We start from the raw sequence: 144,179 nt of genomic DNA, 5'->3' as shown, positions 1-144,179 counted from the left end.
CAGTTCCATGTCCTTTTTATGTTGAGGACACCAGAACTGCACACAATGCTCCAGGTGAGGTCTCACGAGAGCAGAGTAGAGGGGCAGGATCACCTCCTTTGACCTGCTGGTCACGCTCCTTTTGATGCAGCCCAGGATACGGATGGCTTTCTGGTTTGCGAGCTCACACTGAAGCCAGCTCATGTTCATTTTCTCATCGACCAGCACCCCCAAGTCTTTGCACCAAGCATGAGTGAACACCAAGCAGCCAATGAGGGTTAGCCATTAGTGTCTAAGACATTAGCTGTAGAGTCCAAAATATAGAATATCATTGCATTAGTTCATCCATACGCTTACTCTGGTTCTCATTTCCACTCACTTCAGCTTGGGACCCCTTGTTATGTATTGGGTAGAAAGTCACCAACACCTTTATATGTGTGACTTCTTGGGAATACACTCCCAAATTAACAGCTTAGTCTCCAAAGAAGAATCCCGTAAAAGAAAAAAGGTTATTTTGAAAAGTACCAGTGTTTCTAACGTCCCTGGAGATCACTATCACTCCAGAATGGCTGCAGACCTCACAGTGGCTGAGAAATATAGGAAACCTTATGTTTTATCATGGAATAGTTTTTTAATATGCTTAAAAAAAGAAGAAACCTCTGTTGAAATTCCTGTACATTCAAAGGCAACATGTAAACGTGCCCCTAGAGAACAGTCTACTGGATGATTGCGGAAGAGGGGAAAATTAAATTCAGGTGAGTATATAATAAAAAACAACTACTTGCATGTAGCTACATGATTATAATTCATGTGGGCATCGCTAACCTCTTGCTGAATTCTTAGAGATAACAAAACTAATTTGTGGCAGTGGCACTGATGTTGACACGTCACACTTGAGACAGTGTTTTTTCATTCTCTGAACTTTTATTCCCTTCCTCAGTTTTCTGAAAGGCTTTCCCACCTCTGCTCTCCCTGCTTATCACCAGCCACTTTGTGGGGATTTCTAAGTTTTTTTCCAGCTCTTCTTTCTTATTTCCTTTTTATTAAGGGGAAAAAAAACCTTTGCAATTACAGAAGCATTATACATCCCATTGTCTCTGGCACAGCGAAAGCTCCTGGGTCAGGACTGACTCCACCAGTGGACACTGGGCATCATGATACCTAATGACCTTCATAGCTGCACAGCTTCACAACTGTGCCTTTAGAAGCAAAGGATGGATATCAGCAGGAGGAGTATGGCTGTATATAAGATATCAGTGTCAACCTTATGGGGTCTTGCCCACCGAGAATGCCCTCTATTCAGCTAATTGTAGGGCACATGTACACCGAATCAGCTAAGGCAGTCCAGCAATCAGAGGTTTCTTAAGGAATCCCAGCAGGAAAACCTGGATGTTTGCATCCTCACCATTAAATAAGTATCCTGATAACAGGATGGGCAAACTCCCTCCAGCTCATGGATTAACACCTCATCATTACACTTCACGGAATCTAGCAGCCTGTTATTGTTTTCACAATGCTTACAGTATCATTCTTCCTGTTCTTTCCCTTTTTTCATGCTCAGTGAAGAAACTGTTTAGAAGAAGAATTCTGAGCTGCTATTAAAAGAGTTCCTTAACTCTTCTCTTGACACATTGTGCAAGAAATAGAGACAACCTGGCAAAAGGCACGGAACTATTAAAACACTTTTTTTTTTTGTTTTGTCAGAAACCTGTAGAGTTAGATGAAAACTTACTTACTTTCTAACTTCACAGCAGGAGGCTGAGATGCCTTCCCTTTGCATGGGTGAGAAGTCGCTCTCATCTCCCAGTAGGAATGGGCAGTGAGAGCACAGAACCACCAGTCTCACACCAGCTCCACATCAAGCAACAAAGAGATTCATAGAATCACAAAATGGTTTGGGTTGGAAAGGACCCTAAAACTCAGCCAGTTCCAAACCCCTTGCCATGAACAGGCATACCTTCCACTAGACCAGGTTGGCAAAGCCCTTTCCTATTGTGTAGGCAATGGTTCTAATCCCTTCCATTTCACATGGATTTTGTGAACTCACTCTCTGACTTAATCAGAAATGCCCAAAACTAAATAAGCTAATTTACTAAATATTCTCAAAGATCAGGTTTATGTTGTCCAAAAAAATTATCTTCCTGATTTTGGATATAAATTTAAAACCAGTCAATTCTTTATCTAAGCAGCCCAGGATCCACAGTATAGTTATCCCTCCGTGTGCAGAGAGGGTGTACATGTATTTTCGATTCCACTCATAGGTGAACAACCATGGCACAGAGCAGAGAAGGGATTTGCCCTGGGCCATCCAGATACTTTGCGGAGGAGCAGGGACTTGAACCACTTTCCTACATTCCTTCTCTGGTTCAGTAAGAGACCAAGATGACTTCAGTCACTAGACATTACAGGGCTCTTCGTCTGACCCTATCTCATATTTCACAGTGTTGCACTCAGGTACAATATTTCCTCCAAGTTTGTTTAATTTTGCCAGTGTTCTTATTTATCTGCTTTCCTACCAGTGTGCTCAGTATTTCCCTCAGAATATTTTGACTGGGAAGCAAATAAAACGAGGGATTTTACAGTTTGTCAAAGCTCCCCAAGTTTTGGAGTAGCATGGTCAAATTGGCACTTGTGATGGTAGTGTACGCTTCATGCAAGTCATAGACAAGTGACTTTTCTACAAATCTTCTGTGTTTCTTCTTCACCAAGTAAATTGTTGGTACACATATAAATCCCTTTTTTCTTCTAGGATTTCCTATTTAGAAATATGTAAGACCTGCTCTGTACCTTTCTAGGCTGTAGGAATGATGAATTACTCTTTGTATGGGAAATGCCATCTCCACTGGGAAAATCTAGAAGCTCCTTATATCTTGTAAAATTCTGATGTAAGCAATACTCAAAATTGCACAATTATGCTTACTTTAAAATGCTACCAATTTCTACAGTGAAGACCAGCATTTCCCAAAGGTAATAGGAAGAACAGAGGAAAAATAATGAGATGATTCGTTATTTCTATATCTTTACTGCGATGGCAAATTCTAAAACAGTGCACTTGAGAAAAGAAAAAGGTTTTGAGGGATTCCAGAGACCATTCTCCTTTCTGTATGTGCAAAACAAATCACTGTAAAGCTAATCTGACTTATCTTCAAGTAACTGTTTGCTGTAATTTCAGTCTGAGGTTAATGCTTGTATGTCAGCGGAGATTGTGGGCATATATGCGAGGTGGAGGACAGAACAGCAGTAGCACTGTCCACCTCTTTATTAATCATCTGATAAAAGATTGCTGGTGAAAAAAATACATGTTATACTGTCCTGATATTCAATGCCCTTTTGTGTATGAGCAGTTTCACTAAGGCTTATTGGTTCCAAATATTTTTGAACTGTTCCTGGCTTTTTCCTACTCAAATCTCATACATATCATACCTTACAAGCTTCCCCTTTTGCTCAGCTCTCCTAGATGGCAGAATTTTTAAGGACACTGGTTTATGAAACACAACTGGCATCTATATCCCCTATAAGAAATAATACTCAGGAGAGAGACTTCTACAGTGTGGTCATGCAGGAACAGCAGAATTTAGATTCATCGACTGCCGCTGGAAAACTGCTGCAATCCCTTCATAAAATATAACGATATACAGTGCTCACCCTACAAGCAGGTTGTTCTATGCCAACACATGTATCTTTATGTGAAATACGAAATCATTAGTCAGTTCAACACTCGTGCAAATCACCATACCTATCTCCAAAATGGGCACTGTGTGGCCAGTGCCAACGTGAGGTCTGCTGCTCCTCTGCCTCAGTGAGCCTTATCCAGAATGTAGTGGATGTTATCACCTCATCGATGCATCAAACATGTGGGGCCTCGCTTGTGTCCCTGACCACAGGTGACTTCCTGTCTCTGTGCCCCTGAGGAATTACGTGTCGGGCTCCTGCTATGAATTCCCAGGGAGAAGCACCCACGGAGGGTTAAAGAAGGTTTCTGGGGAGGAGCTGAGCTAATTCCTTCTCTCATTTCCACCAGAACAAACCCAGAACTGTGTGACAGAAGCAGAGAAGCACATCGGCGCCTTAAACCCAACGTAACAGAGATCTTTTTGCGTCTGCACACAGCAGCACCTTCCTTGTGAACATGGGCACGTACTGCCTGGGAAGGATTTGGCCCAGAACTTGTGGAGTTTGTCCTCATTCCCCCTCTAGACGAGCTCTCCTTGTAATTCCAAAAACGTAGTTCAGTAGCTCAGCACAACTTGGCTGATGACGAGAGGACACAGAGCAACTTTGGAAACACAAACTGGCACAGGGAGAGAGTCTTTTTGGCTTTGAAAGGACAGCGCACATGTTCAGAGCCAGAATGTGTAAAGACTTTTGTTCACAAACAGAAATCCCTTGTGCTGACAGGCTCCGAACAAGGCTGACGCTCTTGTGAATGCAATATGAAAGTTGCCTTGTACCGGGATTAGTCGAGCGAAGAGTTTGCAGCAAGTAATTGACTCAGAAAATTTAGTGGGAGAAGGATGGTCCTCCAATGTTAAGAAAAAACAGAAAACAAATAAAGTCAACTGTGAATGCTCTGCTGTTTTGACTTCATTCTCTCTTTAAAATCACCTAGCAAATGTTTCAGGAGTACACGTCTAAGGGTGGCTCATGGTCTGTTTGCTACAAATCATTAGTCAAGGTGTTATACGCAGTCTATAGGGTGCCCATATTCATGGCTGTTGTCTGCACCTCTGGAGCAAAGAACTGACCCTTGCAGCATCTCTGTGAAGTGGGGTACTTGATTCCTCCACCATACCCACAGACAAAGGAGGTTAATAGGTTCAGACCCTCGTCACCCAAGTCACACAGGAAGTCTACAGCCAAGCTGGTCTTGCTGTGCCCCAGCGAGAATTAGTGTCAGAGCCACATGGACACTCTCTCCTGGACTCATCTCTCCCATCTGAGAAGGGATGGGCTGTGCTCTGGGCAAACTGCTGTTTCCATAAACTATAGATGGAGCATAAACAGACCAAGCAACTCCGTTACATGACTTCAAGATCACCGTGGAGGGAAGAGGCTGATGCCAGATTGTGCTGAAGTTTCTGTTTCTGATCAAAAGTCCCACATTTTACAAGCTTTTTTTTTTTCCCTTATTTCTTCTCAAATTAATTTCAGACCATTTTCAAAAACCGTATGACTTAAATGTCACTTTTCTCTGTGCACTTTCATATGTTCCAACTTCTCCAGAGCAAGTATTCTCCAAAAAGGTCACAAACAGACATAATAAAATCCCTAAATTATTTCCAACACTTTCCCCTCACTTCAGGCAGATGTTGGAGCTTGGTGCTGCACTACTGCTGTTTATTTCACTGCAATGCTTTAGTTCCTATGCACTGCCTTTGTTAACTATCTTGAATTGAGTTAATTATTACTAGTTATTAGTGGATAAGTTCATATACGTACTATAATTAACCCTCAGAACTGAAGAGCAGTGAGCTAAGCATAAAAATCAATGGGTTAAAAATTAGTGCCAAGGAAAGCAGTAGGTTCATATAGAATCATAGAATCATAGAATCATAGAACAGTTAGGGTTGGAAAGGACCTTAAGATCATCCAGTTCCAACTCACCTGCCATGGGCAGGGACACCTCACACTAAACCATCCCACACAAGGCTTCATCCAACCTAGCCTTCAACACCGCCAGAGATGGAGTATTCACGACTTCCCTGGGCAACCCATTCCAGTGCCTCACCACCCTCACAGGAAAGAATTTCCTCCTTATATCCAATCTAAACTTCCCCTGTTTAAGTTTTAACCCGTTACCCCTTGTCCTGTCACTACAGTCCCTGATGAAGAGTCCCTCCCCAGCATCCCTATAGGCCCCCTTCAGATACTGGAAGGCTGCTATGAGGTCTCCACACAGCCTTCTCTTCTCCAGGCTGAACAGCCCCAACTTCCTCAGCCTGTCTTCATACAGGAGGTGCTCCAGTCCCCTGATCATCCTCGTGGCCTCCTCTGGACTTGTTCCAGCAGTTCCATGTCTTTTTTATGTTGAGGACACCAGAACTGAACACCACACTCTAAGTGGGGTAATGATAAAAGTCCATTTGCTTGGGACTAACACTCTTGCATGGTGCCCCTTGCATGGGCCAAGCCCTATGTATGCTACCATCAGCTGGCTGGGACTGAGGATTTGGAGGCTTTCCTTTTGTATTTCTTCCATACAAGTCACCGGACTGTGAGTCTTTACACCTTGTGGGCCCTTCACCCCCTGTCGCACCACTGGGGAGCCCCAGGGTGAGGGAATGGAAGCAGTTTTGTAGGAACGTCAAGACCAATGGTGACCATGTGAGATCCAAACCTGAGCCCAGGGTGGAAACTTGATGGTCTTTAATATCTTAGAATCACAGACTGGTTTGAGTTGGAAAGGACCTTAAGATTATCCAGCTCCAGCCCTCCTTCCATGGGCAGGGACACGTCACACTAAACCATGTCACCCAAGGCTCTGTCCAACCTGGCCTTGAACACTGCCAGGGATGGGACATTTACCACTTCTTTGGGCAACCTGTAGCTGTGCCTCATCACCCTCACAATGAAGAACTTCTGCCTTGTATCCAACCTGCACTTCCCCTGTTTGAGTATGAACAAATTACCCCTCGTCCTATTGCTACAATCCCTGATGAAGAGTCCTTTTACTTGCTCTTTTCTCAGCCACAGCAAAGTGAAGCAGCATGCTGTTCTCCCATTTCAGGACATGCTTCCAAGCACATCTTTTTCTCTGTTTTCCACACCTATCAAATTACTTTTTCTTTTTCTCTTCATGTCTTTACTCACTATCTCAGCTTGGATAGCAGACTCTAAACAAGATCACCTGAGGGTGAATAGGAAGGACCCTTCCACTGGATATATGGGGAGGACTCACAGGCACAAGGGTTTTCCAACAGCACTGAAAGGATTAATTGAAATGTTGAGCCAGAGCAGTAATTATTTTACCAAACAGTGAAGCGCTATTCAGCCCTCCCTTCTTACCTTGCAATCAAGGCCAAATGGAGCTAGGATATAAAATTACTGCTGCAGGTCACCGATACTCTACATTTTAAAAGCAATTAACACAGAGAAGTGCCCATGATTACCATGTAAGAAAGAGGGTTTTCATTAAAGAAATGGGTGTAATGCTCTAAAGCTCTACTACTGCTTCCCAGCAAAATAAAGCACACAAGACTGGACTCAATTCTGACTTCCCAGAATGAATCCTTTCACTTGAGGAGAATTTCTCCAAATTTACTCAGAGATCAGAATCAGACCTGTGCAAGGAAAGATGCAAGAGGCACTTTTTCTTTGCTTCGCTTTACTTTCCTTTGAGCATATTTTTACCCCTTTTTATTTGCATTTCAAATACAGGGAAAACAATAAACGTCCCAAAGAAGAAACTAAAGTGGGGTGGAGAGCAGGAAGTGAAAATACTCCAGTCTTCATGTTTATTCTTGCCATAGGAGTAAATAGGGCTTGGTTCAGTGCACAGCTCTGTCACAGCACGTTATGTTTGCTTCTCCTTATGCCGGTGAAGCTTTACCAACTGCCATGAAATCACCACTACAGTGAGCAAACAGAAACTGGCTGATGCTGAGAGTGGACAGCAGCTATCTCCTTCCAGCTTTCAGAAACTGGAACTGCTGAATGATCTCCTTTCTCAGACCTGTACAAAATAGTCATCAGCTTTATGCTAACACTGAAGGGCCCTACACTTTTATCACTATGAATCTGCTCCATCAAATCCATGGGGGCAATGCATGTTTCCCCCACCTGCATTTGCACACTCTGCTTTACCAACCATCTCCATACATCTTTGTTCCTTAATCCACTTTGCGCTTCCAAAAACATTCCATCACCTTTGCTGAAATTTTCCATGTTTCGTTTCTGACCAAAGGTGAGTTTGGATTTTTTAAAAAGCCAGAGGAATATTTCATTTGCTGCTTGTGAGCTGAAATAAGTGCCAAACCAAAGAAATGGTTTCCCCAGTTTGAGAGGGCTTCTGGCCACAACTCATTATGGAGTGCAACACCAACCAACCTAAGGTACATAAACCTTATGAAGGTCTCACCCCACCACTCATTAGGCAATAAAGAGCTACACCTGGACTTGCACAAGCAATGGCAGCTTGGAAACCAAATTACGCAGAAGCTTTCTTTACTTGTCCAACCCAAATCCCACTGAAATCTGCAGGCACCCTTCCACTGATCTAACAACAACTCAACTGGACCTCAACATCAGGAATAACATGGTAAAATGTAGGGCTGCTCTCTGGGCATTGTCTGTTTGTGGCTAGCTGGATACCTACTATCCCAAAGAGCCTGTGAGCTACCTGCATGCCCCTCTGCCTATATCCCTATATCCCTGCCTGTCTCCCTGTATCCTTGCATACCCCTCTGCCCTATATCCAACTTTTTTTTCCCTGAAACAAGTATTTTGTCCTAACAGCTGTTCTGGTTCTGGTCTGAATTACCAAAAACAACCCTCTACCTCTGAAAAGGAGAGATGGCTGGTAATTTTCTACGTTTCCTAGTGAGCACAGAGCTAGTTAGTCCCTTTCCATAAGAACCAAGTTATTTCCATTGAAAGAAGAGGGGGGACTATTCCATTACTGAAGGGATGTTGAAAGTTTGGTCTTTTTTTGCTATGAATAAAAGTGAAGCTGCAGATATCTCCCACATCTAATAATGGAAAGCTCTCCTAAATAACCTTGCTTTGGAAAGTGTGAGGCAGAGCAACCTTTCCTGCTACTTAATTTACATTTTTCTTCTTTTTATTCCCTTTTTCTTTCTGCCCATTGCAATCTTATCCCTAAGCTTTTTTTTAACGCTTCCTCTCTGTGCTAATGCTATAGTGGTTTCTGACTTACCAGTACAGAGTAATGTTGTTCAGCCCTCAGAAGGAGCTCTCTGGGGTAGGACTGGAACATGTTAGGGAAGTTTGTTATGGCCTCTGTCTTGGCTGACACACTGGGATTGAAGTAGGTGCCTCCAGAGCTAAAAGCCCAGGTTGTTGCAGGCTGAGGTTCAGAGCCAGGCTGCGTAGCTGGGAGCTGTAACAACTCCTATGCTCTGCGGATTAACACAGAGGGGAACTTGTGAGTGGTCCATGTGATATCTGTTTGGGAGGTAAACAGAGGATTTCAGTCTCCTGGGCTGTCAAACCGGCTCCTTTGACAAGCTCTAAATTCACTTAAAGCCATGTAATTTGAACGTGCTGTGGGGTCCAAGTCTACTTCACCCTTGATACTGTATAAATAGGCCCATTAAGATTTAGCCAAGTTTTGTGCAGCTTGTTCGTAAACAGTCACCATGATGTCTCCTTTGGAGAGATAAGCACTGCTTTGCCAGAGCACAATAGGGGCTGCCCACAGGGTGTGAATCCATGACTTCAAAATCATGGGGAGGGGAGAAGTACAAAACCAAATTGTTCTCAAAAGGTGCTGTTAAACATTAGCAGCTTGTGTATATTTTCCCAATAGAGACCTTGTACGCTGAGCTGTGACTTTGTCAGCACTTGAAGCATAAACACAGTCTTGCAGGGCTTTTATAAATCAGACATAAATTTTACCATAGGATGCAACTTTGGACACAACTCCTCAGCTAAGGGAGAAATGTAAAACTCATCTACGTGCCTCAAAGTGCCAGGATGTTTAGGTTCTCTATCTTACTGAACAGAAAATTGCACAGAGAGAAACATCACATTGCACATTGCAACTTTTGATTAGATGTTCGAGGGGTTTTTTGGTAAAGATCTTCTGCTTCAAAAATGCAGTCTTGGATACCAGACTGTTCTCACTATTCTCTGAACCAGTATCAAATACCGTTTTATAATCATATGAACTAAAGGAAGCATTCCATAAAGCACTGTGTATGAGTCTCAAGGAGGATGATTTGACGAATCTGTTCCAAACTTCAAGAAGCAGCACAAGCTGGACACCCTTGGCTAATAGTTTCTGCAACAAATATATCTTTTTGATTGGAACCATACCAACTGCTTCAAACACAACATTTATGCTTATCTTAAAGATTGGGGAATCTTTAAGATTCTCTTGTGGCATCGCTGGGTAGGACCCTAAATTATTACCACATGTAGAAAAACTCAGATAAATTAGGAAGCTTAGTCTATAGATGTTGACTAAAGTCACGGGAAACATACAGTTGCAAAGGCACGGTGTTCAGGTGAGTTGCTATTTTCAAACCTCTTAAAAGAGAGTATAGTTAAGAAAAGATAGCGCTGAGAAATTGCACAGGTAAGAATTCACTATTGGTCTTCCTTGTTGTCTCCAGTGTGATAAAGTAGGACACAAAGAGAACATGCACACAACTGGGCAAGGGTGAGAGCACTTATGAGAGTCCTGGAGGTAGCCAAACCACAGAGCCCCAAGCCTCTGAGGAGGGACATGGACCTATGCTTTTCTGTGCCTACAGCCCCTTGGTTAGAGCAAAGATCTGGCAGTTTAGACACGGCTATCTTAGAGCATAGGAAGCTGAAGCAAAGCCTTATTGCCTCAGACTCTTCCTGGTCCAAAGAGGGTTAGCGAGGTTGTGTTACAGCTATCTGCTATAACTGGTAGTATTTGCTTTATCAGTTTTTGTGCCTTACATCATCTGTATGTCTGTATGGCATGTAACAAGTTGCAGTAATGGGTTAATCCTCTCTCTTTTTGCTCACATTATCCTTTGAAGGGCTATACTTGTGGTAGGCTGAGTACAGAGTTGTTTGGATGTTACATCCTCACTCTTAAGGCCAACGAAAGACTCTCACTGATTGTTGTGGGGTTGAATCCATCACCGTCTGTGCAAGAAGAAAGCCTAGAAATACAACAGGGGGGCAGCCCTGAGCCCCTGGCACTGGCTTCAGTCCAAATCCCACTTTTGTAGTCTACCCTTAACTCCCTGAGCCTTTGCAACTTTCCAAGTCCCTCATTGCTCCATTCTCCTTCAGGTTTTCTGAGTGCTACTGCACACAAACCTCCTTCATCGCTCCCCAGTGTTTAGCTCAACAGTATCTCTTTGCACTGTGAGCCAGGTGGGAGGAATACCATCATTACAGCTGGAAAGGAGACAACGTCACACTGCAAAATAAGCTGACATCTCAGCACCCAAGCTGCTGGTTGCAATACTGAAGGAAAGGGTGTCAAGGTGTGTTTCTGCTTTACTTCAGTGCATTTGTGAGCCTTCTTTAACCCCTTGGTGCTCCTTTGACGTTTTGTTGTATGCCTGCTGCTCTGCCCATTGCCTAAGCTTTCTACTCTTCAATGTCTCAGGTTTTCAGCCTTCCATGTGGAAAGGACTATTGGTCTTACACCGAGTGAGACCAGGGAAAGTGAATGAACAGAAGAGAGCACTTAGAGCCCAGACGTTGAAAGGCTCCTTACACAAAACACAAAAGAACTTTTCTCCTCATCAGTGTTTTCAGGAGACAAAAGCAAACACATTTTCTGAAGTGTTCCTTGGAGATATTTTGTTTTGAAGTGGTTAAAGAATTTCGAATGTGAGATAAGGGGGAGACACTGGCATAGAGTGAGGATAACAGCTTGTTCCTCTAAGGGCTAGGATTAAATTGCAGGGAATGCTGGCACTCAGCCCAAGCTCAGCTTCCCCAGCCCGACACTTGCTTAAAAAGGTAGAACTTGAAACATGTGCTTTGCACTCTCTTCTTATCGTCACCCTCCCAGCTTCAACCATTGTTCATGTGCTCTGGCATTCACAAAGCCTGCGTCTAGGTTTTGCTCAAGACAGCGTTGATAAGCCAGATGATGAATGTGGAAAACTCCTCCCTGAGAGGGTTTGACTGGGGCTGTGTTTGAAATTGCTGGCAAAAGACTCTCCTGTTGGTTTTTGTTGTGCCCAACTTTGAGCAGTCCCGTTTTGCAGAGGACTGCACGATGCGAGGCAGAGACGCTCTGCTTGCAGGTGACTCATTATCAGGTTGACAGTGCTTAATACTGGATTATGTCATCTCTGTTTTGGCACAACACAACTCAAAATCTGCTCCAGTTCCAGTTCCCACTCTCTCTCCTTACCTGCTGCTGCTCTTTTTTTCAATAGCAAAGGCTTGCGGACAGTTGAAACTTAACGTTATGCGAGCCAGAAACTCTGCGCAAATCACTCACAAAGTCCTCCCTTCTCAGTCTGCAGGCATTGCTGACAGGTATGAGATGTTTCACCTGTGTAACCCTCAACACACATGTTCTCACAGCAGATGGGTGAGTGGGGATTTTCATGTCGGTGTGGAGTCATAGATTAGTCAGGTTTGTGAATCAGAAAATACGGCAAGGCCCTTTTTGTGCGCTGAGAGTGTCAAGACCTGTGTTTGCCTACATCCATTTATCATGGCTCGGTACGTTCAAAAATGTTGTTGTTCTTCATTAACTCTTTCATCTGTAAAAGGCCAGAATCTTCATGCTGCCTTTGCTGCTGCATTCCTGGGTCTCCCAGGTTAATTGATTAATGAAGTGGAGCTGCTGGTATCTGTGGAAAACAGGGCATCTTGATTTAATGTAGATACCACAGTGATGGTCACTGGGGGCCAGAGGTAAACACAGGAGCCTGGTATACATAAAGAAAGAGACAGTGCCCTGAAAGCCTAAATAGCAAGGCAGAGTAGGATTTTACTCTTTCAAGTAAGGGAGGAAGTGGGAGTTGATGGAAATTACACAGTTACTTGCCTAAGATTGTGCAAATGGGTACTGGGACATCTAAAACCCCAGGTCTTAGCCACAAAAATCAACTTGCAATTTTAGGTGGATATGTCCTGTTAGGTACATGAGCTATGTGTACACTGTTGTCTTATTTGTTCACTTCTAGTAAGAAATGATGAACAGTCCCATCTCTAATCAGAGATTAGAGGATATAGGGATGCACACTAAGCTGCAAAGCTCCCCAGCTGACTGCTAAACCCAGCCGCTCTAAGCAGGTAAACTTTGTACTGCTCCTTCTCTCATTCTCCAAGAGCAATTTTGGCATGCCCTAGCCTGTCTGGGTTACAGGTGTTTCGATGTTCATAACTCTGCTTCGTCCCATCACAAGGTCAGGTCCCGAATCCGACATAGGTAAGCACAGTTATAGTGCATGGGTTAGATTTTCCACAGGGATAAAAGATACTGAAAGCTTACTTCCCAATTAGGGTGTCAGAATATACTGGGGCTAGATTGGGGAAACAGACGCCCTTTAAAAATACAGAACCATTAGCTGAATCTTGATCTTCCTGTGGTTTGGAAGGAGGCTGCTGTATGTTTTGAGTTGAGTCAGTTTCATCTGTTTAAGAATTTTTGGAGACAAAATATGGATTTTAGCCTATGCATCCTAAGTAGTTGTATCATAGAGTTTGGCCTGTGTTGTTGTCTCTGACATATTGTATACATGCAGCTTTATTTAAGTAACAGCTGGGATATATGCACATATGTCATCTATCAAACATTGGAGAGGGAAACGCATGAGCTGGTGCATTTTTGTATACTTGCTGTCATCACATTCATGTAGAAAGATTTAAGGCTCACAGAAAAAAAACTTGCTCCATCTGACCATGGAAATCTTCTTCCTTTAACCTTATGCCCTGCATGGTTGAGCAACTGTATGGAAAAGTTTAAGTAAGTGGATAGTACAAAGATCAAAAGAACTCCATCCATTATAAATTATGAGTCTCCTGCAAGTCAAAAGAAAAGAAACCTAACAGAGTCAGGTTCTGTTTGTGTTCCTGTGGGTTGTTGTTGTTTTAACCTGTTAGTGTTTATTTCTTTAACTTCTTATTTTGATGCTGGTTGTGCCCCTCATCCTAAGCCTAGGAAAATCATGAAAACAGGGACTGTAAGCTCTGTGGAGTGAGGACCTGTTGTCTCTCTTGGAGTGGTGAGTAGCTACTCAAGGATATAAACAAAAGTGATTCGGGGCCCTTTCTTGGGTGGAAAAATAGTATGTATGTCTCTACTAGGACTTTGTAGAAAGTATCAAAATCTCACTTCCCCAGGTAATATGTGTGACACAGGTGCGATATGGGTGATGGGAGGGGAGATCAGAGCACACCTTTGTGAGACGGATGAAATTCCACTTGAAGCAAGATGATGCCTGGCTTTGAAATTAAACAGGGGAAGTTTAGATTGGATATAAGGAGGAAATTCTTTCCTGTTAGGGTGGTGAGACACTGGAATCGGTTGCCCAGGGAGGTTGTGAGTGCTCCATCCCTGGCAGTGTTCAAGGCCAGGATGGATGAAGCCTTGTGTGGGATGGTTTAGTGTGAGATGTCCCTGCCCATGGCAGAGAGGGTTGGAACTGGATGATCTTGAGGTCCTTTCCAACCCTAACTATTCTATGATTCTGTGATTTTGGTAAAATCATCTCTCAACAGAAGCACAACATCCAAATACTAGTTACAATTTTCTTTAGCTTCTCTCAGACAGCAGAGGCAGCTGGATGTTGAAACTCTACATGTAGGTTTGGATAGCCTTTGTTCTTCATGCCATATTAGAGAAGTCAGTGAGGTGTAAGGGAAAGACATGCAAATTGTATCTATCTTATGCATTTCTCACCTACAGGTCTACAGATCATCTCCCCCCATCCTCAGAATACAGGAGCTGACATTTTAGAAAAGACCCAATGCTGATCTAATCCAGTATCTTGACTCTGACCGTAGCCAGTAGCAAATACTTGAGATAGCTGCATTAAATCATGACTGCAGGTGGATTCGAAATAATCTTCTCTCTCGGAGTACCCATCCTAAATAGTTAAGGAATGACTTCAGAACCAGAAGGTGTACTAGCCCTTCAAATGTATACTCTGTTATGATGTACAACTTACACCTGGGTATCCTCCTTGTTACTAGAAATACAGTTTTCTCAGTCTGGTTAAGCATCTCCCTACAGCAGTGGGTGCCTCATGCCTTCATGACTGGTACCAGGAGATGGTGTTCCCTTCTATATTTTAATAGTTCCTCTGAAAGCCACAGTGCTTTTATGTTGTGTGTTTGGAGAAACACTTTAGGATGTCTCTCACCAATTTATTTCTATCACTTCCTTTCTCACTTGATATGACTGCTTCCATGGGCCCCTCCAGCTCGAAGAGCTTTGCCCTTAAGAGCATTCCTTACAACAGCAAAAGCTTATATGGATCTCAGCAAACTGACCTGAGGAGAAACCCCCAAAGAACAATTGAGATGCCATGGTCACAACCCTGGAAGTGCCATGGCTGGAGGGAAGGTTGAAGTTCCCAGTGCCAAGTGTCTTGAGTTGGGGGGGAACAATACACGTCCTCCATGAGTTTCTGCATCCACCCCTACCTGCAGTCCATCTGCACATCTTCTGGTTCTTGTCTTGATTTAGTGGAAGCACCCTCTGAGAGCAACCACACTCCTGAGAGCAAAGACCTTCAAAAAATGTTAGGGCTTACAAGCATACACTAAACCAGTTACAGATTGCATTCAGTTTTGGTTTTAAAATGCTACAAAGCTCAGCAAGTAGTATCAGCTGGGTTTTGCGTTCACAACCTTCTCGTGTCCTGAAATACAGCATGTGCCAGATCATGTCTTTCCCTTTCTGAGCTGCTGGGTGGAAGGAGAGCTGTCATGCTGTTCCCCATTAACACCGCCACCAGTCTGCTCCTCACACCCAGCTTTCTCACAAAAATCCAATGCCTTACATGAGCTGTAGGTGGATTTCTAAGACCTAAATTTCCCAGGAAGCATCTTCATTACTCATAAACAACATTTTCCACTGGCCTTTCTGTAACTCACTCTCTGAAAAGGCTTCACATGGATGCCAGTGTCTCCACAGGCTTGCTCCTGTCCTGATTTTTTTTTTTCCAGTAATCTGTTACAAATAACATCATTTCACTTTCATGCAAGATACTTCAGCCAAAACCTTAATCCCAACTCTGCGCACTGGTTCCCCCTCCCTTCCAGCGTGTTGATTTTAATCTCCTGTATGGAAAACGCTGTTAAACCCATACGGACTGATTTGGCCATCAAGAGCACTGTTCCAGCCTTCATCCTACTGTGAAATGCTGCCAGAGGAGGAGAGTGGTATTTTACTGTCATCCTGCCTGCAGCAGCTGACAGCACTGGACAGGCAACAGTCTCATGGTTCATGTTTAACTTAATCTATGGCTGTCAAAATTATTGGATATTATTAAAAGACAGGAAGAAGAGAAAGGAAAATCTTAATTCCATAGGGCTGCGGTCAGCTAAGTGTTGAAACTGGGGTAGTTGAAAAGAGGAAGTCAGTGAGGCAGCATATAAAGAGGAATTAAGGAAAATGAGTTGTAAGGATAACCCAGGTCTACTATGTGTCCTATAGGCCAGCCTGCAAGACAAAGCTCCTCACAACATTAGAAGAGTGCCAGATGAGCCCAGACCTAGGGCTAAGAGCACCAGAGCAGGCTGAGCTCTGCTCTTCTGTCCCAGTACAAATGATGCCACGGGCAGGGATGTGATCTGTGTTTCTGACTCTGCCTTTCTTTGTAGCTAATATGAGACTTGTGGCAGACGAACGCGTTTTGAGGAAGAACCACTTCTGTCTAGTAGAGGGCATCTCTTGCATACCTTAACTTTACAATCAAGGTCTGTAGGGTGAAACACTTCGAGACATAGGGTGAAATACTTTGAGACAAGGGACATATAAAGCCGGGTATGTATGACTACATATCATCTGCACCACAGACGGACCTCAGCATGTTGTGCTTGGTTTCATACCTGTACCCACCCTCAAAAGGTGCTTCCTCATGGCTTTTTGTGTTTTAGCAAAACGTCTGGGCAAATGGTGAGCGATGATTTCCTTCAATTGTTGCCGCCATCCTCCACCACCCTCAAAATTATTCATTCTAAAGGAAATTTATAAAAGCTTTTGTTTGAGAATTCCCTCCCTCTAATTGAGTGCATTGTACTGAGATCAAAGCACTGGTTTTAGTGGGTCTTTAGTAGGCAGGAGTTTTTCTGAACAGACTCCAAACTTTTGGTGCAGAATGGGTCAAAATGACCTTTGTTTTCCTCCTCCTTCCACATTCATACATCACATTCATACGTTACTGATTGCTAATTCACATTAGCTGGCATGGACTAGATTTAGTTTTTAGATCAATTTTTCTTAAAGACTTACAGTTTTCATACAGTGTGGAAGAATAAAAAGTGCTCTAAACTGCACACATTTGAATCTTAGAGTGTTGCTCTAGGAGAGAGAATATCCCTCTCAAAGGCTTTTTGATGGATACATTTCACTTCTACCAGCTTTCCGCTTAGGGGACCAAAGTGGAGGGAAGTGGAGGGAAGACTGAACCCACGGCAAGCTGCCATCAAAGAGATCCAGATTTCATGTGTGGGTGAGTTTCCTTATGCAGTCCTCTCATAATTGGGCAAAGCAAATAATAGTTCATTTTATACCCCTGAACACAGAACTCAAATGTCGAACTTCAGCACAAACATTCGTCACAATGAGGAGCATGGACTGTTAAAGACCTAAAGAAAAATAAACAAGCAAAATTTATACATCACCTCTAGGGAAAACCTCATCCCACACACGAGTGTCAGATACTAGTCTTGGCTTGACTGTTGCCTGAAATGCTAAATCACTAAAATGGGAAAGGAGATGGAACCATACTGTGGTTGGCTTCAAAGCTGTGTGTAACTAATGACCTTTGGAAGAAGCCATTTGTCACCTGCAGGAAGTCCTGCATTTAGAAGGGCCAATGGGTTATCAGAGGTGAGCAGTAGTGGGATGGCTCTAGAGAGAAGTGCTTAATGAAAAAGGGCAAAAAAGAAGAGCAGAGGAATATAATGTGAGGATTTACTCATAAACAGACGCATTTCATTGCTGCCAAATCAGCAATCTTACTAATGAGGGTTTAAAGAGTCTCTTGCCAACTAAGTAATATTACAGTGTGTGAAAAAGCTCAGGTTTTCAAAATGCTTGCCTCTAAATCTCTATCCAAACCCCACTGAATGTTTTCTGATTTAATACTCAGTAAACTGCTTTATTTCAACGTAACATAATGCATTCAGTGTTTCTATTACACTGAAACGAAATTTGTATCATTAAATCCTGAAAATACTACCACTTTGCAGGTTTATTCAAGCTATTGAATACATCATATTGCCTACCACTGCTATAATGGGGAGTATTTTGAGGAGGGACAGTAGTTCAAAACAGTACTTGTGTTACAGTAGCTTCCTAGTCTCAGGCAATTTTTTTTCCCTAATTTTCAAAGTCTGTAACAATCCATCTGGAATTTTACATCCATAATCTTCTGGAAGAACGGGCTTTTCTTTCTGGAAAGTTTGAAGTAAAAATGGACAAAGCGTCTTTGAGACCTGGAGGTTCAACAAATGAGGTGTTTTCATGCTTGGAAAAGTTGCCCAGTTTGTGTTTATTTTGGCTCATCTGATCGTATATGGCTACAGCTACGGACAACTGAGGAGGATCAATGCATTTCACTAGCTCTTAGTAATGTTGTTTACGGACAAGGAGTGGAGCTTTGGCCCAAGAGATGCAATTAAAAAAATGGGCCAACATGCTTGAGTTTAAAGCTGAAAATCTTTATGTGAAAGATCTTAATGTGCAAGAAGCAGCTAAATTACATCCACCTAAATGGACGAGGTTCCTCATACAGTACTCTGAGGTGATTTGAAAAGGAGTTGAATTGTCAAACTCAAGCACAACACAACTTTTCCACTGGTTCACTTGGACCTTTTGCCCTTGCAGAGATGTCTCCCAAAGCTGTAGGAGATGTCCTGCTGGGCTGCAGCTCTTGGTGCCATCTCCCATTTCCAGCAGCGTAGTTAATGTTCTGGTTCCACTGCAGATCCTCAGCTACGTCCACAAGCCACCTACTACCCAAGGAAAACCCCAAGTTTTCCTTGACTTTATACCTATTTTCTTCACCTCGTGTCTCATTGGAATCAAATTACTTTTGACTTTTTTAGCAATTGGAAGTCCATTTTTCCCCCAGCCGTGCATTTGTGACTATTCTGGCATTACGTTTGCAAAGATGCAGTCTGGCTGAGGAAGTCTCTGAAGCACAAATTGTTGAATCTTTCTTAGGCATCTGCTACAGGCCAAGGCTTGGAAACAGGATAATGTGCTACCAGGGTTTTTATACAGTCACAGTGTTGCTGTGCTCTTATAATGCATCATTTATGCTACACTATAATAGCTGTAAATCTGTGTGAGTGACGAGGCTGTATTATTTTCAGGAAAAGGATGTTTCTTCCTTTAGGTGGAGCACCGATCCATGTGTGTTTATAAGCTATTCTTTCTGTCTTATCCACAAAGGAAGTGAATTTGGGACTGTCGACGCAACAAAAGGTGTGACCACAGTCATGGTAGCTCAGCCTAGTCAGGCTGTTGACAACAGCACTGCCAATATGGTGATGCTGGCTTTAACAATGACCCTGTGAGTAAATAGCACAGTCCTAGCAGAGTTCACATGCTATTACCAAAGCTTTTACCGTGGGGTCTTTGCTGCTACTACAATTTACTCCAAACATGTGCCATCTGATTCAGTTTTCTGCTGGAAAGCTAAGCCTGACTGTAAAGACTCCTGTTTTCCCAAGTGTGATACCCAGTGTGAGCATCCCAATGGTTGAAGCTGTTCTACTCTTCTTTACCCAGCTTGGTTTCTGGAGTGCGACCTTAACTCATCCTATAGACACTGGAAAGATGAAGACCCCGCTGAAATGCCATGGCTTCACTTCCACAAGACTGCAACAGGAAGTTTGAAAAGCCCTATGCTCTTTGCAATGACAAGATGCTTTGGAGGAGTCACAGGAGGCTGAACCAGCCCCTCACCCTTCCTTGTCCCACTCTGCCAGTAGAGGATTAGACAAAAGTTTGCTGTGCGGTATTGTCCACACTATTAAAGACTAGCATGAAACTACACATAGCAAGCACCCCTCTAGCCAATCATGTAATGATCCAAGAATTAATGATAGGAAAATTAAGCAGATATTTTTCTTTTCTAATGACAACTGCATGCATGCAGCCACAATAATAATGATTGCCTGACCTTGGCCAATCTCCTTCAATAAATATCATGCAAAGTTCCTCCTAGGAAGAGTTCAGGGACTGAAGACTTTGGAAATTGACTAGGATAAATCAGGAACACAACAGCCTTCCCTCTAAACTAAAAGCCAAGCTAATGGAGAGGTAGAGGTCCCAAACGTGACACCTGATGATAACAAGCTTGCCTGTGTTCAGTTGTACACGCACAGGTGCCAGTGAAATAGCAAAGCATTTATGAGGAGGAAAAGAAATCACTTCAGGTGCAGGATGGGAGCACACATGGGAGAGAAGCTGCACAGTCAAGGCTTGTGTCACTTGATCTGCAGCCTTCTAGGCAATGTAACTATTCTTTTCAATTTACCGCATATGCCTGCATAAAGAAGCTGTTTCTCTACAGGGCGAGGGTACTCTCTGTCTCTGGAAAGTCTCAGTCACTTGGAAACAGAAGTGGCAAATGCTGGTGGTGTTAGCATAGTCATTTTTCCATCACCCATACTGAAAGTTGTTTTCTGTCTCCAATCTCTTTGACATGAATGGTCTGATTCTGACAAAGAAATGTGTGTACGCAAAGGAAACCACTGAATGCAATAGAAAGGAAACCTGTTTAATGTGCTCATTGGGTGCTGTCATAACCTGGGCATTTTCAGGGTTCACAAGTTCCTCACTCCATAATTGAAAAATTATAGATAAATCTTTGTAGAATCCCAAGATCATCTCAAAAAAATCATGAGATGGTTGAGGAATTTGCAACAGATTTACTAATTTGAATTCTAAAGATGAAAGCATCGTGGCTCATATTCTCACCCTCTTCTTTGCAACAGCTGCTTGTATTTTTGTTTTCATTAAAAGGTGAATTCTTGTGTAGTTGCCCATAGGAAAACAGTCATAAAAAATTCATAGAGGCGAGGGATTTTTGTTTAGCCAGACACTTTCCCAGGTACGTGCAGACAAAAATGTCATGGTCTTACTACAGGTCTTTCAATGTTCTGTGTTTTAGCTAAAGACCCACCGGCTGTTGCAAAGAAGGTGAAAATAAAGAGATGTGTATGAAAATTCATCTTTCAGTTGAAAATAAATAAATAAAAAGCTTCTAGGCATTAACGTTGCAGAGAAATGCTCATGTGTGTGAGGCTGATGCTCAGATGGTGATTCAGATCTTAAAGGTATGACTTTTACAGTGAGATGTCTACATTTCCAAGCAAGTCTCTTGGATGTAAAGGCCCATCTCAGGGGTTAGACCATGGGGTTGGGATACAAGTGATACTCCAAAAATGCTCAGTTGATCTGGCAAAAATGTAGTCTGGAGTTAGGTGTGGAGGCAGGACACAGTTTGTACATGTGCCTCTGTTACAGGACGGAGTGTAAACACAGACCTGTCTGTGCATATTAATAAAAACCCTGTGTATGAACAGCAGCAAGTTCTGGGAACACTGAGAAGTGAGTCCATTCCCGATTGCTCACACCACTGTAATGGTGTGATGCAATGATGCTCCTGGCTTGCAAACCTGGGTTGTAACGGCTGCAATCAAGAAATGCACAACCAGGGTTCATCTCAAGCAGTGGTGGAGTCTGAATCTTAAAGCTGCCATGTAAACAGCAGCACATGGAGTGAGTTGCCAGCCAGACTGAGACTGCAGCAAACTCCCCTTCCTATAAAAGGAACGGTCCCCAGGACCCAAAAGATCAGATTCAATCCTGAATAAAGTAGCCTGGATTCAAAGTGATCCTCCCAAGTAAAACTTTGGGCTGTTCATTGTGTCACTCTCAGACCCATCCTGGTCTTGGAGGACTAATGTTGCACACCTCTGAGCCTTGCTGTTTGGCAGGTTATTGTAGGAAACCAAGTTCTGATGCTTTTAGAGCATCCAGACGCCAAGACAAAAATCACCACACATACACACCCCACATCTGAGTCCTGAGCCCAGGTCAAGGAAAATTTCACACAAGTTGCAGTGATAAACCAAGGGTGTCCTGGGTTCAGCAGTAGCAGTAATTCTTCTCCTTCTTAGTGGCTGGTGCAAATCTGTGTTTTCGATTTTTGGCCTGGGAACGGTGCTGATAACGCCGATGTTTTCAGTTGCTGCTCAAATGTTTGGTCTGGCTAGGGACTTTCTGAGCCTCATGCTCTGCCAGGGAGGAGGGAAGGCTGGGAGGAAGCAGAGACAGGACACCTGACCCAAGCTAGCCGAAGAGATATTCCATACCACAGCACGTCATGCCCAGGAGGTAACAGAGAGTTACACGGAAGGGCGAGTTGACTGCAGGGTTGGACGAGGTATCGGTTGGTGCTTGGTTGGATGGGGTGGGGGAGTTATTGGGCAGCTGGTGCTGAGGTGTTGTATTCTCCTCTTCTTGTTATTTCCTTTATCATTATTATCACTGGTGGTAGCAGTAGTGATTTGTGTTATACCTTAGTTACTAAACTGTTCTTATCTCAACCCGTGGGAGTTGCATTCTTTTCGATTCTCCTCTCTGTCCCTCCAGGAGTAGGGGGAGGGCAAGAAGTGGGGGAGGAGTGAGAAAGCGACTGTGTGATTTATAGATGATTTTCATTTAAACCACGACAAAGGGCCAGCACATCTTTGTACATAAAAGCTGATATTTTGTGATGTATATCAAACACCCACAATGCGCACTTCATGATCTCTCAAATCTGTTTCCTTTTACCACTCATATGAGTCACTAACCAGGTTTAAACATTCATCCTTTCACTTCCTCCACCATAAGTACCTGTTCCTTGAGTTACAAAGCAGGTAGCATCTGTCCGCAGTGTCCCTGCCATCACGGAATGACAGAGGCCTATATGCTCACACGATTACTCGAAGGAATGAATATTGTACCAAGCACTGTGATTCAGGATATGTTTTCCTGGGTCACTGAGCAAGCTGTGGACAGCTGGAGAGATGCCTCTGCACAAAGGAAACAGGAGGCACCTCATCTACAAACACCAGGTGAAGAATTAGCTCTTCTGCAACAATCGCAGAGATTTATCAATCTGCATGAACATGGGTATGTAATGCAAAACTAAAAGAAAAGTCCAGCACCAGGCTCCTGCGGCACAAAATTCAGCTCGTGCTTTCTGAAAGCTGTGGGACAGAGTGGATGAGCCTGGCTACAGAAGGCTAGACTTTTGCTCAGCTCTGCCCACAAGGACCTCAAGCAAACTGTTAACCTAGGTGCCAAATGGGTGACTGATGGGCAGCTCCTCCACAGGGCAGAGGCATGAGGTCATGGCTCTTAATGTGGCTACAAACAGCACATCAATATTCACTCCAGGGTGCAGAAGTGCTGGGACTTGCACTGTCTTTGAGCACATTCCTCCCAGCTACAGCGTGGCTACAAAGCCTCTTCACAAGCAAGCTGGAGCTTCCCTGCACAGCCTCAGGCCCGCCAGCAGCAAGGCCAGATCCTGCTGCTGAGGAGGAATGGAGTGAACATCCCTGGGATGGAGCAGCCTGGATCCCTTTTCCCAGCTTTCATTCGGGATGGTTTTGTTTATCCAGCTCACACATTTGCATTTGCTGCTTTGCCATTTCATCTCATAAGAGCTTGCTAAGCAATCCTTCATGGCTGCGAGCATTGGCAGGGTGCAGGCTTCCACCAGACAGTTAGTGGGACTTTTCTCCAGCTCTACAGAGTGAGTCACTCCAGCACTCCCCCCCTCTTTTCTTTCTCCCTGTGCACAGAGACATTTGTGAGACACAAAAGGATGAAAGTCCTCCTGTGAACTGCTGGGTGAGTGCTGACATTTCTTGCCATGCAACTGATAGGACTGAGCTTACAAAAACAAAACTCCCCAGTAAAGAGCTCGGGGGATTGTAAACTCAAGAAGATCCATTTGCTCAGCTGGGGAAGTCTTCTGGAAATCACCTCCCCAAGGCATTCAGTATTCATTCGAAAATGCCTTGCTTCCCTCCGTAGTTTGTGCTGAGGGTTAATCAGCCTTGCTGGTTTTATTGTTTTTTACATGCTTTATTTCCCTTGTGAACTTGTTTGCCCTTAACTTCCAGGCTGAGCTTCTTCTTACTGGTTCTTGTTGTGTTACTCTCTGGCTGAACATGAAAGGCCCTTGTAGTGCCCAGTATCTCCGGAATGTACTGACACACTTCATCAAGGCAACTCTCCCACTCTCCCTTTTATTGCCCTATTTATGAGGGGACAGGAAGGAAATCAGGAACAGTGACCACCCCAGGAAAATCACAGGTAGCTGAGGCTGTGTCCAGCTAAGGGGGGATTACAGTGTTCACTTGTGGCTTTTTGTTTGCAAGACAAGAGTTCCCAGGGGCCATTCTGCTGAGGGCTCCTTTCTTCACTGACTCCCTCAGGAACCCATTCCTGCCCCAGAGAGCATGTAGGTGGTGTTATGAGGAAATGAAGTGACATGGTAATATAGCCACTCAGTGACAGAGGGAGGACAGCGAGTCCAGCGCAGGTACCAGAGCACTGTACTAGGAACCGATGTTTCTTTGTTTTCACTACTTCATTCCCCTTTACGCACCCAACCACCCATTTTCCTTCACATTGGTACTTTAAGCCTCAAGGCTGTTATCTTCAGTTTCTTGTCCTTTCTTTCTGATTTGGAGACTGCAACATCCTGCAAGAAGGATCAGTCTTACCACATCTACATGGCAATGTGGCAAAGTTCTGTTCCCAGCGTGATACATGCTACTTGTTGATGGATGTGGGCCTCAAGCCTTTCTCCAGTGCATGAGTCTGCTCTTCTCTTCATGAGAGCCCTTCTCTTCACATGAGTCTGCTTCCCAACTTGTCCAGCGACTATGTGTTGAAGTAAGGGTCCATGCCTCAGTTTTCCCAGCCAGCAAAGAGCATTTCAATGTTTATCAGTGTCATTCATGGAGGTACGCACTCTCCTTATGGGAGTAGGACTAGAGGTCTGGTGTAAAAGTGCTCTGAATGGTGGTGCTCAGATATGAAATTGCTCTGGTTGCCAGCAATCCCTCGCAATCCCTCTTCTTCATCTCTTGCCTATGGACTAATTGGTTCCTTAGATTTTATAAGGAAAGTAACAGCCCTCGCCAGTAGCAAAAAAAAGGCATTTTTAGCAGCAAATGAAGAAAGCTCCCGTTTTGCAGCTTATTAGCAACTGAATTTCACACCCTTTCACTCTCAAATGGACCTAAGATTTCTTCCCTTAATTTTGCCCGCCTCAAAATCCAGGTTGGTTTGTTGAAATAAGAAGTAAACATAATGACTTTAACGGGATGAGCTTGCGGGGCTGCTGGCTGACTGAGGCCACCCAGCTAGAGTTCAGTGTGAGACAGTCTGCACCTTATAAGGCTAAGAGATGAAGGCATTTACAACAAAAAAATAAAGGATCTGAATATGTTATTTAAATCACGGTGCAGGCAACTTTCATTTAATTCCTTTTTTTTTCCTTCTGGTTCATGACAAAACCTGAAACATGCAAGTGAATATAACGCCTAACATTTGTTAAACCCAGACTGAAGGCCAGCCAGATAGGACTGAAAACAAACTGTGAATATTTTAAATGGAGTGAGATATAAACGATGGAGTAAATAAAGGGCACATACCACATAAGAAATATTGGACAAAGTTCAAATGCTATTCATCTTGGAGAAAGGCTTTAGAGCACAGCAGTGTAGCGTGGAAATGCTCGCATGTGCATAGGGATCCATTAAGGTCTGCCAGCTTTTTGGGGGCAAAGGGAGTCAAATCATTACAAAGGAAAAGAGGAAAAAAGATGACATCCCAGGTATTGCATGCTATTAGGTAATCACAACTCTGAAAAGCTAGGAAAAGAGAATAGGGGTTGTATTAGGCAATAGATGGAAATGATCCAACATGTCAAGAGTTCAATGCTACTTCTAGGTCTTAAGTGCTAATAAAATAAGCTCCTAAACAGCAGAAGGCACATGTCCAGCCCCGAATGCTTTCCAGTTCCTCAGCAGCTATTATTTTTTTCTGTCTGATAGAGCATTTTTAACTCTACTTCCCCAAGCCCAGAAACAGTCACAAATTTTGCTTGTTTTGTCTTTCTTTGGGTGTTTTCTTTAGTTGATGCCACTTTGGAAACTGAAACTATTGAACTGAAATTCCTGCTGTGCATAATGCCACTTTTCCAATGTTTAAAAACATCTCAATCTTCTTGTGGATTAGGTGGGAATCCCAGCTGTGTAAAAGGGCAATGTGCACAGCACACACAAGATGGAAAAAATTCGATATAATATACCCATAAATCAGGAGTTTGTTCTGTTCAAGCAATTGGCCCAATTCTGTGACTGGACAGAAGCTGCTCACCAACAAAAAAAAAAGGAATACTCTAAGAAGAAAATTAGTATTTTTGGAGATGTTTGGACTGGGCTTTGGTGCTGTCAAATTGAAGCAGTAGCCCAACACCTTGGTGCCACTGGTGGAAAGTTTGAAGCTCTCAGTAGTATTGAAACAAGCTGTTTAAGGAAGTTTGAAAGGACATTTATTCCTGTGAGAGGTGGACACATACTTGCAGGTCAGCAGGAGAGTTACCAAAACCCTACCTATGATCTCCTTCTGCTCCTGAGCCATCCTCACATCCCCTTCCCCAAAACCTAGTGCATCAGTCTTCTCCCTCACCCAAAAGCTGACAGCTCTTGGCAGCCTGGCTCAGCGTAGCTGTTGGTTTTAATCACATCATTGCTTCATTTCTGTTTTCACTTCATGCTCATATGTCTGTTGCCCATGGACTCTGCATTTTAATAGCAGCACGTCAAACGAGCTGTTTAGATGCACTTTGGTGTATGAGCAGGTAACTCCCATTTGTCATCTCTCACAATATTGGGCATCTCAGGCTTGTTTGGCTATCTCCACGGGACCTGTTTGCAAGGGTGGAAGGAGACAATATTTTTCCAAAGACTCTTCTCTCAATCAAATGACAAGGGTCTTTGTGCTACCTCATGGGAGTCCCTCTCACCCCGCACTGCCCTTGGAATAAAAAAGCAGAGAAACACTCTGTTTAAATATGCATCTAAAACTCTGCTGCACAATAGATTAACTGCCATCAGCTTTCTATTTAGTGCAAGGGAAAAACAGTAGAGATTTTTAATTGATAATTCAGAAAGACACTCCATTGAATGGTGTTAATAATTACATCTGCCTATTCTGAGCTCTTCATCTACGCAGGGGTAATAGAGCCTTGTCCCTTAGGGACTGGAGCCCAGCTGAGAAGGCGGGACACCAAGCAAAGGAGTTGTAATTTGTATTTTGTCAACAAAAGCTGCTTAATCCTCCAGAAAGGCATCCTTCAGAGAGGCAAGCCTTTGTCCCAGGGTTTTCAGAGTGGAGGGGGAGGATGGAGAGGGAGGGAGAGAGGGAGAAAAGGGAATTACTGGCCACATGTAATTTATGGTTGAAAAGGTTCATTTATAGCTATCCCACTGTTGTATGCTTAGCCTGAGACCCTACTAGCTTCTCATTCTCTCATCAAGTTTGCCTTTTGTGGCTATACGAATGGTAATGATTTGAGGAGAGGTTGGTCATGGTTGTTAAGAGTCATCTAGCATGATCAGAACTGAAGTCTCAAATTGATATTCATGTTTAAATACATTTCACCAGCATGAAATTTGGAGTCCCTGCAATAATCAGGTAGGGGCAGGCAGTCATGATTCAGTACTTGTGCATGTATGTATTTATTAGCCACATTTCAGTTTGTTTTCAGTAGGTTTCAAATGGTACAAAGGATCTTTAACATCAAGTAGAAATGATTAAATGTACATGAGGAATAAACAAATAATAAAAAGATCAAAACTGGAGCTGGAGCTATCTGAGCTCTGGTGATCAGAAGATACTGCCTGCTTTTGCTTTCAAGTCAGATCCAAACCAGAAGACACCTATTTTGTGTACTGTAGTTTGGGTACAGTGAGAAACTCAAAACCTGAAGCAAGAAGTCCTGTAACAGCAGCAGCTACATAACGTTTGTGCCACGCAAAGTTGGCACCTCATGGGAGCGGACTCCAAAGTGGCATTACCCTGTTTCTCCATCTGACTTCCTGCCTGAACTGCCTACAAAGGTTCTCAGCCCAGAAATAAGGCAGAACAGTTGTACACCTTCACAGCAGGTATATCAGTGAGTTGACCACGGGCTAATAACAGAGTTGGATCTAACTGCAGCTCTGCCTGATGTGCTCACCCTACACCTTTCCAAGGTAGGATTTCCCACACTTGGGCTTATGCCTCCAACCAGTGCAGTGAGGATCCTCTGCCTCAGGAGGCTTGCTCTGAAAGGTGTAAAATAGTTCACAAGTGATTAACAGGGAGTGATCTGCAAAAAAACCTGGGCTGAAGCCAACAAAACTTCTGCCATCCTCAACATAAAGTCATGAGCTACATTGCCATAGCACCACTTCAAAAAAGCTGTTTAGATGCACTTCGGTATATGTGGACCATCATCTATCCACCCATAAGTGCCTAGCCAGGCTGGTGTGAACAACATGTCCTTTTTTGTAATGCGCTACTCCTGGCTCTGGATCAGGGAAATGGTTATGGGATGAAGTCTAGAAGAGGAAGACCCTTCTCCTTCAGTACAGGACAAAAACATGTTGGTAGAAAGGGAGGTCCATACAGCCATGGGGTAGTAATGAAAATAACATACAAGAGGATTTGATTGCAAAGCACAGCTTGACCAGAAAAGTGCTTACTCTCTCCCATTCTCAAGAGGAAGGCAACTTGTTCTCCAAGGTTTCAGAGCAAGATGCAAGGAGCTGTAGCTTGATTATTCAGGTATCTTGTTCCTTTAATTGTGATGCTAAACTGTACATCTATGGCTTTCTTTCTCTCCAGCTTTCTCCTTTCTTCCTTCTTCCTCCCTCCCATCCTGCCCATCCTGTCTTCATCTTTCTAACTAAAATCCTACACCCTGTCTCGTTTCTAGACTGTGGCCTTTTTTTTTCCCTCAGAAGCTAATTGTCATAGAAACTAAGTAATATGAAGTCACAAGCCTACATTCAAGAGACATTTGAGGGTTTCCATTCTCTAAAAGAATTTCATTTTAAAGGATGAACAAAAGCAGCAAGGGCATTTCTGGGACAAAAAGAAAAGACACTTTGCAAACTAAATCAATAAGTGTTCCTGTAACAGCCTGATCATTAGTTGATTTGTACAGCATTTCATCAGTGCACCCGTTCAACAGGAAACTCACTAATCAGGCAGTCATTCTCCTCTGTATAGTGCATAGCATGGATGATTTCTTCACTCAAAGGCATTGTTTGGGAGTTCAATGGGACTAAGCAACTGCCATGCCGCTCTTATTGCACCACCTTCATTGAACATACCCTCCCAAAAAAGCAATGTGGTTTCACCTAGCTTGCAGACCTGCAACAGCATTGCTTCTTTACATCCTGGTAGCTACCCAGTTTGTAAACACATTAGAGTGCTTTTTCATCTCACTTTTTAGCAAAATAGAGAGTTTAAGGCCATCACCACATCTCTAGATTTGCTTCACTGCAGATCTGAGTTTCATAAACGCAAACATGATAAATAATAGTATGTGCATATGGACTGGGCAGAAATCATCTCTAGAGTGGAGCCACTGAAGGCAAATGCTAATGTGAAATCATGAGCCAGGTAATGAATTTGTCTCTTCTGCATTACCCCTGCTAATACGTGCAGTAAATGTCTCTGAGTAAATGACTTTCAGTAAATGCTTCTTAGTGGTGGGTTGTCGTGCACTTGTAACTGTGTTTTAACACAGCAGCTTCCTTGCCCATGTCTTCTTAAACATCTTTGGTCTCACATTTGAACCATTAGGGCTAGGCTACAAATTATCTGGTTGCTAATCTTGGGTCTGAGTAATTTCTCCATGTTATTACCAGAGTTAACAACTGAATTATAGGAAAGGAAAGAGAACATGGTGCATCATGTAACCAGGGTGGATGCCTGCGACGCTTTTGGGTTGTTGAAGTACATATGGCATTGGCTTATGCTACAGCATTGACTGATATTGATTCATGCTTACGTTGATAAGCTGCCGTCCTAGTACCAGGGGTTAGTTGTCTGTTTAGAGGCGTCACGCTTTGTTTAGTCCCTTTGGTCATTTGGTAACTATTTGCATTACCTTTCTTTGCCTTTATTATTACTGAAGGGGGACCAGTATGTTCTTAATTGTAAAAGAGTTGGGCACATACCTGAGAAACCAGAAAAACAGGATAGGAACAACGTCTGGAGAGAAATTGCTCTGATAGAGCCACCAGTGACTAGGTAGAGGAGCTGCTGGGAATGGGATCAAAACCACACAGTTATTTCCCCCTGTATCCTGGGGCCTCCATGGAGCACAAGAGGTTTTCCTGGTTTGTAAAACCAGAACCAGAGACCTATTTTTTTTTAACTCTCATCATTCACAAGAGGAGGACTGAACATCAGACCACTTAAAAACCCATTAACCAAAAGCCTTTTGCTCAGGCAAGAACAGAATCAGCTTGACCAAAACACTCTGCTCCGCGCCTGCGTTTGTGAGACGATGACTCCAAATAACACTTGGGGTTTACTCACAAAACAAAAACAGTGTGTTTCTGTTGAGCCAAAGCCTGTTTCAGGATTTCATATGCAGCAGACAAGCTTCAGCCAGTGAGACTGTGCCAGACTGCTGAATTTGCTTAAACTTTTCAGTTTGTCTAAATCAAAAGGGAAAAAGGGCACTTTCAGCAGGGGAATTAAATAGCTGTGCTAATTTACCCTGTGTTCCTTCGGCAGTGTGTTGAAGGGAAGTCCTTGCCCATTTTTTAGTTTTGGCCATGGAGAAGGCAGGAGACAAAGTGAGCTAAATTCAGTTTATCCTATCATAACTCACCAACCGCTGCCTGCTCATTGCTAACAACTGAAGTGGTCCCTTTGTAGACTTACAGAATATTTGTCCCATATAGCTTTTCTGGATTTTGCTGCATTTCATAGAAGGAAACTCATATCATCATCAAGAAATAAGGTTTAGGTCCACTCCCATCTCTGTTGGGAAATCATTTCACTGCTACTCCATATTTCATTATCTGTTCTCATCTTGCTGGGTGAAATCTTCTCGCTGGTTATATCTACTCCCTGAGACATTATTTGCTCCAGAAGCAGCATTTTCCCAACAAACTGCCAGCATCATTACAATTTCCTATCTTTCCTTTCCTCCTCACCTGCTGCAGAATATTTGTACTGACAGGCAGGACTAAGCAGGGATCTCCCAGGACTCTGAATTTGGCCCCCAGCTTTCAGGACACGCCATCCATGCCAGAAACTGCCCAAGCATGGTATAAGCTAAGCCCAGCCCTCTCTCCCTCCACTGCTCCTGGAAGCCTGTTACAGAGCCGTGCTGCTCAGGTGGCTGGAAAACATCTTCTAATTTCCTGACTGTGTTTATTAGTGACCAGTTTATATCCATTTGTTCTTGTGCCAAACCTGCCTTTTGCTTTAATAGATCTTTTCCTTCCTTCGTATTTACTTCCCTGATGTATTTATAGACAGCAATCATGTTCCCTTCATTTTGCTAGGCTTAACAAGCCAATCTCTTTTAGTTCTCTCCCATAAAACAGGCTTTCCAGGTCCTGATTATACTCCACTCTAGTTGCTTTTCTCTGCACCTGTTCCTGTTTGAGTTCATCTTTTCTGATAAAGTCAAAACAGCCTAAAATCACCAAAATATCTCACTGACTGAAGGACTGGGTTTGCTTGTTTTTCCAGCCAGAAGCATTTTAATAGACCTTGATATTACTTTGTAAGGCCTATGAACAAAGGCTATGTATTTCTTGGGTATAAGGAGGAAGTTTGGATACAAGGAAGAAGTTCTTTACTGTTAGCATGGTGAGGCACTGGAATGGGTTGCCTAGGGAAGTTGTGAATGCTCCATCCTTGGCAGTGTTCAAGGCCAGGTTGGACAGAGCCTTGGGTGACATGGTTTAGTGTGAGGTGTCCCTGCCCATGGGAAGGGCTTGGAACTGTATGATCTTAAGGTCCTTTCCAACCCTGACTATTCTATGATTCTATGACTTTTTTCAATCCAGGTGTAATCTAATTACTACTTGAAGGACTACAATACTTAATAAAATGTTTGCTCTGACTACCCAGGAGATACGTGGCCATGATTGGCATGAAGCAGATGCTTGCTCAGCCTGCAACATTGCTCCATCCAGTGCTGGGGGAGAAGCTATTTATTTAACTCCACCAGTTAACCTTTATTTTTTAAGGTTTGCCATATCATCCATCAAACTGGGAGGATTTCTTTTCACAGGTGCAAATGAACCATCATATGTTTGCCAGCTTGGAAAACAGTTAGAAAATTAGGGGCTGGAATTGGGAGAGACAGAAGAAATCACAGTCTCACAGCCCTTGCTGGGATGCAGCTATCCTGCAAGAAGCAGAGATGAGTTTTCTTCCATCACAGGTTTTGTGCTGGTTTCTGAGATCCTTGTCAGCAGACATCAGCAGCTCTAAAACTGAGCTCATCCCGTAATGAAACAGTTATCCCAGCCTTAAAGGCAGGATTAGCTACCCGAAGTGGAGCAGAGAGCCCCTCTGCACTTTTTAACACCTCATGAAGAGATCTGGCTGCCAACAAAAGGAAAATCCTAATGTGTAAAAAATGCATAATAATAAGGACTTTGGCTGAGTGGAATTCCATCACGGATCAGATGAAATTGCCTTGTGCAACTTGCTGAGGGCTTCAAGCTATGCTAAATGACCTTTGTACCATGTAAAATGGGCACTGCTGCAGGATGCAGGGAGAACCAGGGGCTGGGCTGCTCTTTTCTTTTCCCCCCCTATGGAGTTCAAGCTTGTCAGGAATACAACAAAAACCAGAGGGAGAAAGAAGGGGAAGAAATGTCCCATTGAATTTTGTCAGAGGAGAAAGAACGTCTGTGTTCACATCTGTGAAGGGACCAGGGGGTACACAGCAAAAGTAGGATGCTACTGTCTGGTCCTGGGTAGCCAAGGATATGTGCAATGCCCCGTGCAATGCCCCATGCAAGGGCTAAAATCTGACCTGTGCTACAATATTTAAGGCTACAGCTGAAAACCACCCTGCCTTTGTCCTCTTTTGCCTGCCTGAGGCTGCCCACTTCACACTTGTGAAGGTGCAGTGATTCTCAGAGGGTTTGGGGCTGAGGTTTCCATGGGTGCACTCTAAAAATTAAGCCCTTGTTGCCTCCAAATGAGGATAAATCCATGAGTGCACTATTTGTTGGTATGTCCGAGAAAGGCTGTTGGATGACCAGGAAGAGTCATGTCCTTGCCCACATGGGACTGATCATGACCCAAGGCTGTTCATGGGTGTCTGCACAATCTGGGAGGAGCTTTCTTCTTTTTTCCTATGGTTTCCTCACCTGAGCTGACAAGAGCTATAAAGGCAGGCAAGAACATAAAAGCTGGTCTTCCTGGAGGTGTTAAACATTTCCAGGGTAAGAATTATCTTGGATCACACACTCTGGGCTTCTCTTGACACCAGAATCGGGACCAGGAATCAGCCTTCCCTGGCTCAGCCTGGCAGGAGCTGCTGGGCTCTTTTCTTCTGTTTGCAGTAGGGGCTGTGACCCTTTCTGTAGAGTCAATAGGGAATTTTACTTGACCATTTCTTTCCTATGTCATGACAGAAGATGCCCTTGAGATTTCCTGCATCTTACAATATATTTTTGAGTCTTTGACATAACGTATTAAGTTTGTTATAGGGAGCAGGGCAACATTTTTTCTGATGGAGGTGAAGACGTGTGGAAGAGCTATTGAGTGGTGGCTTTGGGACTCTATGTGAGCTGCCTGTGATGGAGGAGGACTGAGCTCAGCATCAATGTGCTTACTATCAGTTCTGCCTCCATCCTGCTTTCTCCACTAAGGACTGGGACCAATGTGCTAGGAGCTGTACAAACACAGTTCAAAAGCTTATAACTGCCTACCCAGAAATATTGCACAGAATGCCCCTAACAAGTCAACAGCACAGGGTCCTTCCTGAATAAGAGGAAAAAAAAGGCAATGGACACACAAAATTGATGAGAAGAATCCAAGGTATCTCTACAGACATATTGTACATGTCTACAGGAGCAGGATATGGTAATCTGTTATCATACACCCAGTGGCTTTGTATTTGATCTGGATGTGCATCAAGTTTCAAACTTCTCAGGAGCTCACCATTCAAACTGCAGTGAGATTTCAAAATAAGCAGTTTTCACCAGAGATTACCACCTTAGCATCCCCTAAAAGCTTATCCAGGGGGGTGAGAAAGGGTTTTGGAAGAAATAAGCCAACTGCAGGCACAGAACACCCGAAAATCAGCCCTTGACTTGCTGTCAAGACTTGTATTTATGATGTTGCCTTCGTCTCCCACATAATCCCATACTGCCCCACACATACACACCCATGTATCCCGAAGGGTGAACAAGCCTGAACAGGCAGAGATGAGTATCTGCTCAATGGCATTAGATACCTAAATTGCTTCAGTCTGCTGACAGCTCTCCTTGCTGTTTTGCAGGTCTTTCAATGAGGATGCCCCAAATAGAGACACAAAGCTCACAGAGCACATGGTATTCCTGAAGGTCAAACAGCACAAGGAAAACAGAACCAGAGAGAAGAAATAGAACTGGAGTCCTGCCTTCTTTTTCTACCCACTCCAGTGCCCTTTTGCATGACTTGAAGCTGTTTATTCACTCTACCTCCAAATCTTGTTTCACCTATCTGTGGAATTCATACCGGCCTGCCAGGAATTTCTCATGAGTTAATTTGGTCTGGGAGCATTGGAAGAGCTGCTACTGAAAACCAAAGGGGATTTTTTTTTTTAATATTATTATTATTATTTTGGGTTTGTTTTAATATTATTGTTATTATTATTGTTAAACGTTTTTCCTCCCCCTCCTTCTCCATTCACCCGCTGCTCATGGCCAGAAGGTAACTGCACCTTCTGAGAGCATTACAGAGTGAGTGCTTCCACACATCTCCCTTGAACTTTTCTCCTGAAGGGCTGCTATCATGCTTTCAGAGACCTGATCCATCTGGAGATAACAGGAGTAATTTATCCTTTGTGGCAGCTCATCTTCTTGCCCAGACACCCTCAGTGCTGAAGCAGCGTGGAGGACAAGCAGGAGAAATTTTCCTTGTTGCCTCTTTTTCTGGTGGTAGCAGCAGCCTTTGACTCTGGTGATGTCCAATTCCTCTTCCCTAGCTGAGATGGCCACTGAACAGATGCAGAGAGCACGAGCATCGGCCTTGCAGCTCTTCCTCCCATGCTGGCATCCCTTTTGGATGGGTTTTGCTTTGATGCAGAGTTGGATTTCTGGGCAAAGGCTAAGGGGGATGGAGGCCCACTCTCTCCCATCAGTATGGTAGGTGTCTTACTCAATGTACACCAGGGCAGCTGAGCAAGGTCTCTCTAGCTTCCTGGTCCTGAACAGCCCTTAGACCTCTTAGAAAGGACCATTCCCCAGGGACATTAGCGGGCATGCAGCCCTGTTATGCATTGTTGTGCCAGCACACTGCAAGCGTCACACTGTACCCACAGAACAGAGTCAATGGTGCTCTTCCAGACCGCAGGACTCCATGGACATAGCACGTTTATCCGCAGGCACGTTGCAGAGCAATGCTCCACGGTGCCTTCCCCCCATACCAACCAGTCTCCACACAGCAACCCCTTTCTTCTTCAGTTCAAAGTGCTCTAGCACTTCATCTGGAAAATCCTTTAAATCTACATTACCTCTGCCTTATTTAATCTTTTCGGGAGCGCTGACATCCAGTGCATGAAAAAGAGATTTTAGGCTGAAAGAAAAGCTGCCCCTGATCGCTTCTTGGGGCTAAGTTACAAACTGAATTGGAAACTGAAAGGTGAAAATAATATGTTACCTTTTAAGTGTCACATTCTCCTCTGCAAAAATGCCTTTTAACTGAGCTGTTACAAAAGGAGTAGAAATAGTATCAAGCCACAGCCTTAGATTGTGCATTGTGCTTTGAGTGCTCCTAAGCAGGTGCCTTTGGTGTCTGGCTTTGTTCTTGCACAAATGGGAGCCACCAGGCACATACTTGGAATTTGGGAATCCCTCAGACTGGGGAAGTTTTATATCTCCGTGCGGAAGCACTGAACTGCAAGTGCCCAGTGCTTACAACACTTCACATCACAAACCAGATTCACCCTCAGCATCAGCAGCATGACAACAGCCCTGGGCACACTTCAAGTACCAGAAAGAGAAGCAAAGATGAACTTGTAGGCAGCACCAATGCAGATGAACATCATAATTCTCTGTTTATTATACAAGTAAACTGCAAACCACAATGGAGCTTACCTGGTTTTACCTTGAGGTGGTGCAGACTTTGTGCATCTGAGTTTAAGGAAGTGCAGCAACTTACTGTACAACATTCTCTCCATGGTGCAGAACCCAGGGCAGACAAAGCACTCACATGATCCTGGCTGGATCCCCATCAGCAGAACTATTTTAGGACACAATCAGCAGGACATAGCCTTAGGATACTGTCCTGGTTTAAACCCAACCACAAAACGGCTACTGGTAAACCCAGGACAGATACCACGTCTCCAGGAGGCACAGCTGCCTCCAGCTAATTACTGACCAAAAACCATAGCCCCAAAGTGCCTTCCTGCATCAAAACATCTATTTACCTACAGAGGAGAAGTATCAGCTGCCCCTCTGCCATTCCCAACCAGATTGTTCACCCACTTGTCCTGGTGGATGTAGGATTTATAGGTTCCAGTGACAGAGAGATGGGCAAAAGTGCTGCGACAGGACAGAGAGACGCAAGGACTTGCAGTGCAGGTCAAAAGCGGATGGAGGGAGAGGAAAGGTTGGGTGGAAGCACCTCTCCAGGACTGTTTCTTCCCTGTATATCTCCCAAATGCCATCATCTTCAACCTCTGCACCTATGTAATGGCAGTCTCCTGGGACCCTTACATGGGCCCCCCTGTCCTGACAAACTTCTGTATCAGTCCTCATTCCCTTTTTTCCCCCCAGGACACTGACCTGGGCTCAGACCCATCATTTTTGACAGAACCTAACTTCAGCAGGAGTTTTGCCTAGTTAAGAAAAAGAAAGCCATAGTTTCCCTGTAGAAAAGATAATCACTGTTGTTTGTGAGCAAACAGATGTAGGACACTTACTTATAAGAGCAGTGTAACAGAAAAATATGTTCTTTATATATCAGACAGGCTGAGAAATGCTGATTAAAATGTCTCCTGTCATGATCAAATGGCAAATATAAAGAAATATTTTCTTATTGTTAAGGAGCTTTCATAGCAGCCTTGGCCAGAAACCCTTTGATATTGTACAGTATCCAGTAATGTGAGTGCTCTTTACAGAAACAAGCACAAGCCTTTGCTGCAGGAGATCTTAGCTCAGTCCTTCCCTCTGACAGTGACTTGATTTAAGGGGTACCACTATGGTTCAATTCAGTTGCTTATGCATGGACGTCTGATGCCGTTGGAGATGGCCTTCAATGTCCCTCCAGCATCCATAAGGACACAGGTGGCCCAACTCCTTCTGTCTGATGGTGTTTGAGATACTCTCAATCTTGTCCAGAGGCAACAGATAACCACATCATGCAGTCAGATTAAACTCTTAATCCCCCGTGTGAGTTGCAGTCTACAAAACTTGAAACACCTTTTCCTCTTCGTTTTATAAAACTCCCTGGAAGATCTGTGGATGGGATCTACAGCAGGGTTCTCTTAAACGGGTACCATTCTGTCCTTCTGTAATACACATATCAAAAGCATCTTAAAGGATAGCTGTTTCCTGTTGCTCTGATTAAAGGTTTGTTGGTCCCTCTTGGGAGGCTGGTGCACTCCCCATGTGTGTGCCTCCTCTGCATGCTGTGAGCCCACTGAGTATCAAAACAAAATACAAACAATCGGGAGCAAATTGCTTTTTATTTATGCAACAAAGCTAACAGGCATGGAGTGCAGAGGCAGAGGAAGCTCCATCTCCAGCAGCTGAAGACCTCCCAGTGAGCATCGGGTGGAGCCTGGCCTGCACTCAGCTCCTTGAGGCTTCATCCCCATCCAGCAGTCCCAGGTAAAGTGCCTGAATCCAGGTAGCAGAAGGAAAAAGGGAGAAGCACCGCTTGTGTTTACACCAGAGTGCTGTGGCTTGCACCCTATTAGCTTATGCGTTACAACAAGTGCATGGGTGAAAACTTAGGAGCAAATACCCCTCTTGAGCAGATCCAGATGGCCAGGAGCTAGAAATGCGTCTGGTACCAAACCAGCATGGCTTGGCTACAGCTAGGAGCAGGGACAAAAGGGAGGGCTGCATATGAGCAGCTCCATCAGAGCAGCCCCAGGACAAGCTCTGGTGCAGACAGCTCTGACTCACTGGTCCTCCCAGCCTCATCCTGGAGCAGAAGTAGAGAGCAAGTTCGCACCAGCCCTGGAATGATTCCTCCACAGCAGCTGTGTGGGGATGTAAGCAAGGGGAGCTGGGACTATTGCTGCTTACCATGCTTTCCATCTCACCTCTAGCGTCGGGAGGACAAGCACAGGAAGTCCTGCTTACTTCTGGACAGGGTCCTGGGTGGCGACAGATCACAACCAAGAGATTGGCAGCACAAAAGATGGAGGCAAAGCAGGGAAGTGAACATTGATCCCTTGGGGCAATTTGCCCCCCTGGCAGGAGACGTTCCTTCTCCTCTATAGGAAAGCACTCCAACCAAATACCTATTTCTCCAGTGTTTATGCACACCTGAGTTTGCCATCACCTCTCATTACCATCAGTGCCTCCCTCTCTGAGGGCACCCCAAATGAGCAGTTCATACCTGGAGCCCTGGGATGGGCTTGGCTCTGATGCCGGGCAGACAGGTGAGCACTGCTGGTACCGCAGCTCCGCAGGGGGAATGACTCCCTGATTTATCTCCAGCCAAATCCTCCCAGATGTAAATCATAGAAGCTGTCTTGGCAGGGAGCCCCATCCCCTTATATAAGCTGAAATATTGCCCTTTGAGATTTATCCATTACTGCCAGACGGCTGAGCTGTTTGTCTCCAGCAAGGGCCCCAGAAGAGGAGAGGATGGTTGTGTTCGTACCATTTTTGTCTGTGCTAGGTAAATATTATTGCGTATTCTCCCTTACGTCAGAGGGCTCAGTGCTGCTTGGACAGAGATACCTCTGCTCTGTTGTGCTGAGACACTGGTTCAAATACTAGGGATTTAACTTGACCCTGTAAACATCTTTCGCAGCTAAATGTTCGATCTTGGGCAGCAGGGGGGTAAAACACCTTTTGGGAGGTTGAAATTTATATCCACACACAGAGAAAAAGATTTCTTAAGAAAAATTGAAAGCAGCAAATCGCTGCACATCTGGGAAATGGGTTTTCAGTGAACTGTAATCCCGTACCCCTTCTGTGCTTCCTCTCTGCCTTCCCACCCACAGAGATACGCGCACACACACACCAACACCTTTGAAACCCTTTAGTGCCAAGCAGATGCCCAGCCCATGTTCTGCCCTGCACAACCAGCATCTCTCCAGTCATTTGTGCCCCTGTTTGCTGGAGGGATCTGCTCCCCATCCCCATGCTCCCACAGTGATTAGATTGAACTGTTGATTCATTTGTGTTTGGAGAGCTATGTGTTTAAATGTTGGTGAGATGACGAGCCTGGCCCAGGAAGGCGGCTATTCCTTCTGCAGAGCTCTGATAAGGCCAAGGGTCTGGCTAATAGACCAGGAGGGGCTGATGAGGTGTGCTGAGTTTTGAAGTGCTCATCACATAGCTGCAAGATTGCAGAAGAGAGCAGAACTGGTGCTCAAGCACTGTAAACCCAGAGATGGTGACAGGTAACCTGAGATTACCAGCTGAGACATCGCTTTCCTCATCTGATTTCACTTGAACTCCCACTTGAGCTTGAAGCTTAAAGTGTTTCCTTGCACTGAAGTTTAGCAAGTGCCCTGTGGCTGTTACCATTCCTGGATCCACTCTCAGGCACTGGCATGACAGGAACTGTTGTAGAGAGGCTTTTGGGTGGGATCATATGGCAGAGCTGGGTCAAGTCTTTCTAACTCGGTGACAATTCATATCCCCAAGTAGCAGCATCCGTTGAGAACTGTTGTCCTGGTGGGGACACCTCTTCTCTTTCTGTCCTTGACCTTCCAATCTCTTCTGGAAAGATCCATTTCGGCTCATCCTGCCCAACCCAATGCATCGAGCTTGGCTCCTCCGCTGTTCCTTCAGTGCTGAGGCAAACGCTGCCTCTCCAAGGGGAACCCAGCTCAGATGTGCTTTTCTCTGACTGCAAGGGTGGTGGGGGAGCAAATCACTGTCTGTCACAGCATGAATCCCTGTCCCATTCTCAGTGCTTCCTCCATTTGACACCTCTTATTTCAGTCCTCTTTGCCACCTGGCTTGAGGGAAGAGCTTCACCTGAACCCAAAACCAAAGCAAAACTGAGGTTCGAAGTGTGAGATCCTGCACTAGGTAAACCCCAATTTACAGTAAGGCAGCCCCCCGTCCCCTTCAATGTGTTTCTCAAGGGCTGGGGACCATTGTTAGAGAACAATGCAGCATTTTTATAAAAGAAGAGAGCACAGTTAATAAGTTCACTAACTGAGAAAAACACGGCCTTTTAATATCTCTCTTTGTGACTCATAGTGTGAGAGCCAGCTGTTACTACTGGAGTGAAATTCCTTGCTGATTAGTCTTTTGAAGGGCTTCCCAGATAATTAAATAATGATTTCTCTCCCCATTCATTCTAAGTGACAGGAGAGCCTGGCAAACCCACTAAGCATGGAAGGGCAGCATGTTTTCCCAAGCCTTATAGGAGCTTAGCTATTCTGTGGCTAATCCGGTGCTCAAACCCAGCCGCAGATCCCTGCATCAAGGGACAGGCTGTCCCACCCCATGATGCTCCAGGGGTGACTTGGGTTTTGCTGCCTGAAGCACAGAAACAAGGCTTTAGGCCAGGGTTTTCAAATATGACAGGAAGGATGGTGTCCTGGGTTTACCAGGAGCCGTTTTGCTCCTTCTTAGTAACTGGTGCAAGCTCTGTGTTTTGACTTCCAGCCTGGGCAGAGAGCTGATAACACCGATTGTTTTTAATTGTTGCTAAGTAATGTTTATTCTGGCCAAGGACTTCGTGAGTCTCATGCTCTGCTGGGGACGAGGGGAGGCCGGGAGGAAGCAGAAACAGGACACCTGACCCAAACTAGCCAAAGAGGTATTCCATACCACAGTGCGTCATGCCCAGGGAGGTAACTGGGAGTTACCCGGAAGGGCACGGTCTCTCTTCGGGGGGGGTCGAACTCGTTCGGCGGTGGTATCATATTCTCTTGTTATTTTCTCTTATCAATATTATCATTGGTGGTAGCAGCGGTGATTTGTGTTATACCTTAGTTACTGGGCTGCTCTTATCTCAGCCCATGGGAGTTACATTCTCTTGATTCTCCTCTCCATCCCTCCAGGAGCGGGGAGGGTCGGGGGCGGGGGGGTGAGTGGACGACCTGTGTGCATCGGTTTAAACCACGACAGATGGCCTTACCTGGATGGACAAATAAAGGTTTCTTACCTGAGCTTCCAAAGAAACTAAGTTTGTCCTGAGGTTTGCATGAGCTGAGCAACACCGATTAATGACTCTCTATCCTTCCTGGGCTGAGTTCAGGGCCACAGCTAGAAAGAACAAGGGATATGGGGGCCATTTGGGGGTATTTCTGGGATAATCTGGTCTTCAGCACATCTGATGTTTCCACCACATTTCCAAGTCATGGCATGATTCACAATGATTTGCTCAGGCAAGCATTTCAACCATGTTATTTTGTTGCCTCTCTTGGTACATCTCAGTGGTCTGATGGAGTTATTCTTTTATTTCCACCAAAGCATAAAAGGTAAAGGACAACCTGTGTATTCACTGGGTGTAACACCGTGGTATAGCCAATCAATGCAGGATTCAGGAGCAGAGTAACTGCATCCCCACTTAGTTTCACTTGCTTGCCTTTTAGATAGGCTTCTTATCTCATACCTTACTAAATCAGCAGGAAATTTCAGGACTCAATAACCTCTGAAAAAAAAATAAGGTCTTAAATTTGTTATTTTCACCACCAACCTTAAAGAAGGATTCACACATATCTTACCAAGGAACAAGACTGGCTTGTAGCTTCATTTATAGTGAAACATTTTTCCTGGGAGCAGATGCTTTTATTTAATTGAAAACCAATCAGAAATATCATCTGAGACAGAAAAACATTGACCAGCCATATAAATATGTGAAAATGAGCTTGAGAGGTTTTCCCATTCCTAATTGAGAATCTGTTTCCATGGTTAATTGCGAATCTGTTTAGGGGCAAGGCAGGGGTAGGGTAGATAGAAGGGAGAAAAATATTTAAGAAGCAAGTGCTTTATCAGCAACATACTGTAATGAGAGTCTAGCAAAGAAAACACGGATTCATTTCATTTTTTAACTAAGAGCCATCTGGCCATCTTGGCAAGAAGAAAAGATGCACCATTAGCAAGAGAGTCTTTCTGAAGAAGTTATTGCAACCTAAGTGTAACCCACAAGTCGTGTTCGGGCACTTGGAAATGCTTGGGTTTGTAATGTCTCCCCAGCACTGTTTAACCATTGCATCGACAGGTAAACTGGAGTAGAAGGTGATTAGGTGGCACTGCTGTAGGAGAAAATCAGTCAGTGGTAGAGGCAGAAGTGTTTCTCCTCTCTTTGCTCAGATGCTGAAGGAAGCATCCCCAACTGTAGTGCAAGATGGAGATGGACTGAACTTTCTGACAGCAGATTTTGGATGAACTGTACCCAAACCTGCAACCATGAAAGCAATGGGCACTGCAAAACTTTCCATGAAAGCCTGGCTAGGGGAGGATTCTCCTATAGAAAACTTGCATTTAAATAGCATTGAGCACTTAGCCTGACAAAAGGCAGGAAATTCAAAGCAAAGGGTGACACTTTGTCTTCAGCTTAGGTTTTTATGCCTTTTATTCCTTTCTTCCCCACGGTGCAAATCAAGGACAGGGGGTCAAATTGATCCCTTCGGGAACTCCCTGCATTCAGTGCTGTTCCACCAGAAATGTTTGGTGGCTCAAATCATCAGACTAAACGACTTTTCCTGGGAATAGGAAGTCTAGGTACGATGCTCTGATTCACAGTGCAGAAAGTTTCCATAGCCACCCGTGTCACTGGGGATGCAGTGTTGCCCAGAAGCATGGGTCCCAAACCCTTGCCCCTGGTGAAAAGGTTAGTGAGAGGAGACAGGGAGAAATGGGGATGCTTTGTAAACTGACAATGTTCCCTTTGATCTGAGAGGAGTGAAGGAAGGCAGAAACTTTTTCAGATAAACCATGGAAAGAGAGCTGTCCAGGGCATGAAGGCTGAGCTTCTGCAGAGGCTGGAAGAAAGAGGGATGGCTTGCTAAAAGATAAAAGCTTCAAAACCCCAAAGCTGGGCTTGTTGAGCAGGAGATATCTTCTCTACTGTCATCTTTAATTCAGCAAGGTATGTTTTTTACATATGTTCAAAACATTACCAGAAAATGTTAAAAAAACCAAACAGGAAAACTAACCTGTATTCAAGGAGTCTCAAACATTGGGAAGAAGTACAAACTTAAGGTCAAAATGCTACCACCCCTTAATTCCTTTTTATTAGCTGTGTCCTTGTAGAAAAAAACGAAACCAAACCTTTTAAGCATCACTACATCATTTGCCACATGAAAGGTTCCTGTTGATCTGCCTGTGCGGTTTCTAAGACCTCTCAGAGTGGGGGCACAATGGAGGGCTCTCCTGCCCTTCTCACCAGAGCAATTTAGGATGCTCTTGCCCTCAGCTCCTGCATCCCTGGATCACAGCCCTGCATCACAGCCCTGACTCCTGTGAGCTGAAGGGGAGGGAAAGTGTAAGCACTCATTAGCCTGCTCCTGTGCAAAGGCAGCCTCAGACCACCTTCCCTGATGGATCAGGAGGGAACCGAACCTTGCTGGCAGGTTTGTGGGTGGGAGAACCAGCAGTAGATGCAGTAGCCAACATCTGGCGATAAGGCTGGCTTTTAAACTCTTTGCTGTTTGCAGATGTCCCATGTCCTTAGAGTCCTCTGTGGGCAGGCTTAAAAACCAGGTGAGGTGAGCCATTGCTTTACTTAAAAGGCTTGAAATGGGACAACTGGTTTCCCCTCAAGGCCTTAAGCGAGCACAGGAGGCTCCTTCTTCAGGGAGTTGTGCCAGGAATCACAGGGCAGATGTTGTGGTGTAGAAGAGGGGTAAAAGCAGGGGTCATAAGTTTAAATACATGCAGCACATTAGGGGCAAATTTAGGGACTTTGAGAGAGAGAGAAGCCGGGGTTGCAATGCCTCTTCATTCCCCACCCTAATAAGGAAAACTGAGATAACTGCAAACTGTCCCAGCCTGTGATCAGCCAGCACCCTGAATAACACTACAGAAGGATGGATTTAGCAATAGTAGTTTTGCTGCCATAAGTGCTACGCAAGCTGAGGGTGTAGCACAGCCCTCTGGGCACAGGCTTGGCTCCTGCTCTGAAAGAACCACCATCAGTTTGCCGAAGGGGCTTTCAACCCTCCAAAGGACGCACTGCTTTTTTGAAGAGACCCTCCGGGTGAATAATTATCCTGGGCTGAATCTCAGCCTTCCCCATCCTGATGGTCCCTTTTAACTGCACCGGGCAGGCAGCAGCAGTGCCACAATGAAGCTGTTCATGGTTTCAGGGGGAGCTGCATGTCCAGATAACTCCCTTTCTGTTCACCCACCAAGCACAGCCCTGGTGCGGCTGACGCTAAAAGACTGAATTTTGGTGCCTTACGACTGCTTGTAGCAATCTCAGCTGGTAACGTATTGATAAAGTAGTGAAATCCCAGATGCAAGAAATGGTTTCTTCTTCTGCCCAGGAATCTGGGGTAGGTTGAGCTTTGGTTTTGTCTTTTATTAACTACTAGGGGGGAGAAGACAACCAGATCTTTTCTGCCGCTCTTTACTATCAAAGGGGAAAAGTAGTGCAAGGAATCATTAGCAGGGGCAAATTTCTCTTAATATGAGACTGCAGTCAGCCACCCCAGGCGTTCCAAACACATCTGACAGTGCAGGGGCGTTCAAAGTCAGCTACAAAAGCAGAGGAACTCCTCCACATCCAAATGGTACTGCCCTCTTTATATTGCACTATAAAACCGGGGTGTCAAAAAGGCTAGAGATTTTACACTTAGTGTCAGTGTTTTACAGTCATTAGACTAATTATGTTGGTGTTTTTACCACCTTTATTCTACTAATTGGCCTAAAAGCCAAACAGGGACATCATTACTTTACACAAACAAGCAATTATTGGGCTATAAACACACCCTGGTTTGTGTTCCCTGGGTGAGGAGGGAGCTCCTAATGCTCTCTCTGTGGTGTCTGCCACAATAACAGGCATTACAGATGCACTTGACTTTAGCTCTGCTTACAAAGAGGCCTCAAAGCTGCTGATACACGAGAGAAACTGGATATTTGTTACCTCTCTACAAATAGATTAAGGAAAATGGCACAGCTCCAGGTTCAGCCCATGCATCGCTCTTTCAGTGCCAGGGTAGCTTGGCTTCAGTTTTGGTTGGGATTTGTCATATATTTGCTTTCCTAGAAAGGGACTGCTCACTGAGTGTGGCCAGAATAGCTTGTTTATGAGACACCCATGAGAAATGTTTTATTTCCAAGAAATTGGGTCTCCTTGCATGCTACTGGGTGAAACATCAGCTACAACTTTCCAAGACTTGTCATTGCCTAGAGACCTGCAAAATACATCTGCTTTGTCCAAAAGGGCAGCGTCTTCCCAGGTTACACTCCCTGGTGGCTCCTCACCAGCTATTGCTCTCCTAGCTGGGCTGTTTCAGTAAATGCTTCCAAAAACCAGTGACTGCTCTTCATTCCTCCTTGCATTCCTGGGAAGGCCATATCTGCTGGCTACAGTATTTTGCTCTAGGGCTCGATGCACTACATGCATGCAAGCACTGCTTCTGTTTGAAATAAGACTTGCAGGAAAGCAAATGTTTAGAAGAGCTGGATTATGTGTCAACTGGTGGCGGGACTGGGGTCTTCATCACTCACAGTAAAGCTTTTGGTACTGTAACTCCTCAGAAACCCTATCACACCTACCTCCAGCGGCTGCATGTGCAAGGGATGCTTTGGAAAGGTGTGAAAAAAACAAATGTAAAATCTACCTGAGTATTACCGCACTGGCAATATCAATGGTCTAATATTAATATCATGGTCTAATACCTGATTTTATTTCACCACCAGGGAGATAGCTGCCCTTCGGATGAGATTATAAATTGAATTCCTCTTCAAGTAGACCAAACGTTGACCATTCATTGTCTTAAAGAGGCCACAGTGATTTTCTGTAAGCACCGGGATATCAGGGAAAGATTAGGGCAGTTTGGAGAGCAAAGTTTTATCTCAAGCAGAGCAAGGAATGACCTTGCACCTCCCAAAATTCCCTCCCTGCTTTTCCCAGGGTGTGTTAGTCCTCAACTGAATAGTAAGTTGAAACGCAGGGTTATTATGAACCCTTCAATAATAGATGTGCCTCCTACGAAGGAGATCTGCTTTTAAATGTTGGTTGAAACAATTTGTGTGATTAGTCTGAGTTCTGATGCTGAAAACATCTGTGTTTTGCCTAAATAAAGTGCTCGGGACTGAGGTCTTTTTACATTGCTGAAGGGCTTTGAAATCCTTGTGTCCTTACAAGTGTCACTGTTTTTTTAAATGCTTTCCCTGAAGACTTCATCAAGGACCCTCACTTCAAAACTGATGATACAACAAGGTCCATTAGAGGTAAATTACATATGAAGTAAAAGTCAAATGCTCAGTGTTTTGTAAATGTTTTCTGCAGCCTGACTCTGCTGCATTTACCCAACACATCAGATCTTTGACTCTACAGTTTCTTAAACAAGCCAAGTTTTTGTTTTGTTTATGCTCCGTAACTCCATTTAAACCGAGCTATGACGGTTATTTTTAAGCTATCTCTCAAACGTTTCTAAGGGACTTTTGTAATATCCAGCAGAGCTGGCTCCTCTCCTTTGGAAATAAGAAACTGCAGCTTCAGTGAGAAATCCTATCTGAACAATGTCTTCCTTAAACAGCTCCCAGAAGCACTGCATTTCCAACTCTAAAGGGAATTTGCATGTGTTTCAGCATCAAAGGTTGTTATGACCCTATCACCTAGGGACTGTCATGTTATCTAAGTGCCCGCATATCAGGAGCACGATAACATTGTGTGGTTCACAGCTGCTGCAGAAACGACATATTTTCTGAATTAACCTAGGCTCGGCTTTATATAAACGATCCCTGATAACATCTGCCCAGGGCTCTCCTTTGAAAATGTGCAGAGATCCTGCCCAAGCGGGCGCACTCCTGCAGCTGGGAGCAGAACGAAAACCAAATCAAAACACCTCACCCCCTGGAAAAGCCACGCTTGGTTTCGTGGTGCTCACCCCAAGAAGGTAGAACAATGAAGATGTCAAGCGGCTCCTTGGGAGCGAGCCGCTGTGCCTTGTCATGCTTGGACATGAACGGGATAAAAAATGTCTTTATTACCCAGAATGGTAACCTTGAAGTGCACTGGCTGCTTGATCCTATAACTTTCCCATTAGAAGAGAGCGCCCGCAATCCTAATGAGGCACAATAAGTAGATTATGAGACTCCTTTTGTTTTGCTAAGCAGCAGCTTTTTCTGGAAGGAGTCTCACAAAGGTGTGCGGGGCCCTGGTGCGTGGGGCCCGGGGACTGATACGCTGATTTGTTCGGTAGGGCTGAGGAGAAGAATTGGAGAAGACAGCACTAATGTGCACTAGAGCCATGGGGGGCGGGTGCCAGGGCTGCCTAAATTAGACTCATCAGTATAGAGGCTCTGCCCATTGTATCTGGGCTATAAAGCTGTCAGAGAGGAGCCCGTTTGAATGTTCCCTCATTCCTACCCTGGCGCTTCCTCGCTCTCAGCAGAGAGCTAAGCCTTGGGATCTTTTGTTTGCATGAGAAACCACTGGCATCTTACATTTAAAAGGACTTTAAAGGCTCTGCTATGAAAAATAACTTTGTCTCAGAAATACAGGCAGGTTTGTTGTTGGGTATCTTTTAACTGCATGAAACCAGCCAATGAGTTTGTGTGCTCCTCTGAGAAGTTATTTTTACAGAGAGATCAGTGGTCATTTAAGATGCAAAGGAGAGCACAGCTTTTTGCCAGGCTGCAATCTTTCCATCTTGCATATTCATTTCGATGTCTGGAGGAGGAGACAGCTCCAGGGGAAAAAAGCAGGGATGGGTTCCTGCCTCTGTGAAGGGTCTGGATCTGGTGGAAAGATAAGAGGGAATGACAAGTGGGGCAACCACCCCTGAAATGGGCTTCTTAGCAATGTTCCTGTAACCATTCCTGTGCTGGATGGATGTGAAGAAGGCACGAGGAGTGGTCAAACCAACTTGCAGGCTGAGATGAAGAGTGCAAAATTGCATTCTTGTTTTCTGTTGGTTTTAATTAGGCTGCCCAACCTTAGAGGATTGAGGTTGTGGAGTTGCAGGTCAAATAAGGACCCTGTAGTGTGGCTGTTGTAAAAGGAGAAAGACTGCATAGCCAAGCAGGAAGTTTCATCACAGCCCACTCAGATGTTAGTTGGCTGCTTGTCATCACTCTGGTTGAACTGGAGATATATGGGGAAGATTCTCCCCTATTCTACTTTGGCCTCTCCATGTGAATCTGGCAACAGACAGAGACAAAGTATAAATCTTGGGGAAAAGAAAATCAAGTAAAAGTAGCTGGGTTTTGGGTCCTTGGGAACTCTGCTTTGTGTTACAAATGTAATCCTGGTGCATCTTCAGGGGGACAAGGTTGCCCTGGCCTCTGCACCTACCTGCCCACAAGGACCTGCTGTGCACATCTGTGTAAATCATTTCACCAGCAAAGTACTTGAGTGTCTGCACGCAAGGCATATGCAAGGATTTTCACAAACTAGAAGGAAACTTTCACGCATTCATTTCTTTTGCTGGATCTGGAATTATTTGCTGGAGAATTTCACTTACAGTCCTTGGTCTGGGATTGCATCAGAAATATTGCTTTTCTGTGGATTTCGGAGGTTTTGAGTTTTGTAATCTCCCAGAACCAGTGTAAATGTTTCTACTGAGCTGGGACAGCAGGAGGGAGAGGACACTATTCAGTTCGTCACTGTGTGCTCCTTCTTGAGTACGTTTGCTACTTACTACTTTAATACTGGTGTGTACCAGGGCAGATGGACGTTGGGCAACCAGCTCCTTTTCCAGAATATGACCCAAGGCACCAGTAGCCAAACATGAAGCCACGTTTTCATACCTAGCCATATCCCCCGACCTAGGGAAGAAGACTCAGTTACATGATCTTATCAGTCTACATTTGAATCAATGGCTGGGATCATCTCAGTCAGCTGAAATAAAGTGCAGCATAAATGTGATGGAACTGGTTAAAGTTACACCAAAAATGGTGCACACAGAGAAGAATTTTAGAAGACAGATATTTCAAATCTTATCTGTATTTGCAAAAAAAAAAATCCACAAACCAATCCTTCCTTTCAGTTCTTTCTTTCAATTCTTTTTTTCAAACCAATCTGATCCAAGCTGCTAGTAATGCTTTTTACCAACAATAAGACACGTTACAGGTGTGTTGTTGGGACTTACAGGTCCTGCATTCATTTTCTGAATGTAGCATTGGTTTGGACCCAAGCTGTAATGATTGGTTGACTGAAAAAGCCTTTCTGGATTCATCTTTTCTGACTGTACCAATAAGGTTTGGAGGATTTTTCCCAAAGATTTTCTCTTTGATCTTCCAAATCCCCAGTTGATTTTACTCCCCCCCCCCCCCCACATACCCCCCCTCCCCACATCACTGTCCCCTCCTTGCTCTGCATTAACAAAGGGCTTTGGGTGCTGCCTCCTTCCATTGCTTGGGTGAGGACTCTGCTCATAGTCACTGCAAGCCTCTACAGCTTGGCAAACATACCACAGAGCATCACAGTTCATGCAACAGTAGTTTTAAAACCTCTCTTTCCATGCGATCCGAAGACAAAAACCATTGCAGCCAGATTCCTGAGAAGCCAGAAGACCTCTGCAAAGCTGGTCTGTGAGATGGATCAGAGCGGGGTACCCAAAATATCAGCATGAATGAAGGCATCTTCACCACCCTGCTGTCAGGGGTGTACGTCCTTTGCAAACCACTCCTGAGAGCCCACCCTGGATGGTGGGGACAGCAACAGTTGTTGGGAAGCAGCTGGGGATGTTGCAGCACCAGCATCTTCCAACTAACAAAACGCAGCCTCAGGCTGCCCGGTCGCACCCTGGATTTCTCCATGGAGCATCCAGGGATGTGCTTAGATAAAAGATATTATTGAAAATAAATCCTGCTTTGCAACCAGTTCTTGGCAGTGTGTGGGCCATTGGAAAAGGGGCTGTTAGAAAACAAATCTGAATCTGTATTGTTGGCCAGAGCATGAAAAAATTGTCCAAAATAAAGCATAAAACTTGTTAACAAGCAAAGCACACTATCGGATTCAACAACAACAGGAGCAGGCAAAGAAATATGAAAACCTGCTCCAGGCACTTTGAATGCAGCCCTTATGGACTAAACCCATTTCAAAGATGTCATTTTATTTTTCTCCCTTTTTTTTTTTTTAAAGGGCCTTGTTTTATTTTTAGCAGCAATTCTGTTTTTTCCCCTTTTGCTGATATTTTTCTGTAAATAATAATTGGCTTCTTTGTGGCAGCATTTCCACATTGGCAGTGGTGTGTAGTGCTTCCTTGGAGGTGGCAAGAAAAAAGGGAGTGATTTGTTTCAATGGGTTATTGTTGAGTGAATGCAAATATCTGCAGCCACTGGAGCAAATAGGAGCAGGGGATTAGGCGCAGGAAGCTGGCTGAGTGGCATAGGCCATCTGTCCTGGTCCTGAGAAAAGAGGAATCTCGTTTGCAGTGTATGTTAATTAGTTAGCTGATTGGCTCAGCTGTCACCTTTGCAGGGTGAAAGCGCACGGGCACAATTAAATTCATGTCTATATATGTTTATCAAAGTGCATGTTTTTAGACGGCCTTGGTTTTTAGGTGTAATTTTGTCTTCTCAGAGGCCAAGAGGATTCTTTGCTATTGTGCCCGCGAATGGAAGGGAGGAAAAAACGAAGAAAGGAAAAAGAAAGAAGAAGAAAGAAAATACCTTAATTAAAACATGATCTGGATTGTTTGCCGAAGCGTCTCTGCCCGCATTCTTTAATGCACTTGAAATTACCCATTTGCATCAATAGGCGTTAGCTGAATTTATTTCCATTCAAATGTATTCCCTTGATGTTTCTACAGAAGGTTGTAGGTTTGGAAATACATGTATGGCAAGTTTGGGCTCCTATGGTGCCCCCATTCAAACACAATGTCAATTTCCTACACTTAAAAGGGACCCGTTAGTTAAAGTAAAACACTCCCTGGTTCGGGGTGGGTTTTGGTTTTGTTTTCGTTACGCGGACATCTCCAAGGCAGCATCCCCAGTAACTTTCCTTGGGAAGGAGCTGTCTACTTGCAAGCCCCAGGGAGTTATTTCCCATGGTGTCATTTCAATTATTTTTGATTTATTTGTTTACTGTCTTCCAGTCCTTGTCAATGCACAATGGGCCACGTCTCCCCCTCCCCGGGCACACAGGGCCCCGCCTGCAGGGTTTTGGGATGCTGCGGAGCATTGCAGGAGCCGTGAACATCTGCCTGGCCACTCACACAACTTGAGGAGCTGACGCAGAGAGGGCAGGCGAGAGGAGAGGGCAGGTCAGGGGCGAGGGACCCTCCCTGGTTGGGGACACCGACGTTGACCTTCACACAGAGACATGAAAGAGCTGCAGAGGCTCCCGGTCCCAGGCTGGAGGAGCAGCCGGGGAGCCGCTGTCCTGAGGTTGCTTTGCAGCAATGGAAGATGTTTGTCCCTACTGGCCTCAGAGGACAAACCTGTCACTCAGCCCACTTGGCTCAGGCAACTCCTGGGGAGAGGAGCGGCCTCCGAAAGCTCCAGCCTGGTGCCATCCGTCTGCGTTCACAGCCCCAGCTCCTTGGAGATAAACCTGTCCTGTCCTTCCCTTCCTCTGGCTGCGAAACCATCCAAGGGCCATGCCTTCATGCTCTTGGGGAGATGCTGTGCCTCTTGCCTGCCTGTGTCTTCCTGCAGGGACTCCCCAGAAACCAACAAGTTGATTCACATGGCAGGGAGGGAAAATAAAATACCAGGAATTCCCTTTATTGCAAAAAATCCTCAAGTGCGAATGCATTCCAAGCTCCAGTGACCAGAAGCAGAAGAGGAAATGTTTATATCCAATAATTGCAGCTTCTAGTTGTGAGCCATGTAAAAGAAATATGCATCTCTGTGCTAAAGGCTCGCATCCTGCTTCCAACTGATGGGTCGCTTTAAAACCTAGCATGTTCAAATGCTCCTCTCTGCAGATTGATAAAACACATGGCAACCCCCAGGAAAATGTAGGTAATGCCTTCTTGTCCTGTTTCATAGGGCTCCTTCCTTCCTTCCTTTCTTCCTTCCTTCACTTCCTTCCTTTACTTCCTTCCATGCTTCTTTCCTTCCATCTTTTTTTCTTTTCATCCTTTCTTCTTTCCATCCTTTCTTTCCTTTCATCCTTTCTTTCCTTCTTTCCACCTGCCATCCTTCCTCTCTTTTCACCTCTCCTTCCTCTCTTTTTGTCTTTTCTCTTGGTATTTTTTGATGCAAACCTACAGCTCTGTGGTACCTCTGTCCCACTGGAAAGGTGAAACCAGACTCAGAGGTGCCCAATCCCACCAGGAGACACACCTAAGCAATGTCACCAGTACGGCCTTCGATGGGTAACATGGGCTGTCTTCGAAGTATGTTCAGCCCCTGGCAGAGTAAATTAAACACACACACATATTTAGCCACATTACTTTTCTACATGATTCATGGGTCCTGGCCAACTATGATATTTCCTAATACCTTTCATTGGCATCACACCCTCATGGGTTGTGTGTGTAAATGTGTGTTGTCTTCCTTTTCAAGACAAAGCACTACATCAGCTATATTTATAGAGGATCAGCAGATGGCCAGCAAGCTGTGAAAAAAAATTATATTTGTCAGGCTTATACATCTGAAAGGGGAATTTAAGCACAACTCCACAGAATGTGATGCAATTAATTCCTAGAATGGTGTTTTGATTCTGCAAAATCATCCCAGGCCTTCAGTGCACAGAGGGTGCAAAGAGTTACATGATGCCATCATGATAACATCTCAGTGCTTCTGGGGTGTCGTCGCAGCCCACAAGCTAGCACAGCACTGCTAGCCTCATGAAACAGAGGGAGAACTGGGCTGCTCAAGCCTGTGCTGAGGATCCTGCAGCAAAGAGAGGAGCTGAATGGAACCTACAGGATGCTGTAAAGGGACACTTCATCAGGGACTGTAATGATAGGACAAGAGGTAATGGGTTCAAACTGAAACAGGGGAAATTCAGGTCAGATATAATGAAGTTCTTTACTCTAAGGGTGGTGAGGCACTGGTACAGGTCACCCAAAGAAGTGGTGAATGCTCCATCCCTGGCAGTGTTCAAGGCCAGGCTGGACAGAGCCTTGGGTGACATGGTTTAGTGTGAGGTGTCCCTGCCCATGGCAGGGGGTTGGAACTGGATGATCTTAAGGTCCTTTCCAACCCAAACCATTCTGTGCAATGAACATCGGCCAGAATTTGGATTCAGCATGAGCCGGGAGACATGGGATGAACACAGCCCTTTCCATGCACCCTACCCCAGGTGCTCATGTCTGGAGCAGTGTTGCCATGCTGGCTCTATGGTATTTCATGCACTGATTCTTCTGGATATTAGTGAATATCCCATGCCTTTGCAGGGGCTTCAGGGAATCCTGTGAGAAGCCCCAGTGCGAGAATAAAGAGAAAAGCTGGTGAGGCTCAGGAGGGCAGAGACAACCTACGACTGTGGTCCGTCAGAAGGAAAAGGTAGGAGCCCTGTAGAAGCTAACAGATATGCTCCCAGCATGGTCCTAGAATGGCATAGGTAATGCAAGACCAGAGTTGCCCTTTTTTTCTTCAACTACGTTGCAAAATATATCCAGAAATTCATGTCACAGCACTACAGCATGTAGTTCTCTCATTTTCTAGCTAACCTATAACCAGCTTTATGCCCCTTCACTACTGGGGACATAGGGCCAGACTAAACAGGGTTTAAAAATGCATATAATAAATTAGCAACGACTGCAAATCTCCTAATTAAGACAGGTAAAACCTATGCATTAACATCAGCCAATGAGAGCAACCCCTGGAAGTTCCACCTCAGTAATACGGAAGGTGTGAAAATGTAACTTGTCCCCTTTACGGGAGGCTTTAGGATGCATTAGCTGAGATGTTTTAAAAATACACTTTTCCTTCCAATTTAAACCAGCTTTCTGCATCAAGTTGCTTTGGAGTCATAGTTTTTACGGGCAGAGGGTCCAAGATGCTGTTTTATAAAGGGACTTAATTCACAGCAGAGCATGGAATGATGAATCTGATCAGCCATTGGAGGTGCGAGAGCACCGCTGTGCTGGGGAGATGCACTGTGTCAGCACACACTGAGCACCCCTTCCTCACAATTACCTTTCCACTGAGGAGGAATGGTAAGTGCATGTACAAAAAAGACGGTCCTCCATGGTCATTACTCTTAATTGCACCATTACCTGACTCAGGACTACCACAAAATTATCCTGATTTGCCACTGCCTTATGTAGGCTTTTATACTGGCACAAATTGAGTGCTAAGTGGGTGCAAATCAATACCAACTCCTGAGCAGAGATTTCTGACGAGGCAATGTTTTACATTCAATTTCTGTAGAGCAGTAAAAGATACCATACACAACAGTGGAAAATCAGCTCCTCCCTCCCTCTAAGACAGGGAGCAGCACCTACTTGCCGAACCATTCCCAGCAGTGAACCTTCTATTCCCACACACGATTTTCCTTTCAAATCCATTCTGCTTCACTTTTAATAATCCTCAGCCCTCACATTTCCAAGTGTAAGTGATAACTCTGCATCTCCCAGGTCACTTGTCTCCCTCAGGGATCGGCAATACTCCATGTTTCATTTAAAAGCTGTCTTGAAACAGCCAGAGTTTTCCTCTGAAACCCTCTCCCCACCCTTGGAAAAAACCCTCCCCAAAACCAAACAAGAATCATAGAATAGTTAGGGTTGGAAAGGACCTCAAGATCATCTAGTTCCAACCCCCCCACCATGGGCAGGGACACTTCCCACTAAACCATCCCACCCACAGCTTCGTCCAACCTGGCCTTGAACACTGCCAGGGATGGAGCACTCACAACCTCCCTGGGCAACCCATTCCAGTGCCTCACCACCCTAACAGGAAAGAATTTCCTCCTTATATCCAATCTAAACTTCCCCTGTTTAAGTTTTAACCCGTTACCCCTTGTCCTGTCACTACAGTCCCTGACAAAGAGTCCCTCCCCAGCATCCCCATAGGCCCCCTTCAGATACTGGAAGGCTGCTCTGAGGTCTCCACGCAGCCTTCTCTTCTCCAGGCTGAACAGCCCCAACTTCCTCAGCCTGTCTTCATACAGGAGGTGCTCCAGTCCCCTGATCATTCTCGTGGCCTCCTCTGGACTTGTTCCAACAGTTCCATGTTTTATGTTGAGGACACCAGAACTGCACACAAACCTGACCTGTCCAGGAAACCCTATTCCCTAAAAAGGAGCAGAGAAGTTATTTGGAAGACAACTGTGCGGACATTGATATCCAAAGCTATCATAACACTTGACTCTCAGAAAATAGGAATGTCCATTCCTTGGGTCAGCAGGGATGATATTAAATGGGGAAAGAAAATGCTTGTTGTCTTTTGGAAGAGGGACTCAAGGCTGCGGCAGCGCTCCTCAGCCAAGCGTGCAAGCAACACAGAAATCAAAAGCTGAGCTTCAAGTGCTTCCAGTCAGCAGCCTTTCATCTGCAGCTCTGAAAGCATTTAGAGATGAAAGCCCTAGAGTTTCACTGGGAGTGACGAAAAACTTTCCTTAAGACCTCGCTTGATAGTGTGGCTGTCTGCTGAATGGACTTATATTTGGGGTTTGTGCCTTTTTCCTTTCTTTCTCTCCCATCCCTAGGACTAAATTATACAAATTGGGCCAAATGCGGAGCCAGACCAGCTGCATGGGTCTGCCCAATCAGCTGAAGGCTGCAATCCCAGCCCATTCAACTGGTATGTGCAAGGTAGAGTGGTCTTGTACCCTCCAAGAAGAGGGACTTGGACGTAGTCTTCTCCCTCCACTGCACGTCTACAGAGCCATGTGGCAGTCTTCAGGAAAGCAGCCGGAGAAGGAGGCGACCAGACATGGCTGCTGTGGAAAGCGTCGGGTATATGCAACTATTCAGCAAATTCTTGCTAGTGACGGCTCTGTTCTCAGAAATCAGGATCACTCAGCATATGCTTCACAAACAGAGGGGAAAAAAAGGCAGGAGGGGGATAAATTCATGGGATAATTTATTCACGATGAATAATTCAACCAGCAGAAGTGACTACTCCAAAGATCGGGTCAAAAGTTGAGCTGTTGAATAAATGAATTGCCCTTTCACAAATCTAAAAAGCAGAAATCTCAATATTTATCATTTGCCGACACACAAATATTCCAGAACAACATTTTCTAATGAAGTGGGGAGGGGTGTTAATAATAAATTCTATTGATAACAGGAGTTAGAAAACCAAATAATAACTGACTGGAACATGTTTATATATGAAAAGCGACTTTTCAAACAAACTGTCAACAGTGGGCTGCATTATAAGACTATTAGGAAATAGGAACTCTGTAAATAACTTGCCTACCCCGGCAACTAGTGAACCTACTGCCAGTAAATAAGCATTACCCCGGAGCGCGAACCAAGCTGTCGCAAGCTCAGAGACATATGGCGAAAGCGCAAGCAAAGAGGCTGGAGATCCACAGCTGAGACCAGACACACAGGCGAGAAATGGGAACCATTGGAGACCTGGAGGAGTCACATCCCCTCCCTGGCTGGGTGCAAGATGGGTTTAGCCTAATGACCCTAATGTGCAGCCCAGGCAGTGTGCCTGCACAGCCTACTGCAGGGCAACCAGACACTGACCTCCAAACCATGCAGCATGGCCACTGCATCCTTTTCACCAGGACCAGCCACCTAGGTCTAGGCTGCTTCTGGTTGGGGCAAAGGCATGTGAAGTGCTCAGATGTAACGTGCCTGTGGTAAAATACCCATGGAAGCTCACTGTGTTCTCTTGGAAATATGTTTTAGAATCATAGAATAGTTAAGGTTGGAAAGGACCTTAAGATCATCTAGTTCCAATTCCCCTGCCATAGACAGGAACACCTCACACTAAACCATCTCACCCAAGGCTCTGTCCAACCTGGCCTTGAACACTGCCAGGGATGGAGCATTCACAACTTCCTTGGGCAACCTATTCCAGTGCCTCACCACCCTCACAGTAAAGAACTTCTTCCTCATATCCAATCTAAACTTCCCCTGTTTAAGTTTTAACCCGTTACCCCTTGTCCTATCACTACAGTCCCTAATGAAGAGTCCCACTCCATCATCCCTATAGCCCCCCTTCAGATACTGGAAGGCTGCTACGAGGTCTCCACTCAGGCTTCTCCAGGCTGAACAGCCCCAGCTTTCTCAGCCTGTCTTCATACGGGAGGTGCTCCAGTCCCCTGATCATCCTCGTGGCCTCCTCTGAACTTGTTCCAACAGTTCCATGTCCTTTTTAGGTTGAGGACACCAGAACTGCACACAATCATAGAATAGAATACTTAAGGTTGGAAGGGACCTTAAGATCATCCAGTTCCAACCCCCTTGCCATGGGCAGGGACACCTCACACTAAACCATGTCACCCAAGGCTCTGTCCAACCTGGCCTTGAACACTGCCAGGGATGGAACATTCACAGCCTCCCTGGGCAGCCTATTCCAGTGCCTCACCACCCTTACAGTAAAGAACTTCTTCCTTATATCCAATCTAAACTTCCCCTGTTTAAGTTTTAACCCGTTACCCCTTGTCCTATCACTACAGTCCCTGATGAAGAGTCCCTCCCCAACATCCTTATAGGCCCCCTTCAGGTACTGTAAGGCTTCTATGAGGTCTCCACGCAGCCTTCTCTTCTCCAGGCTGAACAGCCCCAACTTCCTCAGCCTGTCTTCATACAGGAGGTGCTCCAGTCCCCTGAGCATCCTTGTGGCCTCCTCTGGACTTGTTCCAGCAGTTCCATGTCCTTTTTATGTTGAGGACACCAGAACTGCACACAATGCTCCAGCTGAGGTCTCAGGAGAGCAGAGTAGAGGGGCAGGATCCCCAATTCCTTCAGGATTTAAGCCCACAGAAGTCCAGACTGGCTTTGCTATATGCTGTTGTAACATGAGCAGATGCTGAGGACCCCCAGCAGTCTCTGAGTCTGTCTTCATGGAGTTTCATTATTGGCCCACCTGCTATGCTACTGTGTCAAAGCTATACTTTTCTAGTAATTATAGGGGCAGATCAATATAGAGGTAGGAGGTCATTTGGGCTCATCAACTCGTTTCACACAAGTTGCTGCCAGTCATGCTTGCTCACAGTTGAAACAATGGATGGAGTTCATCACACCTGGGGAGTCCTCTGCCCCCTTGCTGATAGCAGCAACTGAACTTCAGCCAAACCAAGGGCAATGTGGGTCAGTGCAGTTTGGACCGGTCAGAGTTCAGGTCCTGCAGTCCGGCTTAACCCAGTCTTGAAGCCATGCCTTGAGATCACATTTAGAAACAGAGAGGCACTGGGTGGAGAGTGGAATTCTATTTCTCCTTATACTGTGCATAGCTGCAGTGAGCAGAGCTCTCAGCAGAGATCAGTCTCTGGCACATGGGGCACAGGAAAAATGACTTGAGGCACCAACAGCCTGAAAAGGGGGAGGAGGTTGATGGGGGACAGAGACATGGCTAGCTGGGGTGCTGCTTTCCTTTTCCCATGGGGATGCGGGATAGAAACATCCCAAATACTGCCTTCTTATAACATCCTTCACCTGTCCTGGAAAGCAGACATCTCCAGCTACCCCTGAAAACCAGCCTGGTGTTCCTGAACTACAAAGAACTGTGAAACACTGCCCAGATGGTTTAACAACTAGACTTTATGGGCTGGAGGAGGGCAGAGAAGCAGCTTTGCTGGCATGGGGAGCCTAGGAAGGTCAGTGTGCCAAGCATCACTTTGCTCTGCAGTGATGAGCAGAATAGCAACTGGGTGGCCAAGGTAGGAATCTCACCCCACTGCTTTTGGAGTCCCCATTCTCTCACTGCAACCAGAGCACAGCCTCTTCATCAAACTTCAGAAAGTTGGCTTGATTTTATTTTTTTAGATTTTATTTTATTTCTGGAGAAAAATACAAAAGAAAAAGAAAAAAAGAAAAAGAAAAGGAAAAGGAAAAGAAAGGAAAAGAAAAAGGAAAAAGAAAAGGAAAAGGAAAAGAAAGGAAAAGGAAAAGAAAAAAGAAAAAGGAAAAGAAAGAAAAAGAAAAGAAAAAGAAAGAAAAGGTCATTTTCAACTTGGCAACAGGAATAACAAACACATAAATACGAGAGCCAACAGCCTCAATTTGTGGTTACATTTCTACATTTCATCTCAACAAGGATTCTGGATGCAGGGGAGGCAAATAGTGCTCCTGCCCTATAAAAGAGGTACAGGGGGGAAGAATGTAGTGAAGTAAATTATAGAAATGGTCTGGAGTCAGAAGGACTGCACTACGAGCAATTAAAAGCAAAATTAACCGTAAGGAAAGTTTTCTTTCGGTTTTATAGCTAAACCCACAAATAGAAGAAATACTGTACAGCTGAACTCCAACAAACAACCATGCCTGATTTTAATGAGCAAAATGAAGGGCTTGTTTTATGGGATATGTAATATAATAGTCCCATGGTAATGGAGCCTATTTCTCCACTGCTCTGCCCTGCATGCAGTTATTCCAAGTGGTGAGAAGTGGGTGTAAAACGCTACCGAAACTGGGTTTCTTCCTTGTATCCTCCTTCAGTCACATCCTACACCCCTTGAATGCACTCTGCTGTGTGTCAATCAACAGATTAAATAAAAGGGGCTAGTACCGGGGTTAGGAAAGGAAGAGAAGGTAAGGAGGTTCTGGGCTCACCCCCTTGCCACGGACTTCCTGCATTATCCTGGTTGAGTCACTTAATTTTGGCAGAAGGTGGGATGGCAGTGCTCCAGCACAGATCCGAACCACTGGTGAAGGCAGGATGCACTGAAGCATGATTCATTCAATGCATTGACCATGAAGCACCCATGCTGTGGCTTAGCCATGCGTCTTCCCACTTGCTGCCCCTTAAATGGCCCTTTGGAGCTGTAACTCTGCTCTTGGGGATGAAATACCATTCCCTGACGTGTGTGCCTATAGCCATTACATACCCCGTACAGAACCCTTACAGTCGAATACCCCTACAGTAGGGTGCAGCAGAGTTTGCATCCAAACTTTGCTGTTACTGTGGGAAAAGATGCCTGTGAATATTGAGACAAAAAGTAAAAATCTGGCAGCAACAAGGGCGTAGCTTCAACGGTGCTGCAGACAGTTCGGGTGTCCCTGCACACCAGCAAGGATGACAGACATCTCATTTTCCATGTGAGAGGCATGCAGCACCGTAACACAGAACACAACCCCATCCGTCCCCATCACACATTCCCTGCATTCACTGAGCAGGGTGAAAAACCCCACAACTAACTATACTCATGCCCCGCAACCACTGCTACTACCCTTTGCCCCACAGACTAATCTGTTCTTACTTGCCCGAACTTACTGAAATGAAAAGGCAACTTGTTGTTTATAAATGCAAAAGAAAATATATGAGCTGTTTGCGAGGGAAAAGGTCTTAAGGCGATGCAGCAAAAATTATTTCCAGTTGACTCCTTCCACCCCATCAGTTTCAAAGAACCAATTTGTTGGCTACTTTGTTGCTTTGTTCAAAGGAAAAAGAATCTTTCTTTTAATTATTTTATTCTTGCTCTCATATTTCATGTCATTCTTCTTGTGGGCAAGAACAGAGCAGGGGCAATATCAGCACAGAGGAGAAGAGAGAAAGGTCTTGCCAGCAGCTGGGTATGAGTGAAAGCAGTAATCTTCAAAGCTGGCTTTCTTCTCTCCTAGCCCATATGGTGTAAGACAGTGATCTTACTGAGGGTCATGCTCCCTCTCCTTCTTCTCCTTCTTCTTCTTTTCTTTCTATTTTGGGTGTTACCAGGAGAGGCTGCCTTGTTTAGAGACATACAACCTAAGGCTGCACCCCCCAGGGCATAACACATAGCGAAGCTTGCTGTGATGCTCATGAGCATCCTAGACCACACTTCCCAAGCTGGTGACATCCCAGGGCCTTTTACCCAAAAGATGCATTTGGACACACAGCAAGGCCAAATGGCTAGGATCAGCTCCAAACAGATTGTACGGCAGGGTCTGAGGGCCACAAGGCTTGTGGAAATAAGTTACACATGATTATCATCTCACTCATCCTACAGCTGCCACCAGAAGCATGCTTCTTGTAATTAATATTGAACCACAAATACCTCCCACCTGTGTCTGGGGCCACGGCTGGTGTTGATGAAGCACATGTGTGGGGTTGCAAACCACATGGCACCTTCTGCCAGCCAGCAGCTGGCTCTGCTGGAATGATCCCATCTTCTGCACACAGCCAACAAATCTCACAGGGCAAACGCATCGCACCAACAAACCTGCTGGAGTTGCTGCTCCTTTAGAGTTTCTCAGTGATATCAAGCAACAATCCCACCAACTGCATCGCCCTTTCCTCGCTTTGAGCTGGTCGCCTCCCACACCAGCCTTGCTGGAGGCTTGAACTGCTGAGCAGGGGGACAAAAGGCAACACCAATTTGGAACTCACCTCTCAAAACAGAGGAAAAGTTATCTTGATGTAATGGTTGCAACAGAGGTTTTAAAGGCAGAGCTATTTACTGTCCATATCCTAGGCTGACAGAGTCCATCTCAGAGGTACCCTGCTGCTCTTTCCTCCCTCATCCATACCATGACAGCATCCACAACTGGTTCTTACAGGTACCACAGAGCATCTGTTTCTGTTTGTTGGGGGGGTGTTGTGACTAACAGAAAGTACTCCATAAATCAAAGATTTTGGAAGATTAAATTCCTTGCAAATTCCTTGCAAATTCAGGGTGAGCAGTGCTAATAGTTTCAGCCAGAGGGAGACTGGAAAAAAAAGGGAAGAAAGAGAAAAGAGTGGGAGGGGAATTGTGAAAAAATTTCGAAACACATTGTTTCAACATCTTCTAAACAAAACGGGTTGGGTTTTTTCTGAAATACCAAAATGTTTCATTTCAACATTTTCACATTCAAGTCTCCAAACAGCCTTTTTGTTTTACAAACCAATGTAAGTTGAAAGAAAACAAAGTGAAGTGAAAAGGTTAATAAATAAAATGAAACATGTTGGGGTTGGATTAAGAAACTATTTGGGGTTGACCCTACAGGAATCTTCTTTTTTTCCTTTTTTTTTTTTTTTCCAGTTTACCAAGAAAATGCAAATAATTTGTTTTGGTTTGACCTGAAGCAATTCATTTATCATTCTTGGAACCTGCAATGCCATTGTTTACCTAGATCAACTCATCAACTCCCTGGCACTCTTTTCTTGGGGGAATTAGGAATATCAAAGGGATGAAGAGAGACCACATTGAGTTGGCTATGAGGAGGGTTTCTGTGGGGTCTGGGCTGTTTGATCCCAGTCAGAGTAGTTAGGTGCTGAGGTACCCACAGTGCCCTCAGGACGTGAACCAGATGTGGGGAGATGTGAGAACTTTTATTAGGCCAAAATAAAAGTACTATAGAGGGTATTACCTGCACCCACAGGATTCACCTTGCCTGGAGGATGAGGCACAGTCACTGCTAAGGCACAGCTCTGTCCTGAAGGGCACAGTGGCATCCTGACTGATAGATTAATGGGTTTTGGAAAGAAATCAGGAAAGCCAGGTTTTCTTTATTTAGGAGAAAAGGCAGAAATAAACATCCCTATCCACACATATGAAAGATGCAGGCAGGCAGAGGGACAATGTTGAGGTCTCAGAAATGGGACTGGCCCTAGGTTGCACTCCTCGTTGTGCTATGCCAGGGGCTCCTGCATACAAGCTATTGATTTTGGTTGCGTAATGCTGAGCTGTAAGACCTCATCAGCTGCTACTCATTACACAGGCAGAGCCCTTCTTGAATAGAAACCATAGCAGAAAATAGATCTCGGGATGCAAAACCTGACATCTTGAATTCATAAACAGAGCGACAGCGTTCTTGTTTAGAGTCTGAGGGTGGCCTGTTCTGAACTTGCTTTTCTTTTATACCAGATGAGTCTAACCTCAGAGTCAGGATGACTCCAGCAAGTATCATTACCCTAAAGCAAATAACATGACTCAAGTCTAGCAGTGCTAGAGTCTCTACAAAGAGCCCAAGCAGGGAACACCAAGTCTGATGCTACCATCTGTCCAGACCTATTGACTCTCTGATGATGTCCTCAGTCCCAACAGCAGCAACAACAAAGGGTGTGACAGTCAGACTGTCTTCTCACACGTGATATCCTAACCGGGGAAGTGCCTCAGAAAGCCCCAGCCACTGGAAAAAGACAGGAAATAAACCAAGAAACCACTCTCCTCCACTTACCCCGCTGCCAAAGCAGTTTCACTTCTGAAAGCAGGATGGATTTATCCCACTGCACGCTCCCCTCTCTGTTAACATGAGGGTAAAGGAAGGCATGGGCTGAAGTGGATTTCACCCAAAAGGACACAAGACCCTTTGAAGCACCAGCATCCCACAGTGAGGCTGTGCCAAACACCAGCTCCACCACAGAAGTTTCATCTTCTCCGTGTGCCACTTTGACTCAGCTAAAGAAGAGAAATACTTTGTCCACAGGTAGGTAGATGCTCAGCCATAGCTTTCAGAGCATACCTGGCACACTGAAAGACTGCGGGAGTTAGCAACCATCATCTCCCTGACCCAGAGCAGAGTGGCAATGGAGGGGCTGGGGGAAGGATTCATTGACCCCTCAAAGGTCTTTTGCAACCCAATTTTTTTACAGTTTCACATACCTGATTCATTAAGATGTGGGTTTGAGGATATTGAATCTTTATGCCAGATCTCCCACATGAGCCAGGCAGGACATCTAATCTCTTCCCACCTTTCAAAAACCATATTCCAAACTCATTGTGCTGGGTTTGGCTGTGAGAGTTCATTTTCTTCATAGGAGCTAGTACAAGGTTATGTTTTGGATTTGTGCTGGAAATGGTGCTGATAACACAGGGATGGTTTCATTATTGCTGAGCAGTTCTTACACAGAGCCAAGGCCTTTTCTGCTCCTCACCGCAGTCCACAGCAGGTAGACTGCGGATGCACAAGGAGCTGGAAGGGGACACAGCCAGGACAGCTGACTCCAACTGACCCCAGGGATATCCCATGCTGTATGACATCATGTTCAGCATACAAAGCTGGGGGAGGAAGAAGGCAAGGGAGGATGTTTGGAGTGATGGTGTTTGCCTTCCCAAGTCACCGTTACACATGGGGGAGCCCTGCTGTCCTGGAAGTGGCTGAACACCCGCTTGACCATGGGAAGCGGTGAGTCAGTGCCTTGTTTTACTTTGTTGGATGCACATCTTTGCTTTACCTATTAAACTGTCTTTATCTCAACCCACAAGTTTTTTGACTTTTACTCTCCTCATTCTCTCCCCCATCCCACCAGGGTGGTGTGAGAGAGTGCCTGTGTGGGGCTTGGTTGCTGTCTGGGATTAAACCACAACAGTCCTTCTTGGCACCCAACGTGGTGCTCAGAGAGTTGAGATAACGACAAATTTGATTGGAATGTGCTAGATCAAAATTATAGCTGTTGCGGTTTAGCTATTAATTGGCAGGCTTCTGTGCTTGCCGTGGGGTTTGCTTGTGTTACTGTCGATTAGTCTAGTGCTTGTTAGTGGCTGCTCTTTGCTTTCACTGCTTGCTGTAGTGCTGTGCTGCTTATCACCTTACTGTGGTGTGCCTGGGAACGTTCTGATAACAGCAACAGTGATGTGCCTGGGCTGGCAGATGGCCATGGCATCACTAACGTTTCTGCACTGGGCAAGCTGGAACACCAGTGTGAACTCGAATTGAAAGGACTACGACCTGCGGATGGTCCATGTGGGAGCAGGACACCGCTGGCTGCCTGTGGCTGTGAAGAAGTACACACTAAAGCAGGTACATCTCAATGCGCCTGTGGCCTTGGTTATGTCTGTGCTGCAGCAGATATACCTCTGAAGGGTTTGTGGCCCAAGGATAAATCCATGCTGGAAAAGGTACACCTCAAAGCATCTGTGGCTGTGGATAAGCCTGTGCTGCAGCATATACATCTTGAAGCATCAGTGGCTGTGTATGAGTCATGCTGGAGCAAAGTGTGCAGCAGTGGATAAGCCAGCAACCAAGCGTGTACACTCCTGAAGGGACTGCAGCCATGGGTTGCAGCCATGAAGGCTGGTTGTCAAACCATGTGCAGCAGGCTGTGTTGGAGCAGGTTCACTTCTGAAGGGCTGTGAGTAAGGCCGTGCTGGAACAGGTGTATCTCTGAAGGGCCATAGGTAAGGCCACTCTGGAACAGGTTCATCTCAAAGCAATTGGCCCTGGGTAAGTCTATGCCCCAGCAGGTATACCCTTGAAGGGACTGTGGCTCATAGATAAGGCTCAGCCCTAAGGGACTGCAGCCTGTGAATAAGTCCAAGCCAGAGCAAGGGGAAGGGAGTTCATTGTAATGTTAAACCCTATGGTCTGGACCCTACTGTAATGGAAATACCTTTAAACTATTGTAACCCATGATCTGTGTTGCATGCAAGGCCAGGTTGGACAGGGCCTTGGGCGACATAGTCTAGGGTGTGACATCCCTGCCCATGGCTGGGGGTTGGAACTAGATAATCTTAAGGTCCATTCCAACCCAAACCATTCTGTGATTCTATGATTAAATGTTATAGGAATTCCTATAGCAGGAACCACCTGAACCAATGGAGAACAAACCTTACAAGAAGCAGCAATGACCTGACCTGAGCTGGCTTTGGTGTCCAGCAGCTCCACACAACACACCACCTCTCCTGCCTGAGTGATGACCATAACACATGTGGCCATTTGAGCCCAAAGTCATGGACTAAATGAACTTATGGGACATTGTAGACATTTATAGACATTTTAGAGACATTTTATAAGGGTGGTCCATAGACTAGGGGAATGATAATCTGTGTATTATATTAAATGATGGGAAGGGGGGAGGAGGGGGAATGAGAACGTATTGGATGATGTTGGACCTGGGCATGATATAAATGGTATGGAATTAGGGGTGGAGAATGTTCATCCACAGCTTTTGCTTTTCTTATGAAACTGTCTTTACCTCAACCCTTGAGTTTTCTCAATTTTTCTTTTCTGACTCTCCCCCATCCCACTGAGGAGTGGGGAGAAGTGAGCAAATGGCTTAGTGTGGGGCTTAGTTGCTGGCTGAGGTTGAAACAGAACACTCATTCATGTTAGTGAGGTACTTAAGATAATGCTGCTGGAGACACTGGAAGCATCTGTGTGACCAGCAGGTATGGACAATTTGCAGGTATAACCTAAGAAGGCAATAATGTGTCTCAAATACACCTCATCACTGTCCCTAACCTGCCCATACCCAGTCTTCACCGGGGCATCCACTAATAACACCAAGATCTTCCGTAGCTCCTTTTGTAGCTCGCCATGCTCTGCACTGTGCCAGCAATGGCCTTTCACAGACTATTTCTGAGGTGGATGCAGTGCAAATCCCTTTCTTACCTGCTCAGTAGAAGGAAGAAGTCAAATATACAAGACAAAAACATGCCATATGCAGCAGCCTGGCTTAAGCATGTTGTCACCAGGTTCTTCCAATTTATCCTTTGTCAGCTCTTTCTACTTGCTCCATCTTTCCTCACATATTTCAAATCTGCATCTAATTCAAGTACTACATCCATTTATTTTCTTAATACTTTTATTCCCCTGAACTGTGTTTTTATGGTGGGCAGCCGTTGTTGCAGGCAGTGCTGAAATAAGGCACTTATTGGCTGCAGCTCCAGGGATTTTAACCGGATATCTGCCTTTGTTTAAAGTAAGTAAATCAGGATGTTTCCTAAACACCATAAGGACAGAAGTTTAGAATTCTACTGGATCAGCTTTTTGACCTGAAGCCAGCAATGTTTCAGTCAAGGACATTCCCTGGATGTATCCAAGGAGTCTGAAAATCCCTTTCATCAAGTCCAGGAGCTCTGTGACTCACCCTTTCGGGGATGCTGTCTTTGGAGGAGATGCCTACTATAAAGCAATCACTTGAAGACAAACTTGTAGCCACTTAAAACAGAGTAAGATACGTCCCACTCTTCAAATGCGTTTTTTGATACAAGTCTGTATTTATATCCTTAGAGACATACTCACCCATACTCCCTGAAGAAAACAAACCTGCAGCCATGATGGCATACGGCTTTAGACTTGGCTGTAGACAGAGCTTTGACACAGGGTTTGGGCTCATGGCTGTTGTGTTCCTGAGGACCTATTCCTATAGAAATGTTTTACCTTCAGTTTTTATCAGGTGAGGAGTTTCCAAAGTGCTCAGAACAGGACACGGCAGCCAACTCGAAATAAAAGAGAGACTTCAGCTTCATTTCTTACTCTGATGTCTTTCTGGAAGCCCACAAGTTAAGGATACAACTTCCATAAGCAAGAGCAAATTGCAAGATGGACAAATCTTCCAAGCAGATCCATGGGTTCTGAAGACTGGAGAATCCCAAAAGCCTTCAAAGGATCTGTGCATCCTGGGACTTGCATTTTTATTTTCTTCTGAAGAAGCAAACCGTGGTTTCCCAGATGTAGCCCATGGGCTCCCAAATGAACTTGGAAAGTACCAGAATACACAAAGGAAACAGGCTGCTGCAAATATCGATTGCTGGAAAGAGGGAGGGTGAGTAATTCCTACCATAAATTGGTCCAATTATTGGAAATGCTGACAAAAGCTAAATGCAGAAAAAGCTACAGTGGTTCCCAGCACTGAGATGCTCTGAGACAAAGGGAGCTTTGCTGTCCTTCAGCCACAGGCCACCAACAAAGAAAACAGAAACTGCTGATGAAATTAATCATTAATTGTCTTAATTAAACAACTGAGAAAAAGCTTCGTCATCAAATATCTACCTTCCTTTTGTTAAGGAAGGGTAACACGTTTGCAACACAGGCTTTGGAGAACAATCTCTCAAGGTCAGATTTATATTGCTTAAACCGATTCCCATTTGAGGCTTTGAGGTGCTTGGCTCGGTTGTTCCCACGTGAGAGAGCTTCACCCTCAAACTGTTTACCTGTGCTTTAGGTTTCCAGCCTCTTTCCCTAAAGTCAGCTGTTCTATTTAAGGAAGGAGATGCTTCTCTCCATGAACAATGCTAGTAAAAAATGACCAAGTCCTGACTGTGGCGTGTCTACAGAGGTCACTGGCTTTGAAGGCCTTGTTAAATACACTTTATTTGTCTCAGCTAATGTCATTATGGTGATTCACTCTGTTTCTCTATGCCAGCAAAACGAATGAGCATCATTAACGTGATGCAGAGTGCATAGTTAAATGCCTTCTCACTGGCACTGACATTACAGCAGGGTGTTTTCCCTCACCTCTCCTCCCTGGCATTGCCCAGGATTTCAGCAAGAGAAAAAGCATATATAGGTGCAACACAGGCTTTATGTGGTACAGCAGCAGTACCCTGCGCTACTTAGATTTTACTGGCAGTGCAGTTTTTTAGATGAAAGCTGCACTGATATATAAGCAGAGCTCAAGATGTTGCCCAGGTCAGCAAAAAAAAAAAAAAAAAAAAAAAAAAAGAGGTTAAATAATTAGCTATAAAAAAAGCAGACTTAATGAGAAGCCAGGTAATGCCTAACCCAATGTGATATTAGAAAGCAAAGGAATCTAAGTGAGGCAATTTACATATCTTGGCAGCAATGTGTAGCTCAGTAGGAATGTTTGGAAGGAGATCACATCCGCAGTCAGCACAGCAATGTTAACTGAGATTTGGGCCTCAAAAGTCTACAGCTTAAAGTCCCATCACCCAGGCTTCAGTTCATATGTTATTTCCATGTTAACAAATGGGTAGCAAACAAAAAAAAAACCCTCTGAAGGTCCAGAGAGCCAACAAAATGACTTTGGATGCAAACTCCTTGGGAAGAATGATGTATCTAAATAAATGAAGTTATTGCAGACACTGCAAAACTTGATCAAAGGCTCCTCTATAGTGGAGATAACCTGTAGACATGCCTCGAAGCAGCTTTAAGCATTGCAATCAACAGCATCTAACCCAACAGCACAGTGGAGTAACTACTCATATACTTACCTGTTCTTTGGGCGTGTTTTGCCGCTATTTGAACCTGCACCTGCTCGTAAAGATACGGTTTGGATCAATCTGCTCTGCATTACGGCCACAATAGTGATGGTAGAGTGGACTCTGGTAGAGTTCACCAGATCTGAATCTCCAGCATCACCCAGTAAGGGAGAGACATAGAGCAGATATGTGCTAAAAATGAAAGCAGAGCATCTGCAGGGGCTATCCTGCCACAAGACAGCTGGAAGAAAGCACAGATGGGGATGGATGCAAGCCACTTATCAAAGAAAGCTGGAACACTTTATGGGGTTTAAGCAACTCCAAGGACATGCAAAGAGCAGCTCAAGCTAGACAGGGATGACCAAGAAGTTGCCTTAAGCGGCTGATGGTGAGGGAAACATCCAAATTCAGACTCTTCAAAGTCTTGCAAGTGGGTAAGCAGAAGTGCTGAAGACAAAAGGAGATTATTCATTTTTCAGCTTGTTTCCACTACTGGCCTTCAGTGTCTTCAGAGCTAAAACTAAGTGACTGCAGTTCAGCAGCCAAACCAGAAACCATCTTGCTTTTGAAAATACCACTATTAGCTGCCCACCTGCAACCGGTTTGATGCTGAAGCCTACGCTGTGAGAGCTTAAAACTTGCTGGCCTCCCAAGGACATGTCTGCATGGATGCAGCCACACTCCCAGCTGCTCGAGCAACCTGTCTGGTCCTGCTCACCATACACTTTGACGTGGACACAGCTGCCCAGGTGCAGATATGGGAGCTTCCCCAGCACTGATGGCCCTTGAGCAAACATGCTTTCAAGGGCAAATGTGGTATCTTTTCTTTCACCTCTTTAATCTTATCAGTGCTGCCTAAACCTGGTCTAACAGGCCATCCAAGGGACAGCGATTGCCTCAGGGATGGACATGCAACTGGAGAGAGACTGCCAAGTATGCAGATGGTTGTTATCTGCAACAGCATTGCTGTGCAACAGGCTGAGCCAGGACTCTCCAGCCATCTCCTAAAGAAGAGCATGCCCCAAGAGCATGGGGTTTCTGTCCTTCAGCCTTTTGAATTTGTTCTCTGCAGAGGCTGCCTTTGATCAGAGCATCACCAGTGCCTCGCCAGATTAAATTCCACCAAGCGGATCCTCAGCTGTGGTAAATCAGCACGGCTCCCTCAGGGTGGATGGAGTTATGGCGTAACCCCCCTGCGGAGGATCCAGCCGTCTTTCATCCAGCCCAAGCATTAGTGATAAATGCAGCTAGTTTCAAATGCCTTTGTCCATCTTGCTGGAAGAATGCTGATTGTGAAACGGGAATTTGCAATGCTAACAAAATCCTGAGGACTAGCTGCAGAGAAAAATAGCTGCAAACACACAAGACCAAACCCTCTCTCCTTGTTTAGAAGATTCAAAGCGTCCCAAGGAGTCATAGCAGGGAGGCAAAGACCAACAGTGTTTGAACCCTTCTCTGTGCTTCATGGGTAAGATCTGTGGGCAAAGGGGCCCTGATGCTACAGAAGCAGCTGCTTTGCGAGACCCCACTGCATCAAACACTGATGCAGGCTCCATCATGTTGCACAGTAGGGGTTTGCTGCTTGTACTGTTTTCTCCTCATGTTTGACTCTGGACACAATCATTATGTTTCTGCTAAGCTCTGATACTCCCTTGTCACGTTGCACTGCCAAGGTACAGAGCTGGTGGGTGGAAATGAACCCCAGTAAGGAATATGTAAACAGAGACCCTGACTCCATCTGCCCACTCAGCGTCTCCCTGTTTGCCTGCACCTTCTCTCATTTCTGCGAAGCTCACCCTCGGCTCAGTTCCTCCTCCTGCAACATCTTTCATCTGGAATTAGAAATAGAGTTGGTGCAGGAGATTTCTAAACTCACTGTGAGCGTGAAGAGGTGAGAAGTGAAAACTGACGTTCCACCTATTCTGGCCCAAATTGCCTGGAACCCACTTATATTTTCTGCCCAATTTGGCTTTCATCACCATTTCACAGAGCTGCAGTCCTCAGGCTTTCCCTTTAAGGTTTTAGCACCCTCAGGAAGTAAAAATTACAATACAGACCAAGCTGGGAAACACAGAAAACAGCAAGTACCAAAGCAAGTACCCTAAAAGTGATACCAGGTGATTTTGGCAAGGCAAAACCTCTGTTCTGCAGACCTCAGGATAGATCTCCCATCTTTTTATCCCAGATCCTCTCTCATAGAATCATAGAATAGTTAGGGTTGGAAAGGACCTTAAGATCATCCAGTTCCAACCCCCCTGCCATGGGCAGGGACACCTCACACTAAACCATCTCACCCAAAGAATACCATCTCATACCAGTCCTTAAGATGCCCCTGTACTCCACACTGCCATGAGGCAGGTAGTGCCCACCAGCAAACAGCCTCATGTCTTCTAACTTGGATCTGCCAGTGGTGACCTGTGGTGTCAGAGCACAGCCAGCTCCCAATGTACAGAAACTTTATATCAATAAAGTTAAGTCTGCAGGCGTGACAATGACACAACCTTTTTATTCCCTTTCATATAGGTCATTGCAAACATGTAGGTGAGGTTGAGGCTTTCAACTACAGTCTAGGAAAAAGACTGAGTGCAACAGAATAAAAGGTGCCGAAATACAGACAAGTGGTTACTGCATACATCAGCCAAAGGAAAAATCACATATTTCAGTCTTCCTCCATCAAGTACCTTTGACAAGGAAACAGTTAAGTCCAAACCTTTCTCTTCTTTTTCCTGCATAAGTATCACAGTCTCTTGGCAGAATTAATTTTGCCCTGAAAAATCTCACTGACCCCATCCAGTGAAATTCACAGATCTTTTAAAGTTTTCCAACATCATCAAGCAGAAAAAATAAACACTTGTGATGTTAAAAGCACTGCAAGAGCCTGTTTGATTTGGGGAATTTTCCTTATTCACTCTCAGGCCCAAGCATGTGGTTAGTATTTCGGGAACCGGCTGGAGGTGGGATCTCCCCAGCTCTGCTCAGTGGGCATCACTGGCTATCACCAAGGGTCCACAGATACAAAAACCAAGCCGCCGTTTCTCAACACGCAAAGCCTTCAACTGCCTGTGAAACACACAGTGTGACACCAGCATAAGACCTCTAAAGGAAACAGCCTTGGGAAAGGAAGTCAGAGAACTGGAAGAAAAGGAGGGGAAAGAGCAAGTAATCCAGATGGCAAATTATTAGTCTCCTTTTAGATCAGTGTTGGACTGAATAATGCCCCTGCACTGCCGTTTCCAACTAGATGAGCCATTGGCAAAGTGGCCATGCTGTTTGCTTGGTGTAATTCATGTGTTTAGGGTAGTTGCCCCCACAGGGTGCTCTCAGGGCAGCATCCAGGCAGCTTTCCTCCCGGACACAGCAGAGCAGGTACACCCAGCTGCAGCGGCAGCCCTTTGTGGAGAGAAATGATGCTCCAGAGTTGAAACGTCCCCAGGTGAAACACCATTTCCTTTAGGTATATCCTGTATTTTCAGTTGCAGGTAGGCTATCCGTTTGCTTTCAGCTGGGTGGTTCATGATGATAAGCCACAACACCTTATTTCTAATTGTGTTTATTACCAGTTTGACACATTACACTAACATCTGTTTTTCAAGTCATTCCGTGAAACACTTTCCTGACATGATCAAAATGGCTATTAACTTAATGTTTGGCCTTATCAGGACCAATACTCACCAGGTTTCTTAGATCTGTCCAGGCCTGCTCACAAAAGAAATATTTTTCAAAGCAAATACAAAATACTTCATGCAATTTAAAGTTAGTACATGAGCGCATCTCCTAACATCAAACTCACCGATGCTCTTCTCGTTTCTCTGAACACAATATTCCTCCTGCAAAATGATCCATAGCCAGCCATTTGTCAGACTTCAGACCTTCCAGTAATGCTTACAATTTCCTGAACAGTCAACATTTATTTTCAAGTGGCTGAGTCAAGCCACAGGTAATTTATTGGCTGCAATCAAAATACGAAGTGAGGCATTTTGAAAGCTAATGTGTAACTCTGGAGGAAACTCATGGTGCCATGATGGGTTTTAGACAGCAGTCGTATTTATAACCAATGATTGTCAATGTTATTTGTGTTTATGCCTCGATTGCTGTGCCATGTCATGCAGTCCTGCGTAGCCAAAATCAGTGCCTTAATTTTAGAATCATCTCACAGCATACTGTGAAAAATGGTATGAAACGTAAGCAGCATACTTTAGGCATCGAGCATGTCTCTCCATCAACCTTATCTTTCTTATCTTTAAAGAAAACTATAATTGGATAATCTTTACTTAATGTAAACTTCTAAAAGCTGGAAGCCATTTCAAGATTACACAGATTAACTGTGGCTACCTGTGAGAACATGCTTCAACATTTCTGTGAATTCAGGGTGGATAAAAATCAAATGTCTCCAGTATTTATGAAACTATTTTGGCAAAGAAATGACTGGAAATTTGTCACACATCCTTCAAGCAAAAATGCTAACTTTTCTGTAGTGTCCTTGTCTCTCTTATTACCCTAAGAGCCAGGCGGTTGGCTGGAAGCAAGTAGTGGTTTTAGCTTTCTGTTGGTTTGCTGCCTGGCTCCCAGGTTAACTTGAGCAGTCAGCTGCAGAGAGGAATGTATTTTTAAAGCCCAGGTTGTTTGATTTTGCTGTACTTTTTACATGTACAGATATTCCTTGTTACACAGCTGCGCAGCTCTCTGCAGAGAAATCAGCCTGACACTGCATTGCCCCCCTTCCACTCTGTAGTAAGATACAAACTATTGCAAATATTTTGATATTTCTATGGTTTGAGGCATCAACAGCCACAGAGAAAATATGCCCTTTTCAACCAAGTTCCTACTTGTGCTCTCAATAGAAAAAGTAGGTAATATATTCCTGGCAATCCGCAACCCTTTTGTCTTACCATGACATATGATTAATACTATGCCTGAATTTTGGAGGGGGACACAAATTTTGCTGTCACAATCAAGTGACTTGTACGAACCAGAGTGGATACTGCAGCCGCCTGCTTGTCGTCGGTTCTGAAGTGCCCAGCTTTATACGCTTTTCCACCCAGAAAATGAGGTTTGCTCCCCCGAACTAGGACGGAGAGATGTGCAAGATCTGCACTGTTTGCACGATGCCTCCCATGAGCCCACCATGAGCAATTAAGAAGCGATTTCTAAGTAAACTATATTAAGCCTTTTGGCAATTATTGCTGCTTTTTCTGATTCACTTAAACTCTTTTCTTCCTTTGTTGCATCAAGTTCAGAGACTAAAGAGTAAGAGGAGTAACTTGATTTTGACCCTTAATGTTAGTTTCCAGTTACTGTCAGTTACACTCCCATAGTGATACTAGTTTGTGTAGTTACACGTACTAGTATCACTAAATGATTGAAAATACCTGCCTAATATTTAGATTCAGCCCCGAAGCAAACCCCTGTCCCCCCTAACTAGCAGGTCCACAGATTCCAGACACTATAGAGACTGAAGCAGGCAGTCTGCATAAATATATGGGGGGAAAAAAGGAAATATATTTAGTTACAGAAAAATAAGTCTATAGTAGTTTTCAACCGGTTTCACTGTAGTCTGTGGGTCTCCAGGGTGCACTGACTTCTTCTGAATGGTCTACAAAACTTAACAAGAAAAATAAGCCTATACTGTAAGAGTGACAGAGCACTGGAACAGGTTGCCCAGGGGGTTGTGGAGTCTCCTACACTGGAGATATTCAAGGCCCGCCTGGACAAGTTCCTGTGTGATGTACTGTAGGTTACCCTGCTCTTGCAGGGGGGTTGGACTAGATGATCTTTTTAGGTCCCTTCCAACCCTTGGGATTCTGTGATTCTGTGATTCTGTGATTGTCAGTAGGCTTCAATTTAACTATACAAGGGGCTGAGGCTGTGCTGCGAAAAAAATGTGGATGTCTGCAAATGAAGAAGATTGGAAACCACTGACTGAAAGCCACTGGCTATTTTGGCTGTGGGGTTTTTTGAGGAAGACGGGGGTTATGCTCTAAAAAATGCCTTTAGCAGTATCTATTTACCTTTCACTAGTACTGAAGGCATATTTGAGTGGGATTTGTAAAGAAATTGTAATTTTGGGATTTAATGGTGATGCACAAATGGGAAATGGTGTTGTATGAAACGGAGGGCACAGATCCTAACCTCAGGCAAGATGGTGGTTCAGAGAAATGAAGCCATCAGACTCCATGGTTCTCCCACATTGGAAAACCTCTGGCACTTCCAGCCAGGGCCTGCAGGCTTTGGGAGATCCTCTTTCTCTTTAGATCCCTATAGTGAAGCCTTCAAGCCCCCCCTCCACCCACCGAAGGCAACACGTGAGGCTGCTAAAATGGGGGGTGAGCTTCCGGGATCCCTCCCTTATCAGCAGATACTGGCACCATTAGAAGCAATCCATGTTCAAAAAGTCTTATTTTGGAGACATCCAGTCCTCTCCATTGAGCACAGGGATAGCCCATATCCACCAGGTTCCTAACTCAGGTGCTAACTTCACTTGAAGCTATGTGGGTTTTAAAACCAAAGCAGACGTGGGTGACAAAGTGCTGCAGAGGCAGGAGATGCTCAGAGGGTGGGGAGTTTCCAGAGTCACACAGTTAATGGCAAATCTGGGGGTAAACCTTGGGTCTTCTCCATAAATAAAAACCTTTGACCCATGGGTGAATCTTTTACAAGGTGCTCAAGATCAGGGATACCTGGCATCCAGTGTTTCCAAATGCTTATTAATGATTCATCTGATCCGTTGACCTACAGCAAAATTAGCTGTGAACAGCATGGCAGGGCTGATTCTCAACAATACAGCTGTCCCCCAGCACTTTTCTGGTCACATTTTAAATGACTCAGGGTTGCCTTTCAGAACAGATAGAGTTGACCTGTGCTAAAAGTATATACAAACTCTCCCCAAAACTTGGGGCAAAATGCAAGAGAGGAGGGGGCCATTGCCAAAATGTGTTGCAAGTAATTTCTTCATATAAAAGGGTAATACAAAAGGGAATTTCTATCCCAGGAAGAGTGCCCAGTGTTGAGCTCACTTCACAGAAGCCTGCAGGATATTTGTCCAGTTTAGGAAGAAAGTGTTTTCCTTTACTCAAAGTACTGACTTGCACATGTCCCCCAGTGCCACCAGGATCACTATCCATCCCCTGCCCACTGCAACACCACAGGCACTGGCAAGGCTGTTTGTGCACTATAACCTGAGCAATCAATTCCTCCCCCTAGGAAAGAGGCTGCTCAAGCATCACAGTGTTCCTGGAATGTTTGGAAATACTTGTCAAAACACGACTCCGGTTTCATTGTTAGTTCTATTAACATTCAAACATTTCCCTTGTTGATTAAAGGCACTGGCTCCGTGCAACGTCTTAAAGTCAATACCTACCTGCCTCCTATCCAATTTCTTATGTAACTGCTGTTTTCCACACCACAAACGTTCTTCTCTTAATGACGAATGAAATGATTTATGCCACAATTACTACGCAGAGGCCTTTCAGGGCGGACGGAGGCCAAACCTCCCTGACCACAGGTTGCATTCTTCATGATGTTTGATCTGGACATCCAGCGCGCTGCGTGAGGGGAATCACATTTCTGCAACAGCGCAAGATCCCTGAGGTAGTTATCACTTTATTACAACAGAGCTGGACAAGGTCCCGCGAGCCAAGCTGCGCATCAGGAGTTGGTGTTTGGGGAGGCAGTTCACCTTCCTCAGCTTTTTGGAGTGGCCAATTGTACCATGGGAATAATAACACTTAACTATCCCCTGTAGAGCTATCTGTTTATAAAGTATCCTGAGATCCTCAATTGCTTTTCCACTGCAAAGCTGCTGGATGTGCACAGAGGATCTGGAATGCATGTGTACATTGCTTCTTATTTCAAAGGCCAGTAAAAGCTATAAAGCCACCCAATTCTGTAACGCGTCCTGTGTATTTAATACAGTGATACATCCACCCACCCTATCTCTGCAGTAATATACCCAGAATAGAGCTTGCACCATGCTCTTTGGTTAAATAAAACTACCACAGGAATGGCAAGGAGATAGCCATACAAATCAGGCTCTAGGTTTGTGGCTGGGCTGCTGTCAGACTCAGCACTGTGTCAGCACCGGCTTGCAGGAGCACACAGGCTGTATTAAAGCAGAATTAAGAATGGCTGATTTGTCCCCATATTTGAGCCTTCCCCTGAAGCAAGACAACATGCCACTGAGAAAGAGCTTGCCCAAAAGTTGTAGCATGGATGCCCTGATGTTGACTAAAATTCTGCCATCCCTAATACCTGAAAGATCTTAGCTCACATTTATTTTAGGATGTGGCTGCTTATTCAGAAAGCGCTCATGCTACTCAATACACATCCTTTCCTCTGCCTTAGAGTGGGGCACAGCAAGTGAAAAGCCCCTGGAGGAAGAAGGGTAAGGATATGGCCACCAGGCTATACAGCAGGGCCAGGACTCAGGGAAGAGTCCAGTGTGTGACATCTCCAAAGGGTTGGATACGAGGCGTGTTTCCATACCCCCTGCTGCAGGTGGGCAGCCAGGGTGGGCAGGCAGTGATAGGCAGACAGTGTCCTATGGTATCCAGGAGAGAGGGCTTCAAGTGTGGCCTTTGGGCTCCCAGAAGCTCATTTTGGCAATGCGTGGTTTCTCCTCACAGGCACCGGTCTGCACAGGCTGCTGGGGGATTAAACATGTTGTGTCTTTGTTTCAAACAGCCCCCCAAAGTAAAGCGTCCGTCTACACCCACAAGTGCAATGCTCAAGCTCATTTGAAATGTCCTAGTGGTGACGGCATGAATAGTTCTGGCAGGCAGAAGTGATCTCTGCCTTCTCCTCTCCATGCTCTGGAGCATTGTCTTGTTTCACTCCAAAGACTGGGCACACCCAGCCTGCACTGGCGGTCAATGGCACCTTGGGGAGCCACTGTGACCCCAGTGCAGTCCCCGCATGCAGCAGCTGTGCTGAGTCAGCATTATTTCAAGCTCTGATTTTAAATCTTTGCTTCTCACACCCTCCACAGGCTTGTTGTTTTGCTTTGGGTCTGGCTTTTTCTCTGCATTTTCTCCTATCGTTTGCTTTGCTCTTCAAGCTGATGACTTATTTTACCTCTACCAGCACCTCCCCATGCACAGCTCCTGTGGAATAAGCTCGCCGTATGTCTCTCCAGCACACTCATTCCTTCTCTTTTCCCCACAGATCAAACAATTTACCCTTCCAGAGTCCTCTATTCCTCATGTGTCCGTGCTGTTTGGTGGGAAACAAATCCCATAGGATGAGGTTGTGTTGCAGTCAGCTCGCAGAGGGTGCAGGCATAGAGAGAGCCTTCACATGGTGGCTTAACCTCTCTCGGTGTTCACCCTGACAATCATTTGGATTCTTAATCTTAGCAACAACAACTTTTCAGCTTGAAATTCAATAAACCTGCCTGGAATCACAGTCCTTTGGGCTGGCTAGCTAATAAAAAACAGTTTAGCCATTCCCATGCACCTTATTGATATAAATGGATGGTGACAAGAGCTCTGGAAAACATACCCCAGCGACTGCATCCGCTGATGCTATTTAACCTTTGGATGCTAAGGGTGGACAGCTTGGGCTCCTACTCCTGCACATGGACGTTGGTGTCTGAGCCCGTGTTTCAAATCAGTCTCACGTAACGGTCTGTTGGGTTGGAGGGACAGCTCGATACAGCACTGCGGGGCTGCAGCACTCGCTCTGGCATACAGGTCAGTTAGCAAGCCCCGGTGCTGATAAGGAATATTTGGCGATATTTATTCTGTGTGCCTAACCTGATATGATTCAGAGACTCATGTGACCACATCTCTGATCAAACTTGCCAGCATATTAAAACTTAAATGAAAGGTTTAAGTACTTCATTGCTTTGCTTCAACTCAGTATTGATTCCGGAGTTGCTTTCTGCCTGCTAAGGAAGCAAGCTTTGGGAGTGTGGGGGTACCAGTCCCCAGTATCACTTTTGCAAGGTGTTTCTTGAGCCCATCACAGGGTTAGCTCAGGGTGGTCTCTGTGTGCTGCTGTCTGCCTTGCTAAATATGACAGCACGAAGTGCAGGGGAGCACCTCGCAACAGCGCACTGGAGAGTTGGCAGGGGAAGGGAAGTGGCTTGTGCCACTGCATCCTGTCTCACATCTCCTCACGCTCCCTCCTCCAGCAATATCATCAAAGGTGACTCACAAGAAGCCTTATCCCGGAGGCATTTGGACAGGCATCTCACAGGCTGTCCCATTCCCATCTTATGGAAAGAAAGGTAAAGGGACTGCTCAAACCATTCAGACCCGGAGCTGATTTTGCTGACAGCGTCCTGTTATTATGTATAACTTATTTTGAGACTATCAGAAGGTTGCACTTCCAGGGAGAGAGATCAGGAGCTTCTCCTAGGCAGGGATTGGAAGAGCCATGACAGGAAAAAGAGGGGGTTTAGCCATGCCAATGCCAACAAGGCCTTCAAGGACAACCCCCCCCGCCCCTTGGCTGCCCTTGGTGGCCAAGCCCTCAGTGTGGTCCAGACTTACAGAGGAGCTGTGGGAGCATGACAGTGACAGGCTTGGACATCAAGTACACTGCCGGCCACATTGTATTTCAGCCCCTAGCTCAGAAAAAGGCAGCGACTCACCATCCGTGAGTTGCTGAAAGGGGTTTGATTTTTATCACTGACAGCTCTGGATATTAAAGGGATAAACAAATATAAAGTTCTGGGAAGAGAATGTTTATAAAGGGTAAAAAAGAAGAACAAACACATTGGCAGAGTAGCCCTGTGTGAAGGCGAGGGCATGTTCCTAGCTTGAGGGGGGAAGGAAAACTTAGGGGCTAATATGCGGCTTATGGCATAACAGTCCTAAAGTACATGCGATTGTGTTGTGCAGGCTTTACTAGGCTTCAAACATGGATTTTTTTTATGGTAAGAAAGTGGCTGAGACACAGTCCAGAGCCATAGTTTTTGCTGCACAGCCCTATATCCCAGGCTCTGCCTCGGTGAGCACTGCAGTGACGAAGCAGCTTCAGCAAGCGTGTGCTTAATCGGGTCTGTGCTCCCCAGCCTCACATGAGTGTGCTGCACTAGAGGTTAATAAACGGGAAACCTAAAAATATCCCACTCTAGGGAAAACTGCGAACCTTGAAGTCCTTCACACAGGACTATCTCAATACCCCTTTGATTTCCTGTTGCAAAGGGCTTCCAAATGTTATAAGCTTTTAGTTTTCCTCCAAATGAAAACCAGTTCAAAACCATTAAAGGGCTGAGCTGACTTGATCTGAGATGCAGACCTTTACATCACCCAGCAACCTTAAAGCTCCCTGGGTTGGGATCGGCTGTTTCCATCCTATTACCCCACTCCAGGAGCACCGTGAAGGCGTTTGCCTTCTCTTGACGTGGAGGAACAGTCACTGCAGCGCTTCTGAAATGCAGTCACAGTGTGAGAAACCACCCTGAATTCTCACTTTGGTTTGTGTTTTAGGGCTTAGGGAAGCTCCTGATCCTCCTTTGGTGCTCTCCTTTTGGGGAATGGGGCTCAGAATAGTAACAATAACGGGTGTTGCTCTTACCCTGCTAACTTTACATGAGATCAGGATTTGGCCCTGCTTTTGCCAAAAGTCAATGACGGCAGCGGCTCCTCACGCAGTGTTCTGATGATGCTGCTGTTGTTTTTATTTGTATCGATTTGCTGGCACCTCCAGCGCAGCAGTTGTGAGACCAAACATCTCGCAGCCTGACACGCTGCCAAGCCGTCTCTGCGACGGTGGAATAACCACATTTCATTTCTCTGTCTGCTTCTCCCCCCATTGTTTTCATTTAAACCGATGGTGTCACTGGCGAGGGTCTCTGCTGACATGTAGCATTTCCTCGCCGCAGCCCCGTCTCAATGCTTCCCCACACAATGCGACAGTATTGAGATGTCAGAGCCTCTGTGCCTGATAAAGGTATCAAGACAGATCCCGGTCCCAGCGACAACAGCACAAACTGAGCCCTCCCCAGCGGCCACCAGCGGTCCCCGCTGTACCCCTCACTTATGCCAACCCTCCGCAGTGCCCTGGCTTTTCCTCTGACCCGAGCAACCTCAGCTTGGCTCTTAACGCAGGTTGGGGTTTTGGGGGCCCCTGTGCAGAGCATTTTCAGCTCTGCTAATATTTGCATCTATTTTTGGCGAATGAGCTGTTGCGTCAAGGGGGATTAAAGCAGAGCTGTGACTTCTTGCGAAGCCGCTTGGATCGCCTGTCCGCGGGAGCTGAGGCATGTCACTTAGGCAGCTCAGCTGTGTCAGGGGGTCTCTGAGATGACCGCACTATCCCAAACCATAGCTGTGATCCCAAACCATAACTAGATCATTGTAATCATAACTAAATGCAAGTGACATATAATTAGGATTTATTAAAGCAAGGAACATGCAGAGTCTGCAGAGGCTGTGATTATTCCCATCAATAAAACACAGCGATTCTGGGGTTTGGTGGGTGAAGCCGGGGGGAGGGAGGGGGCTCTAATCAGGTTGCAGGTGGCTTCGTGTCGGGGTACAGGATGCAACCATGCAGGGGGAGAGGATGCATTGCCTGCTGGCTGTGCAAGCCCTCAGACTGAGCCGAAGCGCTGCTCATCGTTTGGCGCACAGAGCCCCTCCAGCCCCTTCCCACCGCCTCATCTCAGCAAACGCGCACTTCTAGGGCCAGAGAAAGGAATCGCGCGGGTGCCGCCCCGGGAGCGCTGCCGGGAGGCTGAGCCGGCTTCAGCTCACGTCTACGGGAAAAGGGCGCCTGCCTCACCCCGAGCGCTCGGCGGGAGAACCCAGCGGCCCGGCCGCCTCCTTCCCCCTCCCGTCGGAGCCCCGTTCTTCCCCCCCCCGCAGCCCCGGGGGCCGGGCGCGGAGCGGAGCGGAGCGGGCGGCGGGCGCGGCCCCCCGCGGCGGCGGCTGTGGGGCGGGGCGGGACGGGGCGGTGGGGCGGGCGGCCCGGCCCGGCGGGCGGAGACATCGCGGCCGCCCCGCTCCGCGCCCGCGCCGCTCCGAGCAGACGCAGGAGAGCCGCGGCGGCGGGTGGACGGGCGGGCTGCGGACGGGGCTCCTGCGGGCGGGCGCGCTCGCTCCCTCCATGCGCGGTGCGCGGCCAGCCGCGGGGCTTGCGCAGGTAGGCGCCCGCACTCAGCGCGTTCCCCCCGCGCGTTTTTACTCCATCCACCGCTTTTTTCCCCTCCCTTTTTACTACTGTTTGTCCTTTTTACCCTTATTTTTCCTCCTTCTCCGTGTCGGCACCAGGGGCGGGGCGGTTCGTCCTCCCCTCCCCTAAGCGCCTCTTCCCCTCTCCTGGCAGCGCGGCGGCGGAGCGGAGCGGTGAGCGGCGGCAGCATGCGGCCGCGGGATGTCTGAGGCGGGCGGTGCGCTGCCCCGGCGCCGCGCCGGAGGCATGCGGGCGGCCTGGGGCTCCGTCTGGTGCCTGTGCCTGGCGGCGGCCGTCGCAGGGATGCCGGCGGGGCGGCGGGCCGGCGGAGCGGCGGCGGAGAGGAGCGGCGGGCAGCCGGCAGGTAAGGCAGCCTGCGCGGCCGCGCACACGTGCTCCGCGCTGCGGAACGGGTCGGGAAGGGGGGATCGTCCGCGGTGGGGGTCGGTTTAACTCTCCGAGCCTCCCCATCAGAGTGCGGAGCGGGGCCGGTGCGGACCGCCGGAGCCGTCTTGGGAGAGGGAGTTCGGAAGGCGGGAGGCGGCAGCCGGGCGGGCCGGGTTCTCCTCCTCTCCCCGCGGCTCGGGCAAGCCGCAGAGGCGCCCAGGAGGGAAGAACTGCTTTTAAGACGCTGCCTGTCTCCCTTGAGCCCTCTCCCAGCCGTGGCAGTGCATGCAGCACCCCGGGTGGGACCCGTGGCTGCGGTTGGGGAAGGAAGGATGCCTCCCTGGCGCGCATCTTCAGCGCACATCCGAAGTGCTCCGCGAGTGTGTGTGCTTGGGTGGGGAAAGTAAGGAAGAGTCGTTTATAGCGAAGTTGTAGGAGCAACACGAGTCGCGCCGGCTCCAGGCAGGCACACGCCGGATCGCAGCTTAGTAACTGCGGCTGTGCTGAGGAGGGCACAGCATTTCGGGGGAGCCAACGAAGGTCCCCGCTCGAGTGGCAGCGCTGCGGTCGCAAGTGAAAGAAAGTTGACACGTCGGACAAAAGCTGTTTAGTTTGCTGTTGGGGCTTTCTTAATGATGCACGGCGGGTTTGAAACGTGTCTCTGATACGCCTCAGCTGCTACCTGAGTCCCTGTTTATTTTTCAAAGCTCTTTAATGGAAGGGAGCCCCCTCGCAGTCCCCCGTTTCGGGGTTGCATGTACCCGGCAGAAAGTTTCCATTGTTCAGGAAAGGGTTTGAAGCCTGTTTGCCAAAAAAGTGACAGGGGAATAAATGGGCTTCGTGGAGGCTGGGGGGTGGGGGCATTACTTTCATACCCCTTTTGGTTAAAGCTATAAATCACACCGGGGGTTGGTTTTGTTTTCAAGAAAGTCCTAATAAAACACCAGATTCTTAGTGTAACTCGTTTGGCTCATTTTTCACAGCCAAAGGAATTGATTTATGGGGCAACATCTCGGCGACTTGGTCAGAGCAGTCGAGGTCGGTGTGCGGGAGGAAGGGAGCAGCCTGGGCTGCTTGTAGGGGTGGGAAGTGGCAGAAGCGAAGTGTCCCCACTTCTTGGTTTAGGCTTAAGTATGTATTGGCACTGGCACTTTAGACAGGGTTGAAGCAATGGGGTAGGGAGCAACCTCGGTGGTCCCTTGGGTTTCCCCCCACACCTTTCAGCCCGTAGCTGGGGGCTGATAATGTGTTCAAGCGGTGCTCAACCCTCCTCGTGCTCTTAAGACACCTTTGCAAGTTAAGGCTTTAGGATGTTGTTGGACATGTAACAAGTGACACAAAGTTCGCACTGAGGGAAACATCATCAGATGTCTGTGAGCTGAGCGATGGGTTGGGATTTCTAGGGGCTCCGGTAGAAATCCTCAGGACAGGCTCTCTTACTGCTGTCAGCTTTCCCCAAGGCAGAGTTGTCACTGCCAACCCCCTCTGTGCTCCGCGGGAGCAGGATTCAGCTCTGTGCAGAGGGCTTCCCTTAAATCCAACACCCAGCGATGGCTCCAAGGGTCACCCATCACTAGGAACAGGCTGGGGGCTGCGTAGGGATGCTGGTGGCTCTCCCACCACCAACAACCACGTGTGCTGTAGGGAAGCATGAAGCTGGTGCTGCTCACCCAGCTCCATGCTGAAGCCAGCAGCTCTGCAAGCACAGGGGCACCCCACTGCCCATCCGACCTGGGGGGGAAAGGTTGTGCAAAAGAAACTGTAAAGAATATAAACCTTCAGAGCCAAGTAAAAACACATTTTACTTTTTCAGTCTTTTTGAATTGAAAGGTAAAAAGCAAATTCTTTCTCCTAGTCAAATGGGCCATGGGGTATTGGCTCATTACTGAGGGTTGTTGTTCACTGGGCTTTGCATTTACAGTCTAAGGCCTTATTTTCCATAAAGGGGCTTGGAAGGATTTTTCCCCAGTGATCTAATTCTCCACACGGGGCTGTGAAGGCTATAACAGCTACTGCTTTGTGCCTATACTCAGCTACATAAAACACACATTGAAGGGAGGCATTCTGGAGGTATGTGTATGTTTGCTAATATGAATACTCGCTATTAGCGGAGGTGGAGGGGGTGCAGGTTTTAACATCTCCGCAGGGAGGTGTTCGGCTGTTGGCAGGAAGGAGGCAGATGGCGGGGCTGTTGCTGAATAGAAGCTAAACTAAAAACACCAGGGGCCTCATCTGGGCTGAGTTTCTCTTCTCTCCCTTTCTCGGGGCTGCTGCAGGAAGAACAATGTCAAATTTCCCCCCCCCCCCCCTTTTTTCTCTTTTTTATGAATGAAAGTAGAGAGGCGAGGCAGGATTGAATGTGTATGTCATTCAGGGGCTATGACAGAGATGATTAGGGAGGTCAGTGAACTCCTTTGCAGCCTTGAGCATGCGGTCACTCTATTCAGCAGCCACAGAATAGACATCAATATAAAAAAGCCCGTCCAATTTGCATTAGTATTCAGATAAAGATATTACTTGGTACGATTTGTGCATGTCAAGTAACGCTGGCTGTTTTCTTAGACAGCAGACCGACTGAAACAGGAGAGTTTTGCTTTTAAAAACTTCAGATAACCGGCATGTCTCCTGTGGCTGGTTTGTGTGTGTCTGTCTGCATACGGTGTACGTGGAAAAAGGGAATTTCTGGGCTCCTTAGGATTCGTAGTGCACTAGTTAGCTGCTAAAGCTGTCTGCGTGCATTGAAAGAGTTGCATAGAGAGCCACTAATGTCTGAGCAGGTTTGTGCGGGAAGGGGAGAGCTCTCCCAATCTGTCAGGAGCAGGAACTGAAGTTCCCTTGTGCAGCACTGGAGTCAAATTGTCACTCAAGAGTTACTGCACAGGCAGATTTCAAGCCAAAAGAATGGAAAAGGGGCTCTTTCGGGATTTTGCTGAGGTTGAATGGGAGGGCATGTACCAATTCCTATGACTTTTGTGCTTGGGAAGAACTGGTGATATGCTGGTTGAGATGTCACTCTTCATGAAGCTGGTGGCAGCCAGGCTCTCCTAGCCTTTCGACAAGCACCCAGCAATGGGTCCAAGGTGTAGTGTACGGTGATCTGCATCGCTTTGCTTTGTGTGTTTGAGCATTTCAAATTTCACCTGGAAATTAAAGAGGTATTGCAGTGAGCCCCAAATGTCACCAACCATTCCTGGAGCCGTCCTTGGGATTTGTGTGTTAAAACCCTCTGAAAAGAGTCTTTGATATATTGATCGTGCTTCCTACTTTTGCTTGAGACCAGAAATGCTTTAGATTCAGTGGGCAGCTATGAGCGATGCAGTTCTGAGATTAAAAGTTGATCTATTTGTTCTCATTAACAGCTAAAAATTAAATCTTTAATGTTGAGGCCAATATATTTTACTGAACGATAAAATAAGAGGACATAAGTAAAGGATGATAAAATATGGCTTACATAAAAATCTATTTCTTAACTAGCAAATAGTGAACTACAAAGTCCATTCCAGTGCAGAGACAGACTCAATATATTTGATACTGGCTGTATAACATCAGGTCTTCTGCACGTATTGACAAGGGTCACTCCAATTAAATCTGAGGGTTTCTTTTTCCTTTTAATTAAGACTTTATTAACAACCACTGAGTAGGGAACGTGATGAAAGTAAATCTGAAAATGGTATAGTGAAGTGTTGGTCTGCTAATTAAATCACACAATTAAGGCAAGCCATTCTGACCAGCACAGTGACTGTTATGACTCCCTCCAGCAAATCTTCAGTGCTGTTTGGGAAAGCGTACCTGTCCCAAAGCCTGCCTGAGCATGGGTTTGGAAGCTGGGCAAACACTAAAGAAGTCTTGCGTCACTGCTGCATATGGCCCATTTCCATCCAGTGGGACCCAGTCTGCTGCTTGGACAAAGCTGAAATCTTGTGTGAAGCTGGAGGAGGACTTTCCCCCCTTTATAAGGCTGGGAAAGAAAATATTTCTTCTTAAAATATAGTCAATAAAAGTGAACTTTGACACCCAGCTCTGTGCTTAGAAAGCTGTCCTCCCTGAAAATTTACTGCGTACATCTGCTGTTTCACTTGGAGACCCTAAAAGACAGGGAATCAGCCCAGTTTCTGAGCAGTTATTAAAGCTCCATTTTACAAAAGCATTTGACCAAGCTGTGACAGTGATCTGTCAGCTGGCACACAGAGCTGTGACTGAAGGCATTAGCTGAACTGTAATTTCAGCTAAGGTTTTAGGGCATGGCCTGCTGGTGGGTTTCTGTGACTGGTCTTTGAAGTGTGTAGGGTCCAGTGCAGGAGCCTGGGTGTGAGCCCTCGGACTTCAGAATAGGTGGACAAGTGGCTGTGTGGTTCTCATAGAATCAACTAGGTTGGAAAAGACCTTTAAGGTCATCAAGTCCAACCGTTACCCCAGGACTGCCATAGTTTAGCTTTTGTCAATTTTCAGTATATGTGGGGTAGACCCAGCAGGAATATTGCAAATTCAGATATTTCTACTAAAAATAGAAGTGAAATTCGCTTCCCGGTTTGGTGACTTTCTCCCAGCTGTGCTGAACCTGATACACAGACAATCAATTAAACAGACTTGAATCTGTTCCCTGTTTGAGTAGCTTTTTCTCCTTTTTCCTAGTGTACTGCATGCTTGTAACTTCTCCTATGTCTTGGGAGCTTGTCTGGCTCTCCATACCTGTTTCTTTGGGGTTTTTTTTTCTGATCCTTTAAAACCCAACCAAAACCCAAAACCCTAGCTTGAAGTTGCCTGCCGACTCAGCACCCTCCAAGCCATTCGATAGCGTGGTTTGATGTTTCGGTGTTTGCCATTTCATCTCTTTTTAATACTGCTTAGTTAATAGACTTTATTCTCCTCCATGTACTAGGCTGGATGCCAGAGAGGATGATGGCTTGGTAAAAATTTACCTCACATCCTTTTCTTTGCAGCAAATGGGACTGTGGTTCAGGAAAGCCATTCACGGTATGTGGAAGCGGGCAGTCCCTGCTGTTAGGGGCGAGTAAATCTGATAGCACCCCTACTGCAAACGCTGAGCTAAACCCATGTCTGAAGACACGTACGATACCGAAGGCACCTTAAATACCTTGTTACACCCTGACTGCTTTTCCTTGGCCTCCTACAGAGCTTATCAGCTTACTGTTTGCTGCTCTTTTGGCTGTTTATCTGGGGATCTTGTAAAGAAATATGTACTTTTTCTTTGACTGTCCCGGTGCCCCCTTTCTGATACGCTCACAGCTCAGGTTGCCAAGTGCTGCAGATATGATTTAAAGCCCTGAATGTGTGAAGAAGGGCTTTTATTCCTGCGGTGAATGCGGTCTTGCTGGTGTGCTTACCCCTGAAGTATCTGCTCCTTGGCTTGAATGACCAGGAAGTTTCTGTGATATCAAAAGCAAACAAGAACTGTGAGATACGAGCTGAGTAAAACCTTTGGTAAACTTAGTAGTTAAAATGTGAAAGGTAATAAGATGTAAACCTGCCCTGTTATTCTGATAGGCTCTCGGGGGGGGGGGGTGGGGGGGTGGGGGGTGGTGTTGCATTCAGGTGGATAGGGACTAGCCAGGAAGTTAACTTTTTGTTTATTCCTGGAACACTCAGCTTATGCAATGTAGCAAAGCTTTTCATTTAATGAAGAATACAGCAGCACAGTTGAGCAAGAAAACCTTTCTCCAGTAACTGCTTCAGTTTCAGATGTGCTCATCTAAAAAAGGTGTGGTATTTATTGCAGAGGAGGAGGTAGGTCTCGTGTGCTGGCCTTGCTTTGTCAAATCTAGAAAGCAGAGGAAGATAAAGAGTTGGTTAAATAAAGAGGCGATATTAAAACTTGGAAGGAGATTTCTTTATCACGCAGAACTGTATGCAAAACAATTACCATGTGCTTACACGCTTAGCATCTGTGAGATGTTGGGGCTGTGCCATTTCTGCAGGTTGTGAGGGGTTAAAAGTGTTAATGACTCAGAAGTGAGAAGGGTTCCAAGTTTTCGGGTGAGGAAAGGACGAAGTCTAGGATCACTCTCTGCAAGCAAGGGAAGTTCTGCAGGCTGTGGTGCGTGCTGAAAGCACTCTTCCCTGGGAAGGCCACAGCATGAGGACCCCAGCGTTTGTATTTGCACCCAGGGATTGTACTGTGCACTACTGAACTACCTGGAAATACCAAGCTGACACATGGCAGCGTGTTGGTTGGGTTTTCTTTCCCTCTTTTCCTTTTACCTAAGGAGGCAAGCCTCCTACATTCATTCGTTTAAGTATAAGGCATTTAGGGAAAGGAAATAACAGGCGCACTATGGCATGCCAGAGACCCAAAAGGCTGGCTTCCCAACTCCTGCTGTTTGATAACTGATGAAAGTATTTATCAGCTTGTTTTCATTTAATGTAGAAAATTGAGTGTTTTATTGTTGTGTCTTTATTGTACCAAACTACCTTGTGCTGTTCACAAGAAATGTCACTGAACTATTTCAGCTGATGTAGTTAAGTCAGTGAAGCTGTGGAGACCAGATCACTGCTAGGTGATGTCTTGGCCTTCGTGGAGATGGGATGCAGACATGGTCCCCGTAGCAGGACCCGTATCCTGGAGCTGTCTGGTCCCTGGTGGTGTTGGTGGTGGCTCGACAGAGGGACTGGTGGGGTTTCATCATGGCCGTGGGGCAGAGAAGGTGATGGGAAGTCCTGAGGCTGTTTCTGTTTAGGGCTCCGTGGGGTGCTGCAGGGTAACTGCAGCGCCCTGGACTGACTACTTATCTCCTCTTACTGTCCCTGGGGAAGGCAAAATAAGCATCTCTGAAGGCTTTTCTTTTGAGGAAGTGTGAGCTATGGGAGAAGTTCCTGGACCCTAATGATGAGACCAGTTTTTATCGACTTTGTGCATTCCCTGTCAAAAAAACTCTGATAAGCTCCCAAGAATTGGATTTTTAATTTTACTTTGATGCTTGGCAGAGCTTGTAAAGATCCTTCATGGCAAGCTTGGCTATGGGTTGTTGCTTTGTTTAGGGGTTTCGCTGTTCTCTGCTGCTTGTAGTCTTGTAAAAATAATAATGAGGTCCTGATCTTGCGCCTATTGAATCCAAAGCAAAAAGCCCCCATTGATTTCCAAGGGAGCAGGCTGAAGCCCTTCACAGATCGTGGTGGGAGCAGCTATTTAGCATAAGCAGGGGTTGTTTGGGAAGTTTTCTAATGATCCAAACATTTTAACAAGCAGAGGAAACTCAGAGAGTAAAAGGGCTCCCCGCTTTGGGGGTGGGGAGATGCCTGGTGCTGCTTCATGGGGGCAATCCCTGGAGCCGGCTCTCTGACCTCCCGTTCCTCTCACCCTGCTGTAAGGCAGACCTTCGCTTCCCATCTTGGCTTTTATAACTGCGGCTTTGGTGCAAACCGGTGGCAGCATCACAGGCCAAACGCGACGGTGACGACCCGAGGCAACGGTGATGGTCACTGCCCTGGCCCCCCCATCACTCTGGCGCAAGTCCTGCGTGGAGCCGAGCCGCAGTGCCCTCCGCCATGCGCTCATGCGCCATCCTTATTGCCATTGTATCAGTGTCGGCCGGCATTAGCCCCTAGTGCTGTGATCTGTGGGCCGCACAATGCGCCGGGGAAAGTGTTAATAATCCCCTGCGGGGGTCCGCAGCGAGCCGGGGCCGAGCCGGCTTTTCCTGCACCGAGACCATTGCGCTGGGGTAGGAGCCGGTGAGGAGCTCTCCCGGCACTTTATGGGCTGTCAAAGCAGGGGAGAAAGGAGTTTTCTCAGAGGATTTGGAGTTTGTTTTTTTCATACCCCCCTCTTTCATGTGCAAGACTCAAGTAGAAGAAATTTCCTCCCAGCAAAATACTTGAGCAGCTTGTTTGGAGGCTGTAGGTCTTGAGCTAGCTGATGATTTGATCTTCGTTTAGGTTTTTATAACTTGTCTATATACATTCCCCAAGGCAAGAGTTTTGTTCCTAGCCGGTAGCAGGATCTGTGCAAGATGAGCCTGTTGATTCCCCAAGGTGTGCTTTGGGAGATGGGGGGTATCGGAGCTAAAAGTGAAGGGGAAAAACTAGTTGCAGTGGGAAGATTGTGAGTGTGCCCTGACAACCAGCATGTGCAACCAAAGATAAATCCTCCATGAGCCTGTCTTTAATTAAAAGAATGACTGGAATTAGGCATAGAACCATCTCTCCTGATCTGTATCATGTGTATCTCTATGAATAAAGCATTTTTGGTGAGGGAGAAGAGAAAAACACCAGATTTTAATCTTCCTTTGGTAGCCGATACATCTGCCTTTTGAAAGGGCATATTTCTCCCTGTCTTGGAGTACCCAGGCCTGTTGACAGTAAACAACTGTCACTTGGCAGTTTATGAAAGAAGAATGTTTGAGAAAACATGTCCAGTTTAAATAGTTATGTTAATAGGCTGGGGATTCAAGTGGGGGGGCTGGTAAATGGAGGTGCATAAATTAGCTGGTATTTACTGCGTAAGAGATGAGCTATGAGTTAATGCGGGGGGGCGGGGGGAAGGGGGAAGAAGGAAAAACCACATGAATTTTTACAGCCGGTGTGTTATGCATGGTTTCTGTGAAAGCATTATTATTTATTCCAGGGAAAACTCAAAAAGCCTCTTTTTATTTTGCTGTGTGTGGTGTGTTGGGCCCTGGGAGGCCCCCAGGTGGGATGCGCCGCAGGGCTGGGAGCCCAGCACTCCCACTGACCGGCCCCAATGCTGCTTCACGCTCCAAGGGCAGCAGTTAGACCTTGCAGCACCCCTGATGCGTCCTTAGCCTTTGCTTTGCGGGGGTGATGGGAAGAGGAGGCTGCAGGAAAAGTCTGCCCTCCCAATTTGTGCATTGATTAATTACAGAAAGGAAGGAAAAAGCCAGCAGTAAGGAACAGCAGATGGTGTCCTCTCTGCATCCCTGCCTCAAGTTGCTACAAATCCATCACCCACCTTCTTCAGAGTTACAACACTCATGAACGTAGTGAGTGATGAGCGAGAGCAAAGCGTTGTTTCCAGCTCGGCATCAGTATCAAAAGCATAATGAATGAGAGCCTGATGTCAGGCGCTTGAGATCTGTAATTAAGCATAAAAAACAAGTTTCAGGCTTTCCATTCTCCTGATTTCTCTGGCCTGGGAACAAGTGTATAAGCGGCTATTGGGGAATGCTGGCATTGGTCTGGAGGATACTGGGTAAAGCCACCCCCCTTTACTCTCAGCTCCCATTCTAGCTGGGTTACAGTATTAATGCAGTAGATACTGTGGCGTTTAAGTAAATACAGTGTTACAGACGCTCAAGCTTACTTTCGGCCTTGGCTATCTTGGAGGGGGCACCTGGACAGCAACACCTTCTCTTCCCTTCATTCCAGCTAGAGCAGAGAGAGATGCAGGAGCAAATGCGAACATCGGACGAAAGGGTCACAGTTTTCTTTTGGCCAGTGGCTCAATTAGTATTGCAGTTATTTGGACACGGAGGCAAAGGAAACCCAAACCTGAAGCCTCCGGCCACAGAAATGCTTTGCAATATGCCCAGACAAAAAGGAAAATAACTCCTAGAAAGTGTTTATGGGTTGTACTGGGACTCCAACCTGTGTTGTTATTTAGTGAAGGAATGAGTTTTCTGCCTCATTTTTATGTGTAGGCTGTTGGCATCAGGGGATGTGGGGGGAAAAGTCTTCATGGAGGGATGAGAACAACAGAGGGGCAGACAGCAGGGTGTTCCCCTATGCCCCATCTCCCTTGGTGCAGGGGCAAAAAGGGGCAGGTTTGTACCTTCCACTGGTTCCTACAATAGGTTGAGAAACTGAGCTGTCTGCCTGGGTCTGATGACCACACAACGTAAATCCTTCCTGTGAGGAGCCCTCAACAACCCGAACAACGTCATCTTGTGGGTGGAATGTGTTAGTCCTGGCGAAAAAAGGGCCTGAAACCTCCTCAGGTGCTTTCAAAATAAGTGTAAATGCTTGGAGTGGAGATTTTCTTCCCCTCTGTCCCCCTTCTCCCAGTGCATAGGAAATGAAGCGCGGACAAACAGGGCAGTCTTTGCAGGAATAACCTCACCCACTGCTTGAGCCCGGTCTTTTTAGGGATGAAAAAGAACAGTTGGAGGAACAACGCATGGAGTCTCGGGGCAGGTGGGAAGATGGGATGCCCCTGCATTAGCCACCCACCCTCAGAAAGGGAGTGGAGGGGCTGGAATGCTGTGGACGGCTCTTGTTCCATTTATGGGTGTATATGTCAGTGTGGATAGGTACAAATACACGAGGAGGTTGAACAACCTCCTTCTGTGCCTGACTTTCAGACAAACCCAGCCCGTGAGTGGCTGCTGGGCTCATTTTTTGTCATACATATATTCTATCTGCCGTAGAGAAGTGGCTGTTCTATTCTCCCTTGGCTTGCCTGCTGCAATGACCATCCCTGCTGTCACAACAGCATCCATCTGGGTGCTTGTTCTCAGAGAGAAGAAAGTGTTCGGGGGTGGGGGGGTGGGGAAGGAAGGGAAAAGCTGATAAAATCAGATTGTAGAGGATAGGGCAGGTGTACAAAAGTGGAAGGTCGCTGGTGCAGGTAGGACAAGCCATGTCCTGCTGCAGGACACTGGAGAGGGCCCTCTGCAGAGGGTCTACATTTCCTTACAGCAGCATTAAGATAGCTGTGTACAGGGGCATCTAACCTCCTTCTGGTAATACGGGAGCCTAGCGTAGTAGTTTGTAGATGATTATTTGGGGGGCATTAAAACTGCTTGAAGGCAGCGGGAACCAAGACACGCATGACTTCCTTGAACTCTCTCCTAATTTATTACGTGCAGTCCAAACCCCACCGTAATAGATATGGTTGCAGAAGACCATTAAAAGGTCCATTCTGGTGAACCTGATGCCCTGCTGTTGCTGCTGGAAATGATAAACCGCTGTGTTTGGGTCGGATGGTATGTGATGCCCTGTGTGTGTGCGCGTATGCATGGAAGCTGGTAAGTCCTGCTAATTTAGGGATTGTTTTCCAAGTCTGTTTTCTATAACTCAGTAGACTTAATACAAATAAAGAACTGACCAAGTTTCCTGTGAGAAGCACAGAACAAATGCTAAGCATGGGATTTGAATGGAGAAAGGTGAAAACACAAATGTATACAGGAACAGCAAGTCAAACAAGCTGAAAAAATATTGTAAGGTTGATTTAACAGAGCAGTGAACTCAAAGCTGTCTAATCCCTTTAGCAGCCTTCTTTAAAGAGGAGAAATAAAGGAATTCTTGACATCTACTTTTCTTTCACTATCTCTCCCAACTCCTAATAATAATAATAAGGATAAGACTTGAGTTTAGCACAAGGACAAAGTGTTGCAGCTTCAGTTAGATGTGCTTTCTAAATAACAAAACCCATTTGTCATTCGCGACTTCAGATTAAAGTGGATCAGGCTTCCCGAAAGGAGATTACTGTTAAACTTCTCCCAGCTTGGGTACCTGGCACCTAAATCTTGCTTGAGGCGCTGAAATAACAGGCTTGGTTTTGAAAGATGCTGAGCCAGGTCGGGCTCTGCATTTAAATCGCTTCAGCACTCTCAAAATCTGGCTATTCATTTTGATGCCTAGATATGGATTTCTGGGCTTAATCACCGACCTTTGCATTTCAAATGTTTGACCTTTGTTTTCTTTACTAAGTACGCAGACAGAGCGGCCCCCAGATTGTTTTGGTTTTCCTTTGACACAGCTGGAAAGAGCCAGCAGAGAAGACTTGGAAATTCTGTGTCTTATTACTGAGAAACGGGGATCTTTGAAAAGTACCATTTTACGTTACTCAAGGGAAACTTGCAAAAAGGGCAATATTTACTCCTTTTCCTTCACGTGAACATGATCCGCCATATATCTAAACCCCACAATCAGTTGGAAATAAACCCACCCAAACTACCCTAAACCTTTGCCCTCTCTTAATTCGCGTACAAGAGGATGGGGTTTTTTTTGAGATGTGCTTCCCTCTCCTGAAATAGAGGCAATTGATAGGCTCATAAAGAAATACCAAACATTAAGTCCTAATCTCCATACAGAGGAGCCTGACCCTTTTTATGGCGAGAGAGGGTAGAGGGAGGAAACGGGGCCAGGAGTTTGAGGTTTAATGCTTATTAAAGTTTTAGTGGGTGGGAAAATGCAATCAATAAATTCTGTTTAATGCCTCGGCACTGGTGTTAGTTTTCACGAGCTGCATTGGAGGGCAGTTTTCATTTTGAAACTAGGACACTCGTAGTTGGAATGACAATTAATGGGGAGTGAATATGGTCCCAGTTGGAAGCCGGTTTTGTGAATAGCATGAAAACTCCCCCCATCTCCCGCCTTGGCTGCAGAGTGGGGTAGCTTCCGTTTTTAATTAGCAAACCAGGCAAAATTTAGCTCATTGTGTCTTTCTGCTCCTTTGGCCCAGTGGATATCTTGGATTTCTCCATCTTGCTGTCATGAGGCTGTTCTTTTCATTTTTCCCCTTCAGTTTTGGTGCAGGGAGGAAGGGGGAGCTTCAGGATACTTAGGATTAAAGTCATTGTTCGGGGGTATTTGCAGCCAGCTGCCTGCATTAAATGAAGATTAGAGGAGCGCGCATTAAAAGTGCAAGGGAAATGCAGAGGAGCTGGGATTTGGGAGCTGCATAGCTGTGAACCGAAGGGGAAAGGTTGGGGCTTTATGGCAGATTTCTTCTGATGCCATGTGATCTCAAAGCCCGCTTCAGACAAGCATCACAAGTACCAAAAAAGCATCACAAGTAACTACGAGGGCCAGGCCTGCCTGGGAATTGTGAAGGGACCTTTGTAAAGGTCTTCGCATCTCTTTAAAGTTCATATGATGTAAAGCTAAACTTACGGGCCTTATGTACTGCTTAAAAATTCATCTACAAGAGCGCTAAAGAGATGGTGAGTGTTTTGCTAGAATTCACTGAATAGCTGAAAACCCACCCTGGAGGTCAAACCCCCCAAAGTAATGAATTTTTGAAGGATTTTAGGAAAGAAATGTGGGTGTAGAGGAGGAGCCCAGAAGAAGTAACTCAAAGGGATTACTCAGCAAGGTGTGCTGATTCTTTTAAGGATTTATCAGGAAGTTTTAAAGTATTTCCAAAATTTCAGTTTCTTTATGCTTTGTGGAACACTCACTTGTGTAATCCGTCATTCTTGGTGCTAATTGCTTGGTACATGTTACCTACAAAAACCTGCTGGGTAACCTGGTCCAGCAAAGCAGGAGGGATGGCATGGTGCACTGATGCTGAAGAGCATAGGTTTGGTCATAAGACTCAGTCCAGCTCCAATGGAGGCTGGGAACAAGCTTTGCCCAGTCCGTTGGGGTGCTGGGAAGCCCTCAGTCTCTACCTCAGTTTCCATAGCTGTCTCCACTGGCTTTGGAAAGGGGCTGTGGCAGCTGCTTGCTTGCTGCAACGATGAGGTTTCTTGGACACCCTCATGCATGAGGAGCAGGAATGTAAAACATCAGCCACTTTATGGTGGGATCTATGTGCTGAGATGCCCCTGCTGAGCTGTGCAAAAGCTGGGGCCAAGTTGGCCACTGTTCTTCAGAGGCAGACACTAAAAGGGTGGCGACCGATTTGCACAGTGTCTTGTGCTCCTCCTAGGTTCAGCCCAATGGGTGTCCTGTCACTCTGCCTTGACCACGTTTGGCCACTGTGGTTGGGTGAAGAGGGCTGTGTGACATGTGGCTGCAAGGATGCACTCGCCCACGTGCCAGGCTGGGACTGTTGTCATCCCCACTGCAAGCCTGGGCTGCTGAGATGTGATAACAGCTCACTGATAGCCCCCTCTGGAGAAAAGCACAAAGGCTTCAGCACAGGGACAGCAGGAACCATCTGCATGGTGGAATCCTCTAGGTGATTCAGCATGAACCAGGAGCTCTTGCAGGACACATGGAGCAGCACAGTGTGGAGACCTCAGCATCCTCGTGCTGCCTGGCGTCTCCTCCACTGCTCCCTGTCCTTGGGGACCACTGATGAAGTAGAGGATGTTTCATATCAGTTCTTCTATTTCTGTTGAAGGAATGCAGAGCTGTGAGACAGGTAGATAGATACAGGTGGTGGTTGCCTTCCCTCTGGTGTTTTGAGTGGGGAACCAAGGAAAATACTTGATTGCACAGTCTTGCCAGATTTTAAGAACTCCCCATCACTGCCTGTTGCCTTAAGCCAGCAAAGCCCCAGCCAAAGGCTGTCCTTGGGACAAGCTCTGGGCTCTCAGCAGCAACCAAGGCTTTGTGTCTCCTGGGTTTTACATTCCCATTTTTGTTGGGTGTAGCCAGGAGACCCCTTTGATTTGTTCCCTGTTGTGTTTCCTTTCTCTCCTCAGGGCTTTCCAAGTGCCACAAGGAAATCCTCCTGGCCAAAGTGTTTCTGTAACTGTTTTAGCTTTGTGACGATTTATTTCTTCTTCCAACTCCCAGCATCTGAATTGGGTGATCTGAGAAAACAGTCCATTAAAAGGAGGATACTGTAGAGTCCTCATGAATCCTGTTTTCTACTTGGCCGGTGGAACAGAAAGCTAATTGCCAGTAGTAAATCCATTCAAAGGAGGGCTGGAGGGAGGGAGAAAAGCTAATATTCCTCCTTGAATGCCATTTAATCTCTGAAACCTTTCATGCAGATGTAAATTAGGATTTGCACAACAGAGTCAACAGTTGCTCCCTAGATAAGGCAGATTTGCAACATCTGCTTTTTCCATTCTAGAGGCTCTTCCAAAGTCGGGGATAGCCAAGCTAAACACTAGAGATTTCTTTTCCTCTCCTTTCCATAATCTCTTGTTTATGAAGCAAGCTGCATATGATAGAACTAAACCTGGTTATTGTTCTGCTAATTTGCTAGGAAAGAAGTTTGCTTTCCTCCTAATACAGACCTAAAGTAAAAACCCCGCTGGGTGGTAATAGAGTGCAGCACATTCGTTGCATCTTTGGAAGCAGCGTTGTCTGGTAACAATTACATAGGCCACTGCTGTGGTAATAAGCAGTTTACCTTGCATTATTATTAGAAAAGCTACTTTTAAGTTTTTCCAGAACCAGCCCTCCTCTGCCAAGGGAACGTGCAACCAGTGAAAGATAAAGTGTCGTCTTCAAATGATGGAGGCAAACCCTTTTCAGGGGTGGTTTCCTAAAGTCACAGTGCCTGATCATGGTTTAGGGTTTTACAGAGGCAATCAGATATTTTTTATTCTCGCTGTGGTATGAGCCCCATTGAGCAGGGTTTAGGGGTGGAATTGGCAGCCCTGGGGTAGCGGTTGGATGTGATGATCTTAAAGGTCTTTTCCAACTTAGCTGATTCGACGACTCAGGGGAGATAATCCAGCTGAACACCATTTCAGGAAATGACACTGCTTTGGCAAAGCATCCCATGCTGCTGTGATTGCTAGAGAGAGCCCCTTCCTCCCAGGGTGGCTGCAGCCTGGTGCTGGGAAGTGTGCTCTGAAAAGGGGCTTGACCTTGGAAGGGGAGAAAAGAGTGGGAAGAGAGAAGAGAGGATATAGCTATTTCATGTAATAGTTATATATCTAAAGTATTATAGACAATATCATAAGCATAAAATAGTATATATAATATTATGTATGTATTATATGTTACATTTTGCTGTGCCAGGCTGGTGATGTGCTTTTCGGGCAGCAGAGCCAGAGCCAGGAGGGATGCTGCAGAAAGGAGAGGAGGCTTTGCATAAAGCACCACCAAATATCCACATATCAAAACTACCCCGTAAGCTCCCACAGGGCAGTGGGTGTATGTGGTGACTGTAGATGAGCTCCCTTTGCTGTAGGGGCCGTTCCCTTGATCTTATCTGCCCTGAGAAGGCAGGTACTTGGATAAGCAGGCAATCCCATGATCTTATCATGCCTGCCTCTCACAGGGCTGTTGCTCAGTGCAGAGCCTGGGGCTGGTTTGGTGGTTTCCAATATGCCCCCGGGGCCTGTCTGCCTGTAGGGAGATAGAGGGAACAGAGGCATGGCAGGGTGCTTGCAGGGAGGTGGCACTGGGGCTGCTTGTCATTCCTCCTGGCTGCTTTTTAAAGTAAGGTATGTCCCAGTGAATAGCGTTCGGCAAGAGAAGTGTTTTATTTGCCTTCTGGGCAATGGGGTTTGCTCTTCCTGGTGCAGAAGTCCTGAGGTGAGCTGGGGAAGCAGCCGTATCTCATAAGTAGCCACAGAGGTGCTGGGAAGAACACTGTTGTAGGGGGTGAATAATACTATAGGCTCCTATTAATACAGGTGGGACACTTAAACTAAACCAGGGTTACGCATGCATAGAGGACATGGTTCTGGTCTAAGTCTATGTGCTGTTTGCCATCATGACCTTGTTCACTGATGCTGGAGGTTTCTGCATCCCTCCAGCAATTAGCCACCAACTCAGTGGCTGTGACTATGATCCCTTTGGGAACAGGATACCAGACACAACAGGAGAAAGCTCTGGCATGGTTGTTTCCCTGTGATCCTGTAATATATCCTGTCACAGTGGATTTGGTGCAATAAAATGCGTAGAACAAGAAACAGCTTTGAGTTAACCTGAAGAGAGAAATACACAGAGTGCTGCTATCTTGCTGCTTGTTAACATGCCAAATGCAGCTTGTCCAGCTTGAAAAGGGGAAAATATGATCCTCTTAGAAAGGAGACTCTTATTCCATTCCAGCACTGGGCTCTGAAGCAATCCCAAAAAGCCTCTCTGGAATTGCCAGAGTTCAGGGTGGGGTGAGGAATATCTTGCTGATAGTTGACTGAAGGCTGTGTGCCTCTCGAGCCCTTTGTAGTGGGATGTTTTTGGTTGTGTGGTGGATGTGCCGCAGCTGCGGTATGCTTGCTGAAGGAGGAGGATGATGGTGATGCTCCCACCTGAGCAGACCCTTGGGAGCCTCCCAAGTACTTTGATGTTTGGAAAAGTGGAATCGTGGGAATCTATTCCAGGAAGAAAAACACAGATGAAGGGAAACAACTGGATAGAATGTCCTGGATCCAGGACTCAGCACCCTCCAACATGGTGTGGGGCCCTGGGGTTCCCCATCTCATAGAGCCGCTCATAGGCAGGATGGGCCTTCGCTGCCCAGTAGCAGCCCCCATGCTTTTTGACACAGGACCTGGAAATAGTCTCTGACACCAAGGAGGGCACCAACCAGGCTCTAGGTTGGCTTGGAGTTTTGGGGGGGCCATAAGCAGCCCAAGAATATCCATCACCTTCCACCTCTGTCCTTTGGTGCCTAAAATGTATATAACTGCATATCCCCCCACAGTTCTTGAGAGCTGCTGCGCTACAACCAAAGTAAAACACTTCCAGGCTCAGCCAGAAACAAGTATTGATGTCTGAGAGGAGCAGACATCTGATGGAAATACTGACACACTTAAGCACTTGGAGCTGTGAACCACACAGAAAGTGAATTATCACTGGGATGAGCCAAGCAGCTACAGAGATGAAGTATCTTATCCTTATAAGTGAATACATACAAAAGCATTTTAACATTGCTGGGCCAGCTGCTTCTCATTGTAGAAGGTGCTTCCTGACTAGTTGCTGCCTTTTTGCTCTTCTGAACTGCTTAAAATGTGTCTCTCTCTGTAGCGTGTTTGCTGCGATCAGCAGTTGATAATGCTACGAGTGCTGATCTCCATCAGAAGCGCCTCTTGGTGATTTTCAGCTCATTGCTGCTTGGATTGAACTAATAAATGGTTAAATTTTAGTCATATCTTGGGAGTTCACAACCTCGATTGTCTACTTCTCTCTAAGAACCTGCTAAAGCAGCAAATGCATTAATCCCTGCCTTGCTGTCAAGTGATGGAGTGGGTTCCTGTAATCCCTATGTGAGTTTACCCCCGGTAATTTATCCCGATGTGTTGTGGTTTAACCCCAGCCAGCAGCTCAGCCCCACACAGCCGCTTTCTCGCTTCTGCTGCGGTGGGACTGAAGAGAGAGGCAGAAGAATTACAGTGAGAAAACTTGTGGGTTGAGGTAAAGACAGTTTAATAGGTAAAGCAAAAGCCACGCACACCAGCAAAGCAGAACAAGGAACTGGCTCATCACTTCCTGTGTTCAGCCATCTCCAGGACAGCAGGGTTCCATCGTGCATAACAGTGACTTGGGAAGGCAAACACCCTGACTCCAAATGTCCCCCTCCTCGACCCAGCTTTACATGCTGAGCATGACACCATACCGTATGGGATATCCCTTTGGTCAGCTGGGGTCATCTGTTCCGGCTGTGTCCCCTGCCAGCATCTTGCGCACCCCCAGCCTGCTCACTGCTGGGGTAAGGAGCAGAAAAGGCCTTGATGCTGTGTAATCACTGTTCAACAGTAACTAAAACACCCATGACTTCTGCAAGTCAGTCTGATGGCGATGCTTGGCCTCAGAGGGGGCAACTTCATGTCTCCTTGATGTCTTGGTGCCTCTTGTTGAGGAGTTGTTGGAAACACCAGCCATGTGCAGCTGGAAGGCAGGAAGGAGGTGGTGGGCTCTGGGCACCCAGTAGGAGATGTGAGTTCTGGTTCCCTGCTTTAAACTCCACCTGTTCTCAGCCAGCAAGAGATGAGACTGTGTCCCCTTTTGGATTTATCACCATATTTAAAAGCTATGTGAGGAATAAGAGTAAAATTTATTTTTCCAAGTCACAGTTAGGCAAAGTACTTAAGCACCTCAATGTGCATTTAAGTGCTTTGGGGAGGTCTCCAGTTTGGATCCTGTTTATTTTTTAAGCCATAAGCATATAAACTTTAATTTGAACAGCTGTTTAAAGAAGTGACATTAAAATCACTAGTAACATTCTCCTTTCACCACTTTGTCTTTCTAGATACTACTGCCAGTGAGCAGGAATAAAGTCACTATGACTGGACTTTGCATTTATGTATCTTGAGGACTGAACTTTGTATCACTCTATCTGCTGGAAGGACTGATAGCAGAGATGCTGAAATAGAGTTGTCAGAAACAAGAGACGATGCTCCTTCCCACAGAAGAAGCTTCAGATCCCAGTCATTCTGCTCTGAGCCCAAATTGAATTTCCTCTTTATTTCAGCATTCCCTAATAATGTTTTATAAAATCAGTTTGTCACTTTGTTGCTAACCCAAGTTCAATATGGCTTTCAGAAAAGAGTGATTTAAATGGCTGAACAGTGCACTCTGGTTTGTACTTAGTCGGGGCTTGTTCCTGTTTGGTAGGTTTGTGATACAAAAGCCAATACACAAGTCTTGATCATTTGGCAAACATCTTGAGCAGACCTGTGTATTTTGTATGGAGGGGTTGTGCAGCTGCATGGGGTTTGTTTTCCAGTAGATGAAAGTAGCAAGAGCTTCCATCAGAGTCAACAAGCGAAGGAAGATCAGTACCCATCGTGCTAGCACAGAGGTGTACACAGGGCTTTTTAACTGGTAGCCAAAGTTGGTACCATTGAAAGAAATCCTTATAGTCTAGAAGAATGAAGGAAAAAACCTGAAAGGAACAGTTATACCAGAATGTTTCTCAGCCATATTTTCCCCGAGGATATAGTGTCTCAACAAGTGCTGGTCTGATAAGGAGATGCTGGGGCTCCATTTTCTTTTTCTTTCTACTAAAAGTGTATGCTTTCAGGGAAAATCTGTTCATTACAAGGAAAAAACCCAACACCCTCAACCTTTGACTGTAGGAATACCACAACATTCTGGCCAAAACCGAAAATATTTCAGTTGGAAATGCTGCCAGGGTATCAGAGCAAAAGTTCTTTGAAACCCCAATGAGTGTGGGCTTTGCCTCCTGTGAGACGATACCTCCCATGAAATACCACATCTTGGGGCCCCTGGGATTCTTCATTTCTACCCTGCAAGGCTATTGACTGAAACATTTTGATATTTATAACTTTTACATTTCCACAAGAATGAAAACCTGCTCGACAAGAAAAGCAAAGCATTTTTCTCTTAAAAACTCTCCAACTCTTGCAGTTAATGGCAGAAGAGCAGCTTGAAGCCAATGCCACATCCTCAGGTATTCAGAGCCTGCTGTAATTACATTGGTTTCACAGTCAAATTGTAGTCTATGAATATGCTTAAGCTGCAAAATTAGGATCTCTATCTATATTGCATTACTATCAGAGATCAACTCAGGCCACCTGGATTGTAGGATTAGCTTCAGATTTACCTGTTTTGAATTACTTCTTACTTGCTAATCATGTAATCGTAGCATCAAAGTGCCTTCATTGTGGAATAGGATTCCACGTGATACATATTGTATAAAACCAAGACTCTTCTGCCTAGTGGAACACAGAGACTCAGAGCTGGTGTAAGCCAGAAGATAGAGATGGGGCAATGCCAAGTGGAAATATTGGTTAGCAAATACAAGGTGGTGAGAACAGCAGTCTTGCTGTTGATCTAGCTGGGTTGAAGATAGCTGTAGAGAGCTATTTCTTCCTTATTAAACTGGTAGAAAGGATAAATAAACCATTCAATGTCAAGAATGAGTTTACATGTCACTAAAATGAGCCTGAGGACCATTGGACACAAAAACCAGACTTTCAGCATACCCCACATTCCTCCATGAGGAGACTTTTGAGCCTGAGCCTTTCCTTGTGTCTTTATCCTATGGTGTAACAGACTCTTCACCGTGTGGCAGAGTTCACTGTCATCACTCTGGTACATCAGGAACAAACTGCTGCAGCTGGTAGATAGACCAAAGAAATGGGGATTTAAGCTTTCATGCTCAGTCTGTGGGTTTGCACTTCTTTGTTGTACAGAGGGTGCAGCAGGGAGCTAGTGGTGGGTTCATTTATTTTAGCCATTCCAGCCTGCATCTTCTGTCCAGCCTTCCTTGTTTCCTTCATCCCATAGAGTTTGCCTTTGGGCCACCCAGAGTCACTTGAGAAATGGGTTTATCCCTATTTCTCCTCCTTGTATCCCCTCCGTCATGGGTCTTGTGCAGTTGTGCACAGACGCAATAGGAATAAAGAGATCCAGAGACTGAACAGTGAACTTTGCAGCACACACTGAATATCTACCAGGTCACACCCCCCCCCCCCCCCCCCCCCCCCAACATCAGGTGTTGCAATGACCCTGCATATAGAGGTCTCTTCTGATTGTTGTGATGCACCTGGTGGGGTGATGGCCGTGTTTTGGTTACTACAGGGTTGAAGCCTTCCTTGTAGATCAGCTACTTGGTTATGGTGTGCACAGCTGTCTTTGGAAGAGGTGCGGGCACATGGCAGCATCAGTCAGGCAAACATAAAATACATTTCTTTTTTAACAGCTTTTCTGTTTTCTGACATCTGCTCTTATTTACTCATTCCCATTTCTTTCTCCCTTTGCAGAATACTTGAGGAGCGAGACCGCCTTTCTGGAAGAGTTGGTGTTTGGAAGTGGAGATACCATTGAACTTTCCTGCAACACCCAAGGCTCTTCTGTGTCTGTTTTCTGGTTTAAAGATGGTATCGGGATTGCACCTACCAACAGAACTCATATTGGACAAAAACTGTTGAAGATAATCAATGTGTCATATGATGACTCGGGGCTGTACAGTTGCAAGCCAAGGCATTCCAACGAGGTCCTGGGAAACTTTACAGTCAGAGTTACAGGTACGTGCAGAAATACAGCTCTCTCAGTGACTTATGCTTACTTTTGTGCCTCCACATGTTCAACACAGCTGGTGCTTTGTGGTGTTTGTCCGTACTTGGTAGGTCTCTACCTCCCTGGTAACTCCTGGCACTGATTAGACTGGCAAAACAAACCAATGGAAGAATGCTTGTGTGTCCATACCAAATGTTAAAGCTTGATGTACTGAGAGAGACTTAGAAACAGTGCTAGTCAGATTAAACCCCAAATCCCCCTTAACACTCAAATAGATGCAGTGCTACATGTGCCTTTGAAGTCTTTTGTGAGTGAGCACAAAACTGTGGCTCAGGGAGGTTAAGTGACTTTTCCCACTTTATGTGACAAATCAGTGGCAAAATTGCATGTAAAAGCTGGAGGTTCCTGAAAATTGTTTCTCTGCCATAGCTGATAAATCTCTTCCCTCCATTCCAGTTACCACAAATTACTAGTTTGCTTCTGAAGTAGTTTATCTGTAAGCTGTGTATGTCCCATGTATGTGGTTCATCAAAGGGACTTGCTGGAATTCGTGTATTGCAAACAAGTGCTGCGTTAGGAAAGCGCATGCTGTCATTTGCTGGGCCGTGTTTTCCGTGATTAGGAGAGAACAGCTACAAGCTGTCCAAGCCTGGATCACTTAACAGAATGTGCCAGAAAAAGCTGTTGTTCTCAGGTAGTTAATGGCTGGCACTAAGATTGTCTCTGTGATTTCAGGCCGCTGCATTGGTAAATGGGTTCTCATCACTGAGCAGATAGAAAACCTCCTGATCACACAGATGAAAAGCCTGAATTTTCAGAAGAACTAGCCCCTTAGATCTAAGGTTTTGAAAACTTTCTTTTGCCCTTGAACTGTTGGAGCTTCTTCAAGCACCCCAGGACAGTAGGTCCTTGCCTTCAAAAGTTGAGTTCCCTCAGAAAGTGAGGGGCTCTGTCTGAAAACCAAACACAGAGATGTTTGTGCTTGTAAATCACATCCACTCCATAAGGGGCTTTCTCATGCCAGAAGTAGGATTTTGTGTGAGAGAATCAAACCAGCATGAGAATAAACGCTCGTTTCAGTGAGCCTCCACCAACATCTGCTTTTCATTGAATGTTACTGGAGATTGCTGTGAATGCTTCAAGGTCATATCAATTAAATGGTTAAAGGAGTATTTGGCCCTTGAAAGGCTTCTTTTAACTAGGTACGATTATTGGAACTATCCAAGGAACTGCAGGTTGTTGGAAACGTTACTTTCTCTTCTTTTTTTAAGTGACATTTAAATGCTTTTGAGTTCAAGGGGCAGCAGGGAGGCAGAAGAGGGCAGCTGGTTACACGCTCAAATGAAACAGCTGCCAGCCCCAAAAGTTTGTAAAGTGAGAAATTGTTTTTAATAGTGGAAGGGCTGATAATCCTCTGCTTTTAAAAAGTTTAAGCCCCTGTGTTTTTCCTCTTCGCTAATAATAGCTAATAACAGCTTAAGAACAAGCGAGTAACCTGAACCTGCTTTCTGACAGCATTATGAGTCTTTGATTCTATTAGCCCACTGTCATTACCACCAAAGTGCTGGTAATGTGGGAGTCTCCGTTTTAGCTGTCAGCAGCACTTGTTTTAAACTTTGAAGCCCTGCTTTATGTGGCAATAGTGGCGCCTCTCGCATGTGCAGGTATTTCTTCATAATTAGTATTGATTGCACTGAGGAGATGAGATTGTTATCAGAGGTTTGTGGTTTGTGTTCCCGATTCTCAAAGGTAACGCCAGCGATTAGCTCAGGTATCTGGTTGGGTGTTTATGTGAGTATCTGATGTTTGGGGCTGGAGTTGTTCTCTGCATTAAACTGGTTTAAATCTGTACTAACAATCTGGAATTGCTCTGATGTGTATTCTTATGTGAGCAAAACTAGGCTGGGTGTATTCAGAATTAGCTGGTACACACGTAAGTCCCATTTTGAGATGTGCTTCCAGATTCTAGGAGCAGATCAGGATTTTCCTATGTGGAGCTCTGAGCTTTGAGTCTGCAACAAATTGCCTCTTCCACAGCGACACTCAGTGTGTACAGTGATATGCTTGATGCTGAAGGTAGAGCAACGAGATGTTGAAGCTCACATTTTAGGGTTGAAAACCAGGCTGATTAGTAGCAGGGCTTGATCTCTTTAAAATGCCTCCCTTGACAGACACGGGCTTGCGTGTTTTGCTAGCTTACAGAAAGAAACGTACTGTCCTCTTAAAACCTGAGCACTTGAAGAGGATCATAAATAGAGGCTGCATGCACAAACTGATCTCCAGCCCTGTTGGCAGAAGCTCCATTTCTGCAACCATTTCATGTACAGAACAGCCTTTGGATTTAGTGGCTGAGCAGCACGCCTGTGAGGAGCATGACCCGCAGGCTGGTACCAGCAGAGAAAGCTTTCAAAATATCCAAGATTGAGCTATTCAAAACAGCTGACTAAAAAAATGAAGCCTTTTTCCATTCATAATTAAAAGTCTTCTGAGAATAGCATCTAGCAGCACTTGTTGATGCCAATGCTTGTCAATGTCTGACAATAGGTTTACTATTTTAGTAAATGATTGATGAATAGCTTAGAAATTTTCAGTCACCTTCTGAAAAAGGTGATGTTTTAGTAACCCGAACAGGACAGGAGCTCTAAACATGGGATATTTGGTCTTAAATCCTAAACTGCACCTCTCACCTGAAACGTGAACAGGGTCAAAGTCTCTTCCATCAGCCTTGTGGAAATGTATTTGAACTGGTTTAAAAATTGGTCACGATTGATTGAACTGGTCATGATTGGTTCATTGAAAAGCAGAAGTAAAAAATAATCCCATGTTAATATATGGATAACCAAATCTGAGAGTGCAGGGCTGAGAATGTGCTGGTTTCTCTGCCGATGCTGGTGGGGATTTGGCTGGGTTTCTGCCTTCGCCGGGACTTGAGTAAACCTGCTGGTTCAGCCAAAACTCCTAAACATCCACTTCACTGTCAGCAAGCCCCGTGGCATTTCCCTGGTTCTGCTGCCAGCAGGACCTCAGCTGGGGGTTTGCAGTTAGGTACGTGCTGCAAGTCTTCCTTGAGACTTTGCCAAGGAGAAGGTGCAAAGCCCGATGCACCTCTACAGCCTATAGAGATGGCTCCTGTGTTACTTCCTCCTGTAGATGGTGGGTATGTCTGGAAAGTCCTTTCAGCTTCTGCAGAGAAATAGCATTTGTTGTTACCTTTCCCTTACCTTTTGGTTTTTCTCTCTGTCTTCCCCCTTTCCACCTTCCTCTCCTCTTGTTTTTACCTCCACTGAGCTGGTCAGAGAACAGCAGAAAACTCAACTGCAGCTTGAAATGAAGGAGGTTCTGCCTGGCGTGGTCTGGAGTAGTGCATTTCTGGCCACATGTTGAAGACTCAGAGTTTCCTGTTTTCTGGTGTTTAAGGCCAAGTTCTTTCACCACTGTCGCAGCATGTAAAGGCTGCTGGATTGCTAGCATTTTGCCTTTATTTAAAAAAGACATTCCTAGAGATTATATGAAGTCAGTGGTGCTAAATCTTCCAGACACTGAATTGTACTGAATCGTGTAAACTAAATCAAACACTAAGCTGCTATTTGATAATGGGATTTGGATTTACATTTACAGTAGTCATCTGTTTGGGGGGGAATAGGAACTGAGGCTTCATTGTAGACAGCTTGGAGAAGGTGAGATGTTAGACCACATTCAGAGAAACAGATCAGGATGTTTTGGAGAGATACAGATGTTAACCTGTAATCAGCTGCTGCCTTGAGGTGCCTTTGTAGGAGGAATATAACGGGAGGGAACTGTTCATGGAGCAGCCGTCAAAACGTCGATCGAGAAAGGTTTGGTTGCAAGGGGAGGTTTTAAAAGCTTTAGTCTGAATGGTTGAGCAAGGAGTTAATAAAGGGAGACATGGCAGGGGTGTATTGAGGTAAAAGAAAAATGCAGGGAAAGTGAATTAGGTATGCTGACCTGTCATTTTGAGACTTGGTGCAATAAAATGTCCTCAGAGTGAATACTTGAGGGGAAAAAAAAGTGGGGGAGAGCTTGTTCTGCAGAAAGAGACTTCCCCTCTTGGAATTGTTTTTGTATTTATGAGAAGAGCACTTGACACAGGGAGAAGTGTTTGGCATTGGACCCTGGTCTCTGGTGGCAGAACACTGGCAAACTCATGACACCTCTCTCCCAGTTCAGAAAGCTCCTGGCCAGTTGACCCTCCCAGCAGCACGGGAGGGACAGGCTGGTGGAGCTGCAAAGAAGGCTGACCCATCACTGGAATGTCCTCCCTCGCTGGAGCCCACCATGGCACCAACAGCTTTGTCGAGCATGGTGTCCCTGCATGCCATCCTCTTTCTGCTTCATTTCTTTCTCTTTCTCTTCCTAGATTCCCCTTCATCGGGTGATGATGAAGATGATGATGACGAGTCAGAAGATACAGGTAATTTGTTTTTCTGGCGTACAGAGGCCTTTTCTTTCAAGGCAACATGGCTCCCAAGTGGAGCGGCTCATCCAGATGTTCACCTGGTCAGACAGACGCTCTTTTCTCTGTGTTGAAATCAGTGACTGTAGGATGGTACCATGATGATGCTTATCTAAAAAGTTAGAAATAGCAGCCAGAGTGGAACTGCTGCTATAACATCCAACAGCAACAGTAGTGTGATTTGTTTTGAGACCCGATTCTGCTAATCTGCCTCGATGAGCAGGTGACTTTATGAATTCTCCTTGAATGTGAATCCAGACAAACCCGCTTGCCTTTTTTATCTTTACTGACTTTACACCAGTTTTACACCATTGCAAACCTTCACCTGCTTCATTTTTAGCTGGTTTGATTCTGGTCCTTACCAGCATCTTGGCTGGAGTAAGAGCATAAAATTTACACTATCCAAGAGCCAGATTAACGGATGCTGTAGGCAGGAGCAACCCCTTTGACTTTACTGCCTTTTTCTTTCACTCACATAGGAAAGGGAGCCCCAGGACGGAGCCTCTAAGTGCTTTTACTCTGAATCTCTTTCAGTCCCAGTGCTTGTTTCTTTAAGTGCAATAGCATTAATCAGGATCATTACATGCTTCAGAGGCGTTAGTGTGGTGTTTTATTATGCTCTTTATATTTCTGCAAAGTGAACTGCCTGTGTGTATGTGTTTTCAATAAATAAATGTCTTGCATTTGAACTCCCGATCAGCTATGTACATTGGCAGAAGTTCAACATGACTGGAAAGTTTCTGCTGCCCATAGCATTGGACATGCAGGACTCTTTAAAACAGGTCTCCTACTGTAATAAATTCATAGCACATAGCTGTGTTGTCCAGTACGTGGACAGCAGTGGTGAGTTACGGTGCCAGGTGACCCATTGGCAGCAGTTAGTGGTTTTCTGATGGCTTCTAATTAAGGGCTGGATTCTGCAGGATGACGGGCACCATTGCAGAGGTGCTCAGTGCTCCTGATGCCTTCTGAAGCCTGGTAGAGGCATAGGGAGGGTCAGGTTTGGTCCCGCAGGATTTGTTCCTGCTGCAGAACAGGTTCTGATGAGCACAATTAATTGTTCTGTACTTTTTATTATGTGGTTTGTAGCAAACTCTATCTCTTAGCAACAGATATCAAAAACCATCAGCTGGTTTACGGTACAGAGAGACATGGTTTTCTCCACTGAATAAGAAAACACACATTTCACCACATGTATTTATAGCCTGTATTCTGGGTCTTCTTGACTTCGAGGCTGCCTCTTTTTTTAGACCTGAAGGTAACGGCTTGTCTTTGCTTAAAGGTCTTCTTATAAAAAATTGGATTCTCTTCTGCTTTAAAAACGGTTCATCAGCTTAATGTGCCAGCATGGTGAAGCCTCATGGCATGTCATGACATGGACGTGCTTTATGTTGCTTTGTTTGACGTCAGACCCTCCACTTAAACTTCTTCTCTTGAGTCTGGGGAGCTGTGTTATTAACCCTGGCACCACCACTGTGGGACAGTCCACAGGGGCTGCAGGACCATCCTGGGTACATGGGTATAGCCAGTGCCATGTCATATGGACAGCCCAAAGATCTGTGTCCTCCATCTCTTGTGGCAAAAAGATACCCTAATAATGGGGTGTATGGGCCTCTGCTTGGCCATCAGACATAGCCATGGTCAGTAGTTAGGGGAGTGAAGGCAATAAACATGCTTTCATGCAAAAGAAAACTGTAACCAATAGTTGTTCCTATTTGGGGGGGGGGGGGGGGGGGGGGGCTAATCCATCCAGGACTGGCTCACTGCCTTTTGCCTTATTGCATGTCACTGAATAAAACCTTTGTCTCTCTTGTGATAAGTTAATTTTCTGCTTTAATTGTGTTGTTCAAGCGAGTTTCTTATCCTCGTATCTATAGAGAAGAGCTTGGAGAGCTGATTCCAATAGCACCATGATTTTAAAGCTAATCTTGTTAATCGGGGGGCTTGACCTAAAAGTGTTGATTAACTTGAGCTGGAAATAGCAGAGCAAGAGAATGAGAGGAAATCTGTCCTAAAAGAAATCAATATTTGGTGCAAAACCTCTTGGAGAGCACATAGGCCCTCCACGTGGAGTGCCCTGCTCTGCTCACCCTCCTTCAAGCATCCTCTCTGAAGGGCAGCGTAGAAACAGGTCATCGCTTAGGGGTGGGCAGCAGAAAAGAAGAAAGAGGAACTTGAGCAGCTTCAAACCATTGGCCCGTTTGTTGCAGCCTTGTCACAAACCACACTCCGCCTTTGCAGAAAGAGGCTTTCCAATACCTCTGTTCTCTACAGCTGTATTTCCTGGCCTTGAAACAAAAACAAAACACCCTTTTCACACACTGCTCTTCTGCCCCAGTGCTCCCTACCCGCCTGTATCTTGTTTGTTTGGAGCCCCCGCTGCGTAGCCCCAGCACCTTCAAAGAGCCCCTATAATCTCCAATTAAATCTGGCTGTGTACTCGGAGGCGTCAGCTGGGGAAATTACACAATTAGGGTTGATTCTGTCTGCCACAGAATTTTGTGGCAGCTCCTAATTGCTAAATGAGTGCTCGGCTGTATTAATTATTCCAAGTATCCCTCTCATTTTTTTTTAATTGGCCGTTCCAGTCGGATGGGTGGCCAGTGTCTTTACCAAACCAAACGGCCTGTGTCGGGTTTGGTGTTTGATGATGGGAAAGAGCCGGTGATAATGTTTTTCAGGTCCCTTTTCTTTTCACACCTGCACATGCAAAATCACTGCTTGTAATTAATTTAGAGAGAGTGGGTCTAGAAATCTTTCCTGTCTTTCATCCTTCCTCCTTTCTCGCTGCCGAAACTCTCTGGAGCTTTGCAAGCGTTCCTTGAAAAGAAGAGTTAGCAACATTTTCACCCCCCTAAAAAGTGGTGATGAAAGGACTCTGGGGGCACAGCAAACCGAAAGCAGTGATGTTTTGTTCGCTGCTCCTGCAAGTGAGAACAAAGGCACTGTTTTCAATGCACAGACACTTTCTTCCAGTTCCAGTTTGACTTGAGTGATGCTCTGATTGTTTGAAGCTTGGCACATCAATCCAGGGGTGCCCAGCTCTGGCAAGCCCTGAGTTGCATTGAAGAGCACCCAAATGAAGGGAAGGCACTTGGGGAAGAAGCAGTGTCTAATTGCAGGAGGGAGGAGCACATCCTGCCTTTGCTCCATATGGAGAATATCCCCAGCTGGAAACTTTCCTGCTCCTCTCTGATGCCTGATGGCAAAATCCCTCTTGGCTTCAGTGACAACATTTGCAGCCAGTGGGTTGATGGGACTCCTGTGAGATTCAAGCTCATCTTTTGAGTGAGAAAACGTAGTGAAACCTTACCCTGCAGCACACGCAACCAGTGTGGAAAGCTGAAGAGTCCCCAAAAGCACAGCACAAGGAGGAGCACAGTCCTGGTGGGGCGGCTGTGTGCTCTAGTTACATCCCCATGCCCGGGTGAGTGTCACTGACACCATAAAATGGGATTTATTGTAGGCAGATATGTTAATCAAACAACAAACAGCAGGTTATTTGGCTGCCCTTAGCAGCAGAGAAGAGGGACTTTTCCATCCGTGCCTGGCCTTTCCCTGAACTCTATCCTGTTTAGCCCCGTTAACCTCCTGTAAAGTCTCCGGGAAATCAGGGTGCGTTGCCAAAAGGAAGTGTTGGGCTAGGTAATAGCCCATGCTTCAGAAACCTAGGACCAGATGTCTCCCAACATGGTTTCTGCAGCTCCCTCCCCTTCAGGCTTCCCAACCTCCCAACCACCCACCTCCTCCAGATTCAGCCCCCTGCTGCTGCCTGGGCTTTCAACCAGCCTTTGCTTGGTTTCTTTTCTTTTTCTTGGTCTCTTGCTCCTTTTCCTAATGTGTGTGACAGCAGCATCTTCCTTTACCATCAAGACCTGCTCTTCCTTCATGGCCTGCACCCACTCTTCTATCATTTTTTGGAATGTTCCCCATTTTTGTGCAGTTCTATTGACATTTTGAGCTCAGATGTTGGAAGGTAGATGGCAACATGATGTCCAGCTTTATCTAGCCCACATTACCGTGTAGCATTTGAGGGCCCTCCAGGATGTGCTGTGTGTTCACAGCAAAGTTTGTGGAGGGATTTTGCAGCAGCATGGGAATTGCAGGGATTCCTCTTTCTGATTTGTTTGTGCCAGCCATACTCCTGTTTCAGTGCCACCCTGGCAAGAGGAGGTGTGAAAGAGATGAGATATGAGAACAGTGTTCCCAGCAGGGCCATCTCCAGCAAATGGAGGGCCTCTTGACATTCCTCATGGATAGGTGGGCTTTACAAGGAGCCATGGGAAGACAGGGCCATGTGGAGGTGCTAAAAATCAATGGGTTCATGGATTGTTTTGACTGAGCTTTGTGACCTTGCCTGCAAAATCCTTGGAGCTGAAATGCAGCAGGAGCCTGCATGGGGGACACAGGGTACTTAGACCAAAGTGGGGTCATCACTGACTTACCTGGAATGGCAAAAGGATGGGTCTTGTGGAGCCAAACACATTGGGGCTAAGTTAATCAGGTAGTGTTGGAGAAAGAGAACAGCTCAGGTGCGTCTCAGAGGGATTCAGCAAGAAGGAAGAAGGAGAACTTTGTACATCCCTGTCCTCAAAGGGGAGGGGGTTGCAGAGGCTTCAGAGTAACACTGAGGTGGGTCTGTGATGCTGGGTAATGAGCATCTCCTGAGCATCGTCACCACTGCAGGAGAAGCTGGCACCGATGCTTTCCCAGCAGCTTTGGTGGCCATTATGTTTTCCATAGCAGCCACTGAAGGACCAGCACCTTTAGTTTGTCTTGGCCAGAAGCACACAGGTATCTCTGACTGGTGGGTTTGGGTACTCTTGTGTTTGTGGGTGCTTCCTTCCCATCCGGAGGAGATAGCCAGTTACGATCCTTGGCTTCCTCTTTGCTGTTTTGCAGCCCAAATGCTGTTTGCCCCCATCTCCCTTTGGCCTTGGTGTGGAGCGCAGAGGTGGGGGGGCTGGATGTGGCCTTCTGTGTGAGAGGGGAAGCGCCCCACATGCAGCTCTGCAGTGTTTCCTTAAGCAGAAATGAAAGCTTGGGAGGCTGTTGAAAAAACTTTCTCTTTCTTTCTTCCCAGTATAATGAGTTTGCTGCTGCCTTAATTTGGAGTGAATATGTAATGTTTGTAAGGTAGCCAAGAAACATCACTGTTCTTGAGGCAGATTATAAAAAGTATCTCATGCTAACACTGGTGTTTTAGAGCAACTTATCCCTGTTCAAGGGTAACATGAATCTTTAAAACTAAAATCACTTGTACTTATAGAACATAAACATGATAAACCAGTTTGGCACTGGCTGGTTTTCTTCTTTCCTTCCCTTAAGGAGGCTACGTTTGTGCTCATTGAGAAGCAGAGTTTTCCAGTGCGCTCAGCTAACGCTTTTTCCCTGCTCCCTTCCTGGCCCATCAATGTGTTTTTGCAGTTCCAACATCTTTCTGCTGTTCGTGCTTCTTGGCTACCGCTGTCCCCAAAGGTACATCTGTATCGTTTTAAACACCAAGGCTAAACCCTCACCCTGATCTGGGATAATTCTACCTGTTGATTTAAAAGCAGCCACTCTAGATTTGCACTGGCATTACCAAGACAAAAACCTGGTCATGAACCTTTCATCACAAACCTAAAATGCAAACACCCTGTCTACGTCTATGAGAGTCATTTAGCTGGAAAGCATTTCTGTGTCATTTATCTTAACTGCAGCAGGTAGCAATTTAACTGTCACTCCGCACATGCCAAAGCCTCCTCAAATGCATCTGCTCACCAGCTGATATCCTCTGTGGCAGAAACGGGCCTGTTCAGCTTGGTTTTTCCTTCCTCAGGTGTCCCCTTCTGGACCCGGCCAGATAAGATGGAGAAGAAGCTGCTGGCAGTTCCCGCCGCCAACACCGTTCGCTTCCGATGTCCGGCGGGTGGAAACCCAACCCCTTCCATCTACTGGCTGAAAAATGGCAAGGAATTCAAAGGAGAGCATAGGATTGGGGGCATCAAGGTAAGGCCTTGGCTTGGATCTCTTTCATCAGCAGTTTCCTACCAGCAGAAAATTGTATTTCACAGGAATTAATGTTGGCACATATGAGAACACCTGTGGGGATGGAGTGGGGGCGTTCCTTGCAGCCTTAGCAATTGCTCAACACAAAAGGTTAAAAAGGGCTGCTGTTCCTTGCAGCCTTAGCAATTGCTCAACACAAAGGGTTAAAAAGGGCTGCTGTCCTTTGGGATTGAAGGCTAATTCCCTCTGGGTTTGTCTGCAGTGATTGTTCAGTGAACAGGTAAAAAAGAGGCTGGGGTTGTGCTTGCATTGTGAGCAATGATGAGAAAGCAGGAGCACAAACTTCTGTCCTAACTTCTGGAGATCAGCCCAGTGCGTTGAGACATAGCTGCTCCCGGCTTTCCAGGCTTTCGACGAAAACTGACACGGCATCCTTTGAAGGTGCAGGAGGACCTCACCGAAGAGCCGGGCCATCGTGCTGGTGGTCATTAACATTCTTGTGGTATAAATCACTGACCCTTGGTCAAGTGTTGGAATCCCTTGTAGCCAGAGTAATAGCATCTGCTCCTTGGCTGCTTTTTTCTCCCTCCATGCTTTCTACCAGGAGATGTTCTGGAAGATGCTCTGGCTCATGTTTATACATACAGCTAAAGGATACAAAACCCCGCAGCACTCAAATGATTTGCTTAGCCAGAAGTTTCTGTGCTACTGTATATGAGGAATTGTGGCAGGATTTTAACAGGAAAATCAGTTCTTTGATTTTGTTTTTGTTGTTATTACTTTGTCCCTTGAGGTCACAGTCAGGCTCCTTTATGGCTTTATTTGGGAAGAATAAAGCTGGCAACAGCTGATTGTAACAAAAATCAGTACAGAAAGAAGGACTCCTGGGCAGTGACTTTTGCCTGCACTCAGCCAGCCCTGGCATATCCCTGGGCTACTAGTAAGGAAAGAAGGTGATTTTTAGCAAGGCACCTTCATCGGTACTCTGAATAGCTGTGTGCTGATGCCTACCACATCTGTAGCATTTTGAAGGGCAGCTAGGCATGCAAAGTGTGCCGGGCTCCAGAAACCAGAACAGGATTCAAAAAGTCTTCCTTCCCCACAGTTTTGGGCTGTTTCTTTCCTGTTAGCTCAGACCCGTTCCTGAAAGAGCCTTTTGTGATTTCTTCAGTGAAGCCTTGAAGCTCCCTCCTCAGTCCTTTCCCTGTTCCAGCCTGGATGAGGCTGAGGACACGCTCAGGTTTGGATCTTCTGGAAAGTTAAGGAAGGAAAAGAAGTGGGGCAGCAACTCCTGTGGGTAAACGGCTTTTCAGCAGATAGCATTCACAAAGCACAGGCATCTTTTACTAATTGCAGCCGGTAAGGATCATCATGAAGTGTTTTCAGGCTTGCGTGCGCCGATCAAATGGCTTTTTACAAAACCATGTAACATCAGCTGCACTAAATTATGCTTGCAGAATCAAATCTAAAGCTGAAAGCAATTCCCCATCCCACTTCCCAGTGGTTTTAATCTATCGTTGCGTTTAAATTGACACATTTCATCCTCTGCAACACAGTAGTGAGTCTTTGGCATCTCTGTGCTTTGTTTCTCTAGGGGCACCTTCAGCAACAAGCCAATGCTTAAAAGAGCTATTGAAGGCAATGTCAGGCCAATTACAGAAAGATTGGCTTAAGCTCTCTATCTGTCTAGGTGTAGTTCTTTGTCCTTTTCTTAATATAAAGACATCTTTCTCTCTCTGTAAATTTCCTTCCCTTATTTGCTTGTTTTCACTCTTGAGCTGGGGTTAGGTGTAAGTATTCTAATGTAAAGCTCATCCAGTATAAATATACTGATAGATATCAGCTGAGATTTGAACCAGAAAAAGAAATTGAAAACCTGCTCAGTATCTCATGCATTTAAGATTTAAATTCCCCGTTACACCTTATCTTCATAACAAGATTAGGCAGCTTGAAAAGAATGGGCAGGCTCCAGATCTGGCAGAGTTTGGTTGGCTTACTTCATCTTGAGACCTGGTCTTAACCCAGAAATCCTTGAGCTGAGATTGCTCTCATTTGTTTGCAGTGTGTGGAAGGGTTTCAGTGTTGATTGTGAAAGGTCTGTGGTCACCAGATGAAAGCTTCCACTTCTGCCTCTTGCAAACTGGATTTAGATCTGTGTGACTGCCTGATGTAAAGCCGGCAAGAGAGAAGGGCGAGTGTTGAAAACAGAAAGTGCAGGCTAACCTAGTTCTGTTACAGTTCATCCTTAACTGATGAGGACAAGAAATTCATATGACTTATCATATGAAATTTCCCAAAGAGCATTAATGGTTAAATCCTTGTTGGAATCTCTAATATCGTAAGCCTGTGTGTGTTAAATGACCCTAGAAGGGAAGATTGAGGGGGAGGGGAGATAGAGGATTATCCATTCCCCAGACCATTGCACTGACTTGCATACCAGTCTGGCAAACACAGGCTGAGGTTCCAAGTGTGTCTGCAAGCATGAGTTTCACAGGAGCCAAGAATGACAACACCAAATAAACCAGAGGGGTTTCCAGTATCTCACCCAATTGATTAATGCCTGCACCAAGTCACTTCATGTTTTTAATGTTCTGTCTAGTGTGGTGACTGTCCTAACTTGCGAATGCCCCTTTTTATTATCCTTTAACTCTAGATGCCAGTCTTACACTTAAAAAAAACCGAGAACAAACCAACAAATAAAATAATCTTCTTGCTTCTGTAAGAGTTTCCAAACAGGTTCTGCCCCATAGGCCTGTGCTCCCACCCCGGTTCTCCTCTCTGTTCAAAGTCCCCATCACAAACCTGGCAATGAGAAGGGCTTTGAATGTGTTATAAAAGCATCTTTGAAAATGCATCCTAAGTAAAACATCTAATTTAGACCTGATTTTATAATACAGGTCAGACTATGGAGTCATCCATGTACCTGGAGCTCCAGTTCTTTAGAGTAGCTCCTAGGGGTTCCAGACGCAAGTGCTTTGCAATGCTGAAAAGTGGGTTAGAAAAAGTCTTTTAGGCACAACTATGAGACAAGGCAGTACGGAAATAAGCCACAGAGCAGCCACAAATTTGCATTGAAACTTCCTTGACAGTCTGGTATGTTCAGCTGTGAACTAAGGGTCCATGTTCTCTGTTCTCAGAGCACCTTTTACCCTGTAACTGCCATGCTCTGCAATGGCACCAAGTGGCACATTGCATTACAAAAAGTGGAATGTTGGTTCTGCATTGAGCTCCATCTGTGCTGTCCTGGGTGGGCAAAGGGTGCAGTCAGACCTGACCAGACATCTGCAATAACCAAGGTTTCTGTACAGACTTTGCCACAGACTCCTATTTCCTATAACCTGAAATTAAATGCTGTATTCAGCGGTCTCTGAAAAGTTGGGTGCTGAGCAGAGCTGTTCTCAGGGAAGCAGAGATTTATAGAGCTTTGTTAAAATGACTTCTGCTTGCCTATCTTGCAACTAAGCTGTCTACTCATAGAATCACAGAATGGTTTGGGTTCAAAAGGACCTTAAGATCATCTAGTTCCAACCCCCCTGCCATGGGCAGGGACGCCTCACGCTAGTTCTGCGACTTTTAAACATTCTCTTTGTAAAATCCTGGATTTAATTGTGACTTGGTCCTTTAAAGGGAAGCATGTGGATGCAATTTATGTGTAGCTAAAGAGGTTAAATGACTTCATATTAGAGTTCACCTGCTGCAGCAAGAAAACTCCAGGAGCAATTACGCCCTTGTTTTTTCCATCAGCCCTTGACATTCTGTAGCACAGCACTATTGTAATCTCCTGCTTCTGTGTCCTTGGAGTCACCTTCAAAATGTTTAGTGAAGTTAGGTGTTCTGCTCTGGGCAGCCAAAGGCATTATATTAATATCCAGAGATTTGGAGAACTTTTGTATGCTATGCATCCTAAAATCATCTTCGTTGCTGTCGGTTGCTTTCTGTATTAATTCAAGATTCACTTGCCATGTCCGTTATATCCTTTATACTCATTAGAAACAAATGTTCTAGCTAGGATCACAGGGCACCCGGTCAGAGTGGAGACATGGGTTGTGCTTTCCTTTCTGCTACTGAGCAGCTAACAACTCTGGACCTGAGCCACATCCAGAAAACCAAGCAGTATAAAACTTGGTGCCAAAATAGAAGGGCTGACCAAGCATCTAGGGACCAGACTTGAGGCTGGGCATGTTTTCTCCTGTTCTTTACAGGGATTTTAGGGGGCTAACTCAGTTGTAGACATTCGGCTCTGCTCAGACAAATGCCATGACCTGTTGCTTCCATAGCACGCATCTTTAAAATATATTATAGATGCAGCGGTATGATTTTTGTTTGTAGTCATCTTACGGGTTATATGTAGCAGTTGGTAAAGATCTGCAGATGAGAGTACAGTATTTTGAGCTAACAAAGTCTCTGGACCAGAGTGGTCTGGCAGAGGGGACCAGCAGATCAGAGTTAGCTGATGCTTTCTGTATTCTAATGAGAGGTGCCACATTCAGCTGGTTTCATTATTGTTATTGTGGAAGCATCAACAAGTCACCTTGCAATCTCAGCGTGTTTTGCTGTGTTGCACTGTTCCTGCCTTGGTCTTAATTCCTTTTCACATTAAGCCTTTAATGACCCTTGAGATAGGTCCTTGTGATGTTCGGGCCTATTCTGGGGTCCATTCATGCTGGCCAAGTATGTAGAAGCTCACTGATTGTTCACTGCTTTGAATAGTCTGGTGGTGATGGTACTTGACCGCAAGCTTGATGGTTTAATTTCTTCTTCTAGTTACGACACCAGCAGTGGAGCTTGGTGATGGAGAGTGTTGTGCCGTCAGATCGAGGAAATTACACCTGTGTTGTGGAGAACAAATACGGCAACATTAGGCACACGTACCAGCTTGATGTATTAGGTGAGATTTCACTGTTTTTCTTCAACAGCTGATCTGTGGTGTGTGACTGGATATGGGAAACAGGAGCTTGGTTTCTTTCCCAAAATGCTGGGTCATGTGTCTTCTAAAACCAACTGCAAGCTTCCTTTGGGCCAACGATTCAGCCTCAGATATGTGATCAATAAATTACTTAGCTGGTCTACAAAGGAGCTAGAGAAGGAATGGCAGGGCTGAGATGCCTCCTCCATTCCTGGATGGTTCTTCCCTGTTTGGCTTGAGAAGCCCTGGGTAAAATGGTGACCAGAACACTTTTGGGTGTCAGTCCCAGTCTTCACCCTCTCTGCTGAAAGGGCAGGAGATGAAGGGTTCAGAGAAGAATCCATGCTGCAAAAAGGACAAGTGAGTTAATTAGGATTTCCCTCTATTTTCTGTTTTTCAGAGAGGTCGCCCCACCGACCCATCCTGCAAGCAGGGCTCCCTGCCAACCAGACCGTGGTGGTGGGGAGCAATGTGGAGTTTCATTGCAAGGTTTACAGCGATGCCCAGCCTCACATCCAGTGGCTGAAGCATGTGGAAGTCAACGGCAGCAAATACGGCCCCGATGGGACGCCCTATGTCACGGTGCTGAAGGTTGGTACACACTCACTCTTCTCACCCTCAGGGCAGTCCTTCTTTAAGCCCACACAGTGGAATACTCTGCTTTTTGGAGGGGGTACAGCAAAAATGTCCTAAAGTCAATGTTCCAGACTCTTCTATTTGCCAGAGATAACACAACTACTGTAGTGGCATAGATCAGCATAGTAGTTGTAACAGCTGAGACAACTGGGAGAAATGCAGCATAATGAAAGAGCTGTCAGATTGCGTTTGACCTGAAATTGTAAAAATAACCTTTTTTTTACAGCTTCAATAGAGGTATTTTCAGCACTTACTAAAATAAAAGCCTCCCAACTAAAACACTTTCTTTCGTTTTCATGTAAACACACTGTAGCGTGCACATACTAAATAACGCTGAACTACCAGCACCTGAGAGCCAAGACAGCCTTGTTCCAGCCACTAACATTTGTGAACATTGCTGTTATCCATGCTCAGGAAAACCTTTATTGAACAAAAACTCACTTAGTAAGACTTTACTTTGCTAAAATACTGTCATGAAAGGGAATTTCCAGATTACAGCCAGAACAAAGCCAGTGGGTCTGGTTTCCCCTCAACCTGGGTAAATATAAAAAGTAGAGAATAGAGAGTGAAAAGCACATTTGACTTCTACAACTCCCTTTTTTTCTTTAAGCATTTCAAGGCATTCTCTGTTGGTGTTTATTAAAATATATAGGGCCAAATGGAGTTTTTCTGGCTCTGTAGTTATAGCTGAAAGGAGACTTTGTCCCTACAGTTTCAAGCTGAGGTTGTCCTGTGCATGGACATACCCCCATACACATCCTGCTGCCCACACCCTCCGTCTCTTTGTATGAAGCTTAAAAACCACCCCACTTATCAGACATCATCTACAAAACTGTAACTCAGCCAGATACATGATAATAAAAGCCAGAGACCCTGGAAATAATTACCCAGATTGAAATAACAGATTGGTTGGAAGAAATGGTTGGAGACCGTTCTTCAGGATTGGCAACACGTGCTTCTCGCGAGTCGATAGAACTTTTTCTTTCCTCGCTGTCTCTCCAACTGTGTTTGAATTATGCATATTTGAATTTCCCCCCTGGTTTCACAGCCCAGTACCAAGCTCTGAATAGCTGCCTGTGTCACATGCCATCTAGTATAGTCTCCGGGCTCCGTGTGTGGTCCCCGTGGGATAAAGTGCTACCTTTTGGAAGTTTGCAGAGCCGCTGCGAACAGTGCCTTGTGTCACAAGCACAAGCTCCCATTTTGCTGTGGCAAAGAACATATAAATAGTCCGCATAAATAGTGTTTTAAAATGAAGTTGGAGCGGCACCGGGGTGGCTAGGTAATTAGAATTGCCAAATACCTTCTCTTCTGTGAACGGCAAAGGCTCCGCATTCCTCGAAGGGGAGCACAGGCAGGCGTTTGAATGCACAAGTTTTGTTTGGTTTTATTTTTTTGCTGAATAGGACCAGCACACGTCTATTTACTACTTCTGGTTAATCAGGAATGCTTTGAATTGTATTAATGCCGGCATCAGCGCTGGGGCATGGAGCATTTCCATTTTGGGATGCATCTTTTGTGCACTAGTACTGGGCCTCCGTGGAGCTGTGTCAGGCCCAGCTTTGCAGGGATTTTGGGTTTATGTGTGTGTGCTTGTATTTTAAAACTAAAGATCTGATAAAGTGATCTCACTGTCCTCTTGGGGCCAGCCTGTTGGCTTTATGGATCCGGTCCCCTTGTGCCACACACTGCTGTTGCTTTGACCCAGCATCCTGGCCATGCTGCTGGAGCCAGGTGCTGCTAACAGCCCTTCCATGCCTACAGCTGCTTTAGAAAAGGCTCCCTCCTGCCTAGTACTGTGGTGCCTGCAGGGAGATAAGGCTTTTTTATCAGCCTGCCCTTCCTTTTATACATTGTGGAATGTAGGAGCAGCTATGAGGCAGTTTATATGTGGGGAGTATCCCGGTCTCCATTGCAACAAGAGCAACAGAGAAGTGCCCAGCACATGCAATTTGCCCCCTTACATCTAAATGGGGGGGGGGAGCAAAACCCAGCTCAGTCCAGCTGGATAAATTGAATGCTGTACTTTCAAGCCATTTCTTAACAGCCTGACAAAACCAAGCCATCACCTGCATCAGTTCTTGAAAGCCTGGGCTAATTTGTGATCAAAGGAAACCCCTTTTTCTTTGCAGAAGAGCACTAAATGCATTCCAGTTACAGAGAGTGGGCTGGCAGCACTGTGCCCAAGCTTTGTCAAAGGCTAAATTGTATGTTCTGCATTGAAACATGCCCGGTTTAATTATAAACAAGGCAGCAACAGCAGGCAGGCACGTTTCCCTGCTAGGGCAGGCCGACTTGCCAGCACATAAGCCTTAGAGATGAGATCACGTCAAAACTGGTGGTGTTCGTCATCAACCATGGACACTGGGGCTTCCTTTTGATGCCACCTGTGGGTTCAGTTACTAATAACTTACCAGATCTGGCAGCCCTGTTGATTTTAGAGGGCTGCAAGTCATATTGGCAGGATCAGGCCTTGAAGGCACCGAGACTGGGCTGGAGAGACCAAAAATGAGAAGAGCAATTGGCTTATTTTCATTTCCAGAGCGGCAGCTGGTAGTTTTCCTAGACTTTCCCTAGGCTCCTTCTGAGGCCACCCAAAATGGTTGTGCATTTTTGACCAAAATAAAAACAACTGTTTGGTGTTTAGGGAAAAAGCCTGATGTGCTGTTGTGGCAGCGTGGAAGAAGAGAGATGAAATCCTTGCTTAAGAGTCTGAAGTTTGTTTGATTTATGTGCACCACTTTATTTAGTAAAGAAGAGGCTCCTATAAGCAGTGGAAAAAATTACAGCTAATTTCTGAACGGCAAAGTCAGCAGTGAGTTTTCAGACCGCCACTGCTTATATTTTGTTTCCAAATTCTATTTTGGAATCTGATAATTGAAACAGTATTTGCTGAGCCGGGTTGCAAACACAATTCTCTGCTTAAGCCCTTTCTCTGGTGCTCCTGTCTGCTGAGTTATGGAGAAACCATAGGGCCTCTGCTGTCGGATGGAGAAGTGGGGAATTGGTCTGTTTGAAGGGAAGGGAGTTCACCTGCACGTGGTTTGGGGGCCAAATGCAACTCCTCTTCCTCACCCAGGTCCTGGGTTGGGTCTCTCACCATAGGGTGAGCAGGGGATGTTGCCGCAGCCGAAAAGAAAATAGCCGTGAATAGTCAATCCTAGCTGATATAGGTGTGATGAGGTATTGCTTGGTTTACTGAAGTTCAGGTTTCTGTCTATTCCTGCAGTCTTGGATCAGTAAAAACGCTGAAGCCGATGCTAACCTAAATCTGTTCAATGTGACAGAACAAGATGAAGGAGAATATCTGTGTAGAGCCAACAATTTCGTAGGCATAGCCGAAAAGCCATTTTGGCTCCACATTCGCAAACCAAAACCAGGTAAACCACAGACTCTGTCCCAAGGCCCTGGCAACTGCGAGAATGAGCTATAACAATTTTAAGAAGCTAGTGATTAAAATTCCTATTCATTTTGTATTATACCCTGTCAACTGACGCTGAATGGCTTGATCTTATTTTCTTGCTAATTTTTTTTAAACAAGAATGTGACGCCTATACAGCAATTGCCATGGAAAAATTCCCACAATAAAATGACTGTCAGATTTTGCTATCAACTCTTCATGCTTTTATTCCTTTCCCTTCTTTACAATTGAGTGCTGATAACAGAATTGCATGTTAATGACCTGTGACGTTCAAAGCTCTGGAAACCCAAGCTGTTTGGAGATTTTCACCTGTAAAACTGATACAATCACTTCTGTCCCTTGGGGAAGTAATGGAGAAATAAATGTCAACATTGGCTCGTCCGAGCAAACGTGTTAAATAGAGAGAGCAGCAGCAATCTCGTGGGCTCTGGGGTTTGACTCCAGCCTGGAGGGTTGGGCTGCTGCGTTGCTCAGTGCCACTGCAGGAAAGTTCCTTTACAGGCACCTTCTTGCTCTTGGCCAGAGTTACGGTACAGTATCAAGGGCTGTATAATCAACATATGCTTTGAGATGCCCACTCTGAAAAAATTGTAAAAAGTCCCAAAATTTCATTGTTTTTTGGATGAAATGAACCAAAATGTTTGTATATTCCTCTGATCAGCACTTGAGTCTTTCCCTACTACATCTCTCCTCCTTCCTCCTTTCTTTCTGTCTTTCCTCTTCTCTTTTACCACCCTCCTTTCCCCACCCTTGTACTCACCCTACTAACCTGAAGTCAGTCATATTGTGGGGGCAATTTTTCATTTGGATGCCTTTGCTTGCATGCTTCTTTAGTGGGACAGAGTAAGAACCTGGTGAAGGGAACCTTTTTTGCTTTTGACTACAGGTTGCAGAGGGGAATGAATAAATGAATGTGGAAGATGGGCCATTGGAAAATAATACAAACCAAACCACCTTAATCTGCTTTTGAGATTTGCCTGTGGTGTCCTCACACTTGCTGGGAATGTGGCTTATTCTCTGTTTTCCCTCTTTTCTATACGTGTGTGTTTTTTTTCCCCTGTAGACGGCAGGTGTTAACACAACGGATAAGGAGCTAGAGATTCTGTACTTGCGAAATGTTACTTTTGAGGATGCTGGGGAATATACTTGTCTCGCAGGGAATTCTATTGGGTTCTCACATCACTCTGCTTGGCTGACGGTGCTACCAGGTATTTTCTTCTCTGCTGGCCTCTCCTCTCCAGGGTGCCTTGATGTTTTGCTTTAGAAATGCCAAGTTCCTTCACACCGCCCCTTGCTAGGAAAGAGGGGGTGTTCTTTGGGAGCAAATCCTCTGGGATTTGCTGCAGGCTCCTGTTGCATACTCACAGCTGACACTTTTTGCATTGTAGCTCAACATTTGCATTATTATTGCAGTAATGACATAGAATGCCCAGTGTCTTTTTTGAGCTAGATAACAGGGAAGTGTTCACAGCCTCCTTGTTAGCAGACTGTTAAACCAAATTTAGGAGCTTTATCTTTTTTACGCTGACAGTGGAAGAAGCAAGCCTCCCCATCAGGTGATCCAAGGTACCTAAATTGGACACAGACTGTGGATCATCTTAGGGAGGAACCTTTCTGTCTAATCTCATATCTTAACCTGAAATGAGATGCATAAGTGCTTGGTGTGAGTGCACCCTTCCCTGCCTGTAGCATTATTTCCACTTCACGGATGAGCAGGCCAAGACAGCAATCTCAAACAGCAGGTTGAGGAGACTCATCTGTAGACAGAGCCCAGGAGTCCCGGCTCCCAGGGGCATTGCATGCTGCCTGCTCCAGCTGGGATCGATGAAAGCTGCAGCAGGCTTAAAACCCAAGGCCAGGGTGACCTCAATTTTGTGGTCCTTTCATGGGCAAAAGCTCTCATTGACGATAAAGCCGGCGCAGAATATGCAACAGACAGGTCTGCTCTTCAAAAGAGGGGAACGAGACTGTGCTGTCCCTTCATCTGCAGAAGCTGCCTCCACCTATGGAGCAGGCTTGAGCACACTCCAGGAGAGCACCAGCACTATTCATACAGAATCTCATGGGTGCTGTGCCTTGCAGAGAGTGCAGGAACAGACCTGGAGTATGTTCAGTAGACCTTTACTGAAAGGGCGCAGGAAATCCTGTACACCCCACTTTGACTCACGCAGTCGTAGACCACATTTGGGTCCAACTCGCAACATATCCATCTCAGGATGTGTTTAGGAACTGGAAACTTTGGCATTTCTAATCTTGACTTTATCTGTGCGGGTGGCTCGGATGTAATTGCTTGTTCTGGGGCTCAAGGTGTCTTTCATGCTCAAACCTGCTGCTGGTCTTTCCTCTGTGTATTTGCCAGCTCTATAATAGCTGATCTGATCCTGTTTCTGCTTCTGCTATCCACTGGATGAGAAATCATTTCCTTTGGTTATAAGACTGATGTCTCTGTTATTTTGAAAATCTCCTGGTGCTGTCTCATCCGACTGTTTTTACCGTGTGTGAAATCACACCTCTCATTTAAGCAAAGAATAAGCAGGAGAAAACCCACCAAAAACCCTGAAGTGGAACTTTATACTGAAGTCAGACGCAGTGATTGACAGCTGTCTGTGCAGCAGCAGGCCCCCAAGCGCTGGCCACAGAGAGGGCACAGGACACAGCCCAACTGCTTGTAAGCCCCTGTCCACACTGCGGGAGATGTGGAGCAGAGGCAGCAGAGCTGCGGCACCAACATCTGATCCCAGGAGGTCTGCTAACCCTCGCAGGAGGAGAAGGCTCCATGCAGGATCAGGCCCTGCACCGCTGGCACAGCCCCTAGTGTCACCAAAAGGCCTTTCCCTATGTCCCCCTGGACACAGCCACTGAAGAGCAGACGTGGAGCCTGCTGCTGCCAGGGGAAAGCTCCCGCTGCTTGCCGAAGATGCTGCTTTGGGGCAGCAGTGATGTACATGAGCTGTTAGCGAGCTAACCACACCGGCACGACTTCGTTATAAAGTTTCCCACTGCTGACTGTTCCTCTGATGCCAGCACGCCTTTTGGGAACAGAAAACCAGTCCCACCAGTCCTTCTTCCTCCAGTGTCTCTGCCTGTCCTGAAAGGAACAAGGGGAGAAACATAGCTGAGCTTTGCTGGTCCCAAAAAAGCCTTGCTAGCAGGTAGCCATGGCTGGTTGGTTCATGCCATCACCCTCCTGCCCAGCCACCTCTCTGGGTCAGACCTTCCAGCCTCTTCTCAGCAGAACTAAGTTTCCATTACATAATTGTGCAGATTGTGAGGCTTTTGCCTTGTGTGATGCCTTACCCCTGGGTGCCCTTTGAGCTCCTTGGTCCCTCAGGGCAGGCACTGGTCCAGTGGAAATCTTTGCTGAAGAAGTCAAATCAGCAAAATGCATCAAACCCTTGTCCTGCAGCCTTTGCACATCCAAGGCATCCAGCTATGTGTGGATGGGCAGGGAAAGCAAGATCTGGGTCAGAGGAACAGCACAAATGTGATGCCTTCAGCCTAGAGCACTGGTTTTCAACCTGTGGGCTGAAGGCTCTTAGAAACCCCAGGGTTGCATCAAAGTGCAGTAAAACTACCCCCCAAAAGGCAGACTGTTTTAGCTACAGCCGCAGGTTGAAAACCACTGGCCTGGGAGAGCCCCCTCACTGAAGTCACTCAGCAGACTGGCATAGATGAGCAAGTCCTCCCCAGATTCTTTGCACTGCTTTTGTACAGTTGCATGTAAGCAGCTGCCTACCCCATCCTGACTGGTGTCTCTTGTCACCCTGCAGCGGAGGAGCTCATGGAAATGGATGATTCGGGCTCAGTGTATGCTGGCATTTTCAGTTACGGCATTGGCTTTATTCTCTTTGTCCTGGTGGTGGCCGCTGTGGTTGTCTGCAGGATGAAAATGCCAAACAAAAAAGCCATGAACACCCCCACTGTACAGAAAGTCTCCAAATTCCCACTCAAGAGACAGGTAACAGAAAGTAGATACAAGATTCCTATTCCCTCCTATGGTCATCCATCTCTTTTTTCACCTCCCTGAAATGTTCTCTCTAGGTCCAGCACTCTGCCAGGAAAACACTGCCCAAGAGGGACATAAGTTGGGTGCATCTAGGAGTTTAACCCCCTCTTATTGATTTGTTTCTGTTCCAGTGGAGCAGTAGCTGGTGGCAGCTGACTCTGGTTCATGAGCAGCTATGTTTCAGTTGCCCTTGTCCAAGAGGGGCTGGCAGTGCAGCCATGGATGCCGCAGAAGGCACAACTTGCAGGGGAACAGTTTAGTCCAGGCTCCCTGGAGGAGCTCCTTGGAGAGCATAGAGCACATTTAATTGTGCTTGTCCCTGCTTTCACACAGGTCACTGATGAACCCAAGCCAATTATGGAGGTGGGAGAGGGTCCTCTTTCTCCATGCAATTAGGGATGCTCTGCCACGTGTCATTGAACAGGGGCAGAAGCAAAAGGCACCATGTAAAACCACAGAGTGAGGGATACAGATTTCACGGCTTTGGCTGCAAGCTTGTGGTGGCCATTTACAGTGCTAGTACAGAAGTCACTCCGTAGCTTGTACATGCTGTGGAGACACAAGTGGAACAAATGAAGGGATTAAACCTGCCTGCTAGAGGGCACAGCTGACCTATCCCTCCTTTCCACCAGCTAACAACCTGACTGCAGTGCAGTTCTGCAAGGAAGTGGGGAGAAGTAGAGGGTTTCCCATTTAGAAATTGCCAGAAAGGTGTCACTGAACAAAGATAGCTCAAACCCTCTCCATGATCCATCTCAGGCAGTGCCCAGCCTGGGAATACAGTTGGCAATAACACTTCATTTGCTCTACCCAAGCAGGTGTCATTGGAGTCCAACTCTTCCATGAATTCCAACACGCCCCTGGTCCGAATCACACGTCTCTCCTCCAGTGATGGACCAATGCTGGCCAATGTCTCCGAGCTGGAACTGCCTCCAGATCCCAAGTGGGAATTGGCACGCTCTCGGTCAGTCAGACCCACGGGTTGCAATCTCAGTGCCTGCTGGTAATGCCACCATCCTGGTACCCACTAATGTGCCTGCTTGTTCCTCCCTTCAGCCTGACCTTGGGGAAGCCACTTGGTGAAGGGTGTTTTGGCCAAGTGGTGATGGCAGAAGCAATTGGGATCGATAAGGACAAGCCAAACAAGGCCATCACGGTTGCTGTCAAGATGTTAAAAGGTAAGGGAATTCTACAGAGAGTAGACCAGCATCTTGCATAGGGGTTTCCTCTCTCTTCACTTCTAAGTCTTTTATACAAACAGATACAATAGAATAAAGTAAGAACAGCTTTTCATCCCTTTCACCCACATAGCCTGAGGGCAATGGCTGTCTCCTTGGAGAGCACCTAAAAGTGCAAATCCCATCAGGAAGAGGGACTGGGAATTAATCCGGTTCTTTGCCAAGGGGTAATAGCATCCCTGAGAAGAAGGGGAACCCCCTTCCCGTCTAGCCAGCTCTGTGAATCAGCCCACTCCTTACTCCTCCTGTAACCAGCGCTGCCTGTTCTCACAAAGCCTTGTGCAACAAGCTCAGGTGGAGACTGCAGATATTTGGTTGACAAACTCCTTTGTGAGGAATTTCTTCACTAAAGACACTTGATCCCGAACTCCCAAGAGGTCAAAGGGAGGCCAGAAGTGGAGGAGTCACTGGGCACCTTCACACGAGTCTGTTCCCATCCTTACCCTCTACACAGTAAACACAGACAACACGCAGACAAAATCACCCTGGGGAGCTCAGCTGGAGCAAGCAGGACGGATGCTCCAGCAGTGAGCAGCCGGGGGTTGAGGTTACATGAGGTGACAGCTTTACAAAAATAACAGTTCTTATCAGAAAAGGATTTGTTTAATTTACATTTCTGTCATTCTGAAGTTGCTTTTGGAAGCAGGAACGTTTCCATCTTGCTAAATCAAACTGTTCATTTGGGAACATTTCTCTTGATTTTTCTACTGTTGCCGAAAACTTTCCATGCAAAGAAATGCATTCCTTCCTGTAGCCCCCCTTCCAGCTCTGACCTTCCACAGTCCTTAACTCTTTGCCTCTGGAGGTGAGGGAGGAAAACAATCAGAAAGGCAAAATTATCCCAGGTACCAAAAGTGGCTTTATTTCTTTAATACTTCATGGGATGCAACAGAAGATGAAAGGCTTTGTTAATTCCTGTATGAACGTTTACCTCAGTTTATTTGGGTTTTTACCTTTCCTTGCGGTAGTTAGTTTTGGTTTTGATTCTTCTTCCCAAAGTAGGGTAAAAACAAACAAACACTGCCATATTTTGTGTTCTGTTTTCCCCACCAAAACCCCACGTGTCTATGCAGCAGTTGTATTGACCGCTTCACAAAACGCTTACTTTCCTCCTGACATTTTTGCTTTCCACTCTTGCTTTCTGCAGATGATGCCACAGACAAGGACCTTTCTGACCTGGTCTCAGAGATGGAAATGATGAAAATGATTGGGAAGCATAAAAACATCATTAACCTCCTTGGTGCCTGCACACAGGACGGTACGTAGCAAAGCAGCTCGCAGGGCTGTGGGAGGCTTGGGTTTGACTGTCCCTTCTGTGTAACTACTCACTGGTTGCCCAGAACATCCCAGATGAGCTTTTGGTGGTGAGCTGTTCCTCCGCTGCATCCTGATGTGCTCTTGCTTGCAGGACCGCTCTATGTGTTGGTGGAATACGCGTCAAAGGGGAACTTGCGGGAATACCTCAGGGCACGTCGCCCACCTGGCATGGACTATTCCTTCGACACCTGCAAGCTGCCCGAGGAGCAGTTGACATTTAAAGACCTGGTTTCCTGCGCCTACCAGGTGGCCCGGGGCATGGAGTACTTGGCATCTCAGAAAGTGAGTTGAGAAACCTCATTTGGTAGACGCATCAGTCAGACCCGTGTGTTCAAAGGCATGCAATGCTCTGTGTGAGTGTAGGACAACCTCAGGCAAAGTGTTGGCAGGCTTCTCCCTTCAGAAACCACATTTTTCTGTATGAAGTGTCTTGAGTGTTTTGCTGGAGGCTTCATCCATACGCAGAAGTTCCTATATGCTGGCTGCGTTCATGAATCATGCAGCTATACAGCCCTTGCTGTGACCTGCAGGCCTGTTTAGTATCCCCAAAACGCATATGAAAGCACAAGAAACACAGACCTGGCTGCCTGTCCTCACCTATTCAACCTCTGTCACTCCTAGAGGTAACTATCGTTCAGATGTGTGATCCTGAGGCTCAGGCAGCAGCGGTCAGGGTGAGCATCATGCCAAGTTGCAAGCTTCCACCATGTCACTGTTACATTAGACAACAGTCAGGATCTGCATCCCTGTCCTTCCTTCTGATCCTTCCCTGATCCTTCCTTCTGAGAGCACTAAAGATACAGAGCACTCATGAGGAAGCTGAGATATTGGGTGTAACTCATGTGTTTGTGGCTGTCTCTAGCACATGTAGGCTCAGTAGGAGTGAAACTGGCAGTGGATTTGGCTCAGTGCATGGATATGGCTACAACGCTCCCTGGGGAGCACTTAGCTGGCACTGAGCAAACTGTGTTTGCTTACATCATAACCTGGGATTAAGTCTTGATTTGCTCTGACATCAGCAAGTGGAGGATCAGGCTTTGTGTTCACAAAGCTGTGCACCAGCCGGTGTGTCCTCTTTTGTGGGCAGGGAGCGCTATGGCAAGAGCAACTTCAGCTTCAGATGTCAGATGTGTTTGTCCTGTGGCTGCAGTTCAGGGTGGATGGCTCTTGGTGGCTTTAAACTCTCTTTCTGCACAGTGCAGGCTAATCTAGCTTCTTCCTTAGCTAACAATTGTGATGTTGGGGATTCGACTAGATGACCTTTAAAGGTCCCTTCCAACCCACATTGTTCTATGATTCTATGTATTGTGTATGTATTTGGGACATTTTAATTTTAGGACATTATTTCCTTCAAACATCAGCCTGCACTCCTCTTCCTGGAGGAAGCAGGGCAGAAAAGCAGCTTCACATCCCAGTAAGTGTCCACACAAGAGGAAGGTTAGCTTTCTCATCTGTACATCATCCCCTTTGGAGAGAAAAGGCGTGTGGCTGCAGCAGCGCAGAGGCTGCAGATTAGGTGTTGCTAAGAGGTGGCTCCCACCGAGTGTGCATGATGGGGCAGTGACACAGAAAGTGAGGAGTGAAACAGTGCCCACAGCTTTATGAGCTTGGGAGTCAATGAAATGGCAGCTCATAAACCACACGGTGCTGTTGGTTCCAGGCGTGAGCAGCTAACAAGCCCTTATTTATTGACTTGCTCACCTTTCACAGTGTATTCATCGCGACTTGGCAGCCAGGAACGTGTTAGTCACTGAAGACAACGTGATGAAAATAGCTGATTTTGGCCTCGCTAGAGACGTCCACAACATCGACTATTACAAGAAAACCACCAATGTAAGTATAGAGCTGCCAAGGACATGCAGTTCTCCTGACAGGCAGCTCAGTCATCCCTGCAGCAAGTGACCCTTGTCCCATGTCTCCCTTTCTGGGGGGGCTTAGGAGGAAGAAATCTGCTGGTGGCATCACCTAGAGAGGAAGTGTAGATAGGCTGGTCCCAGCAATACACCTGCCATTCATTTTCTTCTCGACAGATACTGCTGCTGCTAGCAGCTGGTTGTGAGGTGTCAGCTCTGGCCAGGAGGCTTTAGGATAAGAGAAACTGAGTTTTTAACCAAAGGGGAATGGAGCCCTTTCCAGTCTCCTCCATTTCTCTGAGTAAACGTCCCAAGGAGCCAGCTTCTCTCCCACCAGAGTCCTTGACATAGAAATGTCACTTTTTGTATACCTGGCACTATAACTGAAGCTGCAACTACAACAATGCAGAGATGGCAATAGAAGGCATTGAAGGTGTTGCAAAACCTGAGGGCCTTGTGACTACAAGAGGTCTAAATATCCAGGCAGTCCTACAAAGCTCACCACGTCCATACTGGTCCTTTCCAATATCACATCAGAAATCTACCTTAATTACGCGGATTTCTTAATCATAAATTAATGACAATTGTTGGGAATTTAAGTCATAGATCAGATGGACTTTCCCTGTTAGAGCTGTGTTGGACAGCTGAGAGCATAATCCTGTTTGTGCATCCTGCCTATGTCCTGTTTCTTGTTGACTCCCACAGTGAGACAGGGGGTCAGAAGAGGACAGAGTCCCCCTGCAGTCGAATTATGCCTCAAACACGAAACAGTCCTTTCTGACTCCCTCCAGGGGCCAAGCAAAGCCCCAAAGAATTATGATTAATCTAATCTTTGTCATCTCATACATCTCACATGTGACAACCCATGTTTATGACCCTGATGTAGGATGTTCCCCAGGAAACCTGGGGTCAGGCCTCCTCCTTCAGCCCCCAGCAGGATCAGGATTTGCTTCTTAGAAGATATGTCCCTTGCCTTCAATGTTGGAAATTTCCCTTCAAGTTCAGCCCAAGCGGGGTTCAGACTTGGAGTCAACTGCTTCTTCCAGCCAAAGAGATGGAAAGTGTTGTCTCAAGCTCTGCTGCAGAGCTCGCTGCATTTATGAGCAATGGATGCTGTTCCCATGCAAAGATTTAGATGCGCTGATATGTTAAACCTGCCTTGGCAGTGAAATACAGTCGTCCACAGAGAGCATTTACTGCACAGATCATCAACGAAGATCCAGGGATCAAATGCTCTAATCTGTTTATATGTGGCCACTCCTGCTTTGCCCAGTGACCGGGAAGGCAGATGTGGCTGTTAATGAAAATGTTTCAAACTGGATTAGAAAAGAAGATTCAGATGGTGCCGTTGTGGCTGGGGGAATATGCTGATGGGATGTTCCCATTGTCTTCCTAATTACAGGGTCGGCTGCCTGTGAAATGGATGGCTCCAGAAGCTTTGTTTGACCGGGTCTATACTCACCAGAGCGATGTGTAAGCATACCCTCACTTTAAAAGGAAGATAATGAAATGACCAGGAAATCAACACCTATAGTATCTTAAAGACAAAGTACTGCTAAGCATGAGCAGGGCTCCTTCACTGCTGGGGTGCCTGGGGATGCAAAAGCAAATGACTCGATTGCAAGCTGCAGCTTTGCACGCATGGTTTTGTTTTACTGTTATCTAGTTGCTTTCATCCGAGGATGTCTAGTGAGCTGCTGAAAAACTGTTGGAAGGCAAGCAGGTATTTCTTAGTCATTTATAGATGAGGTGATTCCTCCTCAGTCAAAAACTGTGCAGAAAGAAAGCTCCACGCAGAAAAATTGCCCTTGGCTTCCTGCACACTTTGCCCCAGACAGTTGCATTTCAGCTGAGTATGTGGGATGAGCTTGAAACGTCCTGTCTGCTGTTAGTAGAGTTGATCAGAGACTATTCAACAAATACATTCTTGGATTAATTTTGCTGCTTCATTTATTTCCTTTATTTTTCCTAATCCTATCTCATCCGTTTTAGTGCCTCTGCACGGTAAGCAAACAGCAGAGCCTGCCTCACGAGTAAATCTGTGTCACGTCTGAACTTCACAAGGGCTGAACTAGCTCGGCATGCATGCCGGCTTTTTTATTTCAACATGTGGTTGATAATGGCATTTCTGCAGTAACTCAGTGCCTGCTCCCCAGCGCTCACCGCTTGCAATTGGACAAATGAATCTATTTCTGTATTTTTTCACATACTTTGGCTTTCATTGATCTTAAATCATAGTTTCCGTGCTTAGGTAATGCTGCAGCGGGCATGACACATAAATCAAAGCTAGAGAAGGGGAGAGCGAGCGTGCGTGAAAGCGAAACAGGGACAGATAATCCCTGTTTTTAAAAAGAAAATGAAGAAGGCAAAAGATATGTTTGAAAAAGAGGACTTTTACCCAGAGCGCAGCTGCAGGACTGCAGTGTGTAACGTTAGTGCTCCGCTGATGCTTGTTGGGGTATTTTTCTCCCGTCTTGGCCAGTGAAATGAGTGTTGTAACAAGCAAGTTTTGGTATCAGCTTGCACAATTAGTGGCCTGTGGTTCCAAGCCTGCAATTCAGTGAAGCCGTGCATGAATAATTTGATTTGTTCCATTCAGTGGAGCTGGTGGAAGACCTAACAAAGAGCTGTGGGTGATAGATGGGCTGTCACCTATCTGATTAAATGCTCATTTCAATTTCAGACTTGGTGCCTGGGATTTCTTTGCTATTGAGTTGGATCAGCAGAGATCTCCAAGTAACTAGTAAAAATGGCCTAGGCAATTAGTCATGCTATTGATGACTCTGTTAGCTATGCATGGCTGCACAGAAATAAAGCCAAGCGGGGGGGGGGAGGGGATATGGGGGGGCTTGGAAAAAAACTCATTGAATTTTAAAGATCTTTCTTTGGTTTCCAGCTGGTCTTTTGGAGTGCTACTATGGGAGATCTTCACTTTGGGAGGGTCTCCATACCCGGGAATTCCCGTTGAAGAACTCTTCAAACTCTTGAAGGAAGGCCATCGGATGGACAAACCCGCAAACTGCACCCATGATCTGTGAGTGTGTGATGGGGCTGATGTCCTTACCCCTTCCCTCTGTGGCCAAATACCACCCGAGGCTGTGGTTGGGTCTGTTGGGGCATCCCCACTGTGAGATTATGCAGCCATCTCCAGAAAGGTTTACCCATCCCTACTCATTTCAGCTCAGCCCATGACTGCTGAGCTGCATAATGTGCCTGCCCTGGTTTGGTAGGTGGTGGTTGGGGGTGCAGCTCTGGCATGTCACTTTAGGACAGGTCCTTCTCCTTTGAGAGCCTGGGCACACATGAAGAGTGACGAGGATCATGGCTCCACAAAACCTTTCTCCTCTTCTCAACTGGCCATGCACCAAGGTCTCCATGGCTGAAGCTGCATTGGCCATAGCTGTTCTCTCAAACAATTTGGGGGTGATTGGGTGCCACTGAGCCCCACCATGGGTGATGGTCCCCTTTACCTTCTCATACAGGTATATGATCATGCGGGAGTGCTGGCACGCCGTCCCCTCGCAGCGGCCAACCTTCAAGCAGTTGGTAGAAGACCTGGACAGGGTCCTCACCGTGACATCCACCGATGTGAGTGTGATGGGGTGGGCACAGGGAGGGGTTGCTTGGTCCCCACTGTGGGCACCCAGCACTGATGGGTCTGTTGCCCTGGCAGGAGTACCTGGACCTCTCGGTGCCCTTCGAGCAGTACTCACCAGCTGGCCAGGACACCCACAGCACGTGCTCCTCGGGGGATGACTCAGTGTTTGCACATGACCTGCTGCCCGATGAGCCCTGCCTGCCCAAGCACCCCCCGTGCAACGGCATCATCCGGACGTGAGGAAGCCCTCCTGGGCAGAGAGATGGATGGATGGACGGGCGGGCAGCGTGCCCATGGAGACGGGAATGTGGGGTGCCGAGGATGAAGGATCTTCCAGTGGAACTGCGTGGTGGTGCCCAGAGATGTGTGTTGTTGTCGAGCTGTTCAGGGTAGAAAAAGAAATATAATTAACTATTTTTTGGTTCTTTTGGTTTTTCCCATTTGCTGTATAAAGAGTCAAGAAGCACTGTTTGGCCTGAAGGAACTAATCTCTTGCCAAGATGATTTATCATATCTGAGATTTTTTTTTTTTGGGTTGTTTTTCATTTTTGGGTTTTTTTTTTTTGTACTAAGGAGAATGTTGAAGCTGGGGGGCACTGACCTCCCAGCCTCCGCGCTTGCGTTTCGAGTGCCAGAGTAGCCGTACTGTGCCTGCAATACGAAGAAGAGGAATGAAAATCTTCCTTTTTTTTTTTTTTTTAATAAGAAAAAACACAAATGAAAAAAAGAAGTGTAAAGAATGTAGAAATTCTTCGCTTATGCAATCTGTACATGAACCTTTTTGGTGGAGCTGAAAAGCCACGTTGCCTGCAGGGATTCATATATTTATAAAAATATCTATATTTTTGTTGTCGTCGTTTTTATAGCTTCATGATCGTTCTGCCCAGCTACATAGAAGGAATCCTTTTTGGAAGAAGAAGAGGAAAAAATGATAATTAAGTAAAATGCAAATCATCATGGAGAAAGGAAAAAAAGAACATAAAAAGAGACGGTCAAGTCATCTGAATGGCAGTGCTTTGGCCGTGCCACTGGCCCTTGCACTCGGCTGGGAGCAATGGGGCCATGCCGAGGTTGGAGCAGACCCCCGGGATGGGCATCTCAAGCCACATCTTGACCTCTGAGAACAACCGCTTTGGGGAGAAAAAGCTTGCTTTTGGGGTTTGTGCATCTTTGCTTGCCAAGAGTGAGTGGGCACTTCTCCATCCACCCCTCGACACCAGTGGTTTGGCTCCATCTACGTGCAGTGACTCGGAGAAAGAAGTTACGGGTACCTGTAGGCAAGAGCCTTTAACTTATATCAAAAAGGTTTATTCCAGAGAATCTGTGTATATATCTATAAATATATCCTGTATATATATAAATAAATATATTAAAAAAAAAAGAATGTATAATACTAATGCAACATAAAGCAGTACTGAGAGAGAGAGTGTCTCAAAATAGGAGCATTGCAATCTAGGATATACTGATCTGGGCAAAAGGAAAAGATTTTTGTGTTTGTTTGTTTTATACCTTCACAGTTTTGTTTTAAAAATTGTACCTTAACATGTATATTTGTAAAGAAGTTATTTATAGACATTAACATTATCTGTTCATGGGTTTAAATAGCGTAGCGTTACTGTAAACTTTAAAGTTCACCGAGCTTAAGGGTGGGGTTTTCTTTAACTTATTAAAAAATGGAGAAAAAATATATTAATCAAGTTTTTCTTTTTGTGTTTATGGGAAATATTGAAAGAGTGTATAGGTGTACAGTCCTTTAACAAAGTACATTTAATGTTATAAATATATATATATATGTATTCATTAAAAAGCAAAATATTAGTTTATCCTGGATTGCAGTGGGCAAAGGTAAGTTTATTTTTCAATGCATCACCAGTGGTTAAAACCAAACAAATAGCAGCAGAGAGATGATTTTTTACCTCTTTCAGAAAAACAGGGCCAAGAATTCTTCCATCAGTTTAACCACTGTGCATTAAGGGGGCGGGGGGTGTTTATTTTTCTATTTTCAAATGAAGGTATTCTTTGTGGTTGATTTAATAACTGGTGTGCAGCAAAACACACTGTTGATTTTGGATGATGCGGGGTAACTTTTTTCCCCCCTTTTGCCAGTACCGTTGTATTTTGGGCTTCAGAAATGCCATGCGAGCAAAATAGCAAGAAGAGCGACAGTGTTTGCAGGAGAGGTGCAGCGACTGCGTGTTTCTGTTGTATCTAACGCACTGGAAAATGCCAGTGGTGCCCCATTTTCTGTGTTTAAAATGCTGTGCTGGTTTTGTTCCTCGATGTCCGATAGCTATTTAAAAGCACAGATGTGAACTAGGGAATTTTAGCATGGACCAAGCTGACAAGGGGAAAGATTTGGGCTGGGGTTACTTTTATGAGTGGGCTTCTTTTGTCCAGAAGACTTCACTACCACAAAGAGGCAAGGAAAATCGCATCCTGAATTCATCCTTTCCATTCTCCTCTGGTGCATATTGCATATCAATGTTTCAGAATAACAGGATGACAGCATCTCATTTTAAGATTATTTTGTTTTCTTAGAGCCACAAAATCCTTATCCTAAAAGAAATAATTTATAGTTTTGAGGTTACTTCAATGGAAGGTTGAGAAGGTAGATTTCTATAGAGTTTGTTTTGTTCTGTTGGAATAAAAGAATTTTTTGGTATTTTCTTACAAATGTCTGCTAATTGTGTACATTCCGAGTACTGGAAGCGTTGAGTTTTCCTGTACTGAGAAAAGAAAATGTACAAAACTGTGCATGATTTCAAATGTTACTAGATATTATAAATATATATATAATTTATTGAGTTTTTACAAGATGTATCTGTTGTAGACTTGTTGACTTTAACATTTCTTATTCAATGCTTATATAGTTTTATAGCCTGGACTATTACCTTTAAAAGCTTAAAAATTAAAATTTCCAATTTTGTTACATTTTATACTGTCGATGTTCCAATCCACAGGTTTGCATTAGTGTGATCTTTTCGATGAGCAATTCTTATTCAGTTTATTTTAATACTGTATTTCTGTGCCTGACAGCTGCAGCTGTCCGAGGTGTGAGATGAACACTAAATAAAACTATTCTGCTTTTGTTAACATGGCAAACTTACTTTTACAAAGAAACAAAAAGAAATAAACAAGTTGTTAAATCTGGGGCTTTATTCCCTGTTGTGAGGGTCCTTTGCAAAGCCGAGTCTCCTCGGCTCTGGGATTTGTAGTGCCAGGAGGGTTTATTTTTGACACTGCTGCTTTGTGAGTCCTGGCCAGCACAGGTTTTATATTCATAATAAATTTATAACAATTTTGGTTTAAGGGCCGTATTCTTTATTTGGGAGTGTGTGTATTTCTAGCCACACGAGCCATTGTGCACATGTGGGCATAGGGGAGTCTCGTACAGGACTGAGCACGTAGCAGTAGCATGAGGGTAGGAATTGCTCAGTAAACCTCTTGCGGATTTCTCCCGGTGTGATGGTGGTGGTGCTCATGCTGTGCTCAGCCCTGCAGATGCTGGTGGAGGTGAAAGGGGCACAAGAGGAGCTCACCACTAGGAAAGAGAGAGGTTGGGTGCATTGGAGCAGGCACCCGGTGCTTGCTGGGATGGGCACAAGGGACTTCACCCTGCTTTGCTCCCAGAGGAGCCCATGTTTGGCTTTGGTTTTGGAGGGCTTGAGCAGGGGAGTTCACTAAACCCTTGCTTCTCTGGTAGTAGACGATGCAAAGGGAAGCTTGGGAAACATCAGGCCGATTCTACCAGCACTTCCATATAATGTTAACAGATTCCTACAAGAGATCCTGTTGAATTGCATCCCAGATACCCCAGTTTTGCATGCAAGTTTATCTACCTACGTATAGCCTACCTATAGTAGCAGTCATTTGTAGTTTTAAGCAGCTGGGTATGGGAGTGCATGCATCTGAGCAGGTTACATCTGCGGCCCTGGGACTGGTTCCACCACTTCTGCATCCCAGCAGAAAATAGAATTATATGTTTTTTCAGGTAATTTATTTGCCACTGTAAGAAAAAATCAGTCTGTTTTTTGCTTTATTCCATACTATTAAGATACACTTCATTGTGTGAGAAGTCTTGCTGCCTGGAATGGGTTGTTTCCATGCTTTCAGGACACACTTTGATGGCCAGCCCTAAGCCCTGTCCAGTAGGAGTGGCATGGGCCAGGGACCAATCCCTTGCCATCCAGGGCTGCAGTCAGAGCACAGCTAAATGGTTCATGTGGAAACAGCTCCATCACGGCAGGGTGCTGAGGAGGTTGTGCAACATTTGCCACCAGGACTTGAAAAGCAGGAGAAGGACAGATCGCTCTGCACTTAGCTTTTAGCTTTTGTGTGTAGCATTCCCGTGCTTCATAGCTGCCAAAAAAAGTCCTCTGAGCACAGAAGTCACAACAAGTCATGTCTCTCTCCTGGCGCAGTGGCTGACCTGTGCATGGAGCTGGTGTGATGTTTGCTTTCCCTCTTGGGTTTCATGATGTCATTCTTCCTCCACTGGCCTTCACCCGCAGCACTGTTTGCTTGTGGGCTAGGGAGGAGGGGGTGGTACTTTAATTGCTCTACAATGGAGCCAGTTCTTAGCTGAGGATGAATATTTGGCTGCGGCGTGTGATGTGCATTGAGCAATGTGCAAACCCATCTCAAGGAGCATCTGCGGAGCTGCTCGGTTGGGCAGTGTACATCCTACTGCAGCTCATCCTGCAGTGGCCACAGCCTTCCACCCGAACCGTCTGCCCTTTCCACATGAAAGAGGTCTTTCTCAAAGCAGAAGAAATGTTTTCTTTCCTCTGTTGGTGACTACATAAATAGGGCCTCGCACTGGACACCGTGACCTGTTCCATAGCAACATTCAAACAAATTACTAAAACCCTGATTTATTCCCATTGGTTATGGCTCCATGGTGAGCCAGGGAGGATTTGGCAAAAGGAAGAGAAGTCTGAGGCTCTGCAGGTGTCAGTGATAGATGGCAACTAGAACTAAAATAGCAAAGTTTCCTGGAGGTGGTGCCATTCAAAACTCTTGAAGGAGGTGTCTCCTGGTGGACTCCTCTGAGCAAGTGCATCCTTCCCAGAGGCTGCATAACCTGCAGATAGGGAGTCTGGAGTCATCGCTTGTGTTGACATAAGAATGGAATATCGAAGGGGGCCAACGGATCTGCTCAAAGCCACAGAGTTGCTAACAACAGGAGGACACAAGGGAATGTCCAGAGGAGATGCTGAGAGCTGAAGAGCTTTCTAGGGCTTCTTGCCCCAGGACCATGGGCTCACCAAGAGACGCTCATTGTACCCTCTTCTTCCTCCACTTTGTCAGCCATGTTAGCTCTGATTTAGTTTCTCTGTTTCATCACCATCATCTTGTTTTTCACAGCATCTCAGGTGTAGGCAACACGTCAAGCAGGAGCGTCGTGCCCTGCCCCCAAGATTAGTATCTAAATCCAGGAAAGAAATCCAAGTCCTATCATGTGGTGCTACAATCGGCTCTTAGCCCTGCAGGGTCAAGTGCCCACACACACCGCTGTGCGATCAGCTCCCCTGCGTGGTCCCCACCAAAGACCAGCCCATAACCATTGTACCTGTCCCAGGTCCTTTGAGGGGGCCAGCATGCAGGAGCAGGGGATAGGACAAGAAAGTAGAAGAAAGATACCTTAACAAACGTGCAAGTGGGATTGGCCCAGAAACGATTATGTTAAAGGCCAAAATCTGTGTGCATCACCCACCAAGCATGACTTGCTCTAGGTTCCTCACTAGCGCAAGCAAAAGTGACTTTGTCATCAAGGAGGATGCACCCCAGTGTGAGAGGAGAAAAAGGAGAACGGACAGAGTCAGGTGCATCTTCTAGCCAAGTGCTACATCCAAATAAGCATTGGGCACCAAACCTGAGCAGCAAAAGCAAGAGGAAGTTTAGCACCAGTAGAGCATTAGGTACGTCCACAGCTCCATGGCCCTGGGGTGCACTCCCTATGCATTTGGCCAGAAAATTAGGCAGCACAAACTAAAACCAACACTGGGGAGAACAAGGTGACACTATGGATAGTCAATCATGGCCTCTCTGGTGATAACACACCCCGTCTAGCCCCTGTTACTGGCAATCAGCTAAACACCACACAGACTCACCTCTGGTGCTGCCTCACCTTCCTCTGCATGCTCTCGAGGCATGTTAGAGTGGCAAGGGTGGAAGGTGGTACCACTGCCTTACATCAAAGGTAGGTGCCTTACATCTCAGGTAGACATTGCATTTGGATTCAGTCTACCCTGAGCCAAAGTCAACATGGATGTTAGAGTAATCAGAGACTTCCAGATGTTGGAGATTTATTAAAGAGCAGGTTGCAAGCAGGGGTGGTGAAACTTGTTCCCTTTTGATTCATACTGACAAAACCTCTTAATAGAAGATCATAACCTGAAGTATTAATGGCAGAAAATCAAGGCTGAGAAAGGCAATACAAAACATAGCACAACCCCTGAAGACTCTGCCAGACTGGTAGAACTGGGTGAAAAAAAACCCAAACAAATTCCTACAAGTCCTCACTGAGCTGCCCCAAGGAACTATCTGCTTTGGAGAGTAACTTAGCAAACACAAAGCGACCACAGCCTGCACAGATGTAGCCCACTGCTCTTTGGAGAAGGGCTGCTGTGCACTCCTGCCATGCTCATACACATTGGAAACAACCTGGACGACCAGAATCTAGCCAGCAGCTTGCTGTTTCCCCAGGAGCCAACACACTGGCTCTATGAGATAGCTCTGGTCCTGCCAAAAAAGCCCAAGAGAAATCACTCCATGTCTCTCCTGGGTAGCACCACAGGTGTCTTTCTTTCCCAGTATAACCCATAACTTGGCCAGGAAATGATTCTTTGCACTACCTTCAATCAGACACTTCCCTAGTCTGCTCACATGGCAGAAAACACATTTATCAGTCAACGCTGATTTTTCCAGTTCCACCAGTAATATGGGGGAGGCGCCAGATATAATTTTCGGTCCTAGTAAGAATTTGCTAGACTTTGCAGAAGTTGCTTTTAGCAGAACCTGGAATTAAACCTGCTTTAGCAGTACTGACAGGTAACCTGGTAATCTCTTCTGATAACAGGAGACAGAGATCTGCTCTCATAGTCTTGTGCTTCCCTGCAATGTTCAAATCCCTCAGCCCCATCTGTCCTGCAGATGATGACAGACCCACTGGTGATGCTGCTTGAGGCCGTTACGGAGGAGCAAACTCAATGAGCACTGCTAGGGGCTCGTTGCACACCTCCATTGCAGGGTCCTAACACAATTATCTGTGTGAAGTGACACGGGAAAGTGCACTCAAGTGCTGACATTACATGAATAATGCCCTCCACACCTTCACTGTGCACCACTGTGAAGGCTGAAGAGCTGGACAGGATCAGCTCTTGAATGTGTGCAATTGATTCAGCTTGGCCAGCACCTTCAGAGGACTCCCAGTTCTCTGCCAAGCCTAAGTTTTTGCCTAAAGCAGTCTCCTAGGGATGTCTTCTCTTCTTTGACATCAGTGAGGAGTTTGGCTTGTCTTAGCAGACAGCAGCCTGGCCTCCACTGCGCACTGCCTTGTCCAGCCAAAGCAACTACAGCAGAACATTAACTACGTGACCATGGACCTTGAGCCCTCAGGAAACCACTGAATAGGCACAGCTGAACACGTCAGCAAAGTCACTGAGATGTTTGGCTGGTGAGGGCAGTATGGAAACCAAAGAGAAGAGCAGAGATGGGCACATGGATGGCAGAAGCTGAGTCATCTTTGCAAGAGGAGGGAAAGGACCAAGCTGCCAGATGGTTTCCTAAGAAAGATGCAATATCTTTCCAGGTACTCATGAGTTCACACGCTGGGAATGTGGTGCTGTCAGAAAAAGGCACTCATTTACAACCTGCACGTGAGATTTCAAAGTCAGGGCAGACTGAATGTCATCTCAGAGCTCTTGCTATACAAGTTACTCAGATTTCTGGTGGTTATCCTTCCTTGGACAGAAACCATGCAGCCAACTCCAACCTACACAAGAGATGCAGGAGGCAAATGTTAGGACTGATTGATCTGGGCATTGTAAAATATGTTTGTGGAAACACCCTCGTCAGTATGTACATTCCTACCTAATGCTTCTGTTGGAGGTTTATGGCTTGCACATGAAAAACTTCTGCAAATACCTCCCAAAGTCATTTATGGTCTGACTTTTGGGAAACACCAGGAAAATCCAGAATCAGACCATCTTAATGAGACCCTGCACAGTCCCCCTCTTCAAAAAAGCCATTCCACACAGAATAACCTTCATCGCCTCAGCCTGGGGGCGTATAAACACCAACTGATAATAAAACTAATGAAAATCATCTGCAAAGCAGCCCTTCACAAAGTACCCAAGGCGATACTCCTACCCCAACAGAACGACAGACAGGCCTGAGGATCAGGTAATGCCTTTACAAGTATTACCACCTTCCAAATAGCCCAGGAGAGAGGAGACACTGTGCAATATACCCCTGACGGGCAGGGGCTTTCATCTGGCAAGGC

General features: G+C 45.8%; 1 protein-coding gene across 4 annotated transcripts; it reads left to right on the top strand.

Annotated features, from left to right (window-relative positions):
• Window positions 1–82,241: 82,241 nt before the first annotated feature.
• Window positions 82,242–138,982, top strand: FGFR3 (fibroblast growth factor receptor 3). 4 transcript variants are annotated; one of them, XM_065660940.1, is made up of 18 exons: window positions 82,242–82,336; window positions 82,520–82,730; window positions 103,978–104,241; window positions 108,612–108,665; window positions 114,529–114,698; window positions 119,463–119,586; window positions 120,005–120,195; window positions 124,725–124,869; window positions 127,432–127,619; window positions 128,486–128,631; window positions 128,724–128,845; window positions 130,053–130,163; window positions 130,314–130,504; window positions 131,933–132,055; window positions 133,478–133,548; window positions 134,972–135,109; window positions 135,558–135,663; window positions 135,749–138,982. In XM_065660940.1, exons 2-18 carry the CDS (start codon window positions 82,568–82,570, stop codon window positions 135,911–135,913), a joined length of 2,472 nt encoding a protein of 823 aa, XP_065517012.1. In that variant the 5' UTR covers window positions 82,242–82,336; window positions 82,520–82,567; the 3' UTR covers window positions 135,914–138,982. The 4 variants fall into 4 exon arrangements, with proteins under 4 accessions (XP_065517012.1, XP_065517005.1, XP_065517002.1 ...); XM_065660933.1 differs by having other exon boundaries at window positions 128,483–128,631; XM_065660930.1 differs by lacking the exon at window positions 124,725–124,869 and adding an exon at window positions 123,470–123,620.
• The last annotated feature ends 5,197 nt before the right edge of the window (window positions 138,983–144,179 follow it).

Source organism: Lathamus discolor, chromosome 1 (assembly GCF_037157495.1).
Source record: "Lathamus discolor isolate bLatDis1 chromosome 1, bLatDis1.hap1, whole genome shotgun sequence".
Classification (NCBI taxonomy): domain Eukaryota; kingdom Metazoa; phylum Chordata; class Aves; order Psittaciformes; family Psittacidae; genus Lathamus; species Lathamus discolor.
The sequence above is the reverse complement of the archived record's forward strand: the minus strand, read 5'-3'. Positions and strand labels throughout refer to the sequence as shown.

Bases quoted from the DNA above. Each gene is read 5' to 3' on its own strand.
- FGFR3 (XM_065660926.1), top strand. From the start codon at position 82,568: ATGTCTGAGGCGGGCGGTGCGCTGCCCCGGCGCCGCGCCGGAGGCATG. The intron at 104,242-108,611 runs GTACGTGCAGAA...TTCTCTTCCTAG, and splicing joins CTTTACAGTCAGAGTTACAG to ATTCCCCTTCATCGGGTGAT. The intron at 133,549-134,971 runs GTAAGCATACCC...TTTGGTTTCCAG, and splicing joins TATACTCACCAGAGCGATGT to CTGGTCTTTTGGAGTGCTAC.